At 36.3% G+C, this 144,179-nt stretch overlaps 1 protein-coding gene across 5 annotated transcripts; it reads left to right on the top strand.

Moving 5' to 3' along the window:
- The first annotated feature begins 19,724 nt into the window (after positions 1-19,724).
- Positions 19,725-118,120, top strand: PKIB (cAMP-dependent protein kinase inhibitor beta). 5 transcript variants are annotated; one of them, XM_033094661.1, is made up of 6 exons: positions 19,923-20,441; positions 44,848-44,947; positions 56,707-56,823; positions 81,882-81,951; positions 114,502-114,678; positions 116,776-118,120. In XM_033094661.1, the coding sequence occupies exons 5-6, from the start codon at positions 114,510-114,512 to the stop codon at positions 116,844-116,846; spliced, it is 240 nt and encodes a 79-aa protein (XP_032950552.1). In that variant the 5' UTR covers positions 19,923-20,441; positions 44,848-44,947; positions 56,707-56,823; positions 81,882-81,951; positions 114,502-114,509; the 3' UTR covers positions 116,847-118,120. The 5 variants fall into 5 exon arrangements, with proteins under 5 accessions (XP_032950571.1, XP_032950562.1, XP_032950552.1 ...); XM_033094652.1 differs by lacking the exon at positions 56,707-56,823 and adding an exon at positions 26,248-26,345 and having other exon boundaries at positions 19,929-20,441; XM_033094680.1 differs by lacking the exon at positions 81,882-81,951 and having other exon boundaries at positions 19,725-20,441.
- Positions 118,121-144,179: the final 26,059 nt, after the last annotated feature.

Raw genomic sequence — 144,179 nt, forward strand, 5'->3', positions numbered from 1 at the left:
TAATGTAAGACGCAGTCTTCTATTCTATTCTAAGACCTGGCCTTATATTATAGCAAAATAAGACTGGGTCTTATATTAATTTTTGCTTCAAAAGATGCATTAGAGCTGATGGTCTGGGTAGGTCTTATTTTGGGGGAAACATGGTATATTCACGTACATTCATACATATGTATGAACCATGAACCATACATTTTTCATAGTGGAATATATATGTATATTTATTTTTTTCTTTGAGTGCAGACACTGTCTTTTACTACTATGAATCATTCAATGTATGCTTCATGATTCATACATGGGAGTTGGCTCAAAAACTGTTTGTGCCTCTTGATGATAGCTGTGAGGACTCTGTAGTTGTTTATTTTCTATCATCTCCATGGAACTGATACGATAAAAATTACCATCCTAATAATAAAAGTCCTACAATCATCCAAGTCATCCTTGAGCCAGAATCCAGTAGATGTACTTCATCAAGCAGAACTTATTGCAACTACAGAACCATCTCAAATTGATCCTATCCTGTTTCTAATAAGACCTGAAACCAATGTTTAAACCTTGGTTACACCACTCAGGAGTAACACTTGTGAATTCTTAACTGCTACCTCTTGAAACCCCACTCCAAACCCTGGATGGGAGACAGACTTGAGCCTTGCCACCTGTCTTCTTGCAAAGAAAAGCCTGTCCTACAGTATTAGCATCTATGCATGTTGGGCAGCAGACCCTTGTTTGGTAACATTATCAGTCATGTCACTGGGCTTCTCTTTACTTTCTTCTATTTGTCATGAAAAAAAAAAAGTGGATGAAAGAATGTAAGAGAGGAATAAGGAGATGTGGTTACTGTTTCACAACCTACCCAGTTGTTGGCTTGTAGCTTTCATTCAGATGAGAATGATTGGGAATGATTCCAAATGCCAAAAGACAGTTTTATGCCATAATATGTTATTATGCAACAAATAGATTCTGAGTACAACGTCTTTATTTTTTCCCCCTCAAGAGCCACTCTTACGAATGTTTGTAAATATGTCTTTCAGAGAGGTGGAAGCTAGGAGTGGTATCTGCTGGAGGGGCTAGACAGACAGATACATAACATGCTGTCTCCAGCCTATTTTCCTGGGATGACAGCTGTTTTCTTTGTGTCTATGAATGGTATTTCTAGAAGGTGCAATTCCTTTGTTCTGCCTGTGATGAAGGAACTGATGACCATATTAACATACTTATTATATATAAACATCTTTTCTTCCAATTTATTTTATTTTTTAAGATTGTTATTAAAATATTGCTACCATACAATATCGTATCAGTTTTAGGCATACATCATAGTTATTCAACATTTATATACCGAAAGAAGTGATCACCAGCAGCTATCTGACACCGTAGTATGCTATCACAATATTACTGACTATATTCCTGATGTTCTATATTATATCCCTATGACTTATTGGTTTTCTACCTGGAAAGTTGGACCTCTTATTCCCCTTCACCTTTACCGCTATTTGTAAAATTTTCAATTACAGTTGATATTCAATATTATACTAATTTCAAGTGTACAATATAGTAGTTAGATATTTATGTAATTTAAGAAATGATCCCCCTGACTAGTCTAATACCCACCTGGCACTATGCATACTTATTATATTATTGACTATATTCACTTTACTTTATATTATTGTATATTATATATATTACTTTATATATATATATACTTTATATAGTAATTATAATATATTACTTTATATTATTGACTATATTACTTTACAACCCCATGACTATTTTGTAATTACCAGTTTGTACTTCTTAATCCCTTCACCTTTTTCATCCTGCCCCCAAACACCGTCCCATCTATCACCCCCAACAAATCTAGTACCCATCTGACACCATACATAGTTATTACAATATTATTGACTATATTACTTATGCTATACTCTACCTTCCCATGATTACTGTGTAACAACCAATTTGTATTTCTTAATCCCTTCCCTTTTTCCACTCATCTCCAACCCCCCTCCCACCTGGCAACCATCAATATGTTCTCTGTATCTATGAGTTTGTTTCTGTTTTGTTTATTTCATTCAGATTCCACATATAAGCAAAATCACATTGCATCTGTCTTTCTCTGTCTATCACTCCACTCAGCACAGTACCTTCTAGGTCTGTGCTGCAGATGGCAAGACCCATTCCCTTCCAAGGCCCAGGAATACTCTGATAATTTTCCAAGAAAGAATGCAATACAGGTGAGGCTGGCTGATCTCAAAGAAAGTGCCTCTGGTGTTGGGCGAGTTGCGTAGGGTGAGGTCCCAGCTGAGTCAGCAGGGTGGAGGAAGCAGAGCTCACCCAGCCAATCAGATTTAGATTTGGCCTGTGTGGGAGGGCTCAATATAGTAAAGATGGTGCCTGCCTGCAGGCTGCCTGGGAAAAGGACCCCACACAGGGAAAATGGTGATTGTTCTCCAGCCCTCGCTTTGAAGCCACACACCTCAGTCTACCCCCAGTGCCTCTGACGTCCCCTGAGTTACTTTCCCTCCGCTGGAGCCCAAGGTAAGTGCCTGCGAGAGAGAGAATGTGCACGAGCCATTTAAGAGGACGTCTGGGTTTCCCACAGCCTTCCGTCCCACCCGGATTGTCGGAATCTCCACTGTTTTTCACAGATGTTGTGGGGACTCCTTTTTCCAGCACCAGTACTCTGGGCTGGAGAGGCCGGTGTGGGGTTGGGGTCTCTCGCACCTCCAGCGGAAACCTCCATGGTCGATATCTCAACCAGAGGTTTGGGGCCAGCTTGTTTCTCATCTCCACCCCTGCTACCAGTCTTGACATAGCTTCTTCATATGGTTAGTTATAAAACCTGTGTTCAGCCAGACTTCAGATGGTTTTCCAGGTTGACTGTTCTATAATTCAGTTTTAGTTTTAATGTGTTTATGGGAGGAAGCAGGCACAGTGTTTATCTACTCTGTCATCTTGGATCTCTTCTATAAACATTTTTAAGTAGAGATTGGAATATAGGCTCCACAAGGTCAGGGATTTTTGTTTTGTTCTCTTATGTATCCCAAGACTTAAAACAGTACTTAACACATAGTGGCCATGAAGGAAATAGTTCTTAAATGAAAGATATGGACACGTTATTGTTGCATTTTGTTGTCTTTGGCTATGCAAGTTCTGTTTTGTTTTCCTGACTTCATAAACATCTACTAAGTATTGATTAATACCAATCACATTAATACTAATGTGAAGAGATGTAAGACATAGAATAGTTTTAGCAAGCAAGATAGAAAAACGTTTCCATCATGAATGTTTTATTTATTTTTTTCCTTTTTGCTATTTCTCTCAAATAGATTGAATACCTGGGTTACTGTTTCATTGATTGCATTCATAATACACTGTAGAAATCAAACTATGCTTTGGTGAAGATTATTTTGAACAAATTAATAGAGTAATTAATAATTTTATTTGAAAATATATTTTCTTTTTTAAAATTAAAGTTTATTGGGGTTACAATTTTTAGTAAAGTTATATAGGTTTCAGGTGTACAATTTTGTAATATATCATCTATCTACCACATTGTGTGTTCAACACCCAGAGTCAGTTCTCCTTCTGTCACCATATATTCAACCCCTTTTACCCTCGTCTACCATCCCCTGCCCCCCTTACCCTCTGGTAACCACTGAACTACTGTCTGTGTCTATGAGGTTTTGGTTCTTCATTTGTTTGTCTTGCTGCTTTGTTGTTTTCAGTTTTATGTACCACACATCAGTGAAATCATATGGCTCTCGACTTTTTCTTAGCAGAATAATCTCAACATATTAACAACCTTGAAACAGAAATAGTCATAGTATCTTCTATGTTATGCAGACAGCAAGTGATAAGATTGGCATGCCAAAGCACTTCTATGGAAGGACTAACCCATACTTCATAGTAATATTCAATTATTTCTAGACTTGAGAATTTTCATTCTAATGGTGATATGGGTAATAAACCAATATGACACATAGTAAAGATGAGACTCTTAATTCATCTGGCAGAATAGTATTCAGAAATTATTTTCTGAAGTACCTGTCTAACATTTTTCTTTGCCTACAAGGTTATTCCTTTAAATATTTGCTGTTACTACCCTGGGATGCTACCTTAACACAGCACCCCTTCCTACCATATAGTTAAGAAAATAAATACATACTCACACACGTATATATTCTGCAGTTATAATCCTAGTGCGTCTAGTTTTGTTCTAAGGACAAATACCAACTATAATGGACACCATTAATCATAATGATGCTGGCATTAATAATAATAATCCATTCTGGATTAGTTTATTTTCATAGACTTAAATTACTTTTCTTGATTTGAGAGATAAACAGTTTCTTAAGATCCTCTGAGACCAATGAGAATAGAACAGAAAGGCCAACTGTTAGGCTTATCAGATTTTCACTTGGATGTGAGACTTAAATGTTTCACTTAGATGGAGAGCTGGAGGATTAGTATTTAGTGTCTTTGCAGGACGGAAGATTCTATCTTGGGAAGTCTTAGAGGAATGAGGGAAGGTTTTACCCGTTACTTTTCTGGTGGTATGGTATCCAGCCCTCTCTTTTGAATTATATGAATGCATTGGATCTAACACTGGATGGGGTGGGTACCAGCTAAGTTTCAACCTTCCTTAGCTTTTCCATAGCCTATGGAATGTCTTTTCTTAGAGGATCCCTTGAAAGTTTGCGAAATGAGAGAAGAGATGGAAGTCCTGCTGGAATAGATCTAAGAAGCCCTGCTATCACCACTCCTGCCCCTCTCAGACATTAGACCACATTTATGCTTTGAACTACCTATACTACTTGTCCAGCTGAGATGAGCTTTTGGCTCATGAATATACAACATTTGAATACACAATGCTGGGCCTAGCACTGAACTTAAAAGAGATTGAGATGAATGATTTAAGTGGAATTCTTTGGAAGTCTTGTGTGTGTGGAACCACTAAGCATACAAAGTATATACATACAGAACTAAGGCTCAATGGACTGAATCTCACCTATTAAATATTATATATCATTAAATGTTGTGAGGGAGGCAAATGGCTATTTAACTTATAGGTTGACAGTAAATTTACAAAAAGATCTAATGAAAACATTTACTTTCCAATCAGAAAGAAATACATTAAGAATGAGAAGAATATAAGAATGGTTACATGTATAAGATTTTAGGACAGTATCCCTACCTTAATGCTGTATATTTCCCCAAATAATTATACGTTTTTTCTTATCTCAAGGGAACATCAAATATACAAATTAAATTAAAATTTACATCTACAAATCAGAAGTTAAATATGTCAATACGGAAGTGAAATGTCATTTAAAAATTATAATAAGTCCTAGAATAAATCAACCATGAATAGAAGTCTTGCCAGGTGTTTTATTATTACATAAATTAATTCAATAAATAAATAGCATAGCAGCAAGCTAGAGGCCTGTGATACATTGATTAAAAATCTAGTGGATTTTTTTCCACATTGCACATTTAGAAGAAAGATTCAAAAATATTAAGTAAAAATATCTTCTCAGGTATTACTAACTTTTACATCATGGATATTTAAATATAGTTTTAACAGTGGATAGAACCAAAGAGATGTTAAATTATATTTATCATATTATTTATTCATGGTGAGAAAAGTAGCCTCAGTTTATTAATAAAGGATTTTAAAATGGGAAGTTGAGACTAAGTATGAGCTGTCTCATGAACTTTCTATTGTCCCAAAGTATTAAATTCATGAAATACCTTACTCACAAAGTATTATGACCAGTGCAGGAGTTTTTAACTAATACAGTGAGGTAAGATATACAAAGAGCAGCATATAGTCTACTGAATAATTGAACACCCTTCAACTTGGCTTTTGTTGAACTGACTCGTATGTGGGCTACCTTTATCTGCTACTTTTCTACACAAACAACTGAAAGCCTAATAGCTCACTCAGTTGTGGGTTAAAGCTCAAAGGAGCCATAGGTTATTTAATTCGCTCCTTCTCTCATAGCTGAAGAAAGTTAGGTGTATAGAAGTGAAACTAAATTGTGTCAGTATATGCTGCAAGTTAATAGAAGAACAATAGCTAAAACCTAGCATCTTCCGGTCCAATATTCTCTCCATGCTACTATCCTGCTTCCCCCAAGAAATTTGTTACAAAATGTTAAAATTGGGCAAGAATGTTTTCCCTTTAATTATCCAGAATAGTAATTTCTAATGTTTTTAAAACTATTACTTTCTTATTATGTTAATTATGCTGAGTCCTTGCAAAATATATATTTTACCTGTTTTTCTGTCTCTCTTTTTTTTTTGGTCTCTCGCTGACACACTCTGAAAGTAATTTGTTTTTGAGATTTGAGGACTTTGAAATATTTCCAATGAAAGGTAAACTCTTTTTTGGTGGAGATCACATTTTGTCACCTGGTGCATAATAAATGTTCTCTGAACTGAATTAAGCTTAACCAAATTTATATAATTGACAAAGCCTTAGTGAAATCATGCTTTGAAATCACCTACTCAGAGAGTGTTTCAATTTTCTACTCTGTGTGGGTAGACACTGTCTAAATTGAAAGTAAACTGATTTATTGAAGCAAGAATGGCATTGCCAAAGAGAAACTTCCTATGTCTCTGTCCTGGTTAGGTTTTTCATTATTTGTGTTGTAATTGTTAAATCCGGACTTGATACTATCATATGTTTCCCTCGTTTTAACATAACTATACTTCATATAGTTTATTTCTGTCGGTCTTCTCAGCAGACTGATAATGTTACGAATTACCTTACGTTATCTGTATTTTGTTTCATCTTTTTATGTCTTCCCATAGTCCTTTTGCTTTTGAAGATACTTTAACTTCAAAAAAAAAGCTAAAATAAATGAAGGGATGTTTAGACTCAGTGCTAAGGGAGAAAAATCTTTAAAATCTGGATAAAAATGCTTACTTACATTTTTCTTTTCAGTCTTCAATAAGTATTACATACACAAGTCTCTTATTGAGGAAGTCGTTCTTGGGCACTTCTTCCTTCTTGACCCCTTCTATATTCTGTGTGTGTGTGTGTGTGTGTGTGTGTGTGTGTGTGTGTGTACTATGTACAGTTGATGATGTAGCAGATGAAAGGACTTATATTTAGGAGGAAAATCCAGCAGATGGACCTTGAACAAGAATTTGGGGAGCGGAGAATCTGGAGAACATAAGAAATAGCTCCCAGAACTCCAGGTCTCAGTGCTGGCCAAAACTCTTCTGGACAATTATGGCTTTGGGGCACAGGAACATGTGAGCACCTGATAGAACAAATCTCCCTGTGCCTCCACCTGAGTGGGGTGGTGGGAGAGGGCAATAACTTCACTCCAGATTTCACTGTTTGCACATAAAGCTGTACCAAGCAGCTGCTTGATTCAGACAAACAAAGCAAGCTAAATAAATGATAACTGTTTATCTCTTGTACTCTCTTCTTTTTGGAAAGCACACATTTTGTTGCCTAGATACATTTGTTTAAATGATGTCTGTTTTTACATTGCTTTGTTTCCTGGTATTATTTCTTAAGTCCTTACGGAAACATTATACGTTCTAATGCTGAGTCTATGCTTGTTGAATGAATGAAAAAATGAAGAACAGAAATATGCCATGTAGATCTAAAACATTTGTGAGAAATAAATCATCTAGTCCTGTCCCCTAATACTATAGAATGAGGAAATGGAAGTCTGGAGAGACTACATAATTTCTAATCAGCAGCAGAACGGATTTAGTTAGTGTCCATTTCTTTTGATTTCCACGAAAATATGTTCTTCCATTGGAAAAATACAACTGATGCCAAATTGATAGACTTTATAACTCTTGACTCCAGGATTGAGGAGGCTCTTACTTTAGTGCCTGAGTCTTTATGACCCTAATATAACTTCCTAGCACAGAAATGTCTCTTAGAGTAAGACTTATGCCATAACCGAGAAATTCTACTTCTCAGTCATCTACTCTAGAATAACACCTGTCTATAAGGATTCATAAAAAACAAATGTTTATTTCAGCAGTGTATATAATAATAAAACCCTGGCAAGAACCTAATGTTTCTATATGGGGAGGGGTTAAATGAATCTTAATATTTTTATTCTATGAAATACTATGCAACAGTTAAAAAGAATGGGCTGTACCTATGTAATAGCAACAGAATTCTAAGACATTGTACAACAAAAAATGAAAGTTACAGAGTATCTACATTATGCAAACACATACACATGTAAAAAACTATATAGTAATTCTCGTTCCATATGATGTTTATATAAAAGCATTAATAAAAGGTGGGAAATAAATATGTTAAATTTGTAATAGAGATAGTTACCTCTGGGGATGGCAGGACTGAAAATTGAAGGTGGCTTTCAAAGGTGGCTCGATTTCATCTCCACATTTTAATTTTGTAAAAAATAGAATGTATTCATGAATTATTTGTGTAATGTAAAAATAAATTTCTTAAAAGCACATTATTCATTAAAAGCTCAATGTGCCTCTATTTTGACGTGACCTTCCACTAGGGGCTGGGAGAGAATGTGCAGATGTGCAAGACAAGGTTGTCATTCTAGGCCAGCTCGTAGTCTATAAAGAAGATAACATAAATAAGTTATTGATATTTAATCATAGGAAAAAAGACAGTTGTACACAATATGAGGCAGTAGTGGAAGAAGACAGTAAAATTGCTAATGTTTTTATCAACAAAGAGTTAAATTAGTTAGTAATGAGAAGCCAATTTTTTTTTCAAGTCCAGATAAGTGATCCTCAAATATTCCCTAGATCATATTCTCTGAAAAAGGTCAGAATTTTCAGGCTTTGGCTATTCTGAAATATTTTATCTTTTGTTGCTTAATCATTATGTTTTGACATCAGTGGAAATCAAAAGAAATGAGTAAAAATCAGGATCAGAAAAAAGGGGGGACATTTAGACGTACACTTAGGGGGAAATAATGGAAGTATACTAAAATGCTAAATTATTGGTAAGGACGAGTGATATCTGGTTTATTTTTCTGAGCTCAGAGCCTGCTGCTAGCAAATATATCATCTTAAAGTGGAAACTTATTTAGGAAGAAGAGCTTCATGAATAACTAATGTGCATAGAATATGATTCACAATGAAACTTTGTGAGGTTTATTTATGGAAGTTATGTAGTGTGGAGGTGAAGATCACAGGTTTAGTGCTTAGACATATCTGTGAGTTTTGAAACCTGATTCCAGCACTTACAGGTTGTAAGATCTTAGGTAAGTTATTTAACCTGCCTATGCCTCAGTTTACTCATTTGTTAAAAACAATGATACTGCATACCTCACAGAATGTTTTAAGGAGGTAAAACATGAGGTAATGAAAGAAAAGCACTTGCTTAATCACACTCAGTAAGTTAGAGAAGAATTACTTTTTTTTCCCCTCCGGTGGAAGTTTATAAACTTAGGCAAACAGTAAAATGATAGCCTTTTATTAGTGTTCCACAAAACAAAGTGTAGATTATTTAGCCCTTCAGTTAATCTGGTGAATATAGACACAAAAGATATGATTGTTTTTGGGGTGTCAGGTTAGCTCAGTTGGTTAGAACGTGGTGCTGATAACACCAAGGTTGCAGGTTCAATCCCTGCATTAACCACGGTGAATTGTGCCCTCCTTACTATATATATATATATGATATATATATCATATATATATATATCATATATATATATCATATATATATGATATATATATATATATATATCATATATATATATGATTATTATATATATATATATGATTATTTAATTGACACCGTGAGCTTTTCAGATTTTAGGTAAGAGCAGAACAGTCAGACAGTTTTCTTCGTTTAGCTGGGACAAGGAGAAATGGAGAGTCGGAACACAGCCAGGGAGAGACTGGAGATTAAGGTGATAGCGGGGAGACGATGCACGCTCAGTGTTCTGTCCACAGGGCTGTCTTCTGCGCACAGGTGATAACTGACTTCTATTGGCAAGGATTAGGGGAGAAAACAGATCGAAGCAGATAAAAGCGTGGAGAGTATCTACCGATGGGACACTACTCCCCAGCTGTGCTCCAGTTTCTCTGTGTTAAATAATTCCATACTTAGGAAGGTTTCTCTTTCAGCTGATTCCTGTTTCCTAACACACACACCACACCCTCATCCCCAACACGTACACACACGTTTGCCTACATGACTACATGCTTTTCCTCTGAATAACTGAAGGGCTGCTGGAAATTATTACTTTTTATTACGATTATTATTATTGGCATTGATTTCCACTGCTTCCTTTAGTAGAAATGAAAACTGTCCATTCACCCTCCTTTGTAAAATAACTTCCCATAGATTTGAACTTACTCAAAGTCAGTTGCCAAGATGGTAGTTGAAATCCAAGTGAAAAACTCAGTATTGTTTTTGGTCTTAATATCAACATTGGCACAAAATAAGCCAATGCAAGTGTACATGAAAACTATTGACTCTCAAAGTGTCTTCATCTGGGGAAGGAGTGAATGTTTGTACTGGGCAAAAGGATTTTATGTCCATAATACCAGATGCTTCATGGATACCTCACCAGAGGGTTTTAACCAGGTAGCTAAAACTTAATCAAACATTAAGAAGTCAAAGGTTTTTTAATTTCTTATTTAAAAAAAAAATAAATCATATTTTTGTCTTATCAGTTCCATTTACTCGGGATTTAGCCAATGGGATTTGGATTTTTCTTGTATATTAGATTTTATTAAACAGTTAGCATGACACCAAACCAAATTTAAGGATCTTTCATTTACTGTAGAAATATAACCCTTCAGATACAAGTCTGATTCAAACAATTGATCATGTATAGAAGGCCTTAAAAAAATTAAGTATGTGGTTATTAATATCCTTAAGTGGATTCTATTCATGGGATTGCAAATGCTAACTTTCTACATAGTCAGTTTTGTTTCCCTTTCTTGCCTTAATTGCCAGGAAGTAAATAACCAAATTTAATGTATAAACTCAGTAAACATAGGTCAGGTGGTTGATATATTTATTTCATTCCTTTTATACATTTATTTTAAAAATCTAATTTAATAGTCTTATTTTATACAGTGGTTATTTGTGTTTTTTTTGTGTGTGTGTTTTTTGTTATATGTTTTAATTATACTTACAAAGTTGTTCTTTTGATGTTGAAAATATAGTACTGTAAGATCCCTGGAACTACAAAGGAGAAAAACAAAGCACTTAACAAAATTGAAGATGAACTTGCTAACCATTTGAAGAATCTAATTTAACTAATTACTGATTTTTGCAGGTATCTACTTTTCCCTTCAGCTATTGAGGTTTAACATTAAAACATTTAACCCCAGAGATTCCCAATGATGCACGCATCCTAATGTTTGATAATACAGTGGTTATTTGTAATAATAATAAATTCCTTTTGGAAGATGGCAGGCTATCAGCTACATAGAGGATACATACTGAGTTCTGCAACTTTTTTTTTAATTGAAAATTACTTCCCTTTAAAGGCAACAGGAAGTGGTATAAAACAGGAGGACTAAAAAACGCCTAGCATTCCTATTACTACGACCAGGGTTTTAAACAACTATATCTAACTTTTCCATCAGAACAGTGAAAATTGGTTTTATTTTAAATAAGGGGCTCAGGTAAATTCTGGAAAATTCTAATCATTGACAGAATCATGAAGGAGTTTCATTTTTAATACTATATGGTCATATACAGTTTGATACTTCAGGATCATGAGCTCTAGGAAAAAAGTCGCATTTGTCGTCACAGAAATCAAATTCACTTCAACACTAGGATTATTGTGCAATAACGAGAGGTGTGGTGTGGTCTTTCTTAGAGTAAGAGAAGAACAGTTTAGAGTAAAACATCGAGTTTATTCATTGAGTTAAGGATGCAAGGTGATGTATAGTAGTGATTTTTAAACTGTAACTTATATGTGGATAATTTGGAGGACCTTGTTAAATGCACATTGTGACTCAGTAGGGGTGGGGCCTGAGGTCCTACATTTCTAAAAATCTCCTTGATGGTACGAATTCTACTAGTCTGGGGATCTCACATAACAATAATGTACAAAATAACTTTTATATTTAGGGCCAGATAAGGTTAATATTATTTATTTGAAGTCTAATAATGTTTGGAGGTCACTTTCTCTCATGAACTTTCACAGGCTAAAATATTGATGGTAAAAGTGTGTGGTGCCAACCTAATATTTTCAGTCATAAATTGTCCCTTTACTGAGAGAATCTGTATACTGGAATGAAATTAAATATTCTAACACATCAGGCCAATTGTGTCTATAGATCTGTGCTCATGGGCTTTGGGGTAAAGACAAAATTCTTTCATGTATTTGTGCTATTTAATTTTCTTTATTTCGGATGCCCCGGATACCTTGATATGAACCAGAAGACTGGGTGGGAAGAGTTTGATGCAGCAAGTTTATATGCTTTTTCTTTTAAAATACAACAGAAATTTGCATAAACTTTATATAGAACTATCACAGAAACGCTTTGTGGGGAAAAGAGTGACATTTATTAATTTATTGTAAAAGCTTAGATTATCACCACTGAACTGAAAAATAATTTTTATTTGTCCCCCTCCTTGAGCTGTAGCCTCAATGTTGCCATTAATGGTGCCTTTACTTTATCATGATTTCCAGAGCATGACTTGAATTAGCTCTTTTACTGATAATGAATAATTTATAAACAGATAAGGCAATATAGATAGAACTTCAATTTAATCCTTGTTAAGACTGTCCTTGTTTGAATCAAATGTAAAAAAAACCTTTCTTAATTTTAGAGAAGAATGTTAACACCGATTACTATTTTATATGAAAACATAGCTATATAGGTTAAAGCCACAGAAGTTGTTAAGATCAGAGATGAGAACAGAACTGGTTGTCTCAGAAATTTTGTCCTTCAGTAAATTCTCCAGATAAGTTTTTCTCTGAGCAAAATATAACTAAACAGAATTTCCCCTTTTTCCTTAAGATTCATTCCATTCAATTCAAAATATTTATAAAAAGTCCCCTGTATGCAGTGAACTATTACTAAGTGTTTTATGGAAAAGGATTTACATGAAAAACAAAACAAAAAGTAAAAAGCAAAAACAAATTACTAAATGGACTTGTACTTCTGGTTGAGATGGGGAACAGGAACCAGTATTATCCTCCTGCCTGAATGAAACAACTATAAAAGTAGACAAAATGTAGGGAACAATGTCTTTCAGATATTGATCATTAAGCAACACAGGATAATGGTCCCTGAGAAAGAGGAAACAAATGAGGGAAGCACTATGAAGAGAGTTTCCAGGTAATAGGGCAGGGAGGGGGAACCCAGGCTAAGTCTGGCCACCTCTCAGAGCTGAAGAGATCAAACTGGTCCTCTGGGGAGGCACAGCACCTAAAGGTTGCAGGCACAGTTCCTGTGCAGAGACAACTTCACAGAGAAAGAGCTCCTGAAATCTCCTGAAGATCCTCTCAAGTCTTCAGTTGGATAAAAATCAGTCTATTCATGTAAGGAAACAAGAACCACCTGAAGAAACACCACGGCCAGTCACCAAAGCTCATACAGATCTGAGAGTCATTCATGTTCCTATACATGGAATTTTAGACATAATTCAATATATATTAGAGTACTCAAAAAGTTATTACTTCAGGAGTGGAGCAAAATAAGCCCTGGACTAATGACTTTTTTCTATTCCTGCCTCATAAAACTTCATGGAAAGTCTCAAAAGGACATATTTTCCAAGTCACTTAATTATGACCAAGAAAAAAGTTCAAGAATACTAATAGGAACACAAAAATATCCATCAGCCACCCAACAAAGCAAAATCACAATGTCTGGCATCCAATTAAAAATTACCAGGCATGTAAAGAACCAGGAAAATATGACCTACAGTGAAGAGAAAAAACAATCAAAGAAGTCCAAAATTGACACAAACAATAGAATTAGTAGGTGATGATATTATAAAAATTATTGTAGCTCTGTCACATATGCTTATGAAAGTAGAGGAAAGATTGAGCACATTGATTAGAGAGACATGAAAGATACATAAAAGATCCAGATCAAACTTCTAGAGATGAAAAATACAATATCTGAGATGAAACTGACACTTTATAGAATTCAAAGTAGATTAAACACTACAGTGTAAAATAAATCAGTGAGCTTGAAGACATAGCAATAGAACTATTCAAAACAAAACGCAGAAGCAAAAGACCAAAAACTGAACAGAGCCTCACTGAACAAGCAGCTTAAACATATGTGTTAACTGGAATCCTCAAGGGATGTGGGCAGAAAAATGTGTTGGAAACAGAAATGTTTCCAACCCAAAAAGTGCAATAGACCTCAAGTGCATAAAACCTGAAGAAAACTACCCAAAGAAATCATTATAAAATTACTTAAAATCATCAGTAAAGAAAAAAAATCTTTAAAACAGAGAATAAAAAACATATTAATATTTTGTATAGCAACTTTTTTTAAAGTATTGGGGGAAAGAATCTGTCAACTTAGAATTCTGTATGTATTAAAGCCCTCCTTATTACTTAGAAAAAGGAATCTTCGTTAAATAGTTTGGAATCAGTCAGGAAAGCATGGGCTTTGTGTGGTAAGTCTTCAGTCAACCCACCCCCCACCCCTTCTTTCCTTCCACACCTCTCCCTTCCTTTCTTTATCAATACAAGGTTGGGAAGAATTATCTTATGCACACATAATAATTGGTAATGCTAAGGTCTGATTTGTAAAGGAAGATGTCCCCTCCTAGGTGTCAAAGTGGTACTTAAACTCTAACATTTGGAAATTGTTCCAAGACATTATTATCTCCCTAAAGTTCTCATCTGCAATGTCAATTGCTGCACTCCCCCACTGCTAACCCCAATGAGCATCGCACAAGAAGCTACTGAGAGAGTCAATGTGATTATAAACCTCTTCATGGCTCACAGGAGAACCTCAAATGATTGAGAAGACAAAAGTGATGCAGAAAGGATCAGGCTTTACTTATTTTAAAATTTTGTCTAGGGCTGTAACTAATAAGGGGAATGATGAATAAGATGCATCTAATCCAGGAAACCCAGAGAAATGTTAATGCTAACGATTATATTGCAAATATTAAGATATTTTAATTTTTACAGCTTTTCTAACTCTTGTACAGTGTAAGGAGAATTAAAAAAAATAGTGTCCCAACTGGGTTAAGTTTAAATTCTCAGTTCCCAAGGAAATTTTTAAAAGGCCTTCACATCCAGTGCCATCTCAGAAGCTTCCATTTTAGAAGACTCCACCCACCCTAAGTTCCATCAGTGATGAGTGAGTTATGTTAAATTAGAGTTTGCCCCAAAACGAAAAAGGCCCAACTCATTTTATAAGACAATTTAGCGTTTGTTATGTTTATCTACAGTTATTGAGTAATTCAGGACCATAATAAATAATATCTACTATAATAGATAATCACGGAAATGTTACTGGAGTTCTGATAAATGTACATTTTCTAATATAAGAGAGATATCAAGAAGTTAGAAGTTACAAGTTAGAAGTTACAAGTTAATTTTTTAATTATGTTGATCATCTAATCTTCAAGCTCTTATCTCTGATTTTACGAATTTGTACATAGAAGCAATTCATACAAAAATATATTGAAACGTTTTTAACTATTCTATATGTTAAAAATAAAGTTTATTTGGGCTAATAAATTACTACCTACTGATAAATCACAAAGGTAGCTTTGTTAAGTTTTAGATGTCTTTGAATTCTTATGATGTTTTTGCCAGGTGTTAAAGTCATCATATTGAATAGAGGAGAGAGAATGGTTGGTGTTTTTTTATGTGTATATGTATACGTAATTATGGTTGAATATAAAGGTGTGGATTAATTTATTTACATACTGATGTAAATATTATTATTCAATATTTATTGAATGGCCACCCAAAGATGGATGCTCCTCTAATCTGTTGTAAACATCGGCCCAGTTATGCTGCTGCCCCATTGTCACAATCTGGGATCCTTTCACGGTCATCACCCAGAAAGTGATGGATGGAATTTATGGCTCCCATTCTATTGTGAGCAGAAGAGGGGGGTAGGATCAGAGTGTGACGCTTTTTAAGGAAAGTTCACTTGACTCTGGCAGCTACTCAATCATTTCTCAGAGTGCCTATCAACTGGAGGAAGAGAATGGGATAGCGTAGTTAGAATCATCCTCAGCAGTTCTTTCTCCCCTCTCTAAGAGGTTTTAAGATTGTCCTCTTTAGGTCATGGCTTGGGAAGCTACCTCAGCTTCTGTCACAGATTCAAAAGGTCACTCTTCCAGCCCTTCCAAATCCCGTATTTTAGGGAAGGATGGAATGCTGTCATCCTGTAGATTCTCCTTTAGTACCAGGGAACCACATATGTTTCCTGGGGGTTAGGTGAAAAGGAGCAGTGGAGGACCCCATTTTCTCAGTTCTCTGTAACCAGACTTGGCACAGTTCAGGCACACGTCTCTCCTACCTACGGCCTTCTGTTCCCAAGGACAGACAGCCACTCCAATGGATGTAAAGTCTCTCTAGACAGTTTTAATCTTCCAAATTTAATATATTCTGTTTCACAGTTGGAAAGATTTAGAAAAATAAGTAAGCTTCATATTATTATAGATATCTTGGTTTGCCAAATAGATCTGAAAAGCTACCAGCTCCCAGGGTCATCCAGCCGTGTTATTCCTGTGGCCTCAGCGAATCTCATGGTAGTGGACCGATGCTCGTCCCCAAAAAGAGATGTCCAAGTCTTAACCCTGAACATGACCTTACTTGGAAAAAGGGTCTTTGAAGATGTAATAAACATCAGGAGCTCCAGATGAGATCACCTTGGATTAATCCAGACCCTAAATCTAGTAGGCGTCCTTATAAGAAGAGGAGAATACAGACAGTACAGAAGAAACACAGAGAAAGTGTTTAGGTGGAGATTGGAGTTATGCAACTACAAGTCAAGGAACACCAGTGATTACTGATATGCACCAAAAGCTAAAGAGGCAAAATAGAACTCTCCGCTAGAGATTTCAGAGAGAGCAATGCCCTGCCAATACCTTGATTTTGAACTTCTGGCTTCCAGAACTGTGAGAAAATAAAATTCTACTGGTCCAAGTCACCAAGTTTGTGGTAAATTTTTACGCAACCCTAGGAAAACTAATATACTAGCCTACAGAAACATGGTGATGGTGCCTGACTCTCCTGCCAGTCTCAGCTATCGTCGCCCTGAAGATTGCAAAACTAGATGTCATTTGAAACCTTGCCTCGCAATCAAACCCCTTTTCCCACCATTCTTGGTCTCACCTCAAAATACAATCTGCATTTAATCCCTCCCATACTTTAATCCCCAGTGGATTTGTACTGTTTCTGCTTCAACCAAGCTCCTCTTTCTCCACTTCCTCCAAAAGGACTGGCTAAATAATTGTGGGGCTCAAAGCAAGATGAAATTGTGGGGTCACTTTTTTAATATTATTAAGAATTTCAAGGCAGGGACAGCACAACACTAAGACAGGGATGGGGCCTTCTTAAAAGTAGAGTCCTACGTTACTGCACAGGTTGCACACCCATGAAGCTGGCTTGCCTTTGAAATTTATCCACTCTGAACTTACAGAAACCTTGTTCAATATTGAAAAATCCCACTACCTATATAACCCACTCACCCTATGCTTTCTCCATTTTTCTTGCTTTAGGTGAAAATCAACTTTCTCCTTAGAATAGTTTCCTCTAGGTCTCCCTCAGTGTAGAATGCTCATCATCTCACATCCTAGGACCAAGGGAAGCATTATTGGCATCCTTGTAGCTCCCCAGTATTGCTTCTGAGCTGTGTACTACCTCTTATATCAGCACTTGATCCTTTTAGGCTCTTCCATGGATATGTACATTCTGTCCCAACTGCACCATCATCTACTTAGTTCCACATCATTCCACCACATTCATGGAAGTCTTTGGTATCTGATTCACTTCTTCTCTATCCCATGGCATCCACTGTCGGTGGCTTCAATCCATGTGAATAGCCTTTTCAGTACCTTAGTATCCAATTCCTTGATCTTTGCTCTTTGTTAGCCAGTCCCACCCAAAATTCTTCTGTAAATCTTGCCATCATTCTTACTAAAACTTTCAAGAAAGCTATTCACCTTCACTACTTCTAATTTTTCTCTCTCTCTCGTTTTGATCGAGATGTGCAGTTCTTTCACATCTTTTTTCTCCCTTTTTATGTCTTCACCACTTTCCTACATAATCTTAAATTAACCTCATAGCCCTGTCCTTCAACCACTCTCTTAAAAATGGCAGCCAAGCTTTCGCCTTGTCTTTCTATCAAATCACTTGGCAAAACCCCAAAGTTGGGTTAGTTAAACTTTCTGCATTTAGAGTCATATATTTTACACAAATTCACATGATTGTGTGGTAGTAGCGCTACCACCAATGCACTCAAAAGTACTTCTTTGGCCTTATGGTCAGGTTCTCTCTACCATTCCCAACCGCAGCTACTGCAAAGCTTTAGGTTGCTTACCTGATTGTATCACCTCCCTTACTTTCCTAGTAGAAATGAGAGACAATCAAAAATCTTCAATCCATTATAAATAGATGAAAGCATTCTATAAATAGTATTTTCTTAAGTCATTATTTTGTTTTAATTGAAGGAAATTAGGTTATATTTATTCATTTAAAAACTGCTTATTAAACAACTGTTTTGTATAGGTACTATTCTAGGTACTGAAGGTAAAGCCTTCACAGAACATACATTCTAGTGGTTCTAATGATTTAAAATATGTAACTTAAAAATGTATCAGTGAGAGCTAATGATTTTTTTTCAAATTTACCCAAAAACACAGGTTTTTACAAAACAAATTTGGTGAGCATAAGAATACAATTGCAGAATCATAAAAATCCAATGGCAATGTAACTCATAAATCCAAACATTTTAGCACCACTACATAGGCTCTCTAAAATCAATAGGCCTTAGAATAATTTACCTTAAATAATAATATTACATATTATTATATAATAAAATTATGACACCTTAGAAATACATTTGATAATGCCAAATAAGTTTTGAAGTTACACCAAAAATACAAATAAGTCTCAATTTCTTTAATTATTAATAATATCTGTATAACCATACAAGTAACGATGTTTTTGGAAAACTAAATGTACTGGCTGTCATTTAGAGAAATCACAAGCTTTTAATAACATGGTGTAAGGTCCATCAACCCTAAAGGCAGAAAGACCTAAGTTCAAAAACCGATTTGGAGTCTTCCTGGCTATGTCAGTCTTGTACAAATTACCTAACTTTTCTGAGCCTCACTTTATTATATGAAAATAGAGATGATTCTTACTACCTTGTGGGGTTAGGAATATTTAATGACTTAAAGAGCATGATAGAAGCATCATTAGTAGATACTAAATAAAATATTTGCCTGATTATATTTTCTTATCTCACATAGCTTTTGTGTAAAAAATCATTTGGAAGGAGTCAATGAAGTGGTTAAGTATCCCTGAGTGGAAAGCCAAAGCTCAGTATCAGTGAGCATACTGGTGTTAAGAAGACTTTGAACACTAATAATGACTTTGAGGAAACCAGAGACGATCTTTGACTTCCAGAAGCACAAACCACCTTCTCAGGAAGCAGAGATGAGCGCCTTAATTTTCGCAGCAGTATTATCATCCATTAAATATGGCTTTTAAAGTACGCCAAGTGAGAACTTAACAGTAAGGACTTCATTTTCCTTAGTGAGAACCTGAAAGTGAAACTTGATATACATTGTTTTCTTCTTTGCCCCAAAGTTGTCAGCAGTGCATGTTCCTTCCCAATCAGTTAAAACAGTCTGTTAGTAAACGTGAAGATCCAGATGCCGGGTGCAGATGAGACAACTATGCACATTCCTACCTTTTCCAAACAGCCAGGATTAGACCAAAGGGCCACTTTATCGCACTTGGAGTATACAACCTGCAGGCGCGCGCACATGGGTCGGACTGACAAGTTGTAGCGTCCAGGAGCTGGAAGAGAAGAGAAATTCCCGCAGTCACTTAAATTCTTAACAGAAGCTGAACAGTCACCCAGCGGGACTGAGAGTGGCAGGTGGGGAGGATGCGGGTTCTGGGATGATCACGGATGATTAGTTGTCTGAACGCGCACGCAGGAAAGAGTCTTGTGCCGGGCGCCAACAGCGAAGAGCGACCGTCGCGCTTGCCGCGAGAGCTGCGCAGCGGCCGGGGCTGCACAAAGAGCGGGACGCGGCAGCGGGAGCCGCGCTCGGCGCTCGGGGGGCGGGTCTCAGCGGTCACTCCCTCCGCCCCCGGAGTCGCCGCTACCGCCTGACTAAACCTCAACCCAACTGCTCAGAAAGGGCTGCAGTTCCCTATGTTGTAGAGGCTGCCGCCAGCTAGAGCCCGCGGCGCAGCTCCCAGGCGCAGGGAGGCTGGGCGAGCCGGAACGCAAGGGGACACCTGGCCCAGGCACGCGGTCAGCTCTGCACGCGGTTGGTACGTACCTGGTGGTGTAGTGGGAGTGGGTGTCGCTGGCGCGAGGATGGAGGGAAAGGACTTGGGGAGTCAAGGGAGACTGAGCCTGCGAAATTGTAACTTTCCCATTTCCCACCCTGTCTGCACTAGCACGGGGGGAATTCAAAGCGGATGCCCCTTTTGCTAAGGCGACCACATCATTCTCATGCACACTAGTGAAAGGGGGCGCTCAGGTCTACAGGCATAGCCAGGGAGGTCTGGTCACCTTCTTTTTGGCCACTGTGTCCTGAAGGTGGATATTGGTGACCTCCTGTTGTAAATTGCCCAGCCCTTCGCCTCTCACACAGACAATGCCAGTCGTTTTCCTTGGGCTGCGCGTTCAGAGCCCCAGGCAGCCCTTCGCGGCCACCCAGTCAACACAGACCCGAGTTCTCACTGGCTCTGCTAGCGTCGAGCTGCGTGGCTTTAGCCAGGTCACCTCGCCTAGCCACTATCCCTCTGTCCATTCTTTGATAAAATATGGGGATGATTCGAATGGATGGTCCCCAGGGCAACTATTGGATTTTCCTGGAGCCTAGGACCCCGGCTGGCGACAGGGAGAGACCCGAATGTAACGTGGTGGCAGGGGCTTAGGGAATGGGAGGCGTGGGTCCTGACTGCTGCTACTGCTACTGCTGCAACCCCTTAGGGAAGCTCCTGAAAGCGCCTTCTGGGGGTGGAGCGGGGATGAATCTTCCTTAACCAGCTGCTCAGGCTGGGGCTGGCAGGTCCCTGCTGAGTGAGGCTGACAGGCTGGCCTGCCCCCTCTTCTTAGAGCTCATGCGAGGGAGCGCAGCTGAACTCGGTTCCTTTGGAAAAGTGCTTGGCCTGAGTGAGGCACACGGGAAACATTTGAAAAATAAACCAAAAAACTGCAGGTGGTGTTACTAGTCAGAGTCTGTGTAGGACTGGAAAGTGGAGACTTGAGGCTGATGACCACGTAAACATTCACCTATGGAAAACAAAAACAAACAAAAACAAAACCAAAAAAACCCCTAAAACATTCATGTTAATGATTTGGGTACTGAAAAAGTATTTCATTAGAATTACTTTGAATCTTGCATTTCTTTTTGTATGCATCTAGATTCAAAATCCATCTGTTCACTTTATCTCTTCACAAGAGTCTTTCTTATTGACTCTGCTACACGTTACAAATTATTCTGGGATTTAATATTCAGAAAGCTCAGAATTCGGATTATTAAAATGAGATCTGATGGACATAAGCCACAGCAAGTACTGTAATGTGGTAGGTTCTGGATCAAGCGTTTTGAAAACCCTCTTTGTTTTCTGATCCTACGTCATCTGCTGGTCAATATTCCTAACACTATCTCAAGAGAGTTCATATTATAAAAAAGTGTTTTGGAAAATCAAATCATTCAACTTGGAAGCAAAATATACTTCGGAAAAAAATTTTTTTGCAAGAAGTTTTCGGTACTTGACTTTTAGTCTTATCTTTACCACAACTTTCTTCAACAAAATATCGAAGGTTAATGGAATACATAATGCAGGATATTTAAAAATGTGTCAAATTTCATTTTTGTTAAAGTTCTTTCCTCTTCTTTGGTCAATATTTAAACTAGAAATTTTGATTTTTTAGAAATTACCCCTTTCAATGATTTTTAAAGAAATTTTTTTATCACAAAATTGTATACCTGAAATCCACATAACTTTGCTAATAATTTAAATAAAGTTTATGAAGTTGTAAAATCATGATCATAATTCAGTTTTAGAACATTTTCATCACCCAGTAAGATCCATTATGCCCATTTACAGTTAATCTCTACTCTCACCCCAGTGAAGACAACCACTAATCTACTTTCAATCTCTATAAATTTGCCTTTTCTGGACATTTCATGTAGACAGAATTATGCAATACATTGCCTTTTGTTTATGGGTTCTTTCACTTAACATGTTTTTGAGATTCATCCATGTTGTAGTATGTATCAGTATTTCATTCCTCTTTATTATCGAATAGTTTTCCCTTCTATGGATATACCACATTTGTCTATCCGTTCACCAGTGGATGGAAATTTGGGTTGTTTTTAATTTAAGGCCACTGTGAATCATGATGCTAAGAATATTTATGTGCAAGTCTTTGTGAGTACATATGTTTTCATTTCTCTTGGGTAGTATTAACAGTGGAATTGCTGGGTTGTATGGTAAACTTATGTAACTTTTTAAGAACATTATAGGATGATTTTTATGCAGAAGTTACATATTTACAAAATGTAGAAAATTGTGGAGAAATAAATGTTTCCTACTGGATCACATATGATTTGATATATATGTAAAGAGAAGGTTAGACGAGGAAACACTTTACTTCCTTTCAAATTTAGAGCTCAAATCAGCAATTTGGAAAAAAAAAAGTAATATTTCTCATAAATAAAATATTTTTAAAGATAATTTTTTGGGGAGCAGTTTTAGATTCACAGCAAACTTGAGAGGAAGGTACAGAGATTTCCCACATAACCCTACCCCCACTCCTTGTGTATAGCTGCCCCTCTATCAACATCACTCACCACAGTGGTACATTTGTTACAATGGATGAACCTACATTGACATATGCTAATCACCCAAAGTGCATAGTTTACCTTAGGGTTCACTCTTGTTGTTTTACAATCTATGGGTTTGGACAAATGTATAATGGTAGGTCTCCCTCATTAAAATATCATACACAGTATTTTCACTGCCCTAAAAATCTTCTGTGATCTGCCTATTCATCCCTTCCCCCAATGTCTTCTTTTAATGGTAAATGAGAGTAAATTTGGTTTTATCAAGACTAAAGTTCATTCAATGTCCATTGCAAATGAGAAAGAAAGTAATTTGTAAATTGTATTTTAAAATGTTGATGAGACTCAGACCTGAATGGCTTGATAGTAAATGCAATGGTTTTCTATTCCTTCAACAGATTTTAGGAAATATCATTCCTTTCTGAATATGAAACAACCTCCTATAAATCCTATGATTAAAATAAGCTTCCTTAACAATGATGAAGCATAATTATTTTAAATAATAATTAAATATATTCTATTATTAGATGTAGATATCTAAGGCTCAAGAGTAATTTACATGTACAAATATGACATATTAGTGATAAATCCAGGACTCCTGTCTTCCAGTTTTAAAAGTTCGACAATTAGTACATGCTCTTCTGAATCCTGTTGGTGTCAGAAATTTTCATATTAATATGCTCCACATACTTTTTATAAATCATTATCAGTTAGTGACATTAATAAAAAGAACTTCAGGTTAAGAATTTGAACTTACCCAGACAAACAAAATTGTTTATTATTATTTTTTCTTCAAAGGCAAATAGCAGCTTTATGCATCTGCCCAGGTATGATGAGTGCTACGAACTTTATAAATCGTCGTGGATTTGTGTCCTCCAGTCACTCTTATTCTTAAAATGTGATGGTGTCCAAAAGCTAGGTGCTTGGTTGGAGAAGAAGTTCAGAGCTAAACAAGAATCAAACAGTTTGGATTTGTATATATTCCTGAACAGGAGGAGGTAATCTCACCTAGAATCTGGATCAGTTAGAATAGGATTTCTCAGACTGGAAAGAGGGCCAAGGGAATGGAGACACTTCAAGATTATGTAGTCTGGAGCCAATGCAACTTGGACACTTGTTGGCAGCAGATGAAGCATTTACAGATAATATACATGGAGCTAAATGCCTTCCTCTACCTCTCGTATTCTCCCTTTCCACAGTCTCTTCTTCCTGCTAAGTCTGAAAATCTGCTATGCTGATGAAAAAAGAATCCCCATTTGGGAGTATGGAAATCAGCATGGTAAACTGTAGGTTTTTGTTTTTTGCATGAAGTAAAGGAGGAAACTGAGGTCCAGTATGATAATATCTGGAGTAAAACCACAGAAAATGGAAGAGTTAAGCCATCTTCTCAAACATGCTTATATTTAAATGACTATAAAATAATTTACTTCTAAACTAATCTTTATGGATGGGCTAACATGTCTCAGAAGAAAACACTATTCATAAAATTAGTGTGTGTGTGTGTATATGTGTGTGTGTGTGTGTAAATAAGAATGGCTTACATCTCATGCAATTACACTGGTTTACTAAGATTGTTTTAAAAAAAAAGATGAGAATGAGTACTTCTATCATGGAGCCTATGGATCCAGGTATAATTTTAAATCTCAAAACACTGACATAAGCCCCTCTTGTCTTCCTTTCTCAAAGAGGCTTTGAAACCTGATAAAAAGCTAGATTATAGATGTCCTGGTTTTTGTCACACTCTGAAGATTTGTAAAGAATCTATCAAACCAAAAGAAGATGTTACAAAAGGCCAGGGCTGCCGCAGAAACCACTCTGCCTCTCAGTTCCCCCATCCTTGAAGAAGTATGTCTGTTATAATTGTGTGCATTGCTGTCAAGAAGCAGAACTTTTCACAGTAGTGAAAAGTTACAAAAAAATAAACACACTCTACATCTTTCTAACATGTGAAGGAGCTGTATGTATTTATTTGTATGTACTCTAGTAGCTCTAAGGAGGTTGGATTGAAGGGGTATTGGACAGACTGTTGTAGTAGGGCAAGCAAGGGATGCTAAAGAGTGAGTCAGGGATTAGGGATGCACAATTAGAGATGAACAAGAGTATTCAAAGTCTAGAAATGTCAGAAGCCAAAACAATCAAGCTTGATAATAATTGGGATATGAAGTTGGGGAGAGGTGGGAATGAATAATGCTTCTCAGATGTTTGGCTTCAGTTTGAGATCTAACACGATTTACTAAGATGGAAATATAAGAATAAGGGTGGATTCGGTGGGTTTACTGGGTTGGATAATGTCTCCTCAAAATTCAGGTACTTCCTGAAACCTCACAATATGATTTTATTTACAAATAAGGTCATTGCTGTTATAATTGGTTAAGATAAAGTCATACTGGAGTAGAATGGGCCCTTAACTCAATATGCCTGGTGTCTTTATAAGAAGAGAGGACACACAAAGACAGAGACAGGTAGAGGGAAGACAAACCTGTGACAGTGGTGGCAGAGATTGGAGTTAGGCAGCTGCAAGGGATTCCAAGATTTACCAGCTATCACCAGAAACTAAGAGAGAGGCATGAAATGGATTCTTCTTCCGAGACCCTAAGATGGAGGCAACTCTGCTGACACTTTGATTTTAGATTGCTGGCTTGCTCACCTATGTAAGATAAATTCCTGCTATTTTAAAGCACTTGGTTGGTGGGCAATTTGTTATGGCAGCCATAGAAAACTAGTAGAGTGGTTATGGGGGTAGATGATGACTAAAAGATGAACCAGAGGTGAAGGTATCCAAGAGGTTGTTTAATAAAGAGCTCAGGAGACATATATTTAGTTGACATTGGCATCCAGGTGGTAAACATTATGATGAGACCTCCTATGGCAAGCATGTAGAATAAGAAAATGGAAGCCTGTGAAGTGAGTTCTCTGGAAGCCCAAGAAGAAAAGCTGGAAAGGGCATTGCTATAGCAACGAGGGTATATAGAGGTTTAAAAAGTGTACCATGATCAACAGGTCATAGTCATCAGAAGGCTCAGTAGGAGAAAGGCTCAAAGGGCTTTTTATTTGACAAGTAGAAAGTGAGAGTAATGGCTTTATGACTGTGAGGTGAAGCCAGGTAGTATGGGGTAAGAAATTGAAAGTAAGGAAATGGGGTCAGCCAGTACTGAGGACTCATCCTAGGATTACAGCTGAAAATCGGAGAAAAATGGGGGTGGGTAGTGGGAGTCAAGACAGAGGGTCAAATTAATTTTTAGTTAATGTTTCAAGGAGAGCCTTCGTTCTCTCTTTAGATGCCATGAAAGAGTGATGAGTGTGGGAGAGGCTGAAGGTCCAGAAAAGACAATTCATGGAGCTGATTTCCAAAGGAGGATATGGCATCAGGGTAAAGGTAGAGGCCTTAAACATGTAATATATTTTTCAAATTGTAACAGAAGCTTGAAAATTTTCTAAGGGACAGTGGTTATTTTTCTTTCCATGGAAATGGGTGTATATGTAAAGAGAAGGGAAACTGCTATTTACTGAGGTACATACCAGGCTCAATGTAGGTGTTTCTACATGTTTCATTTATTCTCCAACCTGTTGAATTGGCCTTAGGGCTCTGTTCTCTAGATAAGTGAGTGAAGAGATTATCTATCCAAAGTCATTTAATAGAAAGTGGCACTAAGGTTGCTTCTGTATCTTGGCTATTGTATTAATAAATAATGCTGCAATGAACATAGGGGTGCATATATCTTTTCAAAATGGTGTTTGGGATTTTTTCGGATAAAAAAGTGGAATTGCTGGGTCATAATGTGGTTTTATTTTTAATTTTTTGAGGAACCTCCATACCATTTTCCATAGTGGCTACACCAATTTGCAACCCCACCAACAGTGAACGAGGGTTCCTTTTTCTCCACATTCTTGCCAACACTTGTTTGTTGATTTATTGGTGATGGCCATTCTGACAGGTGTGAAGTGATATTGTGGTACATATATATAATGGAATATTACTCAGCCATAAAAAATGGAATCTTAACCATTTGCGACAACATGGATGGAACTTGAAGGTATTATGCTAAGAGAAATAAGTCAAACAGAGAAAGACAAATACCATATGATCACACTTACATGTGGAATAGAAAAGACAAAATAAATTAACAAACAAAGCAGAAACAGACTCATAGATACAGACAACAAACTGATGGTTGCCAGATTGAGGGTGTAGGGGGATGAGTGAAAAAGGTGAAGGGATTAAAAGTACAAATTGGTAGTTATGAAATAGTCAAGGGGATGTAAAGTACAGCATAAGGGATATTGTCAATAATAGTGTAATAACTATATATAGTGCCAGGTGGGTACTAGACTAATTGGGGGGATCACTTAGTAAATTATATGAATGACTACCCACTATGCTGTATACCTGAAACTAATATAAAATAATATTGAATGTCAACTGTAATTGAAAATAAAACAATTATAAAATAGAAGCATCTCTTCAGAAAAGAAAAGAAAAGAAGAGAAGAAAAGAGAAGAAAAGAAAAAAGAGAAAAGAAAACAGTGACAGAGTTGAGCTTACAATCCATGTGTGATTGGTGCCTAAATTCACAGTGTTTCTACTGTTCTAACTTAAAATACTCAGCCCATTTACTCAAATTGGACATTCTTAAAAGTCACTGCTGAGCTTGATACACCCTGTACTCATCATCCTCCATATCGATTGTAAAGATGGTTACCAAAAAAGCAATGTTATAACTTGGGCAGTGCCTCTGCTCTATCCTGACATGGTCCAAATCCTATACAACTGAACCAGGTGTAGGTCTAAACCAGGTAATTTTAGGTTTTCCATTCAATTATACCATATGGATTTGACAGGATGGAAATGAGGCCAGTCTACAACATGGGGGTGGGGTGGGGGTGGGGGCAAAGTTTTTATTTATTTGCCTCAGGGAGCAGTGGAAAAAAGTTTTCAGGGGAAGTAAGGAATTTCCTCATTTGATAGATCTGGATCAACTTCCTGAGATGTTAGTGGACTTTTACCAAATAATATCAAGCTTCAGTAAAACCCAGCATAGGTTGTTCCGACTTTAAAAAACCCTTGTGGTTTTTTTTTTGGGGGGGGGAGGTTCTAGGTTTCAATGCTTTCAAAGCAAGTAAACCTTTCAGTTTTAACTGCAAAACGGTAGAAAACAAAGCATTTTGTCTACTCATACACGTTTATTTTTATCAACTCTTAAAAGTATCTTAATTTATCCTAATTTGTTGAAAACTTTTTATATTATCTGTCAGTAAGTATATTATTTGTCTCAATAGTCAATTGATTCAGTTCATCACTTTATAGGTCTTGACTCAATAGGATCCACTTGACATACGGATTAATGAAATATGGATTTTTGTCTAATGGCAACAGTTTAGGTTATAGCTAAAGATATCTCAAATTATCTTACAAAAGAATTATTAAAGGTTTACTTTATTTAACTTCTTTCTTTTGGATATTTTTTGTCATATAACTATCATATTATTAAGAACACTTAAAGATTTCTAATTTCAATTCTAATATTCAGTCGTAATTCCTTCAATATTGAGTATCTTCCAGTCTTTCTACATTTGTAAGGATGTATTTTTAGATTGATGTAATAGTGGTACATAGTTTGTATTTTACTTTTTTCCTCTTAAAATTATTATTACCATAATAAAAATGAATCAAAATAGCAAACTGAAAAAAATAACATTTTCCCTTATAATGTAAAGTGGCCTATGAAGTAGTTTTTGGTTAGATAAAGTTTCAGATCTTAAGGGTATGAAACAGAATTTTCTAGTTTATCGAAAAGCTACATTCTTATTTTGCTGCATGCTGTGGTAATCACTGATTTAACATAGAGATGAGAAAACAAAAGAAAATATACCCAAACTATTGAAATACATTGCTTTAACTATTAATAATGTTTAAATGTAGAATTCATTATTTCCCAGGATAGTATGTGCTTGCTGTTGTGATTTCTTCAACAAGAATCACAGATGTGAAAAAATAATGAAGTGATTTTTTCCTTTCGATCTCATTCTTTTGTCAACTCTCCATTTTTACATTATAATGAGTTATTCCACATGTTATTTTCTGGGCAGATAATCTTTACCACTTAAAATACTATTAAGTTTTAAACTTTAAAATATTGAAGTATTGATTTTGAGATAATATACATTGCAATGAAAGTCAAAAATTATAGAATTGTATTAAGAAAATAAGGTCCATCTATTTTTCTACCATTAATTATAAAATTGTTTGCATATATGTAGCTTTTTAAAAACAAGTGACATATACATATAATATATACATATATATACATAGATATATGTCATATTCCCCACTTAATAAATCATCTTAATATATCTTTCCTAGACAATAATCATATTTTTAATGGCTTCATAGTATTCTATTAATTTTTTTATTAATCTCTATTGGTAAATATGCAGAATTTCCTCAAATTTAGTTGCCTAAATAGTATCATAGTAGATAACTCTGTTCATAATCTTTATACACTGTGCACACTTTTTTGACTAATGCCTTGGAATAAATCTCTATACATGGAATTGCTAAGACAGAGGACATTCGTTTTTTAAAGATTTTTGATACATTCTGCAAAATATTTTTTCAAAAAGCCTATAGCAATTTCTACTCAAAATAATATTTTTACTAATATGCTAACACTATTTCAAAAAATTAAATTTAAAAATCAATGGGGAAAGATAGCTCATGTTTGTATTTCTTTGATTGCTAGTGAGGCTGAATATTTTCAGTTAGCCAATATTTTTAATAGGTATTTTGGATTTATTTTTTATGAATTGTTTTATTATATTCTTTGCCTACTTTTAGTCTTTTTGTTTGTTTGTTTGTTTCAAGAGATTTTTATTCGTAAGGATATGAACACTTGCAATTTTTGAAACAGGTTCTTTTTTTGCCATTAACTGTTTAGGGAACATTGCTAGGAAGAATACTGAAATTTTATGGATGTTAAAGCTATCCATTTCTTCACACACAGTTTCTGATTTTGTTAAGTTTGAGAAGGACTTTTCCATTTGTAAAACTATTCACTTACGTTTTAATAGTATTTTTGATTTTTTTTGTTTAAAATTTTAATCCTTTGGAAGTTATTTTAGTAGGGAGTGAAGTAGGGAACCTACAATTTCTTATTACTATTATTATTATTATCATTATTATTGTTTCTAATGGCTAATCTTATCTCAAATCCATTTGTTCTGTAACTGATTCCTTTCCCATTAATTTCAAATAGCATCCCGTGCCTCTCATCCCTGAACCTCTTTGGAGCTCATCGGTGTCACAGCTGTCTGTACCATGGTGAAGTCCCATAGGTTTTCCACCCATTTACTTTCCTGGCCATCATTCCAACACGTGACTTCAGTCTTTTCCATTGCTTCCCTAAGTTGCCTCGATCCACATTGTCACTCATCACCTCATCCCAGAAGGAAAAGAAATTCCATGTCCCACATCATAGCAGCTAGCTATTTCTAAATTCCCACATTACCAGTTTTGGAACATATAATTGTATTAGCCCTGCAAAACAGATAATTTTCCAGTGCTTTAAGTCTCTATTTTCATCATTTGTTTACTTATTTTTCCTGTTTGCCTTGAAACTTTGTTATGCTTTTGTGCTGTCTCTCTGGCCTAATCTCTGTTTTTCATTCTTCCATCAAAACCATTCCATCATGTCCTCTGGAACACCTGTTCAGTCACAATAAACTCCTCTTGAGCTCCACTTCTTTCCCCGAACCCTGAAACTTGGCTCTCCCCTGAGCATCCCACTTCCCCTTGAGGCTTTCTATTAGAGGAAGTTTACTATTTCATCGGATATGAATTTCAGTGTGGGAAGGTGTATCACATGCCCTTAATATACCTATATCCCACCTCTAGACCCTTATTTCTCCGTCCTCTTATACTCACTGCTGTTCCTTTGAGCCATCTGGCTGCACTATCTTGTACCATTGCTCACTCTTGTTATCTACTCACCACCTGGTGAGTAGGAACAAACCCTTCCTTCACTGAATACTCCAGCAACTGGTGTACCGTCATCTCCTGTCTTCAATCTGGGTAATTTCTTATCTAATCCAACACCACAACCTCTCACTTTTTGATCTCCACGACTCAAGCAGTAATCTTCTCTATTACTCCTTCTCACCCAACCTCTTCTGTACCCACACCCTGGGCTTGCTATCGTAAGCAATTGTTCCTAAAATTTAATATTCAGAAACTCTCTGGGCATAGCATCCTATATTCTTTTCTTACAACAATCTGATGATTCACTCCTACACTTGTCCTTTGGCTTCATTGGAATGGCCGATACTTTGACCCATCTATTTTCACGCTCCGTGCTCTTATTGTTTAGAGTAAGATGTTTCTCAGTGGATTCTACTTCCGTCAGTACCAGTCAATGTAGAACCTAAGAATTCTGTATGCTTCTGGCTAGTCCCTTACAGCTCTCTCCCTTCCAACTACAGCAACCTCAGAGCCTCACCGCCACTTGCCTTGAGTCCTCCATGACCTAATGACCCCTTATCTTCTTCTTTATGCAAATCACTGCAAGAATCCTTGTACTCCCAAGTAGCATGACCAACTGTCCTGGTTCTCCTGGGACGGAGGGGTTTTGCAGGATGCTATATGGAGAAAGTCCTTGATATAAAGACGTCACATTTTTGAAATTTTTGCAATTCCTTATTTTCTTTTTACACATCACCTGTTTTCTTCTTCACTTTCAAGCTATAAGCTATCAGTTTATCTGAACTATAGCAAGTCTTTGAATAATATCATCTCATTATAATGTTGATAAGATGCTGTAGGAACTTAACTCTTATTTATATCAATTAGCAGATGGTAAAATTGGTTTCATAGACTTTTTTTGTTGAAAGCCTCAGAACTTATAGATGGATGGACGTAAAGTGAGGATTTACTATATGTGATATCTTTTACTGTTTCCTCTCTTTCTATGTGACCCATTTAATCTAGTGTGGGTTAACAAATTCAGATAATCAAGTACATTAGTTAGGAATGTTATGGTTGCCCATGACAGAAAATTTGCATCAAATTGGCTTAAGAAGAGAGGGAGAATTTGTCCAATTTATGTAACCCAGCCTTCAGTCACAGCTTGATCTAGAACGCAAATTATTTTGTAAGGACCCAATTCCCTTCTACTTTTTGGCTCTACTCTCTTTCAACTTGGCTTATTCTCAGGCTCTGCTGGGTGACAAAATAGCTATCAATAGCTTCGGATCTAACTTCCCAAGTTGAAATTCAAAGAGAAAAAAGTCTTTACTTAGTAGCTTTGGCACCTGTCCTATGATGGACTAACTTGCATCATGAACCCACTCTTTAATCATTTGCTGGGATGGAAAAATGTAATAAGCTTGCGGGGGTGGGTTTGAGTCACTCATCACTTCTGAACTAATCACTGTGGCTAAGGAGTATTCAGAGTTCTGATGTGTCAGGTCTGGGTCTCAACTTCATTCATGGAGGCAACTAAATCACATGGAGTGAGTATAAGAGTGAAGGCTCCTCAAAGGAGGACGGGATGTTGAGCAGGCAAAATTTTTACGACTCTCCAAATTGGTGACAAAACAGGTTAAAAACAAAACAAGCGTAAACAGGCTCTGATTAAACCTGTAGGACTCTCTTATGAGAAAAGAAGGTGAACATTGTTAGTGTATAGGTTTTGTGACATTTATTTTGACTGAACCGTAGTATTTTTAAATAACCTGATTCTTATTGTATTCTTTGTACTTAAGTTGCAAAATTAGTAACCTTTGTGTTGATACACTTTATTTAATATCACTCTCATTAAACATCATTAATGGATTTTATTTTAAATTCTGCCAGTTCAAATAATATTTTAAAGATAAAATAATACATAAGAAAGAAGGGAATCTTTCTTCTTTATATAAATATTTTTGCAGCTAACATTTTAAAATATATCAACACATGATTTGGGAGGTAGTAGTGGAAAATAATAAACTAGAAATTAAAAAGCTTTGTTGTGAGGCCAACTCAGCTTTTAATTAGTCATGTGACCCTGGAGAAGTCACCTAATCTCTTGATATTTCAGTTTTTTTGTCAACATAATTACACCAACATGAATAATACAATTTCAGTTCTTCATCATGAAATCAGTACACTGAAAAAAGTACTTGTATTATTCTGAATAGAATCTATAATTCCATATTTTATATTGGAATTCCATATTTATATTTATATAATTCCATGCCATATGTGTGCCCATTAATTTTCAGGTTCATTTCTGTGGATGGTTGTAGATGTCTTTTATTTAAATTTTTCATGAATTTTGGAATTCAGTACATTCGTGTATGAGATGTATAGCTAATGAAATTCAAATAAACAAATATCTATTAAAAAGCTCCTTCCTGGATTCAGGTACTTGTGTTAGTGATATACTTAGTGAGTATAGGTAGGAGTGAGACCCCATCCTTTCTATAGGAAGCGTATAATTCCATCTGTTTGGGGAAGTAAGGGTAGATAAAACACACAAGATTTCTGTGAGGTAGACTGTAGTATGTACCGCAAAAGAACTAACAAATGCTATGGGGTTTCAAAGAAGAGAAAGATAAAGTTTGAAATTAATCAGAAAGATATTATAGAGGGTGTAGTAATTGGGGCAGTCCTTCAAGGACTGATGAAATTTCAATGAGTAGGTGAAACATTCCCAAGTGAAAGAACAACATGAACAAAAGTACAAATACAGAAAAGAATGCGATTTAGCTGTGTAGAATTTTAGCAACTAGAAGAAGATAAGGATGGAGAGATACACTGGGGCTGTAGGGAAGAATCTTAAATGCTAGGATGAAGACTTTAGACTTAAATTTGTAGCTACTTTTTTAGCATCTTTAAATGTTTTTGAGTAGGGAGTCATGTAACCTGTGCTGTGCTTTATGAGTCAAAAATTATTTTTACAGGTTGTTTATATGTGGATAAATACAAGAGTTGTATACATTTTTTAAGCCAGATAGAGAAGAAATGGTTATTAATAGAATCTGTTAAAAAATACGAAAGAGTTTTGTTTTATGGCCTATTCAATAAGAATTGATAATATCAAGTTGTGGTCCAACAAGGTAGTATATTTTTAAGTTATATTAATAGCAGTATCTTATCCAGAACAAGGAAAGTGATGACCCAACTCTGCTCTGCCATGATCAAATTATTCTGGATACTCTACTCCTACAAATAAATACACACACACACACACACCACATATTGATCAGCAGGGTGAGTTATTGCAGAATGATAGAAGGACTAGTCATAAAATGGAGATATTTAGCTAGGAGAAATGAACACTTGGGAAAGAAGGCATGGAAATGTAGTATAACATGATATCTAAAAAAGACAAAGAAACAACAGGAGCTTTGGAGTTAGATCCATATTTAGTTATCCTTTTGTGGGCCTAGTTCCTTTTCTTTCCTTCCTTCTTTCCTTTCTTCTTTCCTTCCTTCCTTCCTTCCTTCCTTCCTTCCTTCCTTCCTTCCTTCCTTCCTTCCTTCCTTCCTTCCTTTTTTTCTTTTTTATAGCATAGACGTACTGTTTACTTTCAGCTCATGTGTTCTGATTAATGATTGTCAAGTACCCAACACATTTCCTGGCATCCAGTACAGAAGGAACACATACTCCAATAGTTGTGACCATTATTATTATTTTTTTTTTTTGAAGGAATGTCTTAGGTACATAAGGGTTTAGGCTGGCTCCATGAGGTATCTAAAGAAAGATTTAGGACTAATATTGGAGAGAAAATGATTTTTGTCACAAAATAAAAAAAGATGTTACAAAAGTTAAGCTGCAATTAAAAAGTAATGGTATCTTACAAAACAAATTTGTGTAAATTTGGCACTCTACTTTATAATGTGTTTATTTTATTTTAATACATAAATATGCATATATATATAAAATCAAGTAATATTGTTTTGATATACAAAATTCATCATATGGTTGTGAGTACCTTCAGCATACAGTCAAGTATTTCCAAGGGTACAGGTTTCCCACTTGAAGAAGCACAGGCTTGCAGAATACAGAACCCACAAGCTTGGAATAGACTAAGAATTCTCTCTCAGTTTAACACAGGCTAATAATTCCGATTTCTGTAGAATAGAATTTGTGTTGCATGGATAGTTGTATGAACATATATATGAATTTAAGAAGTTATGGAAAAAGCATAGAAGCATTATTATATTTGAAAAAGGAAACCACTATCTTTAGTTCCTGAGGTGATGAGGTAAGAGTGGCTTCATAATATTACACTTGGCTGCTGCATTTGTGGCCTTTTTGTGTGTTGTTTGCTCATGTTTCCGTTTATTTTTTAGTTAGTGTTTTGAGGGAGATAGATGTTAAATAAGTGATGTTTTGTGAAGTATTATTTAAGAGGTTTTAAAATTAGAATAACTTTTTTTTTGTTTTTTATTTAACCCTATTTTTTGTTTGTTTCTTTTATATTCGCTTCCCTATTTTAGTTGCGCCAAGATTTCTGCAAAAACTGCTTTAAGAATTGCTAATCTGAGTGGGAAATTATTTTCCCTGAGATCAGTTGCAGACCAGCTTTTAGTGATTTGGTTACCAAGTAGTTCCCTTGAGTTTCATGTTATTATGATTATAATAAAAGGGGCATAGGCCATCTGATTATTTCAGCCCGATTACTGGATGGATTGGATCACTATAGGGATATCTGCTGTTTTTCCTCCATGATTCACCATAAATTTAGGGAGAAAAAGACCAGGCCACAGTCAGGAGATTAAGTTTTTGTTGTTGGTGAGTTGTTTTATTACCTTTCCTTGGTTAATTAAGAGGTTAAAAATGCCCAATCCTCATATACTTTACAATTTTACGTAAGAGTACAGTTCTCTAACCATTAATAAACTATAGTATAAAATACCTTCTTAATGCCAAGGAATATACGAGGTTGAACAGAACAAGGTCCTAGACCTTGAAGAACATGGAATAAATATTGAGTAGGTAAATGACTGTAAAACAATGTGACTAATACCACCATAGCAGTATGAATGAAGTATGCAGATGTTCAGAGGTGGTGATAAGTAATTCGAACATCAGGGACGGTTTCTCAGAGGAGGTAATGTTATTGCTAGGTCTTGAAAGAGAAGCAGTAGTTTGCCAGGCAAAGGGTAATGTGTCCTTTGAAGAGGAAAGGGACTTAAAGTGATGTGTTTAGGGAACTGTAATTCAATCAGCATAGTGGATAGCAGCATACATGGTTGGAAGTTTGACAGGAAGTAGTTTCAGAAGTGCCTTGTGGTATCATGCTAAGTAGCTTGGATTTGACTATTTTGAATTAGTGCAGTAGTACAATCTTATTTGTACTGTGATGTATTTGGCGGCAAGTCCATGTCTCTTGGAGAACATACCTCTTCCTCTATAACGGAGAGGTAAGAGACAGCAGGGGACATAGAGGAAAGGCTGGACTCTTGTTTTGATGTCTGGGTAAGTTTTTAGATTGGTTGACTGCACTTGTTGCCTTTTTCCAAACAGGTAGGCTGTATATGGATGGAAAAATATGACCAGTTTAGATTTGTGTGGAGTTTGAGTTAAGGGTCTGGAGCAGGGGTGTCCAAACTTTTTTCAATGTTTTTCACCAAGGGCCATATGTGGTAAAATACACAAACATCCGGGCCACTCACTCGAGGTGAAGTACGTATTGCCTCACCTGGTTTATTTAAGTAAACTAAATATATTTTTGGAATTTGCTGCGGGCCAATTAACAATGGATTGCGGCCCGTAGTTGGCCCGCGGGCCACAGTTTGGACACCCCTGGTCTAGAGTTAAGGAGACATTGAGACTGAAGATGTAAATGTAGGTTTAACTATAGATAAGAATAGAAGGTCTTTCCTAAAAATTGCTATACTTAAAAGGAGTTATGTTTAAAATATTTTAGGAAAAACCTTGCCATAAGGGTAATGTGGTTTAATTCTTATGTTTTCCCATGTTTATTTATTTATTTATTTTTTGGTCTGTTAACAGAAAATATCTAACTAGCAAAATTCATTCAAATTATGAAAGCTTTGAAAGTCATATTTTAAATGTGATTTTAAAAAGGAATGTCCTCTTTTATGTGTATGTGTGTGCTTTTTAAAATAGACTTCTCCCCTACCCCTCTAGCCCCACAAATTTTGGCTGTAATGCATTAGTTTTCTGTCAGCTTCTGTAAAGATCCAAGGGTAGAGTTTAAATTAAGGGTACATTCAAGGGTATTCTTCAGGGTACGAAGTAGCTCTGCTCTGATTTTTACTTAGAGACAGTTGGGGAGCATTCCGTGAAATATGTATTAATTATGTAACTAGTTAGTCACTTAGGGCCCCTGGCCTCCTGTTAACCTGGCCCCCTTGAGAGGCAGTGCTATGGGAGCAGCTGGGGCAGACTCAGAGCTGTTGCCTAGCAGTCCCAGAGGAGCCGTCATAAGGGGTTGTTGCTGAGCAACCAGGGGCTCATGGTGGCGCGTCAGCCCCGATGGAGTTTTACAGTATTTGTGGGCCTGCCCCCATGGGAGAAGCAGTAGTCTGGCAGTGCAAGCCTCCCTCAGAGACACAAGGGTTGCTAGCAGTAAGTATTTGACCTTAGAATCAAAGACAACAACTTATGTTCTATGAACATGCAAGCAATTTATGGAATAATTGATGTAAATCCAATTAAACATGAACTTGGAGCAAGGCAGGTAGCTGTGGCAGCTAGAGTTCTCATATCAAATATTTCCATTTCAGTTCTTTCTGCTTCAGGAGTAGTTGCAAGGTAAATTTTCTGGGTCAATGGAAAGTAATTTTTCTTTATGCCATATTAAATACGTAACTTTCCCTATTAATAGTATTAAGCCAAAACAAATGTTTACATTTGAGAAAAATCAGCAAGTTAATTCTGGTCTTGTCAAATGGGCCTGAAATGGCAAAGTATTTGATTTAATATCGATGCAAGAACTTTCTACTAATACGGGCGATACTGCTTTGAATTTTCTTTCTGTATAAGAAAGTCAGTATATCATCTTATTTTATTTGTAATATTTGACACAGTCCATAAATGACTCTTCAGGAGAGTTGATAAAATGTCGAAAATAAACAGCTCTTGTAAGGAGGCTTGAGTTCTATTTTTAGGACTTCAAGTCACCTGTGTTGAGCAATGGCTTCTCGTGAAGATCTAGGCATATATTGTAACAGCCAAAATTGAGCTCTTTCAATAGCTTGGAATAACACACAGTTGCATCTGAGGCTTAAGTGTGAAGTAGAGAAACATGCAACTGTTAGAGCTGAGAAATAATTAACATTGGCCAGCTAGAGAGAAGTGATATAACCTTTCTTATCTCCTTCCCTCCCTCTACCTTTGCATCCAGTACTTCCGGCCTTGGGCGGTTACTGTTTGCCCGCTGATCCTAAGGGTTTAGGAGGCGCGGCTTTGCTCTGGGTACACAGGGGAAACTACTTTGTTGGCACTAGGGGCCTCCCTCTTTGAGGGAACCTATATTTTTAAAAATAAAAATAATAAAAATTCCTCTCAAGAATTGCACACAGATTTTTGTTTTACTCACAAACATGCACACCCACTAATGTGTCTAAGCCCTTCACTTAGAGTACTTCTGAAATATATCGGTAGTAATAGAAAATTTAAATGTTTTCCTAAGATGCCTTATTTAAAACTACTTAATGTTTAAAAGTGATCTTTTTCAAACAAATGAGAAACAAAAACTTATAGACACAGACAATAGTTTAGTGGTTACCAGAGGGTAAGGGGGGTGGGGAGTGGGAGATGAGGGTAAGGGGGATCAAATATATGGTGATGGAAGGAGAACTGACTCTGGGTGGAGAACACACAATGGGATTTATAGATGAGGTAATACAGAATTGTACACCTGAAATCCATGTAATTTTACTAACAATTGTCACCCCAATAAATTAAAAAAAAGAAGTGATCTTTTTACTGTTTTTTATCATACATATCATTGGCACAAGTATTGTATTTATCTTTGTTGTATAAGAGTATTAATAAATCTAAAATATATTAAGCATAGTATGTGCCAGGTAATGTTTATATGACTTAAATTCAGTATATCATTTAAATCTCCCAACAACTCTTTGTGACAGGTACTATTAGCATGGATATTTTACATATGGAGAAATCTAGTCCAGCCCAGAAAGGTTGGTATCTAGACCAAATATACACAGTAACAGATTTATAATCAGAAAGTCTATCTTTGGAACCTGTGCTCTCAATCATAACACTATAAGTACCATATGATTTCATGTGGGCAACACAGAAAGTCTTGTTTTGAGGTTATATTTGTACTTCTTTTTCTAGTTCTTTAAGGTGTAACGTGAGGTTATTTATTTGGTATTTTTCTTGTTTCTTGAGATAGACCTGTAATGATATAAATTTCCCTCTTAAAACTACTTAAGCTGCATACCAAAAATTTTGGTAGGATGTATTTTCATTCTCATTTGTTTCTATGTATCTTGATCTCTCCTATAATTTCTTCTTTGACCCGGTCGTTCTTTAAAAGTATGTTGTTTAATCTCCAGGTATTTGTGGTTTTTCCTGCTTTCTTTTTGCAGTTGATATCCAATTTCAAAGCCGCGTGATCAGAGAATATGCTTGGCATGATTTCAATCTTCTTAAATTTGCTGAGGCTAGTTTTATGTCCCAATATATGGTCTATCCTTGAGAATGTTCCATGTACACTAGAAAAAAATGTATAGTCTGATGTTTTAGGATGAAGTGCTGTATAAACGTCAATTATGTCCATTTCATCTAATGTGTCATTTAGGGCTGCTATTTTGTTATTTATTTTCTGTATGGATGATCTATCCGTAGCTGTCAATGATGTATTTATGTCCCCTAGTATAATTGTGTTTTGATCAATTTCTCCCTTTAGTTCTGTCAGTAGTTGTTTGGTATATTTCGGTGCTCCCTGATTGGGAGCATAAATATTGATGACTGTTATGTCTTCTTGTTGTATAGTCCCCTTTACCATTATGAAATGTCCATCTTTGTCTCTTGTTACATTTTTCACCCTGAAGTCTGTTTCATCTGATATCAGTATAGCTACACCTGATTTTCTCTGGATACCATTTGCTTGGAGTTTGTTTCGGGGTTATAATGATATAATGAGAAAATGCAAGACAGTGAAAAGTATGAAATAATTTACATAACTAAATTTGCTTATTTTATTATTTGGGCTTATAGTGCACAGCCTTTTAATCAAGCTTCTTTACATCCATTCACATTCTACGAATGTGAAAAATAATTCAGGCATTTAGCACTGAATTTTCTTTTTAGTATGACATGTGAGGTATATTTTCCTTGGCATATGAGATGTGGAGGAAAGGAAATAGTTAAAAGAAAAATTAGAGAAAATGAATAAGTGAACTGTTTTTGAGTCAGTTCTCCAAAAAATTCATATTTTTTAGAGCTTTAGATACAAAGCAAAATTATTAAGAGTCAAGGAACTTCTGTTTAGTCATAAGAGAAAAATAATACTTGGGAAAAGTTACATATAAAACTTAGGTCAACAGTCCAAGAATATTGTGAGGCACCGTGGTGACTAGTATCAATCTCAGGCTTTAGAGTCAGAAAAGACTGAACTTGAATCTTGTCTCTATGACATTGACATTAGTTGTGTGGCCTTAGGCAGGTACCTCACCATCTCGAAGCTTTGAAAAAAGTCTACTCTGTGGTAGATTACTTGTGTTGATTAAATGGAATAAAATGCAAAGTATCTTGCAAGGTGCATGACACAGGAGGCATATTTACATAATGTTAAAATCCCTTTATCTCCTCTCCCTCCTAGCAACAATAACAAAGTAAAAGGAGGCTTATCCTGGGGATCTGAAGGGGCAAGGTAGTTTCACAGTGGGATGATGGGATCAAAGTTTGTGGACAGTTTTAAGACTCTTGGTCAAATTTGCCAAATTACTAGGTAAAAGCTATTGTACAATGCAGGAGTTACATTTTTAATGAGAAAATCTGATTTTATTTTGCCTGTTACAGATGTTTATTGTATTGACTTGAATCTAAGAAGACAATTCGACTGAATGTTAAACTATTTGTATTAACTGAATCTGAAACATGAATATATTTCTGACTTGTAGTCCTTTTCATTAGTTCCTCTTAATTCATTCTCTAGCTACGAAGGCTTCACACAATTTTTTTTATTAATAATTTAAGATAAATTAGAGATATGGCAGTTAGATAAAATTTTGATTGTGATCGTTTGTGTATATTTCTTATCAACTACTGTAGGAATGACTCTCTCTGTCTTTTGAAACAGGGTTTGTATTTCTTCCATGGTATCTACCACATGGTAGACAATAGTATTTGCTGAATGGATGGATGGATGGATGGATGGATGGATCACACAGGTTATTTGCAATTTTATGTACATACAGTAGCTATTAAAGCTTTTGAAAATGTAGCAATAGCTAAGGATCTGTTTGTAGGATAGTTGAAATTGTAGAAATCAAGCATAGATAGTAGGAAAAAATAGGAGAGAATATGCTAAGGGGTCAATGAGAAGTAAACTTAAGAATAAGTAAATGAAAGAATTTGAGTAGAATCAAGCTCATTTGTTGTGAACACTTTTATAAATAATACATATTTTCACAAAGGTATAAATTCATGATGTAAATACAACTTTTTAGAGCTATATGGAGGAAGAGTGAGTGTAAAACATTTGCAAATCTTCATATTGAAGTTATAATATACCTTTTACTCATGCAAGCAAAAATGTATGAATTTTCCATTCAGTAATCACTAAATAAGTGCCTACATATATCGTGCTCAGTCTTACAGATGGATGAGTGAAACATTGCCATTCAAGATACTCACAGGCTACTGGGGAAAACTGTCACACATAGAGCCTTAATGCAAAGCCGACTATGCTAAGTACATCAGAGAGTTATGAACAAAGTGATTTAGGGGCAGGGATTATGATGAATACCAAACTGGAGCAATTCCAAAGAGCTCTACAAAAGCAGCAGTACTAGAGTTGGACCTTTAAGGATGGCCCCACAGGGCTATCCTGCTGAGAGCAAAGGGTGATGTGTGTTCTAAGCAGAAGCAGAATGTTGTTGTTTTTCTTTTTTCTTTTTTCTTTCTTTTTTTTTTTTAATGTGGCCTGTTAGTGCAATTTTTTTGACATTAGTTGCTACCCTTATGTGGCCAAGGGGTCCAAACTAGCACATTTTATCACATCTTATACAAAGTCTCATGCACGGGAGACAGTCAGTAAGTATTGGTTTTTGAATATCTAAATGAATGGATGAATGAACACACATATTCTTCTTAATGTAGGACAATAACTTTCAAATAAAAAATTATACTTCATTGAAGATTGTTTTCTTTACCTCATGATACATCTGCAATTCACAGGAAAATTTAAACTAGTGAACTCTAATTAACATTCATCTCACCAAATTTTAAGAAAATATAGCTTTGGTGTTTCTTCCTAGCACTCTGCTCTTTTTTCTACACTTAATTTCTATACTTTCATTGGTTTGTTTGGATGCATGAGTTCAAATGTATCCCTTTGGTTTCTTTAGTCTAAAATAAAAAAAATAAAATAAAATAAAAAAACAAAAAAACTGCCTTGAACTTAGGCTACAGTGCTACTTATATATGAAATGATATTTGGGTTGTTTTCAATTTTCTTTTTAGAAGCAAAACAAGCTCATCCTATTACACACATTCCACATTCTCCAATTAAAAACCTGCAATACAATGGTAGAAAATAGGCATATATCTCCTACTGCAAAGTGTCCAGTAATATCTGGAGTCATTAGCTGGAGATTGCATTAACATTTATGCCACAAGTGACTGTTGGGTCATTTTAATTAAATGGCAGTTTCAGCCAAATAAGTTTGGTCACTTTTATGAGACCCTTTTTCTTTTCTTTCTTTTTTAGATTCAGCATGTCTTGGAAATCCAAATATTATAGTCTGATTCTTTTGTTTTTTTCCCGCCTTTGGAAGCCAAAACAAAATGCTTTAGAACATCACAATCTCAAAAGGAAGTTGCAAGACTTAGGAGTGTGTTTACAGCTGCCTTTCTCGGATCCCAATCTGAACCTAGTGTTGAACACAAGAAGTACCCTTTTTACTTTTGCACTTTTTCAGGGAGAGTAATAACAATACAGCATATATTCTGTATTTTGTTATATGTGATCTTCCTTGATTCCCAAAGCAACCTGGAGAGATAAGCAGGATAAATATTTTCATCCCCATTTGATAAACAAAGCTCTGTCATTTCCTCCAAGAAAGGAGATAGTTCCTCAGAGTCAATAGTTGATAAATGGTTGAGCTAGAGCTAGAATTAAGTTCAGTGCTTCTGCCTCTATATTACAACACCCTTAGGACTTTCTCTTACTGGGTTACTTGTAAGCTATGAGGAAACGTGAGAAGCAAAAGGAAGAGAAGAATAATGAAATTATTTGAAAACTAACTTTGAAGATGGCGAGCATAGTGCTGTTAGCATTTGGGGAAAAAATACTTTATTTGAGAATTATACTGAAATATTTTCACCACAAATAATTCTTGGAATATATATATAAATCTAAAGTTCAGTTACTGTCCCAACATGTATGGTCTGTGGAACATGGACTGGACGAGCATTCCTCTCCCCAGGGAGACTAGTGAGAGATGTCTTATCTGTGTAAGAATTGATGGAGTGGAGGAAGGTGCAGGTGAGGAGGGTCGAACTAGATGGTGCCTGGGGGAATGGAATTGGAATGAAGAGTGAGTTGAGGAACATTATGAGCCCGGAAAACACAAAATTTGGTGATTTAGTAGAAAGGAAGAAGGGAGAGAAGAAAACAGCAGACAGCATTGGACTCTATCCTTCTCTGAATAACCCTAGTAAAGTTAAACAGTGCACATAAGTATAGGAATGTTGACATTACTGGTGCCACACTTTGTAGAAAAAGGAGCAGATGATCTCCATAACATGAAAGAAACATGGCTATCTCATCTTGGCCAACTAAGCATTTACTATGTGTCTGCTCAGATATGTAAACTGCCCAAGTGAAAGGGGGCCTCGTTTACCCTGTGATCAGTTGTAGCTAGGTCTGTCAGAATATATGGAAATCAAAATAACTACGTCATTTTCTGTATTATTAGTTTTAAAATAGGGGCTTTGTATATATAATACCTAATAAGATATGAACAGGACAACAATGCAAGTGGGCTGGATGCCTATTCATAGCAAATTTTCAAGTTACCTCTTGATACTGAGGCATTACATGTGGGCTGGATTTTATTGGGTTCATTTTCTCTTCCAGAATTCCAATTACCATATTGTATAATTGAGGAAAACAACGTAATGTCCTTGTTCTTTGGCACGGAGTTCAAAGATGAACTTCTGCAGGGGTTTATTGCTTTTAAAATCACACATTTGAGAAAGGCTGTCACTCACCTAGTGAACCTGTGTTCAATGGAAATTTGAAAAGCTGAAGAAAAATATGTATCTTGCTATATTGTTGATTTTACTATTTAGTAAGAATGGCTCTCACTGTTCATGTTGCATGTTCTTAGAACAAAACACAGGAAAGATTGCTTGGAATACAAGCGTTGCGTTTGAATGGTGAACAAAATAATAAAAAGAAACATACTTCTCATTTGCAAGGGAGTATTGAGCTGCTTACTCAAGGAAATTCATCCTGCTCCTGCTATAAATTAGAGAAATATAAAAGAAAAGGAAATCAGGGTGAGGAATGAAAAAATAACAATGAACTTTGTTTTAAAATTGCGTGGCATTTTGTCATTAAATTAGAGGTTATTGCCTGAGGAACTATTTGTTCTTTTCTGAAAGAGACAAGGAATGAGAGGTTTATCTTAATAAATCTTTTTTCTCTCTTTGTTTCCTTCAGGGGTCATGGTACACTGAATAGGCACTCGATCAAGAGAAATCTGGGGGAAGCTGGAAGTCATCAAGTTACTGTAGCCACACAGGGAGCAGAAAAGACAGAGGTAGGTACTCTTTTGATCCACTGATCCTACTAATGAGGCTGTCCCTGAAAATATCTTTTTTTTTTTGCTGTAAAGCCAGAGGACAGCAACGAAAAGGTAGGGTGGGGGGTCTTTTCTTAGAAATCAGATCAATACAGTTTAATCGAAACTTAATAGAATCTATTGTTAATGTCAAATTAATAGCAAGTAATGCATGCTGAGAACCTGAGATATACATTTCCATCCTGTGTCTGCCAGGGACCAGTGATTAGTACAGAGACCAAGCTTGGTTTGATATTTACATGCTTACCTGTGCTTATTTAAATTGTTCTCAGCAGACGTGACCATCCCACCACAATAATGTTTCAATTTATAGCCTTTGAAAAGAAGAGAAATTCATAATAGTACCTCTCAGGTCTTAAAAACTTACTACTCTTCTAATATTACTCTTCTCAGAGACTATAGTAATAGATTTATAATCAGAACACACAAGTCAATATTCTTGATGACTTTGATTGGTGGACATAAATCTCAAATATTTCTTGAGAAACAGATTTCTGTGTGCTGATTATATACACCTATATATGCATATGTATCATATATATTTCATATATATAAATGGCATATATATGACAATGGTATATATATGTGTGTGTGTGTATATCTATATATATGGCATCCATTTGTGTAGGTGAATATAAATATATAGAGATCTCTGTTTATACTCATCTGTATATATACTATATATATTGCATATATACTGTATACACTATATATATGTATATATTCATATTCATCTTTTCAACTGATGGTTGTTGGCATCAATTCAATGCCAACAGGAATCCCCAATTTGGGGTACAGTGAAGAGGGAAACTTTTTTCAGTGCGAACAGCTCAATTGTGGTATAGCATGGCTGTGAGAACAGCATGGCTGTGGAACAGCTCAATAGTGTTACAGCTGAATTATAAAACTGCATGGCTGCAAGGCTGCCCTGGAACAAGGTGGCCCTGGGGCGAGGCCCTTCTCCTGCTAGACAGCTTTGCTCTGCTCTAGTCTGCTTCACCTGTCTCCAGTCTAGTCCACTTCGCTCTGCTCTGGCAAGACATTTTTAGTGTTTCATCTTCAGCGTTTCAGCTCCAGCCAGGGAAACACAGACTTTCCTCTTTGGTGGGAAGAGAAAGTGTGCTAGAGCTGACTTATATAGACAGAAGTCCCTACCCCTGGTCCCTGATTGGCCCATCCTCGTGCACATGAGGACTCCAAGCGCTTACAATTTATTGGTCCAAATGGCACTGCCCTGATTGGTCAGAATGGAGCCTCTCTGATTGGTCAATGAAGATATTGATGGGGATATACCTGTATAGCTCCAGTTAGGTGGAGAATACCTCAGTCCTATTAGTTGAAATACCATTCCAGGAACTCCTTTATAAGGGCTGGCTCAGACGGCAGGCACAGAGCTCAGGTAGGCAGTTCAGTGTGGTAGGTAGGCAATTTAGTACAGGCTTCTCCCTGAAGCACGGTTTGCCCCTGTTTAGAAAGGGCTACTAGGCTCTGCTTTGAAATTTGAACCCAGGTAGTCAGCAGGAGCCTTTCTTCAGAAGTATCTTCTGTCTCAGCATCCACAGCCTATACAGATTGTGTGTCTTTTAAAAATGAGACTACATTTATGATACAATCTTAATATTTAACAAAAATTTCTATTATATTGGTTATATTTGAGGCCACTCCAATCCCGTCCTGCTGCCACCTGGAATGCGAGACTTGCTGTCCCCTTGCAGTTTGGATGGCAGATCAGAGAACAGGGAGTAAGCCTCAGCCTGTGTAAAGGTACTTTCTCCTCCCACTCTCTGATTCCCATGAGAACAAAGCTCCAAGGGAACAAGAGTGGCAGACATTAAACTGGTTTAGGCTTATTGTCGGGTTTTCTAAAAACCAGTACAACTTTCTCATTAACCCTCTGTGATTTCATTTAGACAGTGGCAATGGGTTCATTTTCATGTGTTATCAGAGCATTTTTACTTTCATGCCAACTTTTAAATTTGTCAGTAGAGAATAACTGTCTTAATTGAAATCTACCTTGTATTATGAAGTAATTTCATGCAGAACTGTTTTTCAAAAACATTTCTATTTCTACATAAACAACTAAAATCTCCATGCTAAGAAAAAGTAGTTAGTACAATTGTAAACATTAATTTTGTATTTAAGGAAAATTAAAACTAACCCATTAAATAATTCATTGAGTCTTTATTGCAGGTGGAGTGCATAGTGATTTATAAACATGATCTCATGTAGTCCTCATAAAAACTCTTAGTGAGGAATGTAAAGAAGGTATGGTTATTCCCTGTGATCCAAGTGCAACTTGCCAAGTGCACACATTTAGCTAGTGGGTGGTGAGGTTAGGATTTGAGCCTAATTTTATCTGATGGTTAAGCCTCTGTCCTTGACCAGCTTGGATAGGGACGTTTGGCAGGAGCTATAATACTCTGTTTAGATGAGCGAAGTATCTTGTTTTCACCAGATACTTATAATCAGTGGTTGAAAATATGCATTTTTTAAGGAACATATTATGCCTCTATCAGCTCTATAAAAGAGATGAAGCATTTTTTTGAATTCATTTAATAAAAAGCATAATACTAAGAAAAAAAAACAAAAACAAGAAAACACTAATAAAAGTAGGGAAAAAAAGAAAATCACAAAAATTCATTGAAATACTAGATATAGGAATGTAGAAATCAACAAAATACAATAATATAACAAATGGTGTCTATTCTAGGAATGTGCAAGTGGTTCAATATTGGAAAATTTATTAAAATAATTTCATTGTCATAGACTAAAGATTAAAGCTCCTATTTTTTACTTCCTAATGATTTCCAAATGACATTTGATAAAATGAAACCATATTACTTTTAAGAAAAAATACATCCATACAACAGAGTAATTTAGGAATAGAGATGTTATTAAATTCTGAAAAATCAATTTCAAGAAAACAGAAAAATGCTAGAGGCTTACTATAGTATGTGCCCAACTTCATCACTTGTAGTTCAATGCAATAAAATTAAAAGACAAACATCTTAAAAGGTTTTATTATATATGCTAAAAACTGTTCTACTTTGCAAATATTAACTGGTTTAATCTTCACAACAATCCTAGGAGATAGAGACTATTATTCTCATTTCACAAATTAGGAAGCTGAGGCCCAGGGAAGCTAAATAACTTAGCCAAGGTCACACATCTAGTAAGTGTCAGAGCTGAACTTTAAAACTCAAGCGGCTTAACTCGTGAGTCTTTAATCTTAAATAGTATGGTATGCTGTCTCTCAAAATTTAACAATTATTAGAAAAGAGATGACATCTTTTTTCTTTAATAATGTAGTTTTTGTTTTTACTAAAAATCCCCCCCAAAATCAATTGAGGAACTATTAGAATAAGAAACTTCAGTTAAGTGGCCATACAAAAAATAAATATATATAAATTAATTGACTTTTCTATAATAGCTACAAATTGAAAAACATGATGAAAAAATCCCATTTACCATAGCAATGAAATAGCATATATCTCTGAATAAACTATATAAGAAATGTACGACATAAATAAAGAAAATAAAACATTTTATTGAGAAACACAAAATAAGATTAGCAGTAATCGAGATTTATATTGTGTTCCTGAATGGGAATAATAAATACTGTAATGATGTTAGCTTCCCCAAATTAATTTATAAAATTAATGCAATTCCACTAAAACCATAAAGAGATTTTTAGGGAGAGGTTAGCAAAATAATTATTAAAACACATCTGTAAGAATGTACACTGTACCAAAATTTTGAAAAAGAATAATGAAGAAGGAACTTCTAATTCCAAGTTTTAAAAAATATTGTAAAGTTACAATTACTAAAGACAATATGGCAATTTTTACTAAAATAAACACTTAGAGGCAGTAAATCAGCTTGAAAATTCTCAAAACAGATTTAAGTATATGAAGGTAATGTATAACAAAGGCAGCATTTTATGTCGGTGAAGAAACTACTATTATATGAACACAATTCCAAAGGAATTGGAAATTGGAATTAATACAAGGAAAAATTGTAAAGTTGGAATCTTTTATTCATATAATACACAAATAAGAGATTAATTAAAGAAAAATAATGAGATATAACTGAAGGAAAATAGATCAGTGGATAGTTTTATAATCTTGTAAAATATGATATCAAAGTCAGAAATCATAATTTAAGATTGATAGACTTGAATATAGACATATTAAAATTTCTATAAATATAAACAGAAAAGAGATTCAAGCAGTATGCCTAACAATGTGTTTGATAATCCTTTTCTTGATGTTCGGAGGGATAGAATTAATAAATAGTAAGCTCTGACTAACATTCCAAATATACTACTGTTTGAAGGCTTAATAAAGCAGAGCCCATCCTGGGCTAGAACTTTGTGGAATTGTACCCACTGCAGACACAGAGCATCACAGACTTTTTCGAGGGCTGAATATATTGTATGTCCTAGTTAAAAATAAAGATGGAGTTCTAGAGAAGACCAAATAATGTCTTGGAAATCAGGATTGTTTCATCTAAAAAGGTCAACTAATTTGAGTTATAACATCCAAGAGAATAGGGATTTCAACTAGACAGTTTCATAATTCTTACACGTGCCAGGACATCTCATTTCAGTAGAAGTTATTTACAACATCATTGAGTAATGTCTGAATTTTTATAATGCGTTAAAACATGTTATCACTAACAAAAAATGAAATAATTCCAATTTCCTATCTTGAATTATGCAGTGGATAATTGCAGAGGAGTGACACACTGATAAAATTTGGAGAGAAGTATTTCCTTTTGATTGTATAGTACAGCAAAGATTGTTTTCTTCATCTTTTTCCAGAGTAGTTTTACTCCTTTAATGCTGGGGCCCCAGAAACAAATAGAACAGGGAAATTTATTATGGTCAATGAACAGTGAAATAAAGGAAAACAGTTTGAATTTATTTAAAACATTCCAGGAGCTATCAGCCTGACAATTAATTTACATAAGCACTAACAAAACAGTATATTTTTGTCTTGATCCCTAGTAGGAAAATTGCTTCAAGCCCCAAATAGCTCATGAGAAAGAGTAACCAAGAGGCCCATGAACTTCCTAGTCTTTCTGTTACCTCCAGTCTTTCTCCATGTCCTGGGGCAATGTGTTGATTCCTGGCCGCTGCTGTTCCTCCTGAGGTCACTCCCTCGCTAGCGATCCCTCAGCTCACATCCCCTGCCACCTGTCTCATCTGTGGTGCACTTTTCTTCCAGGCTCAACTTGCACAATGTTCTGCATTCAGCCATTTTTTCCTCTCCTTCCTAACCTGACCATTGTCCTTGGATCAGGTGTTTTTCTCCAACTCTCTTTATCCATCAACATACAGAGAGTCTTCCTTCTAAGAGGTTCTTCCCTCTCTAACACAGGGGCTAGGACTGTTAATAGGTGGCTTTTTCTCAGGAAGTTTAGAGGTCTTAGCCATCATCAGGGTCCATCTTATAAGGACTTTCAGGTACTCATGAAGTTATATCTTTGGCAGATCCATCCTGCTGGCTCATGAGACATGTTTGGCTGGGGATGGAGGGTTGGTAATTAACTCATCTATGAAGACAAAAGTTTCAGGATGTGGTATTGAGATCATTGATGTGTGAAGGGCTCCCCTGAAGTCAGACAACACAATGGGGACTCTATGGCTGCTTTGGAATCAGGCCCAGCAGCTTTGCACTTAATTTATAGACCTTGGCCAAATTTCATTTAAATTAAATGAACTAACTTAAACTGCTTAGCCTATAATAGGCACTCAATAAATGGTACTGTTATGGTAACCTAGAGTCTCATTTTGGGAAACACTTGGTCTGACTTAAAAAACTCAGAAAGTAAAAATGATACCTACTAATGTAGATAGTATCTCACTATCCTGGAATTTGTAGAAATAACATCTTCCTAAAATATACGGTGAGAAATAGTAAATATACATTATAAAACACATTGGGCTAATTGTTCCGTTTTGTTAGCATTTGCTTATTATTTCTCCTTAGTTGCTGGAAAGATTTGTTTTTAAGCTCAGTCTGTAGCTCTTTGAATTATGCTGGGAGATGTATATTCTCAACCTCCATTTGTTATATCAAAAAGGATCTTGGACAATGTGTTATGACCTGTTCAAAGAAAGCCTGCTTATGTACTTGGATGAAATTTGAAAGTTGCTGGGGCTTTGGTTGTAACCAAGTACCTGTGTTGCTATCAGTTCCTTTGTTTTAGTCATGTTGTTGGTATTGACCATTGAATAATTTGAATTAGCCATTAAAAAGGCTAAAAGGACTTAAGGTGGTTGTGCTACAGCCAGGTTATGCCAACAGGAGCCTAGAAAGCAATATACAGTGATTGCCTGTAACATCAACTCAAAACTTTCAATCTTCTGTGCCACTATTCCAGGGCTATCCTTGGTTAGCTCCATCTACTTTTTGATTCAGTAGTTCATGTTCTGTTTTTGTATTAGTATATTTATATATTGAGACATTTAACAGGGCAGAGACAAAAAAGAATAAAAATCAACTCCCACTTCTTAGAATTGACACTTATTTTGTTTTATAATATTTGCTGAAAGTCTTTCTTTTTAAAGAAATAAATGGTACAATTAGTTAAGTCTCATTTTAGAAGCATCTATAAATTACTGTATATCGTTCCAATCTATTTTATACTTTTATCCATGTAGTTCTATAGCTATTTCAATATTTAGTCCTGGTTTGTATTTTTAAAATTTACAAAAATAATATCTCACTGCTTTTTACAGCATCATGTTTTTGAGACCCATATAGTTATATATAGTTCTAGTTCTGTTCTCCCTGTTGAAATTTGTTTTCCTTGACTAGACATTTGCTGTTCACATCTGGTGACCTTCCTTACACCTAAATGGGGCCCATGGATGACAGGATGTTATTTCTGGAAGAGTTAGAGGAAAACATCATTCTAGTTTACACTTTTATACATCGTCAACACTGGGACTTTTTGAAAATGACAAAAGCTAAGCCAGAAGGGATGTCAAGGAAAATGTAAATAAACTAGGACTTTCCCAGGCAAATCACAATGGAGGATCAGCCTGCGTATGAAGAAAACAAGGCTGAGGGAGTGAAATGGCTTTCTGGGTTACACAGCTGATTTAATGGCAGTCCTGGAAATACCCAGCCCAAATCTCAAAAGCAAACAATTACATGGGGTAAGATATAGAAGACATATATAGCTTTCCAGTCCATTTTTATTTTCTGCATGCTGCTTCTTATGTTTAAAGATGTAGAGAAGTAAGATAATGGATTCTGAGGGCCACCTCACCAGGGAAATGCTTGATATCCTGCCTTCAGAATGGCTAGTTACTGAATGGCTTTAATCCATCATATTTTCCTTATGCTTGCTCTCTCCTTTCCCAGATAAACTTAATTACTGCCTCTTTCCACTAGATAAAGTACTCCATCCTATTTGTCCCTGTAGGTAGTGGGAAGTGGCCGGGTAAATCAGGTTTCACTGGGGATCAGAAGTCATGTCTTTTCCAGTTGCTTGTCAGCTTAGTGTTGCCTTAGTTCAATTAACAGCTGGCTAGTTAATGAATGTGACATATCTGTTTCTGCAAGGTTTGGGTGTGCCAAGAGTGTATGGGAGACAGAGAACTGAGTCATTAATTATCCAAGGGTTTTCAGTTCCAACTCAGGTCTGTAATTTCCTTCAACCTGGCCCAATCTCAGGTGTCCTTCATAGTAGGGTGGTATTGTAATTATGTCATTTATAGTTCATGGAGTTAGGACAAATAATTCATCATTTCATTTTTATTTTAAACTTCTAATACAGCTCCTAGGACTAAAAGGCTTGCAAATAATTTTTAAATTTTACTTATTTCAAATTTGTTTTTGTTTTTCTAAGATGTTTTATTCATTTCTAAGATAAATAAAACAAGTATTCTTGACTACCTGCTGGAAATATAATTTAATTGCTAAAATGCTCTATATAAGATAAATAATGCATTGAAAGTAAAGATTTAGTATGTGTTATATATCAAGTTTTACCAAATTAATTTCTGAATAAAATTATGTAATTTGATTATTTTACAAATAAGTTCAACCTGTAAAATCCTAATTTATAGATGCTTGAGAACATATAACATTTTTGATTAATGTCAACCTCTTATCCTACCTTGTAGGTTAGAAATTGTAACTATAGTCATAAAAAAACAAAACGAAAAAGAAAACAATTGGTAGGAAAGTATAAGTGCTTATGGTTGTTTTTAAATACAGCCTTAAAAGGTCAAGAATGTAACTTTTGAAAAGATGAAATCATTGTCCAAAACCTGCACATGAGCTGATTTTTGTTATTTGTGTCAGATGATATATTTTAAAATTGCTGGAAGATGTCATGAATATTTCAGCTGCTGATTATTATTAAAGTCTTCAGTGTCCAACAGTTCAGTATGTGTGGGCGTGGCTGCTGAAGGGTGGCTAAAAGGATGATGTCCCTCAAAGTGATATCCACACTGCCTATCTGTCAAGGAAGCTCCTCTTTGGTTTTGTTTAGTTTGTGGTTATTTGTGATTCATATATCATGTGGAACGTGACTCAACTTTGTGAGCTGACTGCAAGCGGGCCACCACAAAATGAGCCACTTCATTTAAAATTATTGTATGTGTTAGTTTGTGGAATCTATTTTGAGTATTTAAATGCGTGTCATAGCTTAATCACATCACATCAAGTTGTAATTTCAATGGTATATATAATATTTCTTTGGCTGTTTTGCTTATTGCAATTTACTAGCACATCATATGGGATTTCATAGTCTTTCTGACACTAGGTGAACATTTTAACATCATAAAAGATTTGGTGGAAAGAGCACTGAATATTGAAAATCTAATCTCTATTCTATACCTTTCTTTGCCATTGTCTAGCTACATGAGTCTTATTAAGTCTATTATTCAGAGGTACAGTACAGTGCAGTGAATCAAGCCATTGATTGCCAAATTTGAGTCCCATGTGTGTCATTAATTAGCTGTTTGCCCTTAGGCAAATTAGTTAACCTCTCTGTCTCAGGTTCTCATCTATAAATAGTATCTGTCTTAAAAAATTACTAAGACGATTAAATCGGTTGATATTTGTAAAGCACTTAGAATAGTGCCTATATGACTGATTGTTTCATAAAATTTTAACGTGATTGGACTTCACTGGATTTGATGTCTTTAAGAGTCCAGTTTGAAGATTGTGTCATTTTAAGTTTCTGTTTCTTGCCTTTTTTAAAACACACCTTTAACTTATAAACTTATTCTGGTGAAAACATAGTTTCTATGCAGTGTTAGGGCTATATGGTCAACCATTGATTTTTTTTTTTTGTCATTTGTTTTAAATTAAGGCACATATGCATAACTAAAGATCTGCTTTAAAATCTAGGCAAAATGTCTATATACAGTATTTCAGAGTTGTATATAGACTGTGACAGCACCTATTAATTGGTCTTGAAACTTCTTTTCACATTGCGTAGATATTTTGTTCACCTTCTAAAGGGTTAATGTCATTTATTATTTTTCAATTTCTGTCTTTATAAATGTGCTATTAGATGGCAGGCTGCTTGGAAAACAATTTGATGATAGCTTGTGGTGTCAGTGAAAATATTCCACTGTTTATCAGGTTTCTTTAGTGCAGGTTGGTACATGACTTCTATCTTTTTAGACTTATCACACACCCATAACTCTTTGTTAAACAATTCACAGTCTCTTTTAATGAAGCTTGAAACCTTTTACGTTTAAATATTTTATATGGCATAGAGTAGTCTAATGTCAGAATAAGTGCTTGGTGGTAGAGGGATAGATTAGTTTGTTTGTTAAAGACAGGACACACCCACCAGTGTGAAAGAGGCAACTGAAATTGGAGCTTATTTCAGCTGATGGGAGAAAGTCCAGCCAGGCCAGTGGGCTTATTATTTAGGGAGAATGATGCTGGCAGCAGGAGGAGGCAGTCCTGAAAGGCAAGGGGTAGGAAGGAGTCCAGGAAGACCAGCAAGGTGTAACAGATGGTGTCCCAGCAGGTGGGCAGGCCATGGTGACAGAGAGTCTGGAAGTAGGCAATAGATATCCAGGCAGATAAACAAAGAAGACTGATCACAAATAGTGGGAGACCAGGGTTGGCTTTGGGGCTGGGGCCTGAAACTCAGAGAAGCATTTTGGAGGGAGTAGAAGGATATAGTAATATTAGTGCATGAGCATTGCTAGACCTCATATGGTGTGAAGTGAGCTCCCTGAAAAGAAGCCTGCTATGTGGAATACCACGGCAATGAATAAGGCATTCTTTAAATTCATGTATGGTGGTTTTGGCAGAAATATTGCATGAAGGGGAAGCAAATCTATATCCAGAGGGTTTATTGCAGTAAGAATAAAACCCTGCCCCTTCCATCTGGCAGAATTTCAGGATAATCAATCTGGCACCAGATAGTTGGCTGACCACCCTGGGGAATAGTGCCATATTGGAAACTCAGTGCAGTATCTTCTGCTGGCAGATAGTACACTCAGTGGTAGCTGTAGCCAGGTCAGCATTGGTGAGAACAATTCCATGTTACTGAGCCCAGGTATAATCTTCACCTCTGCCGTCATGGCCGCTAATCATGCACCCATTGGACAATCACAGCAGTGGCTATGGCAAAGGCACAATATGAACAAAATTGGTCATCCTGTCCATTGGGTTATTAACATCCCCCTCTGCTGAGGTGACCCTTTGGTGAGCATCCACATAAGACACAAATATCTCTATGTTCTTTGCCCATTGAGAGGGTTCTATCCATATACCTCTTCCCCAAATTTCCTTGTCACCAATTTTCCAATTATTTTCTTTCCAAATTACTGACCATCCAGTGAAGTCATAGACCACAGTCTGTAAGTCAGTACAGTTTTATACCTCTGGCCATTTCTCCTTCCCATCAAATGAACAACTAGCAGCACTGTTCAAAGTTCTGCCCCCTGGGAGGATTTCCCTTCAACATTGTCCTTCACAGATGTGTCAGAAAGGGGCTGGAGTGCACCAGCTGTCCACTTTTGGGTAGTGCCTGCATATTATACAGAACCATCTGTAAACCTAGCTCAAGTTTTCCTCAGTCAACTAGTTTTTGGGAACTCCCCATGAGGCAACAGGTGTGGGCTGGTAGACAGAAGGTAACGTAATAGGAGTAGAAGCCATGGGCATTTGTACCACTTCCTCATGACATTTACTTATGCCTTCAGGGCCTGCTTGAGCCCAATCTCATATCTACCTCTTCTAGTTCATTGGAGTGCTGTTGTACAGGCCCAGTTTTGGGGCTTGGTGGGTCCTACATCTAGTTCATGTTGGGCAGCTCAGATCCCATGGTAACTTGGTGGCCCATGGTTAGGCGTTTATTTTCTATTAAGGTCCAGTAGTAAGCTGAAAGCTGTTTTGCAAAAGGAGAGTAGTTGTGGGCAGAGGAGGGTAGAGCTTTGTTCCAAATCCTGAGGGTTTGCATTGTGATTTACCTGTAGGAGCCTCACGGAGGCTCCAAGCAGCATCTCTGTTCTGCCACTGGCAATTCAAGTACTATGCGACCTGCTGGATCATCTAAACAGCAGCCTGGACTTGTTGCAGAACTTTCTCTTGCTCTGGCTCTACTCAAAACTAGCAGCTTTTTGGGACACCCAGTAAATGGGCCAAAGTAGCTCATCCATGTGAAGAATATGTGGCTTCCAAAATCCAAAAGGCCCACTAGGCATTGTGCTTCTCTTTTGGTTGTAGGAAGGCCAGATGCAACAGCTCTAACCTTCACCTTGGAAGGAGTATGTCTACATGCTCCACGCTACTAGACCCTCTAGGAATTTCTCTGAGGTAGAAGTCCCTACACAGGACAAATAGGTGAGTTATGGGGATGTGGTGGGAATCACCATCCCTATGGCCTTTAAGTTCTTGATGGTGGCACAAATTTTTGCAGTCCCTCCAGGAATTCAGTTTTGCTTTTGGTTACTATTTTTCTAAGTAGAAGCAGTTCTAGTGGTTTCTACTTGGCTGTTCCTACCACAGTAACCCTCATTGTACAGGTCAGGGAGCCAACATGATTCTGCCAGTTGCTAAGTATGTTCATTTCAATCATACATTCCAGAACTGGGGAAATAGCCATAGGCTGGGTTCAGGGACCCACTGTGAGACCAACCTGAGCTAAAACTCCACCGATCACCTGACTTCCATAAGCCCCTACTCTGACTAGTGGTCCAAGTGACATTTTGGATCTCTTGATAGTAGTGTCACTTCAAAGTCAGTGTCCAGGAATCTGTGAAGAGCCTGACTATTTTCCTTTCCCCAGTATGCAGTTGCCCTGGTAAATGGTTGTAGGTTCTTTAGGAGAAGGCTGGGAAAAAGATCAACAATATGAATTTTTGTTAGTATAACAGTTTCTCAAGGGAAGCCAGCCTGCCCAACATTCAAGGATCTGGGTTTGTAAACTAGGTCAAGACTAAGAATTGATTGAGAGATTGTGACTCTGTTTGGATGATTCAAAATAGACAGCTGTTCACTAGTCCTGTATAGTCTTATGCTTATACACATCAAGTAAGAAGTTTTTAGATTGCCTATATATTTATTTTCTAGGGACACCATGATGAACTAGCCAACAGTTAGTTGCCTCTTTTTAAGAATATGGGTAGCAATGATAGCATACATCTCATTTTTATTTTAGGTAAACTGAACACTAAGATTTTAAGCATATTCCTAAATAATTGGAAAGGACCAGTTCACAGGGAACTAAATAAAATTTGTCCACCTAAAGAGATTTTAAATATAGTATTTGAATTTGAGAAAAATAAATTTGCCTAGCTATTGTGGTAAGATATTGCTCCTATAATATCATGAACAGCTTCTTAGCCAAACTGATTTATCAGTGCTGAGATTTGTCCCCATACGTGTCAGCTGGCTGGTTCTCACTCCTCTGACCTTGGCCCCGTAACGCAGCAGGACTACTGAGTTATGGCTTTAGACATACAGCCAGCCAATGACAAGCCCAGCTGGGAGATGTGAGGGGGCAAGGACATGATGGAAAAGTTGGGACTCCTGTGAGTAGAAGAGAGGAGAAACAAGGGCATCCCTATATTATAGATAGGGTACTGAGGACGTAGAGGCAGAACTGGCATGTGGGTAAAAGTAAATTATCAATGAAGATAAGGTCACTGGCGATCCACATGTTTTCTCCAAGGCACACTTAATACATTTGTCATGTACAGCTGTATTCACCTCTTTAGCGAGGCCACCTCTAATTTCTTCATCTAATTTAGATCATCCTTGAGTTCTCATCATTCTCTAACAACTTATTTCCTTCCTTCATTGCCCTCAGTAAAACTACAAATTATGTATTTGATTACTTATGTATATTCTATAATCTCCCTCAGTCTTTAGGATCTTGTCTTTCTTGTTTACCACGTTACCCACCCACCCCCACTAGCTTCTAGTTATTCAATACATATTTGTTAAATGAATGAATGAGTGACAATGAAAGCTTTCAGTTGGTTGCTCTTGTCTTTCCCATTTATCAAACCTGAGTTTAAAATTGCTGCTTTGGGCTACTTATTCCTTTGAGCTCTCATGAACATTGCAAAAAAATGTTTAGAGATGTTCTTTATTATTTTAGAGCCATTATTCAATTGGCTTGCAGTAGGTGTTTGGTGATTGCGTTTATACCAAAAATGCAGCTATTCATCATAATTTAGTATTGTGATTTATGTTAATGTCATTAGTTACTTTTTATTGATATCAATGATGGATGTTAAGATGATATTTTGGAGCTAATTTAGCTTTAGTTTTCAGGGTAATATGTAGAATTAGTAGTGAGGGGAATTTATGAGTCAATGATTACTGAAGTATTTGGATTATCTCTTGTTTTTGGGGGTATCTGCAGGCTGCTTCCTTTTTCATCATAGTTAAGGAAGAACTGTGTCAGATCTTTCTTACACTGATGTTTCCAGCAAGCTGTATTGATATTTATTGAGTTCTTTTCAGCTGTGTGTTTCTAAGCTTTGAAAGATTAGGGAGTAATTCAACTTAAACATTGGCTTTAACCCACATCTCAATGTAATGATATAACCAAAAGAAGTTCTCTCACTACAGCTTCACAGATGCAGGAACCACGCAGCTTTTGCTTGAGCAATTAAGGGACTAAAAATAAGGCTTTGTCAAATATCAGCTATGTGGTGGTGTGTATGATAACCTTAAAGAAACAGTCACAAATTCTGGTTCTCTGCTGCTGTCCTGAATCTCTGGGTTAAGCTCTTTATGTCATGTTGATTAAGATATACATTAAAATTAAATTTATTAGCCTTTCAGGCAAATTTCAAAGAAAAATCTGCCAGGACCCTTAGTTTACTAATTGAGAATAATTAGAAATATATGTGCTTTTAATTTTCTGAAGGTCTCTAAAATATTTTTGGAATCAGTGGGTTTTGTGCTAGTGCTGGAATAATTAGTAGGAAATACTGTATATAATATTAGATATTATATGTGCAAAATTGGTTTGGATGACGTTATTTATTATTATGCCTTGACAACATCTGTACATATGGGCAGTGGCTTAGTTACTATATAATTATGCTAATTTAATGATCCTTACTAAATGATGGGTCAGATTCAATTTACACATTCAGAAAAGTAATGATATACACACATAAATTACACACACACGCACATGCTCGTGTGTGTTTGTGTATGTGTGTATGTTTCTGTCTATATATATATGTGTGTGTGTATATATATATATATATATGGTGCCAAAAAGAGCACACATTTTAAGAGATGTTATCTATGTATTACTTTTCGAAGTTGAATTGAACTAGGATAGCAATACGTAGTATGACGTTCACTCAAAAGATGGTGTTAATCAAATGAATGCTGGCATTATTCATTGTATTACAATTATAATTGTTTTTTTCCTTTCTTATGTACATTTTTTGACACTGTGTGTGTGTGTGTGTGTGCACGCGCGCGCGCACGTATAAATTTTGGCTATATATTACTCTAAAACGGAGTAGGAAATATGTTGGCTTAGGTTTTGAGAGCTTTAAGATTATAACTTAAATATTATCCCTTGAGGTGCAATAAATCCGATTGCCTGACTTAACTTTTCACTAATTGTCTCCATTCATTTTGCCTTTTTTTCAAGCTTGCAATTATTGCTTTCATGATGTAATATACACGTCACAATGGAAGTTAACAAGGTTGAGTTCATGCTTTACTTTTCCTTAGTAGTAGGGACTCTCTATGTGTAGAACTCTTTATAAATTAAGGCCAGGGGAGAGCCTCATGTTTTTGGCAAGAGCAGAGCTGACTCAGGACCATTCCTGGCCGCTGTATCTTCTAACCTTCAATCTGAAACAGAGGTCACTGAAAACAAGGTACCTGGAGGAAACATGGGTCTCTTCAATAGGGAAATAAGTTTTCAGCATTCATTGTAATTATGCCTTTTCTTATACAAGTCATCATAAAATAAACAAAATGTATTGTTATCTGAGAAAAGTTGTGGGAATTAATGAGATATTCCTATGACTGGATTTGGTCAACTTTGGATATGATAAAACATGAAAAATGCAGTTTCACAACCATAAGGCACTATATTCCATGAGAAGATGGAGTGAAAATGAATCAGGTAACTTATCAATGGATTTCTTGTCCAGGAACTACACTGGGTCCTACTGAAATGAAGTCCAGTAATGTGTGCCCTTTTGTCTTTATTGCTTTGATGTGCCATTGATACCACAGTGACAAGGCACATAGAGAAGAGGCTACTTTTGGGAAGCAGGTTCGGGAATGAGTTAATTCTACTTTGCCAAAGGTCTAGGAAAATCTTTATCTCCAGAAAATGAGCAGCACCAGTAATAATTGGTTAGTGTGTTTGGATTGGACTCAACACCTGAGTTTGAATCTTGACCCTGACACCAACTAGCTTGTGGCTTGGGCAACCTTACCCAGCTTCAGTTTTCTCCACATTGAAATGAAGATAATCATATCTATCTTGAGGATGTTAAGAGGACTATGATAATAATTCATTTTAGTTGACTAGCATATTTCAGTTGCTCAGTAGAAGTTATTTTTATTATATGTTTATTGGTTAATCAGGGTCCCACCAAAAGTAGGACTTGGAACCAAATATTTGGGGAAGACCAAAATTATACCTTTATTCTTTGGTTTATTACTCAAAAAAGGACCATAACAAAAACAAGCCTAATAATTGAAAATAATTGAGGGAAAACCATAATAGCATACTTTGTGCTCATCTGTAAATTGGGGATAGTAATATCTGATTTATAAGATTGTTAAGATTAGATGAGTTAAGATATATGAGGCTTAAAATCATATATAGCATGCAGGGATGGCTCTGCAATATTATTATTATTATTATTACTATCATTATTATTATTATATCATTGCTAATATTATTAGTAGTATTACTATTATGCAGAGTAGGGTTTAAGCTCAGGCTCTGCAATCAGGGAGAACTTGGTTAAATACTCAACCTTTCTGAATGGGCAACCTTTTGTATTTACTTAGCCTCATTGAACTGAGTTTCATCTATAAAATGGAGATGACAGTGGTTCCTCTCCAATAGGGCTATTTGAGGATGAAAAGCAACAAAATAGAGAGTTTGGCATAGTTCCTAGAAAATTTGAAGCACTTGGTAATGTTAGATATTTATATTAACAATTACAGTTTTTCATTTATTTAATATTCATTTGACATTTTATTAAGCATCTACTTACCATCTGCCTGGCACTCTTCTAGATACTGGAGACATAGTTTTGAATGCAATAGAATCATAGCCTAATGGAACTAACATTTTATAATAATATTAAATAGTAGGCTTGAATTATTTAATATTTTTAATCAAAGCAATTTTTTTCATGAGGAACAAAAGGCTTGATATTACCACATAGAAGTCAGATGGAGTTTTCAAATGAATAAAGATGCTTTTATTTGCATATTATTTACATGGAAATGGATACTTCTAAATACTTTACAATAACTTTTTTATTGATGAGTTTGAAGATCTCTACCTCACATTAGAATTTTATTTACTCCATTAATTTACGTAACAAAATTAATGAGGTTTTATATACACACATAAAATACACTTGAATGTGTTCTTAAATTTATAGCTAGAGAGTTAGTACATATTTTCAAAATTATTGGCATCAGGAATATTCAGCCCTTACCATGCTGTTTCCCTCAGAGGTTATGCAAAATTTAGCTATGCTTTTAAAAAACATTTTGAAATATGAATCTATTGATAAATCAAACTAAGTAGGAAATCATCCTGCACGACCATTGCCTGTTACATGTTTTATCTATAGGTACTTGGTATTTCTTTTCTACCTAACCACTGAATAAGCTTTAACTCAGTAAAGGAAAACATTATTCTGTCATCACTAAGCAAGAATTATTATGGCAAGAATTGCACTGTTTGAAGGGAGATATATTCTTAACTAGCATCTGAAATTCTAATTTAGGAAACATTTTTTGGGTAATGTTGTCCATGTATGTGACTAGAATTGATTTAGTGAAGTGGCAGGAGAGGAATTTGTAATTCCAGAAGTGAAGATTTGTTAATCTATTAGCTCAGAGATTTCTCCTTATGCTATCTTTAGAGTATACAAATAAAGAAAAAAACTTAAAACCAAGAAACTTTTCTGTAAAAAGACACAGAGAATGACAGTCAATAGAAAGAGCTGCACAAATTAAAAAGAAAAAATGAAAACATTTATCCTGTGTAGCACAATATTAAAATATTCTGAAAGAGCATGAAAATTAATTCTGTACTTTAGTTTTTCTTTACAAATAAACTAGAAATGTCAAAAAAATTTCTGAATGAATGAGAAGACCAAGCACTGAATCATCTGCAAGTGTTTTCTGAACACAGCAGAACCTAGAGGACGCTGACATGCATGAGAAAAAGCCCCAGGAAACATGGTGGGTTTATCATACTTTCATGCATATTCATTGTTTTTGACAACATGGTCAAGAGCAAAGAAGCCCATGTTGCCTTATGTATTGAAAGACAATATGATGTAGAGAAAAGAACACTGGGGAGGATCTCAGAAGACCTGGTTTCTAATTCTGCCTCTACTCTTCATCTTGGCAACTCATTCAGAGACTACAGCAATTGAGGCCTCAATTCTGAAATTAGAGAATTGAGATTAAAGACTTAAATGTATTCTTCTCTAAGGCACCTTCCAACTCTAGAATTCTATAGTTCTGATCTGTTCTCTTATAAACTAAACCACTCATGTCCTCCTTGCTTAGACTGCATGTTTAGAATGATAATCACTGGAAAGCATAAAAGGCATGAATATCTTGGAATTAAATAAGCATATGGTTACTTATGCTAAAAAATTCCTGTTTCATTAAGCACAAATACTTGATCAGAATAAAATGAGGCAACCCCCTTTCCATGTCATTTTATGGTGTAAAGGATGATTATGTCTATTATTAAGTGGCCAACGAGAGCATGTTTTCATATTGAAATGTGTGGCTTCTTCAATAAAACAGATTTGGAACTGAGATGTAAATACATAGAGGACAAAATGTCAGTGATTGACGTTTTCCTGCAATCAATATTATCATTCATATAAAAACTCACCCGTTTAATATAAAAACTCACCCTTCCAATATACAAAGCATTCATATTTATATTTTGAATATTTATACACATAGAGATGTTTCTTACTATTTTAGAAGAATATACAGACATTTCTTACTGTTTTAGAAGAAAACATGTTCTACAAAAGGTAGAACATATACAAAATGTGTTAAATGTAACATCCTGGCATCCTAAATCTACATCCTGCGTTTAGGAAAAAGAGAAAGTCTCAAGTTGGGATCTACAATCAAAGTGTTTTTCAAAATATTTTACATACAAATGGCTCTACGGATAACTTGATTGGCATATTGCACATTAACTCCTCCCAGATGCCCACACTGAACTTTAATATCCTCTGAGGATGTTTTGCAGTAAATTTATTTAACTTAAAAGAAAATATCTTTATTGACATGTAATTCACAATCAAAGTCATCCATTTAAAGTATACATTCAGTGTTTTCTAGTATATTCATGTCCCATCATCACAATCAACTGTAGATCATTTTTATCACCACAAACAGAAACCCTAAAACCATTGACTGTGACTCTCCAATTACCCCAAGCCACCACCCCCACCAGCCCTAGGAAACCATAAGCCTAAGCTGTCTCTATAAATTTGCATATTTTGGACATTTTGTATAAATGGAGCCATCCATGTGTTTTCTTTCATTTAGCTGTAATGGTTTCAAGGTTCATCCATGTTGTAGCACTTCATTCCTTTTTAGTGCCGAATAACATTACATTGTAAAGATACATTACATTTTGTTTATGTGTTCATCAGTTGTGGGCCATTTGGGTACATACGGGATTGGCTTCATTATTATAACTTTGTAGTAACTTTTGAAATTGAGACATGTGAGTCCTCCAACTTTGTGATTTTTTGTAAGAGTGTTCTGGCTATTTTACGTTTTGTATATTCCTGTTGGATTTTAGAATCAGTTTATCAATTTCTGCAGAAAAGTAAGCTGGGATTTTGATGGGGCTTGTGTTTGAATTTGTGGATCAATTTGGAAAGTATTGCCATCCTAAATTAAACATATTAAGTCTTTGTAGTAACTTTTGAAATTGAGACATGTGAGTCCTCCAACTTTGTGATTTTTTGTAAGAGTGTTCTGGCTATTTTACGTTTTGTATATTCCTGTTGGATTTTAGAATCAGTTTATCAATTTCTGCAGAAAAGTAAGCTGGGATTTTGATGGGGCTTGTGTTTGAATTTGTGGATCAATTTGGAAAGTATTGCCATCCTAAATTAAACATATTAAGTCTTCAGATCCAAAATCTATCTATGAAATTTACCTTTCTTTCTTGAATGGACCCATTTCAAGGTAGAGGAAAATCTCTAGTGATAGTCACCATAGCATTGTTCTAGGCATCGCTTTTTTTAATATTAAAAGGCTTTTTATTTCCAACTTTGTTGATGACACAAGATGGAATGGGTGTTTGTTGAGTTGATATTTATCTCAGACCCGAATGATGAACTGAAATCAACAATGTGAAACTTGTCAGCCTTAAAAGTAAATAACTATATTCAGGTTCAAAAATTTAACTGCTGAATAGCAATTTGGAAAAGGTTTTGAAAATATCAAACTATGTATTGCTGATATTTATTTTAGTTTGAGAAGAAAAGACTTAGGGCATAATAGATGGCTTTTTAGATGTCTGAAATCTCACATATGGAATAGGAAACAAAATGAAGCAAAAGAATAAGATGACATTATAAGGGGATCTATTCAGTGCTGTGAACTTGCTTTATACATTATAAAATGATATTTTGGTATATTTATTAGTTTACAGTGTTTGTAAGAAAGATCATCCTAATAATATTCGATATTCAGAATAATGACCATTAAAAATGGCAGGGGACTCAATGATTAAAAATATATTGTCATGTTCTGTATTTTCTATTGACCAAACAGGAAAAAGGGATTAGAACATTTTGGAAAAATTCTCATCAGCAATGTTTGCAAGGGATTAACTCTTTTTCATCCACTTGCATATAGTCCAAGTGAAGCTATGGCACTATGGCTTCTTTTTAAAGCTGACCCATTTTGCAGCTGGCTTTATTTCTTTCTGGTTTAAAAACGAAAAGCAGAGGTGTGGAGGAATGTCTCTTCCCATGAGTGAAGTGGCATTGAGATTAGTAATGATAATAATTACCAAATGTTTTCTTTATAAAATTGGTGGAATTATTAGTCTCATTTACTAATGAGTGGGTCAAAATTTAAACCAGGGTGTATAACTTGCCCAAAGATACAGAGCCAGTCAGTGGTAGAGCTAGCATGACTCAAGGATGTCTGAGTCTAGTTTGTATGTTTTGCTACTTTCCAAGAGAAAAGCTTAAGGAAAGCATCATGGAGGTTTAGTGTAATAGCTCAGTTTCTTACGCCTATTTCTATTGTTTCCCTTATCCTGATTGTACCATTTCTTCTCCACTTCCTTTGCCTTGAAAAACTTCATGGAAATAGGTACTCTAGTGATTCTAATACATGTCTTCTTTTGAGTGTGTGGGGATTTCTGGGAGTGAATAAATGTGGTGATTCAGACTTCACGACGGTCTGACTTCCTTTGCCCTGTGTCTGTTAATATAGCAGCAGGTCATAAGATAGCACCAGGAAGCACTAGAAATACAAGCTGTTACGGGATATATGGTTCATCTCAAACCATTTTTGTGTATTTTTGAATCAAAGATTGTCGCGTCCAGCGACGGGCAGTGAGGGTGCGAGAAGGAGCAGCTTTGGGTTAAGTTTTTAAGAAAGAAACAAACAGAGACTTAATGCAGTTAAATCTCAGAAGGTCAGGGGTCTCACAGTTCTGAAACACTGGAGCCCCGAATCGGGCCGACTGGTGGATTTTATTGACACTCATACAAATATAAGAAAGTAACATTGTTTCTTACACGGTCTGTGAGACTCATACATCATAGCAGAAAAATGTTTATTCCAATCACCCTTTGTCAACAGCTGCAGCACAAGGTCCCATGATATCTTAATTACGGTATGTACCCTCTCAGGGACACGTCTCATTGTAACAGTTCCGTTGAGATAAGTGGAGAGAACTGATCTTCATTGTCCTCCTGACTTCTCTCACAATCAGGTGAGAGAGGAAAGCCAGAGTCAGTAATGGCTTTTCCCAGGCAGGGGGGATGGGGAGGCAAGGCTCCCTTTTGTATCTTCTAAGGCAGCTCATTGGGGGTCCCAACTCAGTTCCGCCTGGCTTGAGTTGTTCCACCCATGGGGAATCTTACTCGTCATTGGCTGCAAACCATCTTTAGGGGAGCAGACAGAGACACATAAGGTGTAAAACATAGAGATAAGCAAAGTCCTAAAAAGGCACAGTCTCACAGACTTTTCTTTCCTCAAGGAAAGACACGGGGGGACAGTCGGCTAGGCTGCTGTGTGACTACTAAAGATCTATTCATCTGATCTTGACTTATCTTAGGAATCATCTATATACTTAAGGATGCTCTAATTGGAGGAAATTCTCTAATCTGAGTAAATATGCCCCGAAAAAGGAGTCTCTTCAACCATTATGGCTCCCTAGGTCAACACAGTCTATACCCATGCCCTGGAGAGCGATTTCTTCACCCTCACCAAAGGGCTGCCAACAAAGCACCACAAAAGGGGTTGCTTAAAACAACAGAAATGTAGTCTTTCACAGCCTGGAGGCTAAACGTCTGAAAGCAAAGTGTTGTCAGGGCTGTTCCCTCTGAAGCCTCTAGGGGAGAGGCCTTCCTTGTCTCTTCCAGCTTCTGGTAGCCACAGGTATTTCTTGGCTTGTAGATGCATTATTCCAATTTCTGCCTCCATCTCCATTTGACGTTCTCCCTGTGTGCTTCTATCTTCATATTGTCTTCCCTCATTTTATAAGGATACCAGTCATATTGGATTAAGGATCTGCCCTACTCCTGTATGACCTCATCTTTATTATTGGTATATATGCAAAGACTTTATTTCCAAATAAGATCACATTCACAGGTACTGGGGGTTAGGACTTCAACGTATTTTTTCGGGGACACAATTCAACCCATAACACCAAATCTGGTATTTGTGATGCTGCTGGATTGTGCTTGACTGAGGCCAACTCCTAAGAGAAACATAGAGGTGGGTGGATTCATTCTGCTGAAAATCAGTTAGTTTCTTAACATTTAGGACAAATGCTCTTTTTACCACCTCTTTCACAGAGTGGTTGGATTTTTATGATTATGTGGATTTTTCTCATATTTTTGAAGTCCCGCAAGATGCTGTTGTTTCAATGAGTGTCGCATGATATGACAACAGTAATACTGCAATCCCAATATCAACAACCACAAAATCAATAGAGTGAGCAGATGATGTGACTGAACTAGCTGCGACAATCAGCAAATGATGGATGTGTGACGCACAGCTTTGCACAGCAGCTGCTTCACTGAGAATTAGTTTTAGTGAATCACCACTGCATCTGCCATTTTTCTCTGAGCCAAATAAATCCTGACATAAACAAGGTGCTGTTATAGGAGGTGTAAATTCAGCTAGTAATGAATGTCACAGGCCTAAGTGTGAGATATGTAGTCATTCTCAGATTCAAGGAACGGGATTATTTTGACATTAAATGTATTTTTGTTTAATTTTTTCTCTTTTTTGTCCTATTTGTAATCTTGCCTTGCATAGAACAATGTCTTGAAGTAAAGCATATCTAAATAAGTTAATTCATCTCTAAAAATAAAAAAAAGTATATATTTAATGTAAAGAATTTAGTGTGCCTAGTAAACAACAGTCTAGGGAAAAATACATCATTGTAGAAAGTTATTAAGACTCTTTTATTCTAGATTTGGACTTCACTGATGGAAACAGTTTTAAATTCAGCTGTGTGTGTTCCTTGGACCACAGTGTAAATGGCAGTTATGAAGTGCACAATCTGTACAGCCTAATGCAGTACCCTGGTATAAATACCTCTCTAGGTCTAGATGGATCATGAATCAGAAAAGTGAAGCTTTTTTTTTTTTTTTTTTAGTTGACCCATTTACCTGTTTTTTTATCCTCAAAATGACAATGATGACAACAATAATGACAAAAAGAAATAAGGCTAGGCTGCATCCCTTAGTAAAGATAAATAAGGACATGAGTATTTCCATGTAAGCCGTCTTTATTGATGAACTAAGTATGAAATCTTAACTCAGTCAGTTTATTTCACAGAGATTGTTCTTAAAGATAGTGCCCAAGAGTCACTCTTCTAAAGACCTTTAAGAATGGATTTATCTCAAAATGCTATTTCTCATTTTTTCTTAATGTCATTCAAAAGCTGAAACTAAGAATCTGTATCTTATTTAACAGAAGCATCTAAACCTGCAACATATTAAATAGTTAGCAAATATACATGCCTCTGAATAAGATTCGATTAATACATTTCTTGTGTGTGTGTGTGTGTGTGTGTGTGTGTGTGTGTGTGTGTGTGTGTGTTTAGATTACAGGAGAAAGAAATAGCAATGACTGAGAATATCACGACAAAGTAGATCTACGAGTAAGAGGGACACCTTCAGCCCCAAAAAATAACGCATAGGCATTCATACAGACTTTGTTTTGACAGGAAATGGAGATCAGGAAAAGGAAAAAGAGTTGGCTACACAGTCAATTTTATTAGTGAAAAAAAATTAAAGTACATTTGAAAATTTCACAGACCTTTTCTGGTCCTATGTTGGTAATTGGTTATTTAGAAGAAATTTGGTTTTAGATGGAGCTGAGTTTATAGTCACTTCCCCCCAATAAAGAAATGGCCTGTGATCTCGTGCTAGTCATTTAATCTTCTAAAGTGCAAAGAACTTTAATATGAAGAACATCCTAATAATGACTATTGTTTATTAAGCACTATGTGTTAGGCATTATACTAAGTACTTTTCAGATATTGTCTCATTTAATCTTCATAACACTCTGTGAGGCAGAAATTTTATTTCCACATGTGACTAAGGAAAGTTGGGCTGAAGTTGCCCGAGTTATAGCTGTTACGTTCTAGAGCCAGTCTGGCTCCAAAGCTCGTGTGCATAGCGTTATACTGCCTTTGGTGTTAGAATCTCTCCCAGCTTTAGCTTTCTCTCACCAAACTTTAATGACTGTCTGGCTCACTTTGCCCAGTGTTCTTACCATTGACACACTGCATCTTAACCAGACTCAAGAAGGTTAAGATTGCAAAATCCCTTACAGCTCCCCTAGACTATCTGTGCAGAGGGAACTAAAGTGCAAAGGGCTTATTGTTTTGTAAGAGGTCATTATGTCCATTTCTTAAGAGCGTCTTGCCTTACCCAAAGAGGCACCACACTGTATTAATATCTATTTCAAAAACAATTTTTAAAATTGGTTTTTGTACTCCTCTCCCACCTCCTACCTCTGTTTCTAGGAGTATGTCGCATCATTTTCTGGAAAACATGCAAGATGACAACACATTTAATGCTAGTCCTGAACTGCCTTGGAGGACATTGCTGTACTTTTTAAAAAACAGATCAGGCTCCTTTGAACAGGTTACTGATCTTGTCGAGGTGGAGATGGAGCATCTGGTGTTAAAATACAATGCTAGTAGGATGTCTTATCAAAACCACTTTGAAAAAAATGTGGCATATCCTAAATGACCACTAAAGTAGAGTTCCTCAACTCTACTTTTGCACATATTTATTCTTTGCTGCTCCTATGGGTTGACTTAGTCAAGCAGCCCTGAAATTACTGAGTCAATATGACTTTGTGTTAGGCAGACCTGGGTTCAAATCTTGACACTGCTTGGGTCTGGCTTTACAATAACCTCAGGCATCCAATGGTATTACTATTTGCTTCTGAGGGCTTTTGTAAGTATGCAGTGAGAGAATGTTTAAGACATCTGGAAAATCGTGAGCACTCAGCAACTCTTTGCTTCTTTCCTGTACAACATAGTTTTCATTGGCTTTCTTTTGTGAGCCTAAATGTTTGAATGCCAGATCTAAATCTGCTAGTATGAATATAACAGTATGGAGGCTAGTACTTAAGATTTTAACACTGTTTTATTATTAACCTCAACATTCTTTTATCAGCTGTGATGCCTCAGTTTTCTCTTTAGCCACAGATGTACCTACTTAAGTGTTGTGAGTTGCGTGGGACACATTTAAGGCTTATGAGCTGATTTCCTAGTGTTTGATTGAGATTATGATATAGGCAAGAAAGTAATACAGGCTAAGAAGTTTAATATTGTTGGAATGATGTAAAAGTTACTTCCTTCACTGAAGCTTTGCAAGCAAACATTAAAAAGCAGTACATAGTTAATAATAAATTTTCATCTGATGCTTTGGTTCTGTGGTTTTTATATGACATATGGTAAAAGGGTAGAGAAAGGGGCTTTCCGGAATGGTCAGAGTGGCTTTCAGACTCTGTGCTAAATGCCAGGAATTTTAGAACCACACAAGCCACACCTAAGAAGATGGGCAGAACAGATGGGGGTGAAATATGACAGTTTTGCATGCTGAATACTAAGTACCATGACACACAGTCCCTCCAGCCCCCAGCCCCGACACACGGACACTCCCCTTATACTTACACTAACTCAAAACTCAAAAAGTTTATTTTCCCCTCAAGCTAGTTTGATGGTGTACAGCAACCTTTGCTAAGGTATTTTGCAACCATTGTAAAGGAGAGATCATTTTAGGGCAGACCTTCTCACCCTGAGTTACTTGGAGGAATGAACAGTGATGTCTGGTCATTATGTTAAAAGCGGGGGTAGGGTGGAGGGTGGGATTCTAAATTCAAGCCAGTATTAATAACTTAAAAAAAGGTTGATGATGAAACTCAAATGTAACACTAGAAACAAGGACAAAAACTATCCCTGGAGCAGTTTAAAGACCATGGATAATGCAATGATGCGAGGAGGAAAAGGAGATTACTAACAAACTTCTCTTCAAAGGAAAGGAGGGGAATATCAATTTTTCATCCAAAGGGAATTATTATGATTGGTTTCAATGAAAATGTAGTGGTAAAGAACCCTGAGGTTTCCCCTGATGTCCCTTGGGCAGCTCTAAGGAGCATTCTGCAAGCTAAACCTAGAGAGAAAATAATCTTCAAAAAAGCTAACCTGGTGAGCTTCATCAATCTGAAGTGGACAGTGGAATGAAAAACAGAAATTTCTGGTCTGTCTTCTCCCTAAGATATGTCCTCCTGGTTGGATTGCCAACGCCAGGTGGGGGGAACAAAAACTGTTGGACAGCACGGTCCAACAATGTTGCCTGAATGTTCTGGAATGCTGGAGACCTTACAATCATGGGAACGCATCTGACATGTGACATAGATTTCCAAACTCTTGCTTCTTGTAAGTGACAGTTGGGTTCCATGTTGCCAGCCTTCCATTAACTTCAAAGTTTCAATGTGAAATTTAGATTCCTTTGATTCCTTTGTACCTTTGAGTGTAAGTTAATAAATCTGGGGACGAGACTCTTATTTCATTTTATCATTTCCACTTATAAACATCAGCCTTCTGAAAGGAGCAAAACACTTCTGCTTCCATGTCCCTGTATTCCTCCCACCTCATTCTCCCTCTGTTGTGAGAAGAAAGGAGAAAATGATGTAATTACCTGTAGTTTGTTCTTTGCTGTCTGGGAATTCGGGAAATTTAAATTGAAACTAAAGTATGATTGAGACCTGGCTTGTTCAGAACTCTGATGAATGCTTTTCTATTTCAAGAAATGATTGCTTTAATTTTTCATGAGACCATTAAACAGATTTAAGAAATTTAGACCACATTAACATCCTTTTAAATTTCTTTGTCATCTTGGATTAAGGTTAGTTCTATTATTCCATATTTTCAATCATTACCCTTCTCTTGTTAAGAAAATGGTTTTCTTTTTGTTTTTTCCTTTTCTGATTACTGCTTCCTTCTCCTGCCTTCTGTGAGGACATCTTGTCATTCAGTTTTTAATACACTCTTATGTCTTCTAGTTTGAGATTCTATCAGTTCTCATCTTTTCAATTATCAATACTATAAATGCACTCTAATTTTCATTTTCAATTTTCTCCTCTTGACTAAGTTCCAGGCCTATAATTCCAACTACTTACCACACATATCCCTCTGATACTGCCATCATCTAATCTCCACCAGCTCACCTTCTCATCTATTTTTTTGTTAGTGATTTTTGTTATCCTAGTTTCCTAAACATAAAACCTTATAATTGTTTCAGCTCATTGTTCTCCTTCATTCACTGTAGCCTATCACCACATTTCATGGATTTTTCCATTTTGAAATTTGTTTTGCATTCATTTGTATTAGTTAAGACATTGGTTTTGCAGTTGCAACAAAGTCCAAAAATAACAGTGGATTAAACATAATATAAGTTTAGTTTTGTCTTATGGATGGCCCAAGTAGATGATCCAGAGATGGTATAATGGCTTTACCGTGTTAGGGATACAGGCTCCTTCCATCTTGTTGCTTTGCCATTCCCAAGGCACGGTCCTTGTCCACCTGGGGAAATAAGGAATGACTGCTCACCAGCATTGGTCGCTTAAGTCCAGTTTTCAGAAAGAGGAGGGAGGGACCACACTCCCCTCTCTTTAAGGTATAACCTAGAAGTGGAATACATCACTTCTGCTTATAGCTCATGTTTAAATGAAAAAAAATCACTTGCGTGGCCATATCTAGCAACATAGGAGACTTGGTAATATGGTTCTTAGCTATGTATACAGATAAAATTTCTATTTTTAGAGAAGGGGAGAAGAGCTTTTGGGAGCCAATTGGCAGTTTCTGCCACACCATCCTTATTCCAGTTTTAGTGTCTTCACCCTTTGGTGGGAGTTTGTTGTCCAATGCCAAGATTAATTCCGGAGACTTATAGTTGGATTTACTGTTTGTTTACTATCAACTCATCCTTTTTTTTCCCTTCAAAGAGCCACTTTTTTTTTGCTTGTTAAACCCCTGCTCAGTAGCCCACTGTCTCTGTTTCAAAGCTCTTTACAATCTAGTCCTTTTCTACCTGTGTCCAGTCTTTGTTTCAATTTTCATTCATTCATTAATTCATTTACTTATCCAGTAACTATCTTCTGAGTACCTACTATGTGTCAGGCATAGAATCATTTGTTATCCTAAGATAGATTTTGTGGGTTCTGTGGCTAGAGAACATTCTCATGGATGTCCATTTTCTCTACTGTCACAATGACTCATCTTTTGATAGTTGTTTTCACCATTGTAATGCTTGAGAGGTTAAATGCATCGTAAGAACAGCTTTTTAAAACTTGCTGTTGAAGTGGTTCATTTGCTTTTAGGAGTCAGACGATGTACACCTGACATTTTGAACGTTCGGGTTCTTGTACATTTTGGAACTATGATTTGACTTTAAAAACAAAACAAAAATGGAAAAGAATGCTTACTGAAGCAGCTATAACTAGATTTAGGAGCACATTGAAATTGTAAAACAGCTCAAGTGTAAACGTGGACTACATACTGCCTCATTTGTTCTAATTCTCTAGTTTCTTATTTGTTTCCAAAAAACTTAACCTCATCCTCAGTCTACAGATTGAGGTGTAAAGATCTACACATTACACCATATACCTTGACTGGGCCTTGTTCTCCAAGCTACATTTTCTTCTCCTTCTACAGTCCTAAGTATTACAAAGGCAGACATTTACATAATACAACTAACCTGACATCATTTTTATATTTGCACTTCATTCTTTCAGAGAAGTTACTGGGCCAGGTTCAGCGCTACAGTGAGGTGCAAGAGGCTGAGTTGTACAAGTACAGGGTCAAATCTTTATTTAAAATTTTGATATTGTGTTCATTGTAGATTTTTTGCACTCATTTTGATTTGCGAAAAAAAGAAAAAACGCACTGCGTTAAAATATTTTTATCTTGATTTCTGAGGTTTCGTCAACTTCCTGAAGTTTTGTGTCTGAGATGCCTTGGATCTTTCTTCTTTATGCATATTATTTACATATTGACGTGGCTGGCTGCTTGAGTCATTAAAGCTTTCAAGTTTTAGAAAATATGTATATTAAATGAGAAAGTAAGTATTTATTAATTTACCAAAACCTAGAAGCAAACATTACCTTAAATCCTATCAGATCATAGTTTAATTATTTTCATTTACAACTGAGATCAGATCGGGATATACAAGGAAGCCAGTCCATGAAAACAAGGCGGGGGCATCAAAAGGAAAGATGGACAAGTGCCCAGGATGACTAATTTTAGCTACTTTAGTACATGATCTTGACATGGCTTGCCCCTGTTCCGTCACCCTCACCTCCAAAATGACAATATGGTCATGGGTTTTCGAGCTACACCCCTTGAGGAGGAGAAGTGGAGGAAGAAGAGAAGAATGGGGAGAGCCTCAGACCCTGAAACTGCATTAGCCAGAGCAGTTCTGCTTATATCCATCTTGTGTGTTGACCATCTGCTAAAGAGTTTATTTTGGGAAAAAAAAAATTCTTCAGCTGAAAAAAATAGTTTGAAAATCACTGGACTAGAAATTTTCAAGATCTCTGTTAATTCATAATTCTGAATGTACATGTATTTCTAAAAGGGATGGATTTTTTATGATCTATCCACACCTTGATCTGCTTCTCTTGCAAGGCATGCACCACCCTATGGTGAGACCACTGATGTTTTTGCCTTTGATATCTCTTAGCTGTCATATATATCACCAGGATTTCTCTAGATTTAATTGCAGTTCCAAGAGAGCTAATGGATAGAGAATTAGACCTCATGTAGTAGCAACGTCTTTCAAATTTTGCATCCTATGCTAAAGTTCAGGAAGAACACAGTAGAGCACCTAACTATATTTATTTTATTTTACATTTCTGTTAATGTATTTAACATTAATGATAATTATGATATAACATATAAATTATATTATAATTGATAATATAAGTAGTTATAAGTATATTAACATGTTAATATACTTATAATTTATAAAAATAAATATTCATGAATAGGAGAAATGTGCTCAAAACGTTTTTTTGTTGTTAGGGGCATGCCACTGTTTTTGAAAGCTTTATAGGAATTACTTCTCTTTTGTTAGTAAAATTTTTGATAACTGATAATTTAAAGGATGAATAGACTCTCTATCTTTTAGTCTTTTGTGTATTGGGGTTTAGTATATCCCCTGTAAATCTGAGTTTTGATGTGTGTGAGTAACCAAAAATATGTATGTAATATTATTTTTAAAGTTTATTGCATAAGTATATTTGGATGTAACATAAGTTTCAAAGAAGTGGAGAGGGAAAAATAACTGTTACTCTTTTTCTATTTCTTTTTTATTTTTTGATTCTATTGCAATGAACAGAGATAGGTAGAAATTCCTAAAATAAGAACACAAATTTAATCATGGAAGAGGTATACAAATTAAAGGGACTTATTATTTTTTTATTTTTTAAAGATTTTTAAAAAATATACATAACATACAATGTTATATTAGTTTCAGGTATATGCCATAATTATTCAACATTTATATACCTAAAGAAATCATCACCAGAAGTCCCGCAACCATCTGACACAGTACCACACTATCACAATATTATTCACTATATTCCCTGTGCTGTACATTACATCCCCATGACTTATTTATTTTATACCTGGAATTTGAACTTCTTGTTCCCCTTCACCTTTTTTCCTCCCTTTTTAAATTTTTCAATTACCGTTGACATTCAATATTATTTTATATTAATTTCAGGCATACAGCATAATGGTTAGACATTTAAATAATTTAAGAAGTGATTCCTCTGACTACTCTAGTACCCACCTGACATTATACATAATTATCACCATATTATTGACTATATTCCCTGTGCTTTACTTTATATCTACATGCGTGTTTTGAAACCATCAATTTTCACTTCTTAATGCCCTCATCTTTTTCACCCTGCCCCCCAACCTCCTCTCATCTATCACCCCAATAAATCTAGTAGCCATCTGACACCATACATAGCTATTATAGTATTATTGACTACATTCCTTATGCCAAAACCTACATTCCCATGATTACTTTGTAACAACCAATTTGTACTTCTTTATCCTTTTTCACCCACCCTCAAAACTCCCTCCCATCTGGCAGCCATTAAAATATTCTCTGTATCTATGGCTTCATTTCTGTTTTGTTTGTTTGTTCGTTTTGTTCTTTAGATTCCACATATAAGCAAAATCACATTGCATCTGTCTTTCTCTGTCTGAAATACTCCACTCAGCACAACACCCTCCAGGTCCATCCATGCCACCACAGATGGCAAGAACCCATTCCCTTCCATGGCTGAGCAATATTCTATTGTATATATGTACTACCTCCTCTTTATCCATTCATCCATCGACAGTCACCCCGGCTGCCTCCGCATCTTGGCTGTTGTAAATAATGCTGCAATGAACATATACATGCACACATCCCCTCAAAGTAGCGTTTTGGGTTTCTTTGGATAAATGCCTTGAAGTGGGATTACTGGGTCCTTTATTGTGTCTTTTTATAGCCTTTGTTTTAAAAGTCTATTTTGTCTTTTTTGTATGGCTATGCCATCTTTTTTTTTCTTTTTTTTTTTTATTTTCATTTTCATGAAGTATTTTTTTGCATCCCTTTACTTTCAGTCTCCGAGTCTTTCAATTTGAAGTAAGCCTCTTATAAGCAGTATATGTAAGGGTCTTGTTTTCTTATCCGTTCAGCCACCTTATCTTTTGATTGGAGAATTTAATCCATTTACATTTAAAGTAATTGTTGATAGATATGTAGTTATTATCATTTTATTATTCATATTTTTTATTTTATTTTATTTTTTTCATCTTAAAGAAGTCCATCTAAAATTCCTTGTAATTCTGGTTTGGTGGTGGTGAACTCCTTTAGCTTTTTCTTGTCTGGGAAGCTCTTTATCTGTCTTTCAATTCTAAATGATAGCTTTGCTGGGTAGCGTAATCTTGGTTATAGGTCCTTACTTTTCATCACTTTGAATATTGTGTGCCAGTCACTTCTGGCCTACAAAGTTTCTGTTGAGAAATCAGCTGACAGCCTTATTGGAGCTCCCTTGTTAGTAACTGCTTTTCTCTTGCTGCTTTTAAGATTCTTTCTTTGTCTTTAACCTTTGGCATTTTAATTATTATGTGTCTTGGCATGGGCCTTTTTGAGTTCATCTTGTTTGGGAATCTCTGTGCTCCCTGGATTTGTATGTCTATTTCCTTCATCGGGTTAGGGAACTTTTTCATCATTATTTCTTCAAATAAGTTTTTAGTTCCTTGCTCTCTCTCTTCCCCTTCTGGTACCCCTATGATGCAAATATTGGTATGCTTGATGTTGTCTCAGATGCCCCTTAAACTATATTCACTTTTGGAGGGTTATTTCTTTTTGCTGTTCTGTTTGGGTGTCTTCTGCTACTATATCTTCTAAATCTTTGATTCAATCCTCTGCTTCATCTAATTTACTGTTGATTCCCTCTAATGTATTCTTCATTTCAGTTATTGTATTCTTTATTTCTGACTGGTTCTTTTCTGTGTTCTCTGTCTGTTTTTATGTTTCCTGTCTCTTTCTTGAAGTTCTCCCTGAGATCACTGAGCATCCTTATAAACAGTGTTTGGAACTCTGTGTCTGGTAGATTGCTTGTCTTCATTTTGTTTAGTTATTTTTCCAGAGCTTTGTTCTGTTCTTTTATTTGAGATGTTTCTTTGTCTCCCCATTTTGGCTGCCTCCCTGTATTTGTTTCTATGTATTAGTTAGGGCTGCTATGCCTCCTGGTCTTAGTAGAGTAGACTTATGTACTAGGTGTGCTGTGGGGCCCAGTGATACAGTCTCCCTGGTTACCTCAGCCGGGTGCTCCAGATGTGTCCCTTGTGTGGGTTGTGTGTGCTCACTTGTTATAGTGAACCTGTTTGCACATCAATGGGAGGAATTCACCCTCAGGCTGATTGATTGTGAGGACTGGCTATGACTACAGTGGAGTTGCTCTTGAGCTGGGGCTGACCCAATGGAGCAGTATTTGCTTTAGCAGGGCTCTGGTGCCTGCCTAGTCTGCCCTTTGAGTGTGTCATCCTTGGGGTGGCTGGTTGATACTCTGGCTCAGTCTGAAGCTGGGCTCCAGGGGTGCTGGTTCCTTGGGCTTTCTGGCAGGGACTCCACCACAGGCCAAGTTCAGCCACAACCTGTCCCCTTCTTGGAGCCAGCTGTCTTGAGCCACAAAGCAATCCAGATGACCACCACTCATGCTGGACTTGGAGGTACCTCAAGATGTCCAGCCACGAACTGAGACTGACTGTGGCTAATGCCATGCTTAGGACTGTTCAGCAAGAGGTATGGGACATGCCGAAGTCATATGTTGCTTGTTTGGGATTTTTGAACTTATGAAAGATTTTAGGAAAGTCTGCAGCATGAGCCAAGACAGGCCATTTGTACTGAAAATCTACTGGAAGCTGCTTGGGTGTACCTGAAAATTGGTTGGGCGGGGTCTCTGGGAATCACCTGGGTGGGGCAAACAAAGGGTGTTAGCCAGTCTGATGGAGACTCAGATATGGCAGCTGCCTGCATCTGCCCACCAAGAGGGGGAGGGCTCAACAAAGAAATAATGGCTTCCACCAGCTCCTCCGTCCAGGAGAAAAGTGCCCCTCCAGTCCTCACCCTCGAGCCAGACAACTCAGTTCCTCCCCATGTGTCCCAGTCCTTTTGAGCTGCTGCCTTGGTGCTAGAGATTAGAGTAAGTAAGTCCATCAGCGAGTGAGTCGATGTGTTGTGGGCCCTTCAAGAGGACTAGGACTGCAGCCTCCCTTGTCTCAGCCACAATCTCCACTAGCTTTCGCATCCAGAAGTTATGAGGACTTCTCCTCCTGGCACTGAAACCCTGGGTTGAGGAGCCTGGTGTGGGGCTGTGACCCCTCACTCCTTGGGGGTGGGGAGAGGGACCTCCACAGCCAAGATATTCCTCCCGATTTTTAATGGTCTCATGTGGGTATCAGACCAGCTCTTTCTACCAGTTTGCCCCTCCTACCGGTCTCTAGGTTGTTTCTTCTGTATGTCATTAATTGTAGGACTTCAGTTCACCTAGACTTCAGACAGTGCTTAATGATGGTTGTGCTGTAATTTAGTTGTAGTTTTGATGTGGTCATGAGAGCAGGTAAGCACAGTGTTTACTTCACCATCTTGAGCAGAAATTATTAAACGAATTTTTTTAAATATGCATTTTAAAGGCACAAGTAACACTGTTTAGTTTTATCTAATTGACTTTAAACTGGACTCCTCTTTTCAGTTTTGACTAGATCATTGACAAGACCTGGTGTTTGAAAACATTAGGACTACAAAAGTATATTTTCTTAAGCTTGTTTTTTTAGGGGTACATATTTACATTATATTCCATAAACTTTGAAGTTTATAAAATTTTATTTTTATTACTACTTCCCATCTGATCATTTTTTTTTCCATTTATTTTTCTCTTCCTCTTCTCAGTTCCTTATATTCGGCCTGAACAAATAGGATTCAATTGAAGGGAAACAGTTCTAAATACAGAGTGAGAGGAACAGCAAAAAGCACATGGGAAGCTGGGTATAGGAACAAAGTTAAAAAATGCCTGCTTTTGATTTTAAATTCTTTCAAGATGATAATGTGTGCATTCAGACAGTTCAGAATCTGAAAAACACCTCATACACCTTGACATTAAAACAGGTATTTATTGCATTTCTCCTACCATGTGCAAAACATTGTGCAAGATGAATGAGTCACAGTCCATGGCATTAAAAGACTTAAAAAAAATATATGTGAGGTAGGGGTGAGAAGGCAGGCACTAATCAGAAATTTATGATATGTGTGATAACTTCAATAATAGAGATGTACCGGAGTGTTTTAGAGCCCAGAGGAGGAAGAATATCTAGCCTGTAGGGGTAGAAAAGGCTTCTGGGAAAGGGGTGCCCAAGTTAACCCTGACTGGATGAATAGATGTTAGCCAATGGGAAGGGAGGGGAATGAGGACAAAAAAATCCTCAGACACAGGGGCACTATGAACAAGGCACAAGGTTGCCACTGGCTGGCTGTGCCTGCAGAGCTTTAGGATTAATGCAGGTCAGACGGGGTGAAAATGAAGAGGAGGTAGACTGGGGCCGACTCCTGGACTAGCACCATGCACCCTGTGAAGGGGCTTGACTTGATCCTGTAGGTGATGGGGAAGCTGTGAAGGATTAATCATAGAATGATCATGAGTAGATATACTTCAAAATAATCCACCTGCAATCTGTGTAAAGAATGGGTTTGTAGGAAGCAAGAATGAGTACAAGAAAAGCATTTAGGATGTTGTTGGAATAGTCCATGAAGAATAATTGGCAGGGTAGTGTTAGAGGGAATTTGCAAAGTGCCCTATTTCTCTGAGTGGCTAATGCGAATACTGATGTTATTCATACTCCTAGTATTTTTCACCCTTCTTGTGTCAGGTACTAAGCCCTGAGATACAGGGCTTGTTCTGTGAACAGGAATTATATGTATATAGTTTATTTGTTTGTAGGAGCAAGATGGTTAGATTCCTATCATACAGTGTGTGGGTGCTGAGAATATTTGTACAATGCCTCAGGTCACTTAAGAAAGTTGCAAAAGATGCAAAAGTTCTCTATAGTCATATTCCAAAAGTGTGGTATGTTTCTACATCCTCTGAAAGGTGTAGTCATGCCAAGTATTTCTGTACAGTCATTTTTCTGTGCCTACAAATGTTTGCTGTAATGGTCAGTCATTTTTAGGGGATGACTTTCTCAACTTGGCATTGATCCCTAAAAGCATTAATGAAGTAATTATACACTGCATTTTGTAGTTGGTATTCCCAGGCACTAATATCTGTTGTTTGAAGTAAGGCCCTTTTGACTACCCCCGACCCCCTTTCAGTTCAGGCCGTTGTTTCTCAGTCTAGTTGTGTAGGACACAGCTCCCTGGCACATGCTGGTGTTATGTATTATGAACCTTACGCTCCCCCACCCCCCCGCAGGCAGTCAGTCGCCGCTCCTGGCAGCACACAGTAGCCCACGCTGACCTCAGGCTGCTCTCAGCAGCCCAGCTCCAGCTGTTGTTCACAATCTTAGCTGAAGAGAGTGTAGCCCCCCGGCCCATGTTGGAATTGAACAGGCAAAACGTTAGGAACATGGCACTCCTACTACCTGAGCCACTGGGCCCGGCCCCCTTTTAACTTTTAGTATAAAATTGTATTATAGAATTGGAGATTCTGCTTTTCCCAAGAAAGTCAGGGATGTCATGGAATTTACTAGTTTTAACTCAATGAAAAACAAAAACAAACAAACAAACAAACAAAAGAAAACAGACAAAATGATTAAAGTTTGATAACCTAACTAGATTTTTACCTTTTCTGATTCTTCATACATATATATTTTTTTTAATTTACAGGAAAGAAAGTTTATCCGAGTTTCTTCTTAAACCTGTCTTAGGAATAACAACGTATTTCAATCAGGGATTTGTAAGTATACTTTTCTTCTTTGTTTAGGAAATTAGATATTGATTTTGTGGAAGAAATGACTCTTTCAGTAAAACACAGGATATAGCTAAGCTATACAATCTCAGTTGGCATGCATAATTTGAATGACAGAAAAACACATAAAATCACCCCTCAAAAAAAAACAAAAAACAAAGAAATCAAACTTCAATCAGAAAACCTTCCCATACTTAGCCAGTGAAGGTTTGATTTATTTTTTGGCAATTTCTTTTTCTTGATGTCATTTTCGTTATTTATTCCTCTTTATGAAAATATCTGTGTTTCCACATATTTTAGAAAGTCTGTAACATCCATGGGAAGGAAGAGGAAAAGGGTAAGATGTGAACACAGGAAAGGGAAGAATTTATATTCTATTAAAAGCTAAATGGCTTTGGACAACTTTGTATTTTCCATTAACATTTTTAGTGATTTTTTTTAAATAAAGCTGGGTCTCATAATAACTAAGGTACATTCCATTTCATCATATTTATGAAATGCCTGTTATTGTGCTAAATCCCAACTCAGTAATGGGGAATCTGGGAGACCCTTCCTATTTCAATTTAGCAAGAGATCATGACTAGCATATCTTTTCACAAACAGACATTTTATTAGATGAATTGAGAAGAACCAGTGACATTTCAAGTCTAAGGTAGTGCAATTCTAGGACTAAAGCAAAGAGTCAGCATATTGAGCTGAAGAGCATACCATAATCTAGGGCCTACGATGTAAAGCGGAGTTAGATAACTGAAGTCTAGAGTCTGTGGATTCCTCCCTAGATGTATAAAACCTCGGACAGCATAGTTCTGGCTGGGCTTCTCAACTATAAATATTTGTATTTGAAGGCTGTTTGACTAGAAATGATGACTACCTTAGATGATTTTGTGATTCCAGGAAATCCCTGAAACATTGTTGCTTAGCAGTCAATAGTTATTTTGTCTTGGTTAACATGTGGTTATCATAATGACATTAACATTTGTATAGTAGCTAATAAAACCAACCAGGAATTGTGAATATTTCTAATTTGCTTCATCAGCTAAGATCTCAGTAAATTCTTTAATTAGAATGTGTACTGAACTTTTAATTACACACTCTGGAGCAATATAGGTTGCTTCTTAATTATGTGGCATTGGTTTCTAGTTCTGTGCATCTGTTTATGAATCTTGTGGTTTGGAGCAAGTTACCTGACCTCTCTAATGCTTCAATTTGTCAGTAAAATGAGGGTGCAAATGCTTATGTTACTAGGCATTTTGGTTGCTCTGTTAACAACAGGTTTACTATGGGGATTAAATAAAATGATGATATAATGCAATCTAAATAATAATGAAATAAACCTATACTGCAATCATAATTTTTTCTCTTTGCTATATTGCTGCATGCATTTGAAGTTTTGTTCACATAATGATTTATTTCATTTGTCAGCATAAATAAGCTATTTTACGGATGAAGTTGGTGTTTATAAAATCACTGAAAGGATTGTTTAAATGTGCATTCTTGGCCACATTCCCAGATAGTTTTAACAAGCATCTTAGATAATTCACATGAAAGTAATCTGCAGGCTACACTTTGAGAAACACTAATTTCTCTTTAAAAATCATCCCCAAATGACAGTAGTTGATTATCAACATCACGTGGGGATTTTATAAAAAATATATATATTCCTAGGGCTTCCGCTTGGTTGATCCCAATTTGCCAGATACGAAGCAAGGGTTTGGAACTTGTGTTTTCAAAAAGTCGCCCTGCTGATTTTGATATTTGCAAAGCACTGCTTTACAGCCTGGCTGTATCTCTAACTTTTTATTGATGAAGCTTTTGGCTGTGCTTGCCATATATGGATGGGGGTGGAGTATGTGCTTCAGCTAGTCCAGCTCAAGTTACAGGAGTAAAAAGGATGCATTTGGATGTCTGCATTTGCATGCATTAACCAGACTGCTCACCCTTGGTTATGTCTTGCTTTAAGTAAATCCATAAATTGCAAAATTTCTGAATAAGAAAGGACTGTTGGAGACTACTGTGTCTTTCAAACCTGTTACTTCACAAAAGAGGAAACAGAGGCTCAGAGATTTTCCCAAGGTCACAGGGCATGATCTGAGCCTCTAGCTCAATTCTATTTCCATTACAGTCAACTGGCTCTGATTCTGCCCATTTAGGAACCTGCAACCCCTGTGAAACCAGCTTCTCTAGTGCAGGCTGGTGCTTTCCTTGCAGGTGGAACCATAAAGAGTGGTCTGTGAGTCAGCTTCCCCACTTAACTGTTCAGCTGTCTGAAAGTTAGAGCTTCTTCCTTTCCAACTCCAGTTCTCTGCCATGAATAAAAAGAAGCAGGATGATCACGGAACCAACAGAACTCACCAGGAGAGGCAGCCTATTTCACCAGTGGCACCATATTACCTTTCTGATTGTTTTTCTTAGCCAGAGCTGACCGTGCCTTTTATCAAACTCCATAATCCTCAATGACAGAGCACTCCTCATTTTGTCTATCTTCTTATTCTTATATCTTTTTTTTTTCATGGTGCCCCTTTTGTCCTTATTTTAGTTGTCCTTATTTGGACACTATTCACTTCTGGGTGCCATTAAGTTCAACAAATATTAAGTACTATTCTGTCCCAAGAACAATCCTGGGTACCAGAGATGTTAGATGAATCCAGCCTGATCCTAGTTTCAGATGAGTTCGCAGTATCATGGGGAAGGGACTAGTATGGAAAATGCTGCAGGAGCACTTGAGCGACTTCTTAGGGGAGTCAAAGAAGGCTTTGGTGAGGAAGTGACATTGGTCTGTTTTGGGTGCCAAAGCCATAACCCACAGTATAAATTTGTAACATTTTGAAACTACACAAAGAGAAGGTTTCTAAGACTTAGTGAAGAGTTGATACAATAGATGTTTATAAGGCAGGTGTCAGCATGATGGAGAGAAAGAGATACTGCAACATGGGGCAGGAGACCTGGGTCCCCTTTTCATGCTATCACTCCCAACCTGTGTGACTGTTGGCAATCCAGTCAGACTCTCTAGGCCTCATTTGACTACTTGTTCAATTCATTCAAATAAAAAAATTTGTGTCATAAGTTGACCTGTATACTGGGATATAGTAGGTGGAGGAAAAGTGCGTCCCAGACAAAGTGCTGTCTGAATTGAGGCCTCAGTTTTGAGTAATTGTTGACCTGGTGAAGAGAAGCTTTGGAAGGAGAGTACTCCAGCAAAGAGGTACTGAATCCATCCGGTGGCCTGAACCTGGAAGTGAGGGGAAGTGTGCCTGAGAGTTACAAGTCCTGACTGGGGAGTAGTTTCTTTTAACTGCTGGATCACAGGAGCAGGAAGGAGCATCAAAGGGAAGCAGCCTGAGAAGTCAGCAGAGTGTAGATGATGTTGTTAGGCTGAGGAACTGGGTGACGTTTTCCTGGCATAAGGACAGTGAACGAAGTGATGAGATAGTGAGATTTGCTTGGCAATGTAAAGAGTGGACCAGAGAGCAACACGATGGAGGCTGGATAATCAGCGAAGAGGGTAACCTAACCTGGGGAGGCTGGTGACCTTAACTGGGGTAGTGAACGAGGGTGAACAGAGCACTCAGTCTACCAATTGAAGAGCTATTTGGAGAACAGAGTTTATATGGCTTGATGATCATGCAGGGTGAGGAAGAAGGATGCTTCCTGGGTTTGACTTGTGCAACTGGATGGATTATAATGCTATACACTGAGAAAGAAAACACAGGAGGAGGAACAGGTTTCAAAAGGAAGACGAAGATCTCTAACACGAGGGGATGAGACCAGCTGATCTCTCCCGGGGTTCTTCAATATTAACTGGCCTTCCACATGCTGAGAATATCACACACATTGTCATACTTAATCTTTGCAACTGCGGGAGGTATTATTATTATCTGCCCTCAAAAGGTGTGGAGGCTCAGGCTCACAGAGCTTAATGCGTTGCCTAAGGTCCCTTAGCTGAAAAGTAGTGGAGCCAAAAGTTCAGACCAGAATTCTAAGCAGGTGTATTTCATTCTACTGCACCCATATCTTCTATTATATCACTCTGCTTTCCTTTTAGCTCTGACACATATAATTCTGTGGAAATAGGTCACTTGTAGAACACAGATAACTTTAGACTTTATGGAGTGTTAAATTGAAGGCATAAACTCTACCTTCTAATTTATCATTATCTCTCACTTGGAATACCGCCATGGCCTCCAAACTCATCTCATGAATTTAGTCGTCTTCTTTTCCAAATATATCCCATTTGCTGCAACCAAAGGAATCTTTTTAAAGTTCAATTTTGATCACCACAATATAGATTGAAAACCTCCAATGTCTTCCCATTGCTGTTAGGATAGACCAAATCCTTAGCACACCTGTATGATTTACCCTGCTATCTGATCCTCTTCATCTTACACCATTTTGTACTTCTCTGTGCTCTGGCCACACTGGCTTTCCTTCAGTTCTTGAAATGTCCTGTGCTCTTCCCCTCTGTATGAAATATTTGTTTCTGTCTCATACCAGCTAGCTCCTTTTACTCTTTCATATCTCAGCTTCTATTGTGAATGATTCAAGTTCAGGTACACTCACATAACCCCTTAAAAGTTTTCACTTAAGATTTACCATAGTTTGTATTTATATATAGATTTATGTGGGTTAAGTTTTTTCTCACCTATTAGATTCCATAAAAGCAGTCATATAACTGTTTTGCCATGCACGTAATTGGAACTCAATACTTTCCAAGTGAATAATAGATTTATGAATAAATGAAAGTGATTCTGGATTAACTAATTTATATCTGATTATTTATTTGGTATATTTCTGTTTCAAACTGAAAAATGAACATTTTCTTTTATTCCTATAAAATAAACCGAGTTTTAGACCTATACAATATTGTTTTTTAATACCTCAATGATACAGTACTTCCTCTGGTATTATATTGTAATTATTTTTCCTTTCCTAAAGTCAGTTTTGTTTTGCTCAATAAGTGAAGCTAATTTCAACAGCATAGGGGTAATTACTGAATTGACATTTTTTTTAATTAAACCAATTAAACCAAAGCAATTAAAACTTGGAAATGGCAACTATAAAAGAACGATAAATATGTCATCAGTCAGTGTACCAATGAAGGATGGAAATGTGTTATAATTTATTTTTAAATGTCACATCTTTATTGCTAATGAAATGAAACTTTTTGATCCCAGCCTTGCCGAAAATAATTTAGAATTTTCAGGATTGAAATTTCATTTGTTTCCTTTCAAGGATGATTCTCTGCCATGTGACTGTCATAGTCTCACAAATGAGGCTTGGATAAGGCCTAGGGAAAGATATCACTAAGGTCTCAGCCCAAGCTCTAAAGTGGAAGTGGGCTGTCAGTGCTCAAAATTGGCTCTCAAGATGCTGGACTGAACAAATGATTGGACTGTGGGATGTAATCTAGTTGAGAGATTTTTGCATTCTATTTTCCGGATATATTGCTGAGACACCACCCTTGCATCCCCGCCCCGGAACTATCTACTGAACATTGACTATCAAAGTTATCTAACCTTTCAATATCTGAGAGCCAACTGAGGGAGTTAGATTAGATGAATGCTAAACAATTTCTTTTTCTTTTTCTTTTTCTTTCTTTTTTTAGTTTGAATAGTTTATAATTCTAAATGGATGAAGGATGGAATTAGAAAGAGGTGGAGGAAGGCTTATATGTTTGATATTTATGGTTGTTACAGGGGCAGGGTGCTGGCCACTAGGGCCATGATTTAGGATGTAGTCCAGTATTTGCCAACATGCGGATTCTAGTCTCTTTAGATTCTGAAGAATTCTTAAAGGTGTCCACAAAGCCATTTATCTGTGTCTAAATAAATAATGTCACATACCATATATACTACTGGTTTTTAAATGTATGTAGATCATTATTATACAAAGGAGAATTAATTTCTTTAAAATATTTATTTCATAGTAATTTTTTATTTGTTTTATGGTTTTTAATCAACAGATGTCTAAAAAAGTCTAGGTTCTTCAACTTTGCAGGATCATCTTGCCATGAAACCTCAATAAACGTACTTACAGCTCTCATACGACAGGGAACACAATGTTTTTTGTTTTTCCTACACTTAGTGTTTCTGAGAATCCTCAGAATGAATCTTTCCTGAGTACTACATGTCACTTGTTCTGGTAAGATGCTCTGGTCTCTTGCTCAATATATCCGGCTATCTCCTAAAGCTTTTTGCTGCTGCTACAGCTCTCTCTAGTCTACATTACCTTAAGATTGTCCTCAGAGTCTTCCCTTTATTGCCTGAAACAGCGATATCACTCAAATGGTTGTGGTGCATAGTAAACATTACCAAAAATATGAGGATAATATGATAGAATTATAGTGCAGAAAAGGGAACCCTAGAATTGGATAGTCAACGTCATTCCTAATAAAGGCCATTAATTATGCCTGTTAACAGAGGTCTCCTTACTGGTTGGCTCTCTCCTTAGTATCCAGCCTGTCACCAGGTTTCAGGTGTCTACCCACCTTCCACAGGCAAGGTGGCTTCAATCTTGACCTGCCTCCCTGGAATCTAGGCTAAAATCCTTCTCCCTACATATAAATAAATCAATACATGCTATGATTGTTATATTCTGGCAGTTATGCAATTAATACAACTTTTAAATTATAACAGCAAGTAACTATTATTGTCTGAATCTCATCATTCCAAAGTGGGATTCTCATTTAACTAAGCCTTCGCCACTCTAACAATCTACTCCTAAGTAAGAGAGCTTTGCTGATCAAAGGGGTGAATGATTTTTTTTTTTCATAAAACCTTAGGAGAACACAGCACAGACTGACTTCTAAGCAGGGCTCAAGTTAATAATATATAGACATGTCTTTCCCTAATAGACTTTACAATCAGAAAACTTCCCCTAAGCACATGAAGGCCTGGCAGAAGGTCTACCTTTTTCTCTCACCCTCCTACCCCAGAGACTGGGCCTTTTCCCTTTACAAATTACATCCACCATGTTCACAAGTGATGTGATATTAAAAAGTGAATTTATCCTTGAAAAAATTAGGAACCACCATTATTGTGGAATAAGTACTGGTCCAGATGTTCAGTAACTTGATATCTGAACTTAATTCTGAAATTAATGAGATAACCGTCATACCAACAATCTGTTCTCCTTTTCCTCATCTTTAAAATCAGGTTTGCTTTGTTTATTTGTTTATTAATATGCTAATGCCTAAAGTTCCTTCTACCTCTAAAAGTCTCAGGTATCTCCAAGTTACCTATGGATTGTCAATTTTTTTGTTTTTCTTTTGACTGTCTTTAATGGCATTGATTAGTTTGACTTTGCATCAATTCCATTAAATTGTAAAATAGGAAAAAGAAGCTGGTTTATCAAGGTCAGATAGATATTTGAGTGTCTTGTGCAAAACATTACATCTCAGTCTTAAAAATTAGCCTGTTGAAATATTTTTATATATTTTTAAATGCATAAAACACAGTTATTAATCTTCACTCAGTTACTGAACTTCACAGGTCATTAAAAATGTGTTGTGAAAAGTTAGAATTAGGAGTTGAATCATATGTTTCCATCCCTACCCTTTATTTTAAAAATGGAAGTTACCACTAAAATAAATTAAAGGGAGAGAGTGTGCCAGAGTGCAGATAATATTTTAAAATTGCAGTTTTTAAAAGACTAAAAATTCTATTTCCAGTTACAATTACTACTATGTATATGAGAAATAGAGATGAGAATGAGTCAACGTATGTTTCCCAGATGCAGCTGGGAGGGAAGTTATAGAAATGATTAAAATAAAGAGATGATTCTTAGGTTCAAAAGAGTTTAACTCATGTCTAAACACAGCAGCAAAATGGCCACTCAGTTTGGCCTCAGTTTGGCCTCAGTTGAACAAATGCTTCCAAAAAAAAAAAAAAGAAAAAAGAAAAAAAATTCAGAGAAAATGTTTTGCTATGACTGGACTAGTTTATCTTAAATTAAAGATACATTAAAGAAACATGGCATTTTAAGACTACAGAAAGACTTCTGATTTAGAATTTACTGGGAAACAGGTTTTGAATTTTAATATTGGCAATTAACAATACCTTAACATACAAAGACTATTCAAGTTAACAGAAGATAAGCATCTCTGCTTTCTTTCCATGCTCCATTAAGGATTTGCTGGAGAAAGTGACACACACAAATAGGTTAAGCCACAAAAAAGAACATATGTATTGTTTTTCATTGTTTTCACAACCATAATTGGGGCTTCTGAAAATGCCAGAAAGCTCTTCTTTCTGCACCATGTGATGTATGATTATTGTCACTGTCCTGCAGATCCCTGAATACAAGGCTTTGAAGTTTCCTGAAAAACCTCGGTACTCTAGGCTGTAGCTTGGAATTTAAGAGTCACCTCCTCTGAGACTAAAAGATGCAGGGACAATTGCCTGGTGACCCAAGGGTAACTTGAACCAGACCACTCTTCATTCAAAAGAAACAAGAGCTATCAGCTGTCATATACATACTGATTAGGTTTTTCTTTCAGCTCACACTTTTTAGTGCAAGTAAATATGTATATATATATATATATATATATATATATATATATATATATATATATATATATATATGTTAATTTTATCCATCTAGCTCAGAAAATTCTTAGTTTTGAGGTTATTCCAATGGATACACCTAATCTATAAGTCTGAAAAGTAAATCCAATTGGTTTTTAAATACTTATAAATGAATTAGAATATGCTTTGATCACTACTTTCCTCATTAGTTCCTGGCTATTTTTGATGAATGTTTGGGAAATTTAGGTGGGTTTGATTGAAGCAGATTTGTGTGTTTAAGGTAAGAGGAACGAAAGAGGTGACAGGTAAAAGCTACTTAATTAATAGAAAGAAAACTATATAAACCTGTCTACCCTGCCAATGGAAAACAAAGGGATACTTCAGTTATTGAGGGAACATTGCGTGAAAGGGACTAGGGCTACTGAGGCTCAAAGAGGTTAGGAAATCTGCCCAGTGTGTGCAGTTGGTGATGCTGGGAACGCAGGTTTGACTCCAACACCCCCACCAATCTTCAAAATAGGCAGAAGATACAATGTTGATAATTCAGGTCAATCTCCCATCTTTCCTAAATAGCACTCCTTTTCCCATAGCTAATTTGTGGAAATGCACTGTTAAGGATTTGCTTGTTTGGTCTAAGACTGTCTGGAGTTTTCCTTGTAGAGAACCACACATAGAGCATACTCCTGTGAATGAATTAATTGAATGTTTTCCAAGAGCTGGTTTGGCTAGGATGAAGAGGAAGAGGGCATTGGGAGGTCCACAGAAGTAGGGGTGGGGGGACTGGGAGGGGAGCAAGAGGAGATTCATGAAGGAAGACGGCAAAGGGTGCAAAGGGCTGGGAGTCCACAACTGACCAAAGGCTGAGCTTATTGTTGTAAGGAAGTTGTGCTCTAAAATGTGTTCTAAAGTGATCAGACAGTGTTGTCTCCTTTACTTCACTGCTTTTGTATAATCATTCTCACTATTTGTCCTATGACCAACAGCTGGTCTAGATAGATCGCATTTTGAAAAATTGTTTCTGATTTTTTTATTCGAAAATGAGCATCTATGACTGTAGTAAATATATATATATATATATATATATATATATATATATATATATATATCACCATCATGTTGTATACCTAAAATGTATCCAATTTTTATTTTAAAAATTAATACATAAAATGTGAAAAAAATGACCGTCTATAAATGATTCCCACCCCTCCAAATATTAGGTGAATTAAATGAGATTTTCAATCATGCTTTTTTCTTAGTTCATTTTTTTTTAGAATCTCTTTGAGATACCCATAGAGATCTTAGTCAACACGATCCGGGATCTTCTGGTATCTCAGGTTGACTCTCCAGGGTAAACAAGCTTTGGTGAGCAATTCTTTCTGCTATTTTCAATGTTTCCTTGATTCCTTTCTTCTTCACCTACTCCTGCTAGTGAGGATCTTTGACAATGTCTGTAATTATGCTAATATTTTATTATTACAAACAAGATCAGCTTTTTAGTATTTGTTTCAGTTGTAATTATGATGGATTTGGGGGAATTTATCTAACTAAATTCTTCAGCACCCTTAATCAAATGTCAAAGGATAACAATGCAAAATCTGATGTGATATGGGTCAGCGTGGCAGGATGACTTGGAAGGTTTGGGTTCAGACATATTGCTGACCTAGGGAATTAATGTGGCAATGCTTAATGTGACAACAGAGCTCTTTTATCAAGTTTAATGACATAAGCTTCCTATCTAGACAAGATCTACAGATGATGTGGATTGCTGTGTCAGATCTATGTGAAGTTCATTTGGAAAGCACTCATTGAACACCTACTTTCCACTGTCCACAGTTCAAACGTATTTGTTCAAACCCGGGGGTTTGGTCTTACCTGGGGGTAAAACAAGTCACTCACATAGAATGTTTGGCGAACAACATATTAAACTGATTTAGTAGTGAACTTCATGGTGGATTATCAGAGTGAAAGGTGAAAAAGACCAGGGGATGACTGATGTAGCCAAGTCATCAGTATATGTCCTGATAGAGCAGGTCTGGACAAAGTTAATTTTGTGATTTACGTAATTTTTAATTTACTACAAGGACATTTTTTATAAGGTCTGAAATTGGATGAGTAGATCTCCAAGGCTGTGTGCATGCATTTGGTATATTTTGCTAAAACGACCAGTAAATAGTCCATTTTGGGGGGATAATATGCCCTTAGACCCTGAAGCAACATAATTTATGACTTTATGTTTTTCTCAGCATATAATTAGAGAAAAATGGAAGAGAATCTGACCTAACTTTAACTCCAATTCAGCTATTTTCAAACTTGCATAACAACAATCTCCTAGGGTGCTTGCAATATATATGGTGTCAAACCCCCTGAATGGGAGGCTCTAGGGAAGGCAGTAGGGGTATGTATTGTTTACAGACTGCTGAGATGAGCCTTGTGATCAAGCAAGTTTGGGAAACACTGCTCTGGTTCGTTTGGAATAAAATTAATTTCAGGTAAATAGGCTTTTTATCCACTCTTCCTCTCTCTCTCTTCCTTTATTTCTCTCCTTCTCCACATTAAATTTTTTAAAAATCATAGGAAGAACTAATTTGCTTAAAATCACCCTGTTAGTCTCCAGGCTGGCATAGGTGAGATATAATTTTCTCAGAGACCTCATTTTTTTGTCTTCTCCTTTCCACATTTAATCAAGTGTTAGGGTGAAAAATCTGGTTCTTCTCTGTAGAGTGGCTCGTAAGACAGAACAGGAATTAATTTACACTGCCTTGTGTCAGGATGTAATATGTTCGCAAAGCTATAAAAAGGAAATATCCAAACCTTATATAAAAAAAAAATTGAAAGAGGTCACTGGTAGAGCAGATGGATGAAGCAGTGTGCCTTCTCATTTAGCAGCTACTGAGCTAAAAGGACAGTTGGGCCAAGGTGTTCATAGGTAGGGCAGCTTGGAGAAGGTCACCAAATTGTAATCGTGGTTTTCAAGAGGAAAGTTCAGAATATTACAGTAAAATTCATATTTATGTGTCTGACTGTATAAAAGTGACTAACAAATTTGGTAAATACAGTGCCATCAACTGTCAGTTATCCCCAGGGAATCTAATAGTGGACTTCTTTTGCTGCATTCTTTGGGACCTCTTTCCTTTGTTATCAGAAAATACCTTTTCATTAACTACAAACTTATTTTCATATTTTAACAAAAACTTCAAAGATAAAGTGCAACAATCAGTCAATTAATAAAGTCTAACATTAAACCAAAAAAATCTTGAAACAAAAGTTCATATTGATATTTCATTATTTTTAATAAATTCTGCTAGTTGTGACATAGAAGATAAGTTAGAAGGTAAAACTAACATACCTGAAGATAACCATAATTAAATTATAGATAAGATTATACCAACAGCAATAGGATTTTGCTTCCATTTTATTCTGTGAAAGAATTTTAAGGCTTCTGAATATGTATGGTCACATATTATGTAATTATACTATGTATATTATATAATAGTTAATGAGAATTATAAAGAGCAAAGGCAATTTTTAATCAAAGTTGTGCATATTATTTCAATCATATGATCTTCCTTTTTAAGATTCAAAATTGAATTACAGTTTTCATATCAGATAAATATTTGAGCAATGTTTGAGTTTGGCTCAACACTGTGAAGAGTATATGGTTCAAAGAAAGAAAATATTCTTGCTGAAGTGATTTATGCATATGGTAGATAGCACAGTAGGTGAATTTAGGTGGCATCTGGGTCCCTAACTTTATCCCTAGGTATTTCTATGCTATTTTAGTCTCTTCCAAATTTATAAGGGCCTATGACTCTAGAATGGAGGAAATGTAATAAAGTGATTAAAATCCCACATTTTGGAATCACAGAAAACAGGGCTTACATCCTAATTTAGTGCAAGTTCTTAATATCAGGAAGACTTAATTTTAGTCATCTCATTTGAATTATGGAGATAATAATCCCCCCGACTTCATAGCTCAGACATTTGTGGTAAGGATTAAATAAAATAATGTATATGAAGCAATGTACTACCTAGCTAAATAATGGCTCACTTAAGAGGAGTTGTCTTAAATGTGTGTAGCTGATAATTATTTTAAGTATCAGCTAAGATTCTCTTTACTCCTTTATACTTCCTTTAATGCTTTCTCTAGATACTCTTCACTGAGGGATGGAGCCCATAAACTACAACTAAAGTTAGTTAACTTTCCAATCGGTTTTTCAAATGCAAACAAAGAGCCATAGTCTTGAAAGTCAAAGTTGTCTCTGAAAATATGCTGACTTTTTGAGAGAAAAGATTTTTTGAACTACCTCAGACTGGAGAACTGAGAACAAATCTTAGGGTGGGAAAAAAGTATGTGATGACAGTAGGAGTTTTATGTTTCTGGAAGGGCATTGAATCCTTGACGAGCTGGTGGGGGAAGACTTCAAGATGTGATGAGGCCCTGGGCATTGTCTGAGTTTCTGGACGGTGCCCAGGACACCACCTCACTGGGCTGAGCCAGAGGGGGATTAAACACTAGAAATTGAAATGGGCTTAGGAAATCCAAGTGTAGAGAGGACGTTTCCTTCATTTCCAGGAAAACTGAGCATCTTAAAGAAGCTCCATGTCTAGTATAACCCTAGAAAGAGCGAGAAGCAATGGTGAAGAGAAGTGCCTCAGCAGATGGACCTGAGTGACACCTCAGGACTTCCCAGGAGTACAGGAAAGTGACTGAAATGACATCAAGAAGGTCAAAGAGTGGTTTAAATAGTCCATGGGCGTGGCTACAAACACAACACCTGACACTGGATAGGTGCAATCCCATGAGATTGACAGTAATTTATTAGCCATGCATACTTATAGCCTTGGGGAGGTGGACCCCATGCAGGGCCATGCTGGGGCTGCACTTGGGAACAGAGTGACAGCCAGGGCTGTGGGAGACAGGCTTTAGAACTAAGAGGGTGGGGTGCCTCTTGGTTCCTGTGGGAGGATATGATTGGCTTGTTTGAGTAATTCTGTAGGCAGGCAGGGAACTGAAATGTGCTGCTCAGAGATGAGTGGGAATTGTGCTGGGTGCCTTTGATAAGGAGGGTTGTTTGGCTAAAGGACCTTATCCATGGGAGCAGAGTGGGTTATGCTATTCGAGGCATATTTTATCAAATGCCAAGGTACCACGTAATACCAATCCTTAATGTTTGGCCTTATGACACAATTGACCCCTTGAAATGTTGACATCAATTTAAATTGAGATGACTGAGACTTTTAAGGAACAAAATCAGCACCTGACCTAGAGGGAGAGGGCCACACAGTGAGGTGGTTGTCAAAAACACGAACTTTAGAGGTGTCCTTATTTAAAGCCAGTCAAGGCAATTGAGAGATCTGTGTGGCATTGGTGTAGAGAGTGGGTATCCCCCGGGGGATGGTTGTGAATGTTCTACTTTGTGACTTAAATAGGAATTATTTGAGGAATCCATTAAGCCTCTCAATTAAACTGGCTGCCTGGAGCTGACTGTCTGGGGCCCCCAGGGGAGGTGGAAGTCTGATTGAATACCTTCTTCAAAAGCCCAGCGCTGTGTATACTGAGAAGTAAGAGGGGTGACTTGGTCACTATCAGTAGTGTCTAGATACAGAATATCCTGGAGAGGCCTTAGTGTATATAGAGAAATCTGTTACCCTCATTTATATTTTGGGTATCTGTGAAGCAGGAGATTCTCAGAGTTCTTTACCCTAAAGAGGGCAACTCTTAGGTAATGGCCTAAGAATTTGAAAAAATGTACAGATGGGCCGATTGTTGATAGCCTGAGGTGTGCCAATTGTGCTGACCCCCGGGTTTTCTCCTTTATCGGGGGCATTCTGTTTGAGGGATGAAAAGCAGCAGCTGTCCACTGAGTTCCATCATGTATGATTGTGATGATAGCATCGGTAATATGTGTAAACTTCCATTGCTGCTCGCTCATTTGACATAGGGGCTCCCCAGACAGCCTTGGACTCTAGGAGAGGGGTGAGTGTCAGGGGACTGAGGAAGGGGAGGCCACATCCTCCTGCAGGTGGAATATGCCAGAGGGTCCAAATCTGACTCCGTTCTGCAGAAAGGAGGAGTCAGGAACCATGCCAAGCTATTAAGATGCTGCTTCAATAACTCAAGGCATAATGGGGAGCTGGGTACAGAGGATCTGAGGCTCAAGGTTTGTTGGAGCCTATCTTTCCAGAAGAGCCTAGTATGTGGCCAGAAATATAATGTATAGTGCAAGGCCAAGGAAGGCAGCTTCTTGCATTAGAAGCCTTTGGGGAACTTATGGCCATGATAGGCGGTCCAGAGACGCCAGGAAACGTGAGACAAGGTTACTGAAGCCTCCTCAGTAAAGAGGTTTCTGAGGGCACAAACTGGAGTGCTTGTAGATTTAAACTTGGGCAGATTTCCAGAGACTTTTTTGTTGGGCTATTTTGTAAGTATCAGCATCCATGACATTAAGTAAAATTGGTAAATGAGGAATATGTTGCCTCCAGAATTCATAAGGGACTAAAAGATGTTGGACTTGTATCAGACTTTGTGAGTCAGTGTCTGAGTTTTGGCGGTGTTGGAGGGATGGAGCGACCTTTAGTTGACCAAGTACCTTTCAGGAATTTAATGGAGGTGGGAAGGCCTTGCACTGTGTGGGACAATCGTCAGTCCCCTTTTGTGAGTTCCTTTTTGAGTACTTGTATGACCTCAATGAGTATGTCAGACAAATCTCTTCTGTGAAGGATGTCATCAGTATAAAGTCATACCTGTGCTCCTGAAGAAAAGTTCATAGAGTTAAGATCTTGCCTGTAAAGATTACCATGTTTCCCCGAAAATAAGACCTAACCGGAAAAGCAAGCCCTAGCATGATTTTTCAGGATGACATCCCCTGAACATAAACCCTAATGCGTCTTTTGGAGCAAACCTTAATATAAGACCCGGTCTTATTTTCAGGGGAACACAGTATGTAGAAAGGCAAGGCATCTATGGGTAGCCTTGTTGTAAAGGTGTATTGTGTCCCTTCAGTGATAAAGGCAAACTGTGGCTAAGATGCTGTTGAAAATAGGCATTGCACAGAACATATTAGTCAGATTTGTAGTAGCAAAATATTCACCAGTTGCTGATTGAATGGAGTCAGCAATTTCAGTCATTAAATTGTTGGGAGTAAGGCCTTAACGGGATGGGACCATGGCGTGACAGTTGCAGCAGTCCACGGTGGGGCACCATTGATTTGTTCCAGGTTTAAGAACAGGCAGGATGGGGCTGCTAAATGGAGAAAGATTAGGGTTAATCACACTTCACTCGTTACCTGTTATGTAACAAATGTTAATTCTTGAAGACCCTGTTTTAAATTACGTATAGTCGTGTTAACTATTTTAACAGGATAAGGAAGGAGTTCTTAGGTTCTCATTTTATCAAGCTTATTTGTAAATGTCAAAAACTTAATTTTTATTTATTTTTCATTGGGTCAGAGCATCCATGCGCATTATGGGATATTTTAGGGTAATGAGAGCTATAACCATGGGTGATTTAAGCAAGACAAATGTTCTGATAGTTAAAGTGAGGCATACCTATTTGTCCTCTATTCAGATTTTACTGCAAGTAAATCCCCCCATTATGGGGTATGCCATGTTTAAATATAATGGGATACCCAGGTAAAACTGTAATTTTAGCCTTAGTATTGGTTAAGGCCATGAAGTTTTGCCAGTTGGTGAATTTCAGTAGATATGAAAGTTAATTCAGTGCCTATGTTGCAGAGACATTGTTTGCTGTATAAATTCTTTTAGTAAATTTTGGATTTCCAATGGGCCATATAATAGGCATTGGTTTAAGTTGTATTTTGTTGGCTTTCTCTCCCTGGATAGAGGGTTTCTTTTTTTCTTTTCTTTTCATTCTTGTTTGTTTGTTTATCTTGCTGTTGTTCTTGTCACTGGATATACTTGGAGTAGGTGGTGGGGGGAACGGGGAGGTGATCCTCTCTATCCCTATCATATTTGTAAGTTTCTTCCTCCAGAGAGTCTTAAATAAGTACTATCAGAGTTAGGGGTCTCTCTCATAGCAGTGATTGATTTATATGGTTTAAAGACCGTGGGCTTACGTTGGGTTTGAATTTACCTCTTAATGAGAAATTCAAGGGTGTCATGGGTATTTCCCTACAATTCTGAAGATTAGGATCTTTGTTGCGATGGGGACATACAGTGCATTTTGCCATGCATAATTCACACTCACAGTTTTTGGCCCAAACTTTCAGGGAAAAAAATTTTTTCATTTTAATTTTTTTAATTCAAATTTTTATTTGTTTACATTTAGGTACTTGTTTTTTGTATTATGTAGGAATTTTAGCATTTATTTTTTAACATATTGTGGTGCAAGAAATTTTATGTAACAAATAATTACAAAACACAAGGACCGATAGAAGGTACAAGACATTTTATGTACCTGTAACAAATTTATGATATTTACGCATCACAGAACGCCCAGAACTCTTCATTGTTCCAAGTTCATCATAAATTCAACAAAACAGATTATTTTATTCCAGGGTATTATTTTGCATACGGATACCGTTATTGATTTCTAGAGTTATGCTTTTAACTCCTAAGCCTAAATAAAAGAATTAAAAACATTATATAGATACGGAATTAGTACTGCCCGTGTATAATGTGCATCCTTATTATTCTTTCACAAAGTTGGACAAAAAGGTGCATATTATACACGGCAAAATACAGTAGGCAGCAGAGCGGTGCAGGGGAACAGTGCTGGGCCTACCACTCCGATTTAATGGGTCAAAACCATACTCTGCTGTGGCCTCATCAGTTCTGTCATGTGTGCTTCCTTTCTTCTTTCTCTCTCTCTCTATACAAATTCCCCGAGAATAATTTGGGTTTCTAGCCATGTAAAGTTGTAGCTTTCAATTTCTGTCTGCACAATCGCCTGTGGTGCAGACCTTCTGGGTGGTTATAAGGGAAGGTTTGGGATCTTTGTAGCCTTCCTTGTAAATGGCTCCTCTTTCTCTAGGGGATGCTAGTCTTTCTGGGATCAGGGTCCATATTCAGTAAAGTCATTGTGTCTGTGGTTTGGATGGAGGCCCCAAGGCCCATGATTGCACGATCAGGGGTTTGGCTTGCTCGTAAGCAGCAGCACTGAACAAGCCTAAGTACATTGACTATGGATTTTGCATTAGGAGAGCAGTTGAGCACCAAATGCCCTTCCTTCCCCAACCCTTCTTGTTTTCATCAGCCCCTGGACCACAGGCCACCATGGATGTGCACCCCAATACCGTTGGGGGTCAGGAGAGCGCAAGCAACAGCAGCAAGGGATGCAGCCAAACAGGAGACAAGCAAGGTTATTACCTTTGCACAAAAAACAACCACCTGGATGACAACCTTAATTCTCTGTGGGGTAGTGGTCTCTTTCCTTTCCATTAGCCTCACAGAGGACTGACTATCTCTGGGGCTGTTCCAGAGGTGCACAAGTACATGCAATGTCTGTGTAGCTTCCCCAAGCAGTCAGTGATGGTCACCAGGCTAGGTGCAGTGACCTGGCCTGACCCTTGGTAAGCAGAACTGAAGTTCTAACTGGTTAAGGCACTGTGTTTTCATTGCCATTACAGATGGGACCCTCAGAGACCACCTGCCAAACACAGGATAAACCTGACAGCACTTGGTTAATCCAGGGAATATCAAATAACAATAATTCTTGTCTTGGAGACAAGAGGGTTTTAGGATGGAAAGAGATGGCAGTGGCCCAAAAAGACCACAGAATACCACACAGGACATAACTTAAGCCTGTCAACAATTAGCAGGGGTTCCATCTCAGGTAGCCTTAGCCATATCACAGAACCAGTTAAGTTAGCGAAGAGCAGTTAATTAAAGCTGACCAGGTATCCTCATTCATGGTTGGACATGTCATGTGGTTTGTGACATCAATAGTTTGAATCACCTCCTATTCACCCTGTTGGTGAGGGAGAGATTCCTGCCCTGGGGATATGGAGCTGGCTGAACACACAACACTTGACAATGGACAGATGAGATCCACAGCTGTTTATCAGGCACATATATTCACTGCCTAGGGAGGAGACTGTAGGTCATGCAGAGCCACATGGGGATTATACTCAGGGACAGAGTAAATAATCAAGGGATATGGAAGGCAAACTTTGTAGCAACAAGAGGGGGTGGTACCTCCTGGATCCCACAGGAGGATGTGATTGGCTTATTTGAATAATTCCACAGGCTGGCCTGAAACCAAAAACCACTACTCAGGAATAAGCAGGAACCATGCCTGATCCCTTTGATAAGAAGAGTTGTTTGCCTAGGGCACCTTATCTAACCCATGGGAGCAGAGTGGGGAGGGAAAGTTATGATTAGGCCCTTTGAAGTCCTCCCAGTCTTACTAGATGTCAGGGCAGCATGTGATAGAGTTAATTTTAGGCCTTATACCACAGGGAGGAAGGAATCCTGAGAATGACTGTAAATTAGTTGGAACTTTACAGCAGAGAGAATACATTTTAATGTGAAAGTGAATGATTTTACTTTGAATCACAAGACTGCTTTGTGTTATGAAGGAAAAATGGGGATCTGTGAGTTAAAATGAATTCTGTTAAAGCATAATGCAGTTACATTATTGCACATCTGTTTTGTTTTTTTGTTTTGTTTTGTTTTTTTGGTTTTTTTTTTTTGTTTTTTGTGTTTTTTTTTGTGGCTAAGTGAAATGGATGTCTCACTATTACTTGGATACAAAGTTATTGATCCCTAACCAGAACTTCCTTTTCTGGTACTGTGGAAGACTAAATAAATGTCCTTTAAAAATCCCTAGTACATAACACTCTAAAATAAAAGCTAGGGTATTTTCAAAACTCCTTTTAAATGAATGTTCATATTGCCCTATAAGTAAGAGAATACTCATAAGCTCAATGAGAAATCACAAATTGAGAGGCTTCCCTGGGCTCCCTAGTGACTCACAACTTCTGTTTTAAAGAGCCATTTTCTTGGGGCAGGGAAGAAATTTAAGACCCACTCAAGGTGTGAAAATCAGATTGGGTCCCCAGCAGAAGGCTTAGACTGCTGCTGAAGAGTGACATGTTCAGCCACAGGGTAATATGGCAAAACCCTAACCTTCAAAGGAAGACAGTAAGGATACTTGTCAGCCTTGATCCTGTGCAGGGTGGAAAAGAGGGAAAAGGTCTCTACTGATTATTTATTACCCAAAGTAGAACCTCACACGTTTGAAACAGTGTCGTTTTATAAATTCCATGCTAAGAACTTAAAACTCACCAGTTTGGTAGTTCCCCCAGATACCCAGGATAGGCAAAATCAGAGCTTATGTAGAGGAAAACACTTTAACTCAGATCTCAGGTAATTTCAAGGAAGACTTTTAAAAAACATAAACTCACAACCAAAACATGCAAGGAAATAAGCTACCATGAGAAAGATTCTATAGAAACAAGAAACAACAAAATCAGACTATAAAGAATTCACATGTTGGAATTATTTATACAGAATTTTAAAACATAGTCTTAATGTATTTGAAAAGAATAAATGAGGGCATTTAATTATGTATGACTAAGGGATAAGATGCTATAATACAATGAAGCAGACTTGAAAAGGAGTACAATTGTCTAGAAATGAAAAATATAATAATTAGAAATTAAAATTTAGTGTATAGCGTATGTGGTAGATTAGATACAGATGGAGATAGAAAGAACTAGGAATAGGAAGATGGATCAAAGGACATTATGCAAAATGCAGCACGGAGAAACAAAAAAGAGGGAAAATATGAAAGAAAGATTAAGACATATGGTCAACAGGATGAGAGTATCTCTCTCATATATCTAATTGGAATTCTCCAGGAAATAATAGAGAAAAGAGTAAAAGTAATATTTAAAGAAGTAATACCTAAAAATTGTCTAGAATCGATGAAAGTCTCAAATTCAGGAATCCTAACAAATTATCAGAAGGAGGAGCAAAAAGCAAAAAGCACCAAAGAGATAAGTGACATTTCAGAGCATCAAAGACACAAATACTCAAACTTACAAATTTTCCCTTTTAATAGCCTTCTAATGATTCTCCTTCACATCAGTCTCCATTTTCAGACAATGGATCTCATACACACTTTTATAAGGTGGTGTAGAAATTTTCGTGGTTCCCCAGTGCTCACAGTAAGAAATATAATCTCCTTTTAAATAGCATTCATTTTCTTTGCAATTTGGATTCTGATTATGACTTCCAATTTATTTTTCCAACTTCACATGGTATAACACTCCATTGTATCCAGATATTTCCTTTTCCTTTGTTAGGAACTTCCCTTTTACATTCCCATTTTGATTATTTAGCTCAAGATGTTTTTCTGGCTTGTTAAGCCTTTTGTTTTCTTTCTACCTGTATAAATCTCTTCCAAATATTAAGGCTCAGTACGTTTTCTGCAGCTTCTGTGAGTCTCTTTGAATCGCCCCCAAATTTAATAACCATTTTCCTTCTACATTTTATGGCATTTTTGATTTATACTACTTACTTGAATATATCGTGTTGACTTCTAGTTTTACATTTCCTTTAATATGCTTGTATTTCACTGTACACTTAGATTACACATTCTTTCAGAGTAAAGGCCAGGAGTTCTGTTTTCTTGTGTGCCTCCACTGTGTTCATTACAGCATTTAGTCTTCTTTGGCACTATTTCTTTACAATCTGGCACTGAGTTAAGGATATAGTAGATGCTAAAAACAATCAGTTGAGTGAAGATTGAGCCTTTTTTTCAACAGATATTTGGTTAGATGTGATAGAAGGAGCAATGAATGAGGTGTTGGATGAAATGGGTTCCGGTCACGTCTCTCTCGCTAACTGGGTTGCTTTTGCCAAACCATTTCATTTTTATGACCTTCAGTGTCCTCACCTTTAAAATAATATAGTAATGACTTCCCCACAGTGCAGAATCATATGAGCTAATTCTTATTAAAGTGTTTTAAAACAGTGTGTACTCAACTCATGTTTATGCAATTTTTCAGATAAAAATTTTATTATAGAAAATTTGGAAAACAATAAATGTAAAGGTCAGAGAAGAAAATAAAAATAATTTGTAATACTACCAAGACAGAACTACTGTTAAAATTTTGGTATATTTTTCTTACCATGTTATTCTGTGCATATATTTTTAAAATTATATGTATACTCTGTTTTTGAACTTTCATTTGTTATGTCTATTGAATATATTTTAGATATCATTTTTAATTAAGTCTTTTTTCTATTCAACTTATATAATATTAAATAACTATAGTAACATAATTTCTTATTTTTACAAAAGGTATTTGTAAAAATTAAATGCATCCATATAAATAATGTTACTTCAATTAACTTAATTGTAGGTTAATACCAATATACATAATTTGATGAAAAAAATATTTTAGTGCTATGACTTTTCTCTCTGAAGTTATTTGTTATTTGATTGGAAAATTTCTTCCTGTATGACCCAGAAAATCTGCAAAATAACTTAAAAATTTTTGCTGCTGTGATTTTTATTGAATTTTGTGCTTAATGAAACATTAAAATAATTTCTTCTCCTGAGAAGAAAAATAAAGTGCTGAAGAGAACTTAGAAAACAAATCAGAGTTTGAAAAGTCTCAATCATTGGCCCCTTTATCTTAGAGTAAAAGTTGGAAGAAAAAAAGACAAAAATTAAGTCCATTCAAAAAGGGACTAAGACAGTAGCTGGTTAGCTCAGTTGGTTAGAGTGCATTGCTACTAACACCAAGATTGCCAGTTTGATCCCCGCATGGGCCACTTTGAGCTGTGCCCTCTTTAAAAACAAAAAGGGGGACTAAGAGACATCCTAAAGAATTTTTGTTTAAATTAATAAAATGGAAGAAAAAAAAGATTACTGGAACTTTTAAAGTTGTACACATCTAAAAAAGCATCCTACCTATATATCAACTTTATTTATCCAATTAAGAAAAAGTTTGTGAATGACTTCAGTTCTTAGCCATGTCCCTTACTTTTGCCATTGTTTTTGGCCTTTGGTTATGCATTTTTTATGTAGTAGTTATACACCTTGAAATGTTAATTTGCTAGAAAATTTTCTTTTTTCAAACCTTTCATTAAGAATTTAGAATTATCTTGGCCTAAAAAAAGATTTTATTTTTAAGATATAATAAAATGACATAAAATAATCTAGCTTTGAAATATATACATATAAGATATATATGTGATACACTTGTGCATGTGATCACTGAAAACAATTCTGGAAGGATATGCACCAGAATTATAATAGTGCTATCACTAGATAATGAGATATAAGGCTATTGTTTTTTTCTTCTTTATGCTTTTCAGGATTGTCATTTTTTCCAACAATGAGCATATATTATTTTCACATGCAAACAAAAAGGAATTCATTTTGAAAAAGAAAAATGGAATAATAATTGTTGCATTCAGTAAACAAATTTATAGAGTACCTACGAAGTGTTATGAATACGTCAGTGAAACAGCCTATAGAAACCTCTGCCTCTGTCGAGCTTACATTCTAGCGGAGGGAAACAGACATTTAAAAAAGTGTAATCATGATAAGTTTTAATATGTGTTAAAGCTACTAAGTCCTTGGGGAAAGTGAAACAAAGTAAGGGGCCTCAGATCTACAGGGAGGAGATGCTGTTTTAAATGGTGTGGTCAGGGCAAGCCTGACTGAGGAAACAGAGTTCTCTCACATATTTTGTGATCCTTCTTTCCTCTCTATATTATGTCATTGTGTTATTACTCAGATTAAGAATTGTTTTTTGGGCGTCCGGTTGTCTCAGTTGGTTAGAGCGCAGTGCTCATAACACCAAGGTCACCGGTTTGATTCCCACATGGGTCAGTGAGCTGCGCCTTCCACAACTAGATTGAAAACAACAACTTGACTTGGAGCTGATGGGTCCTGGAAAAACACACTGTTCCCCAATATTCCCCAATAATAATAATAATAATAATAATTGTTTTTCATGCATCGTGAAGAAACTAAGAATATCAATCCCATTTTAACTATTAAAGAAACACTTAAACATGATTTATTGTTGAAAGTATATGAAAGGTTCACCTTTAGGGAGAAACTTTGATGAACAGTGTAAGGGAGATGTGGTCCTCTGTGACAGGTGTCTTATCTGGAACGATGTTGCAGAAAGGTAACCGAGTTTGCAGTGTGTGTGTGTTGGGGAGGGTTGATGGGGGTTGGCCGGGAGGGGTTGTAAATGATTTTTTTCTTAGTGCTCTTTTTTTTTCCTGAACACCAACTTTCTAGCAGTATCTCTATGTTAATATATTTTTGTCTTTATGACTCATAGCATCAGAGGCTGTCTCTAGAGCCACAATACCAGTTTAATAGGAACATTGATTTTTATGATGATAATCTAGTATAGTGCCTATAAATTAATATGACTAATTTCTTAACAAATTTCATTTGTATGGTGGTTAACTGACCACATATATATCCATTAGTTTGCTTGGTTGTAAGGTAATAAACCAGGTAATATTAATCCTACTTTTGATAAATGTGGAAACTTAATTAACAAAGAAGTCTTGTAGGAAGTCAGAAGTGTATTAGAAAGCAATGAAGATTTCCACTTCAGGAATGCTCACTTTTACTCGACCAAACTTTCTGTTGCTCCATATGGACTGCTTTACAGACATGAGAATTAATTTAAGGGCTGTCATCCCAAGGGTGTGTTAATGTACGCAGTTCAGTATTGCCATTGCTTAAAGCTCTCCTTTGAACTCTTCACTTGAAATACTTTTCTTCTGAAAATATGCAAATCTAAATTACTTAAGGAGGCTTTCAAAAGAAACTGAAGGCATTCTTAGTACAAAGAGATGGGTAATCAAATGGGGCAGTTTTTAAAAAATTACTATTTTTATTTTTCAATTAGAGTTGATATAGAATATTATATTAGTTTCAGGTGTACAATGGAGTGATCACACTGATAAATCTAGTACCCAGCTAATACCACGCCTGACACTATATGCTGTAATAACTATGTACGGTGTTGGGACATGCAATTTTTAATTACAAACAGTTTATTGCAAAATATAATGTTATACTTTAAATACAGTATTTTTCTATCTTTATATTATATATGAATATAAATTTAGTTGCACAGATGGAGTCACAAAAATATTTTGAGAAGTGGAATAAATATGTAGGTTCCTAAAGTAATTGCTTTGATGTTAGGGAACACATTTACATGTTTAAATTTTTGTCAGTAAAAATAGTTCTGTTGTTTTTCATCACACTGCATTCTCCTTTAGAAGACAGAAAAGCATATATAAATTATAAGTTTTTTAAAAATAAAAGTATGCAATTCAAAGTGGCTGTAATTAAGGAGTTGGCTGATTAGCTCAGTTGGTAAGAGCGTAGTGATGGTAACACCAAAGCTGCCGATTCGATCCCCACGTGGGCCACTGTGAGCTGTGCCCTCCTTAAAAATAAATAAATAAATAAATAAATAAATAAATAAATAAATAAATAAATAAATAAATAATAAAGTGGCCATGCATAAGCTATTGCTGTGAATTACCTTTACACTGGAACAGTAATTACAGGACTCTTTTTTTGTCCTAGGTGTATCACTCTCAATAATAATTGTAGGCAAAGAAAATAAGCTCAGAGGATAAAGAGCTTTATTTTTCCCCTTGTTGAGAATGAAAATGGTAAAGGAAAATTATTTGAATAAGTTTAAAACTATAGGATCTGGTTTATTTAAAGTATTAAAGGATTGTATATTGTATAAGGGAAAGCTGATCAATGTATGTAACTGACCAGGTTGCCAAGTCTGTTCACACTTTAATGTTTATGGATCCAGAGAGGGCTGGTGTCTGAAGAGTATAACTATCCAGATGCCCCAGTGAGGGTGGATCTGGAAGAGTTTTTGCATTAACTACTGCTCTGCCTCCAGAACTATTTTAACGTTAACATAAGATTCATTTTAATATTTAAGAATTAAGCTTTCCGTTTTTATTAAAGGTATTACTAGTTAAAAGCACTTTCACCGACTATGTTTGCCTGCTCATAATTTGTAGGTATCAGGTATTGCTTTGTCAAACAAACAAAAAAAGTCAGGAGGCTTTGCTAGGAATAAATGATATGTAAAGATCTATTCCAGGGTCTTGGAATTTTCAAACTGGAAACATAGCTCTGCAAAAACCCAGACGTGTTCCAAAAAAGAAAAAAAAAGTTAAAAGTTCTTAGAGTAAAAAGTACATTCTTGAGAATCATCAGTCCTGCACTCTTCCCCCTAGTGTTGCCCAGTGTGGTTTTCAGTCAGATGGCAGGCAGGCAGGCAGGATGACGGAGGCCAAGTTATGCGGAAGATGGGTGCACGGAGTCTGGTTACCTCTCGGTGGTCTGGATAATGGATGTCAGGTGAATATGTGTGTAAGTCCTTCAGGAGGTAACTAGAGGGATACATGGAGGTCCAGGAGTACGTCCAGGCATTGATGCAGGACTGGAAAGTTCAAAAAAGTTTAAGTTCCCAGGTGAATTAGAACAAGAATGGAGTCTTTCCTTATACCTCAACCTTGATAATGTTAATTTTAGCAGCTTGGTTAAAATGACTCCATTTTGTATATTCCCTATTTTCACTCTTTCCTCAGGTTAAAAATTTATTAAATTTATTAGGCAACTATGTTGCAGTCCCTGTACCAGACAGAGGAATACAAAGTTATTTCTACTGTGACCACGTTGGTCAGAGTTAACTTCCTCTTATCTCCTTCCTACTGATGTCATCAAGAGTCACTTGACATTTTAAAACCATGGTCTGATGAATAAAAGGAACTGACTTTTCAGGCCTTGCCTTTAAACCTCCCTGCACAGACAGGCTGTGTTCGTTGTGAGATGGAAAGTGTCCGAGCAGACCATATGAACCTCAAAATTGTATCATTTTCTCACTAGCACAAATTCAGTTCTTGGGCTTTTGTGAACTTGAGGAGAGTCTTTGTGTGCCTTTTGAAAAACAGGACCACTTTGTGTCCAAAACAGTGGAGAAGGGCAAAGATGAGAAGTGGATGGTCTGAGAGCAGTCTTTCACTGGAATTTGCTTACTCATGCTCTGGGACCCCACTCAAATGCTATGTTCCCTAGGCAGCCCTGCCCCATTTTCTCTTTTGGAATTCAGCACTCCCTCCTCTGTGCAGGGTGGGAGCTGCCTGGCCATCATCCTTCCCAGCTCTCTCTGGTTGAGGCAGTGGAAGTGCTTGCTTTTGTGGCAAATCCCATAGTAACCAGCATGGTATTTTGCACAGATTTGGTGTTAGATAGTTTTTCATCTGAATCCAAATACTTCCTTAATTAAGCTCCAGAAGCTCAATCAAATAAGAACACAATGATATTTGAGTCACTGATTAGAAAGGTTAATGTGAGAAATAAATGAGAATGAAAGAGTACAGGCAGGATTTAAGGTAAATGGGGAAAAAAAGAATAAGAACGTTTCCTTCCAATTCATGCTAAATCCTCTCAATTCTGATCACTCAGAAAGATAGAACTAAAAAGGTAGGTGGGAGGTGAAAAGACAAAACTATGTAAGATGTAAGGTCGGAGGGATGCTCTCTGACGTGGGTTATAAACTATTTAGAATTATTCTTACTTAAAGGAGAACTGAAAATATCACTGTGTCATGGATACTACTCAGTATACCTCACGCATACACCCAAGATAATGTACTAATAAATAGGGAAAGGTGCTTTGGAGAGGAGCACGGAAAGTCACAGTAATGGCAGAAAGTACTTTCTGAACTTAGGAACAATTTTGACACAAACTGGATGTGCTTTGTGGGTCTGGAAGGTTGGACTATGTATGGTCCTTTCAAATTGGAAATCCTGCAATAATGGCAAAAGTTTAATGGTTCTTTTGGGAAGCTGCAAGGGGTGAGGGGAAGGAAGCCCTGTGGCAAGCCAACTTCCCACAATCCTGTATGGAAGGCGTTAGATTTTTCCGGCAGGAAACTAAAGAGAGTACGATGACCAGTCAGATGTGACCCCCACACTCAAGTGGGTTACATGGTTTAATGCAGTTAATTTTTTTTATCTTTATTCACATCAGTCTATATTATTATAAGTCCATATTATTATTCTTGTCATCTTAGTATACAGGTGTCATTGTGCTGGAGAGGTAATTCAGATGTGCTCGTCACTTTACCTGGAAGATTATTGGAAAATCTATTGACTTTGCATTTGAATTTTATAGTTTTAAACTGTCAAACATTTTCTGTGGTAAAAATAGCTTCCATATGCCTACCAATTATATGTTGAGGGGTCTGTTTAAATCATGATCAAGTAAGAATCTAAGCATGAAAAAAATTATGTGTCAACAGACAAAAGGTAGAATTTTCTTTGGCTTATACTTGAGGCACAGAAACAGCATATGTGAGGGGATTTTTAAAAAGAGGAAGGTCTTTAAGTTTTAAAAAAATAATTTTTATCCATATATACATATTTCAGGAAAGCTCTGTTTAGCCTAAAATGCCCTTGATGCTTAAGGTGAACAGGAAATGTGTTTAAGGATTTGCATTTTAGAGGTGGATACTCTTACTTAATTTGCAAAGAATAGGATTTGAGTTCAATAAAAGTAAATGAAAATATCAGAATGTGTTTGATCTCACCAGACTGTGGGTTCCTTTTTGTAGCCTGTGGGCCTAGCACAAAGCCTGACACTTGATAATTTAGTAGGAGCTCTATAAATGTTGACTGGATAAATAAATAATTATCTGTTTGTGTTGGTCCACACTAGGTGTCAATTGTTATAGTTCTTCTGCCTTGTTTGAAAGAGGTTTCTATGCTCCAGACAGAGAATCATGCAAAATAATGATCTGTAGGCAGAGAACTGAAGAAATCTAGTGTAAGCTCTTATGCTAAGACATTGAAAGCTGGAGAGAGACAGATGAAGTATTTGTTATCAATGAAACCAGGGTATGTGTCTCTGTCTCTTTCTCTCTGACTTTTGGCTAGGAAAAACACTGACTTTCCAAAATGCATACTCTTCCTTTTTTAGTTGTTTCTTTGTGTTGTTTTTTTTTTTCAGACAGCATAAGAACTAAACCTTCAGAGAACTGATTTAGCGAGTAAGACGTTTATTTCAAGTCCTATATGCAGAATAAGTAGTGGTTTCACTGTAGGAGATGGAGTGAGTGATCTGGATCCATAGATTAGAAAAGCTGTCCACCTCCTTGCAGACTTGGTTTCAAGTAAGGAAGCTTCAGAAAAGAATGAGTGTGAGCTAAGAAACTGGGTTGTCTCCGTTAGAAGGGAAAGAGGTTACAAAAATGTCTATTATAAGTATACTTATACTAACATACACTTTTCTTAGCAAGCTCGTTTGAACCCACTGGAAGCTGACTAGTGATTTTTGTTGTTTTTAATACACATTCCTTCGGTGCTCCATTTGGCTTGGACATCTTTGTCCTCTTCAAGGGTGCTGGTGTTGCATTTTCAGTATTTCAGGGACTGCAGAGATGCTGATGTGTGTGTATACATGACTGTGTAATGGTCTTTTGTTAAGGCATCCTGAAAATTGTGTATTTTCAATAGAGATGGAAGTGTGTCCCAGGCAATGTAAATCGTGTTACCGTGCTCTGGGTACGCAAGGACTTCTGCGAAATCTCCAAATGTCCAAACGGTTTCAGCTCCTGTAAACAGCCACAGTTGACAAAGCAGAACTCATCCGGATTTTTCTGCTAATTCTGTAAAAGAAACAAGGAAGAGTTGCTAGTGAGTCATCTGCCTTGGTTAGCAAACATAAACCTAATTAAATTAGCTTTTTAATCCCAGAAAATGAATCTGCAAGTTAATCTCTCTTTTGTTTTTCTTAGCAGTGTTCCCTCAACTTCCTATAGGTTACATAGTTTTTTAAATGTCACAAAACATTTGAAGAAAGTAATTCTCATATATATTATCTCTTTAAAATATCAAACGTAGGCAACCATTGTTGCATAGGATAAGAACAGATGGCTATTTGGAGGACAGAGGGGCTTTCACTTAAAGATATTCTATTTTTGGTTAAATTGTCAAAATGTTATTTTTAGAGCCTTTCTGGCTAGAATATCTGTGTATTCATAATTTTGCCAGGTGAATGTGTTTTAACTCTTTTAAATTACAGGAGTGCTATATGCTCATTATTACAAGTTAAACGATAATATTTAAGAAGTTTCCAAAAATGGTTAATATTCTCCTTGTTCTCTCACATTCCCAACTAAGAGTTTTATTCTTTTTATAAATCACATTATATTCATTACTTTTTTCCCCTTTCCCCCAACACTGTAAATATGACTTTTTAAGCTTGCTTTATTTCACAATGTGTCACGGGCACATCTTCATAGGTAGATCTAACTGGATTTGGCACATTCTTTACAACAGCTGTATAATAGCTGTATAATGTTCCATAACATTACATATATATATGTATGTGTATACACACATATATATATATATATATGAATCTTCTTGCCAGGGAATTAAAAGAGCCCAGTCAAGAATCACCCGCTGGGTTCAAATGTTCCTGACGGCGATCTCTAAATTCACTGATACATTCTGTCAGGAAGATCGGATGACTTTTCTCTGTAGAAAGCTTCCTCTCCCCACAGCCCTGGGGGGCTGGGCTGGGTGAATTGTCCAGCTTGTGGTGGAGCATGACATCCTGGTCACTCAGCATCAGTGCAGGCTCTGAAAGGAAGATGAGTGAGAGTTGGGAAATGACCAAGTAAAGCTCCAGAGGAACGCAGTGTGTTGCTTTGCCTCCCGCATATCCAGTTCTGTTTTTCATCTTACAACGGTAGTTAATGAGTATCACTGACAAACTTTCAGTTTTGTGATGAGCTTGTTTCCTCACACCAATCAATGGAAAAGGGCTATTTTAGAAAATCTATGCCTGAAATAGTAATATAAAGACAAAAGCAAACACGTCCACAATAGCAGCCAGCAGCAAAGAAACCTTAAACTCAACTTGGAGCCCAGGATTTCTTCTTCCATGTCGATGGCCCTAACTTCCATATCCATAGAGTGAGGGTTTTTCCTCACTACATCGTAGGATTATTGGGTGGTTTAAATGAGACAATAAATATGAAAATGCTTATGTCGTATTGAATAAAGGCTGGTTTCCCTCTTAGAAAACTCAAGAGGTCTTCCAGTGAGAAGATATTTCTTCTTAGGATTAAAGGGGAGACAGAGGAACGGGGAAGAGTAAATGAAACTTAACGAGACATGAACAATGATGTCAATAACCAACCGTATGATTTTATAGTTGCAGAGAGTTTCTATATCTTTTATGTCATTAGTTCTTCACAAGAATCCTGTGAATCAGTCAGACTATTTTTTATACATATATAAGGCAGGAACCGTGACTCAGAGAAATTAAATGGATTGATCAATATCATCTTGGAAGTGTATACTGAGTTTTTTTTAAACTGATAGTCCAGTACTCTTTACATTACTCTATGCTGTCTATCAGTGCCGGATAGTTGGCCAGTACTAAAGAGAAGTCTAATTGATTCCAAAATTGTGTCTGAAAATCTAGCATTGTTCTCAAATTTTCCATGATTCCTGGAAAGATGAAAATCTCTGGACAAGTAGCCTAGATGACTCCTGAGGCCCACAATAAGCTCAGCCTGCATGTCTTGGGTGCTATGGACAAAAAGAGTTGCGTTTCTAAAACCAAATGCACCATATTTCCCTTCATTTTTAGTATTCCTAAATGAAGTTAATCGATTCTAAAGGGCTCCCTTCCAACTACAGTGAAAAGTTTGGTTTGCTTTGTGTAGGCCAAGGTGCACATACAGAGGCTGCCAAAAAAATGTATACACATTTTAAGAAAGGAAAAAATTGTATTAAAATTGTAATACAATGAATGACACCAGCATTCATTTGATTAACACCATTTTTTGAGTCAACGTCATACTTAAACATTGCTACCATAATTCAATTCAACTTCAAAAAATAATACATAGATAACGTCTCTTAAAATGTGTACCTTTTTTTGGCACCCCCAGTATTTCTGCTCTCAAGCACCACCAGTGATGATTTTCTCCATCCTTTGGTTGATACTCAGCACATTCAGTGATATGATGTTATCTCTCCTTCACGTATTCCTTTTTTCTCCCCTTCGAAAGTACAAGTCCCCTAAAAACAAAGTATGTCATGCCTTGGTTCTCTCAATGCTCAGCTGAGAGCCTAACACTGAATAGGTTCTCAATAAAGTTTGCTCTTGCTCCTGTTGCTTTTGAGATACTATTCAATGTGGACTTCTTAGGTAAGATACATTAGAAAACATCATATGAAAGAGGGTTAGTTTTAAAATAGCAATATCTGCTACCTCTCTCCCTGTCTAATGAATGATCTCTTGAGAATCCTTTTATAGAGGCAGACAATTGCTAAGAAGATAAAGGATGCTTAGGAAAGCACGAGTAATTACCATGTCTACTTCAAGGCAAGAAGAGGTAAAACAGGTCCTACTCTCCCCAACGTGAACATGCAGTATTGAAAATTAGGTCCTAGACGAGAACAGATAGAAATAACACAACCATCACTGGAGTAAAAAGCCTTTGAGATAAAGTTGAATTTCTTATTTCTAAAGAGTGGGACCAGCGTGTGTGTTGTTTTGTCCCCACAAATTATAGTGACTTGGTTTCATCCTGAACAACTACCACAGGCAAATACTGGCAGGCAGAATCTCTACAGAAGTGGCCAAACAAGTCAGTTTTCATTTCCTTCCAAGGTCTCATTTGGCTGATCTGTCGTCCATAGAAAAGCAGAACAAAAGGCAAGAGATTACTGCACCCTAAAGCGTCCAAGTGGCTCTTTTGGCTCCGGAATTATTTATAGCAATCTGGCTGACACTGAGAACTCCCTGCTCCATTCAGGAAGGTGTGAATATGTAAAGGGAAGTCCCAGGACAGTAACAGTAGACATAGATGCCGAGTATGATCAATGATTAGATTCTCAAACCTGTTGTGTTTTTGATGAAGCCTTGCCTTTCGGCATCCATTGTGAACATTTACCTCAGAATAGGTTTATCCTCTTCTTCATGTGCACATTCTACTTGTAGATGTTGCTATGAGGACAGATTCATCAAAAATGACTGATGTGGAGCCTGTGGTCAGCAATTTTGCATCTTCAGCAAGGACAGGCCGCCGGAATGCCGTTCCAGACATCCAAAGTTCAGCAGGGACGGGCGGAACCTCAGAGTTGCCTCTCAAACTGGAGGCTCTCTCCATAAAGGAAGGTAACAGAAAAATTCTCTTAAAGTCAGCAGCCTTCTTTCTATTTAATCAATCCTTTCCTGTGAAACATTCTCCCTTTTAGCTAGTTAGAAGTGCTCTTTTTTCTGACTGTTTCTTAAAACCTCTCCGCTTTTATTTAAGGCTAAGTAGATTTTTCAGGCTTTCCGAAAGTGGGCAATTTTATCTTTTTATGTCATGGTGTGTGCATGGAAACTAAACATGTATTTATTCATTGGCTACATATAGTCATGCACACTGCTAGTGATTGGGAGTAAAAGGTGAATGAATATGGTTTCTTCCCTTAATAAGCTTACAACGTTTATTTAGAAGTACTCAGAAATAAAATAATTTTCCTTCTGCCACCCATTGACAAATTACTTTGCAAGCTTTTGCTTCACTGCTATATTCTATAAGCCTATCTATTTCTCTAAGAATAAGTTTATTATCAACTAGAGAGGACATCTTTAAGGTGAATATTTGTATAAGAGGTGATCGTTCTTCAACTAGTAGAAAAGTTGAATTAAGAAAAAAGGAAAGCTGGCAGACCAATGAAGGAAAATGTTGGGTCTTTTCCCCCATTTCTTACATAAAGTTTATATAGCTTCCAGAGTTTAGTCTTCTGAAAATAAACATAATGATAATTTCAGTACAGTTTTAAAAGAGTCTCTTCATTTAAAAACATTCATAGAGGTTAAAGATAATTGTAGTTCCAAGTCATTACTAAAAAACCTTGTGCCCCATGTTATATGTGGACTCCAGTGTACGTGTAGAAATTTATTCCTGGTATCGATGAGGCAAGAGAGAGCTAGAAGCTTCTGCACATTTACCCCACTCATGCGAGCACCGAAAGAGGGCTTTTGGTTTTTTGCCTCAGGAGGTTATTTGTTACCTGGTAAAGTTACAAATATTCCTGGTTTGATCCTTCTGAAATACATATATCCTTGCTAGGCTGGGGACTGTGGTCAGATCCTGGAGTCTCATGGTTACCTTACCTTTTTCCAAAGGTTATTGCATTTCTCATATGGGACACTACAGGTAAAAATAAAAAAAATATACACATAGATTATTATATGATGAAAGGAAAGATGGAAGAAACAAAAAGAAAATAAAAATATGTGTAATGTTTTTGGCCTTTGAAGTTTGAAAATGTCATATGGTAGCCCCCAATATGGGCAGGGAATATGTTCCAAAAACCCCCGGTGGATTCCTGAAATCGCAGGTAATACCAAACCCTACATGGACTATGTTTTCTTGTGTACATACATACCTATGGTAAAGTTTAATTTATAAATTAGACGCAGTCAGATATTAACAACAGTAACTTAATATAATAGGACAATTCCAACCATATACTGTTATAAAAATTATGTGAATGCCTTTGGGGCTATTTTAAGTAAAATCAAGGTTACTTGACCACAAGCACTCTGATACCTCAAGGGTCAATCAGATAACTGAGAGGGCTACTACATAACAAACAGGCAGGAGCGTGTAGAGTGTGGAGATGTTGGACAAAGGGATGAGTATGTCCCAGGTGGAATGGAGCGGGATGGCATGAGATTTCATCACGTTTCTCAGAACGATGTGTAGTTTATAACTCATGAATTGTTTATATCTGGAATTTTCCACTTAATAATTTTGGATCGTGGTTAACGGAAATTGAAATTGAAACCAAGGATAAAGGGGGCTACTGTATGGTTATCAGAACATGATGTAGCTATTGAAGGACCATCCTCAACTAGTGAGGTAGAGAAGTTACTTGTTAATGTAAAAGGCCTAATTAAAGTTAGATGGCATAACGATATTTTATTAACAAAGCTATAAATGAGTAGATGTAAGGCCTACCTTTTTGTTCATGAGCTAAGTACAAATACTATTAAGGGTTTAAAAATGAACAGTTTCCAGTTGCTAAGAAAAACACAAAGCTGAGGTCTGCCTTTTCTTTGTGTAGTTTCCATGTCTGGACTGATGCCAAAGTATGTCCTAATCAAGCAGAAAATGACTGGGGTGCATAAAGGAAAAACCAACTGTTTTATTCCAATATAATACAAAATATAGTTTAGTATATTCTATATATGAATGAAAATTGTTTATTTTTTTAGATGTAAAAAATAAAGATGAAGGAACAACACAAGACCCATTGGAAAAGCCCCCAAACGAAGAAACTTGCTGAATTTCTGCACGTTGAAAGACCTAGTGGCTCTGCTTTCCTGAGTTGTTTGATCTGGTAGTAACTATGGTAACATTGCAGCCCTAAGCAACATGTGTGTTTTAGATACTTTTGTTGTGATGCTACTCATTTGGATTGCAACCATGACATCCAATGTAGGTTAGTAAAAGGCAGATTACTTTCAAACTGCACCCAAGGAAAAGGTTAAGAATGTATGGTCACTTAAATACATATCATTGTCCATAAACCAAACAAAATACACTGTTCTCTTTTACATTTCTTTAGTCAGGTGTGTTTTTAATTCCATTTTTATGGTAATGGGTAAAACATTTCTCGGTAAATAAGAACCAAGCACCATTAATTTAAAACTTCATGGTATTTGTAGGAAATTATATTTCTTGGCGAAAAGGAATAATGGAATAGTCAAAGACATATGGATAGAGTGTTTTTAATCAAAAGTTTCACCACCAACCCTAAAAAGATTTGGAAAAAAATTGTAAAAGCTTGACAACCTAAACATCTCTAGGAGGTTTTTGTCCGATATACATTGCTTCTAGTCTATGCAGACTGTGATTTTTCATGCGGACGTTTAAAATGCAAAATCTGTGGCAAATTATTTATATGTAACATGCGTACTGAATGAATTTCACTATCTTCCTTAACTTTGGTGTTGTATGTGTGTGGGTACGTTTTTCTTTAATGTGAATTATGCAAACACCTTACTAGTTGCTTTACACTGTTGTTTATTCTTGGGGCTTTTGTGTATACATGACTTGTTTCTAAAATAAGTTCCTCAGGAATGCAGACCTTGATTTTTATATCTTTCCTAAAGTATCTAACATAAGAGTAGGCACTTAAATATTTGGTGAATGATGTGTAGTTAGGAATAGCAAAATACTTGCTTTTAATATATAAGTATATATTTTAAAAGGAACAAAACCAAAGCCTTAGTAAATTTTGATTTAGTAGGTATTTCAGAAAATAATAGAATTCTGAATTTTAAAAAAATACTAATGAATTTATTTTCATTTTTAGATATATATGCATGCAGTTTTATTTGATTTGATTGTAACTGATGCCATTCTGTATACAGTAATCAAATAAACTCTTTCACTGTTAAATCTGTTACTGATACAAGTCTCTATCTTCTAAAGCATACCAGGTGAAAAATGGCAACACATTTTAAAGAAGGAAGTTAATAGTCTTTGCAATATAAAACACTTCCTGATTATTATTTAATTAATGAAGTTTACCTTTATATCTAATGTACACCAAAGGGGGGGGTAGATTGCAAAGAACCTGATTGTTTTAAGTTCTCAAATATAAAATTTTCTTTATGAAATAATCAAAAGTAATATTTTAGGTGTAGCACTAATTTAATATTCAATAAAATACGCTATAGCCATTAAAATGTTATTTCTGCATTATTTAATAACATGATATTGTATAATCAGTATATAGAAAGGTTAGAGTAGAGCAGTAGTTTTCAACCTGGCGGACGTGGAAATTTTGCTCCTAAAGGATATTTGGCAATGTCTGAAAACAGTTTTGGCTCCTACCAGTAGGGGAGAGGACCAGGGGGAGAAGGTACTGCTGGCATCTAGTGGGCAGAGGCTGGGAGTGCTGCTAAACAGTTAAGCATCCTGCAGTCCTACAGGGTAGACCCTCACAGAAAAGAATTATCTGGCCATGTGTCAGTAGTGCTGAGGTTGAGAAACCCAAGAGTAGAGTTAAACTGCCAAGCACATGGGTTTTGAATTCAGGTGACTGGGGTTTGAATCCTAACTCTGTCACTCCCGAGCTGTGTAATCGTGGGCGTATCTCTAAGTCTCAGTTTTATCGTCTTGGAATGGTATTAATAATAGTACCTACTATTCATAGGCCTAGTGGAAGTAGTAAATGAGATAGGATAGCAGGTCCTCCAATAAGGTTGTTTTGTTTAATGTCATTTTGTTATAATGAAGGGAAAAAAATTAACTCCTGGCTGAGGCGACTGTCTGCGTGGAGTTGTCATGTTTCTCCCTGGGTCTACTGGGTTTTCTCCAGGTACTCTGGCTTCCTCCCATATCCCAAAGATGTGCACGTTAGGGGAACTGGCATGTAATTGTCCCAGCCTGAGTGAGTGTGGGTGTGTGTGAGGGCACCCTGAAATGGAAGGGCATCTTGTCCAGGGTGGTGTCTCATCTTGTGCCCTGAACCGCTGGGGTCAGGCCCGGACACTCGCGTCCCTGAACTGGAATAAGTGGGTTGGAAAATAATTATCTCGTTTTTATTCATCTTTCTTAAGTTTTATGTATAGTTCACATTTATTTCACTATTTAATATTAGGAGTGTTCTGGATCTTGAATTAGTTGTTTGATGTTTTTGTGACCAGAAATATGCCTTAGGAACTTAACTCTTGTTCATATCAATTAGCCTAGGAATTTTAGTTTTGTTACACATCCTTTCGCTTAAAGTTGCAGTTTCCAGGAACCTACTGACAATGTTAAGTGAGGATCTACTATATATGTAAAACACTTGACTAATGCCTGACAAAGAACAATTATTCAACAAATATTAGCTATCATCACCATCATTTTTATTCCAGATGATTTGGCCATTATTCTCTGGTAGTGAAGGTGGTGGGCAGCCGGATTTGTTCATTTGGTTGTCTTCTGTCTGCCTCTGCAATTTCACAAACATCTCCAATTCTTGGCGCTGGGAGAAGACACTAAGATGAAAACTGACAATTCATGGTAATTACCACATTAGTGCCCATTCAGTCATGCTATTCAGCTGCTGATAGGTGATAAGTATTACCATTTAACAATGAGTCCCCTCACTAGTGTTTTATGACAATTATTGCAACAAATCAGAGTTTTGAGTCAGTACCTAAATGAGTGACTTGTTCCATGCAACTGTAAACGAAAGAAAGCAACGTAGCTCAAGGGTCATAGTGTTATATCGTATTTCTCTCTCATTTAGAAGACCAGAAATGAAGCCATGTTCATCCCCATTATTGCTAGTGATGACATATATTCTGAATGATGTATCTATTAAATCACTTATTCATCACAACGCACACATAAATGTCCCATTATATACATATTTATAAGTATTTTGTATTGCACAAGGAATCAAACTTGTTGAATATTTGCCAACAGAAAGGGATTTTTTTTTTCTCTGAGAAGGAATCCAGACAAAGGAGATTGAGAGGTCAATAACAGTTAAAGACAAAATTGAATTCACCTACCGATTTTTTTAAATCAAGCTATTTTTAGGAAACATATGTTATAGTATTTTGTCATAGCAGATAGAGACTCTCAACAAAGCCACCTAGTTGGGGCTCATTAAAGAAAGTCTCCATGCCCATTTTTGCCATTTTCTTTTACAAGCCTCTTGGTTTAGTCAATAGCTGTAAAGTCTTAATACTATGAGGTAAACATGGACAAAAGGGGATGATAAAGCTGCTATTTGGAAACTTGACTCTGTACAAAGGAGGAGAAAGAAGAAGAAAAAGAAACTGTTCTGTGTCATGTGCCAAGAGATATTTTTGTGATCTGGGCTGGAAAGGTTTGAACCTCCTTAGAATGTGAGTGACCACCGGGGCAGCAAAAGGAAACAGTGCATTTGCTTCGGTTTTGCTAGCTCAGGTGACCTGGGCAGCTTGGTCAGATGATCGTGGAGAGAAAGAGAACAAGCAGAAGAATCACCAAAGCACACTAGCTTGATGCCTTATCTGTGGAAACTGACACCTCAAGTTCAAAATCACAGTTTTGCAATTTTCTCTCATGACTTTGGTTATTTTACTCTCTGCTCTTCGCTTCAACTTCTTTAACATGCCAAATGGTGAATTATTATGGAAATTAAATTAGTGAATACTGATAAAGTGCTAAGGAAAGTGCCTGATACTTAGCAAAAGCTATTATTATTAATTTCCTGAGCATAAACGGTGGTGGAGACAGACTGTATGGCAAATGTGCTACATCTGTTGAATGTTTTCTGTTATTTGCCACCAAAGTAGGTGTTCCTCCTATTCCTTTGCTTTCTTTTCTTTCCATGAGTGGCAACTCCTTAGCTAAAACTAGAACTGATTAATCAGAGTGGATTCCTTTTTTTTCCCCCAGTTATTGACGACAGCTCTTACCACAAAAATCTGCAGCTATTTGAAATGGAAGCATTGGTTCAAACAAACAGCTAGGGAAGGTACTGTGGCTACCTGTTAAAATCCTGGAATGGATTTCTTATTGAGTATATAGAAATAGAAATAATAATTATTATTATTACTATAGCCATACGTGGAGTGACGGGTGATTACTAAGCACCAGAGTAGATCCTTTAGAAGCTTCATAATAATAACCATACAAAAGAGTTGTTAATGTTTCTCCTTTTACAGATGAAGAAAGCAGATTTAGGGATTGCCTGTGAGAATTCACACCAGTCAAAAAGCGGCAACAGTGTTCTGAGATAGCGTTCTCAGAGCCAGGATGTGCACTGCCTCTCTCACACCAAAATGCCCTCCTGCCCCAAACCATCACATCTATGACTTTAATAAATTTGTTAAATTTGTCTGGATTTTACTCAGAATTCCTGGAAAAATGGAAACATTTTGTATAAGCAGGATAGCACATACGCCATTACAAGGTATTGATATCTTAGCATGGTAATTTTGTTTGGTATTGATTAATTCATCCACTCCTCATTCAGCCATATTTTTACCTTGTTCCAGAAAGGTTTTCTATAGTGAGTGCAATTTACCATTAGCTTGCAGGAACCTGCAAGGGGTGGAAAAGATATGGAAAAGTTGTTAGGAGCCTGAAGTTCTTTTGGCTGGGAGGTAGTATCTGGGAGTGAGGCAAAAGGGATCAAAGTTGCTCTGAAAAGAAGAGAGCCACCACACCTCACCTTGAGTCATGTCACATTGGTCCTGGGACTGGCCTTGACTGTGAAGAGGGCACACTGGCATTCTGTGTGAAGCACAAAATGAATCTGGCATGAAAGGACATCATTTCATTTGCCTATGTGGCCCTACTTCTAAGATAGCTATCAATATCTTAGAAGTAGGGCCACATAGGCAAATGAAATGATGTCCTTTGTTCCATGTACATATACAGAGGGTGCCAAAAAAATGTATACACATTTTAAGAAAGGGAAATGGTATTAAAATTGTGATACTCCATATATACTGATAACAAAAGATGAATACAAGTCACGTTTGACTTCTGCAATTACAAGAGGTGCTCAAAGTGGTTACCATCAGCGTCCAGACACTTCTGATTACGGCGAACTGCTTAAGCAACGTTGACCAAAGTGTCCACTTGTATACATTTTTTCTGCACCCCTGGTATTTCAGAGGTTGAATGCGTGGCAGTACTGATAGCAAAGAAGCACCAGTGCTAGGTGGGGATGGTTTACAGACGCCTCAGGGAACCATTCTTGTCAAAGCAAGAAATTAGAACAAAAAAGTCTTGCACCATCTTAGAGTATAAGAAATTGGCTTTGCCAGTTCTGGGAAGGCTCTCACAGTGCTTTAGACATATTAGACACTCAAATATTCCTGTTCTATAGTAAAATTTTCACCTAAATTGAATTTCTATTAGTAGAAGGGATTTGCTTTTTAAATAGTTCCTTTATTTGATATTATAAGATTATGGAGATTATGGAGAAAAAGATTAGGAGGCCATCATTCAATAAGCGCTGATTTTGCTCCAGGATTTTGACCTAAATTTAACCTAAATAGTCTGTATGCCTTTGGGTAAATTGTTTTCCTCTTTAGTTTTCGTTTGTGAGATTTACTCAAAATCGACACTAGGTGGTGCTAGCATCACACTTCTTACTGAGTTCATAAAAGTCCAATTTAATCAGGTTTCCAATATGTTTTTTTTTACCAATTCTGCTAGGTGTGTTGGTCAGGATTATTACAAAAACAAAATAAAACAACAACAAATAGAAACTACAGTATTTCAAAGACAATGCTTCTGAGAGACAGTTTAGAAAAGAAATTATAATAGAACGTGTGCTAATCTTTGGCTATTACTTAGGATACTCAATGATCCTGGGTACCAAGAGGGGGCGCTCTAATGCATCTTTAAAATACACATCTTAGGAACACAAAGGCTAGAATTTTTACTTCCGTGCAACGAAGTGTTCTTTTTTCTGTGCAGCAGGGTCGACAGATTTCTTTCCTTTTTAAAATTTAAGATAGTTGTGCACAGATATTGTATTCGTTAAAATCAAGTTAAAAAGCGTTCTGAATTCTCTACAATCTTAGATTCGGAACTGACCTTTGACGTTTTTCAAGTTAAAAGTACTATTTTCAATTGTGACTTTGACATTTTGAAAAGCCCCTAGCAGCTTGAGCCCAAGTAAATAGTATGTAAATGTATAGCTTTATTCTTGATTTAATTCAAAATATCTTCTATCACTTAGCAATTTCCCCCTCCACTCAGGAGAAAGATGGGTCTCATGACAACAAAGTAGGGGTTAACTTAAGTAATTATTCCTGGTCTTCCAAGAGCAGGAAGAGAAATAGGGAAAGCTTTTCCCACAAATCCCGCTGTGTGCTGTGTGAGAAAGTTGAGTACACAAAGGGTATTCTGGGCAAGTCGTCTTGGCAAAGTACCTGTTGGGGGCAAGAGGGCCTGAGCACAGCTTCTTGATATCTCTGAAGTGCTGTCACTGGACAGTGATGGGACAAACACAGGTGATGGGGATGGGAAGGGACAGCTAATGCTTAATACGCATTCACAACTGACACTTAATATGCACTAACGACTTTTCCCAGTGCTGTATGCGTTCATTTATTTAGTTCTCACAAAGTCCTACACATGAAAACACAGGGCCAGAGAAGTCCTTGCCCAAGGTCACACTAATAAGTGGCAAAGCCAAGTTTCAAACCAAAACAGGTTGAATCCAGAATCTGTGCTTTTAATTTTCAACCTATATCATCTCCCTAAATGAGACCAAATGCTTCTACAGTGATTAGTATATGCTAGATACTAATACTGTTCTAAGCATTTTACGCATATTAACTCTTTTAATTCTCACAACCCTATGATGTAGGTATTGTTGTTCCCATGTGGCAGCTGAGGAAACTGAGGCACAGTTCAGTTAAAAGGTTAAGATATGATGGAGGTTGAGGGTGGTCTAAAAGACAAGACTTTAAAACAAAGTCCACTTGAAGTCCCTTTTTAAGACTTTCACCCTCCGAAAGAATCTTTCTGTTCTTCCTCATCTCATCATGTCCCTATCATTAGTGGCTCTGAAGTTACCACATTTGAGATCTTCAGGCAACATTTGAGGTCAGAAAACAGAGGAAGAGAAACCACCAGTGGCTGTCCTTGTGGGTGCTCTTGTAGAGTATCTTCTTCCTCCCTGAATACAGGCTCAGCCGCAGGTGAGCAGGTGACAGAAAACACAATTTGTGGGACTGGGGGTGTTTCAGACATGATCAAAGGGCTGAAAACAGGCAGAAATGGGCTGGTGTGGTTGGCATTGAGGTGCAGAGAGAAGTAGTAGGAGATGTGGCAAATACGATTGGAAATGAGATTTAGAGGTTCTAGAGACTTAGGAAAGGCAGGGAAGGCATCTGGACCTTATCCTATAGGCAATAGGAACACTTAAAAAATTATTTTGTGTTGTGAAGCAATGAGATGAAATCTATCAAATGCCTTTATTTTTCTTAAGTTGTATAAATTAAAACATTTTATACGTTATTTTTAGTCATTAAATGGAAAATGGATGGCACCTAACAGAAACTAGCTGACTCTGTCAAAAAGAGCTCCTAATCAGAGAACAGGAAGTTATAATAAACCCACTCCATACACGTGATTGCTCAGCAGTCCATATTCCCCTCCCAGAACATTGAAGTGTTTCTTGAGTATCCGACTGACCCTAGCTGGTAATCTGCTAACAACAGCGATCTATCCTCAGATCAAAGTTTCTTCACCTTTTTTTTTTCTGTTGCTGGTGTTATTTTAAAAATAGCATTTCAAATGTCCTCAGCCTTCAGAGAAGTAGGCATATGTGAAAATTGGAATCTGAACCACTGTTGTCTCTATCACTAAGACTTCTGCATTTTAATAAGCTGGATTTTAACAACCATCCTCTGGTAGCATAAGTAAGCAGACTTTCCACATTCACGAAGGGTCTACTGTTGATTTTTTAAAAAGGAACATAACAGATGGTAGCTGACAGGCCAACTTTAAAGACAAGTATTTATTTTGATCTCTTTCCTAAGGGAAATAAATTAGATAATTAATAGAAGAAAAGAGAATAACAGAGAAATTCAAAAGGAAAAGAAATACTAAAGAGAATATATAAAGAGATGTGAGGAGGAATGGATATTGGAAAATAAGGGGAACAAATTAGCCAGTTCCAGAAAAATAGAATGTGAGAGAAAAATATATGTAACTGCAGATTTTTCACCACGTGTTTCCCTAGGAAACTTGACTAGGAGTGGTTCTCTATCCACAGAATAATAGTTATTAAAGGACAAACTAATTTAGAGTCTGTTGGCTCTGCCAGTATCTACTAGAAAACAAACACGTTTCAGCCATACTGGTTATGAGCATCATATTTTCTATATTATGCTTTGTTCCTAACAGCAGAAATGCTTGATTTCAACAATTATGAAGGGGAATAATAAGATTGAAACACAGACATAACGACATTTTTTGAAAAGTCAGATTAGGATGGCACATTTATATGTGTAACATTGAGTAACGAACCGTGAAAAAAGTAAATTAGAAAGCAGCTCAAAGTCCAGTTGGCAATGTGAGATCATCTTTACAGTTTGCCAAATAGGCTGTTGAGAAACATTTTTCCACATAAAGAGCTTGGTACACTTAGGTCATGTAACATAGAGACAGGAAATTTTACATTACAAAGCAGGTTTTTACCTTCCATTAACATGCAGCTCCTATGGATTCTATTGTCACTAATTTTCTTTTTAATCAGAGAATTACAAAGAACAAAAAGCATTAAAAAACGCTTGACTGCTCCCATTTGAATGTCTTTCTTATACTTTACTGTATTTTCCAGAAAATGTTAATATTACATTGCTATAAATAAACCCACCTCTACAAAGTTGTCCCTCTTGTATATCTTGGTTTGAATTCTGTGTGTGTGTGTGTGTGTGTGTGTAGAGAGAGAGAGAGAGAGAAAGAGTATGGGAGGGGGCAGGGGGCAACAGGATTAGTGAGTTTGTTTTTCATAATAAGTAGTGAAGTAATGAGATGAAAGCTATCAAACTCCTTTATTTTTCTCACACCATCTCTTTGTCCTAAACAACAACAACAAAAGTTGAGAGTGTAATATATTTACCGTTGTTTGCAAATAGACTTTGGTTATGTCACCCTATTTTTCCTTCATGTTAACAGGTTTCTAAAAGGGAAAACCATATTCTATCCTGTGGGATAGAATGAATCCTAGATTGTAAATATTTATGCTTATAGACAACTAATTGGAAAGGCATAGCATAAAACAAAACAGAAAAATTGTCTTTGGCTTTTGGCAAATGTTTGAATTTCCTCCTTGGAATTCATTTTGTCCATCATTTACTCCTCCTTACTTTCATGTAACATAGCAAAAAGTAAAATCTAAGAAGTTCACAGCAGGACTAACAGCAAAGCAAATGGAATACTGAACCTTTGGCCAGCTTGCTGGACTAAGGCCAAGATGTTTTTCCAAAATAGGAATGGGGCAGAGAAAGGCAAGAAAATCATGGCAGGTTTTTGCTCTAACTGTATTTATTTATTTTATTGGATCTAGGTAACACTGAAAAAAAGTAAGGGATATATATATATATATAAAATCTCTGCATATTTTATATCACTTAGGCATACTTTATATATATATTTCCTTTTTTTAGGTCTTTTTATGTTTTAGTTGAGCTCAATGGCCACACATTTTAATTCTAAATAAATCTTACAAAAGAGCAAAAAAACTAATTCATGAATATTAATTATGATAAAACAAATAATTTTGGAAATTCCAATCAAATTTGGTATTGTAATGTTAATATAGTATATGTCTTACTTGCTGACTCCCAAGTTATACTTGGAGATTAGCAATTAGCTTGAGTATATGATCTTGATTCTCCTCAAATATTACCTGAGGGAATTGGCTTAGATGTTCTTCTAAAAATTCTATTCTGAAAAAATCCTGTACGTTTCACTATTTAAGAAAGGATTCTGTATATTAAAACAAAGGAAAGGTAAAAATTGGGGAAAATATCTACAATTACTTAGACAATTTAAAGAACTCAAATCAAATGAGAAAAACATGAGTGTTCAAATTGGAAAATAAAGGGCAATACCAGAAAATAGTTCACAAAGGAGGGCGAGAAAAGTCTGAAAAAATAATAAGAGAATGCAAATAAAATATAAATTTATTTTTTGACTATTGAATTAGCCAAAATAAAGCAGTATGGTATGCTGGTTAAGGACATGAGCTCTAAGGCAGACAAACCCGATGGGAATTGCTGTTATAACTCTCACAGATTGCAAGTTTTGGGCAAGTCTCGATTTTCCCACTGTAAACTGGGAATAACAACCCGTAGGTTGATTAATGATGATTTAAGTGATATTAGTCTAGTGTGTTTAGCACAGTGCCTAGCATATATTAAGAGTTTAATCTTAATAATTTGCTGTTGCACTCATGTTAGTGAAAATGTGCAGTGACACAGACATTTTAATAAGCAATTTGGATGATATATTGATGAAATATTAAGTAGTTCTTAACGTGCTTTAACTAGTTTTAATAACACTGGAAAATGAATCTAGAAATCCAAATTTGGGAGCCACAGTTACTTCAATATTTTGAGATTGTCCCCTCAGCAAAGGCTGTTAAGTTCTAGTCTGTTTTGACTCAATACCTCATTCTATGAGAAGAATACACACACAAACACACACAAACACACACACATATATTAACTCATAAATACATATACATGTATATACATATATGTGCATATACAACATACGTATATGCACCTACATACGTATATATAAATATATATAAACAAAAACAACAAAAATCTAAATATCAGATAAAGGGTATGTTTTATTACAATTGAGTAGTAAATTCTGTATCTTATTTTGAAAATTTGAACATGAGATTCTATTTATGGTATTCTATTTATGGTATTTCAGGTATGTTTTTCAAAGGTAAAATAATTTAAAAAAATTTTTTGGTAATGTCCACAGATCTCTAAAATTCCTAGCTGTGCAGTTTTGAAAGCCCAACTACTTGCAATTTTTTGCTTAAATTCAATAAACTTATTTGAAAAAATACTGACATTTTCACTAGTCAAATAACTATGATTTAACAACATTGTTTATTTTTCATATAAAATTCTTCTACTTTGCTTAATACATTTACAAAAACTCTATAGCTACTTATAAAGTACTTAATCTCCAAGAAATATAGAAGTATTAGGTATAAAATATTTTTTTAACTAAGAATACACTTTCACACTTGATGAATTATGTACAATACCACAAAACCACCATGCAATAATACATACATTTACATTATGTATGGCTATATATTTCATAGTATCTTACAAAATTTTTAAAAAATATATTCAGAATAAAAGATTTCCAATAAATAAGTTTTACCAAACCTAAGCTTTTTATATATTTGGTAAGAATGACAGTATACTTATAAAAAGCTGGCTATCATAATGCTTTCAAATGTAAAACCTTTTTCCTATGGCAATTCTTAATTCCTTTAAATCAGTGAAAAGACTAAAATTTTGATTTCCAATATACTGTCAAAAAACTTTGATTTAATCAAATGAGTGTTTTCCTGTGGCTTTTCAGTAATGGACTAATTCTACTTTATTGTTGAGATTATATGATCTTTTAGCCAACAGATTATCAGAATTTTAAATTTTAATGATTTGTTATTCTAAAGTTTTTGTTTGTAGTAAAGCACATTTGAAAAAAAGAAGAGAAAGCTCTTTTTTAACTGCATTTTAATTTCTTACCTATGTGCTAATAGAGATTGGTAAATTAAAATGGATTTTCCCAAATATTCCATTTTTCTTTTATTTTTAATAATGATTATTAATCATCTCAGTTTTCTTACTGCATTTTTAAAAATTCTTTTATCTTTCAAAATGAAATAATTGGAATATTGCAAAATCCCACAAGTCCAGGAATACTGCAAAATCCCACAAGTCCTGGATTTTGAGTATCCTGGAAGGTGTGAACCAATAAGAAGGTCCAGGCAGCAGAGATGGAAATACTGAAATGGTGACTTTCTTGTTTGTGTTGTGCAATGTCATTCACACCATGTGTACTTTCACTATTTTCAAATCTCTAATCCAACTCTTAAATATCTGTTATTTGAGGACAGTAAACTAATTAACCTTTGTTTTACAGCTCACTCAATACTACTAGATGGGAGAAAGTCTGCAATGCACACTATTTAGAATGGTGCCATTTGTATCACTCATATCCCCACTAATGAGAGAGCAGTCACTCTTGCTCTGCCTTCCTCCATCCTCTGCTTGCCATGTCTAGATAGTATCTATTATATGAGTCCATGTTTAATCACTTAATCTAGTTATTTTAAAGTACTCATCAGTGTGCTTTGATTGCATGATGCAGATGCTTAATCTGAACTTAAGCAAAAATATCTTACTGATTCATGTAACAGTAAGTCCAGAAGTATAACATCTGAAAAAGGGGTTCCAGGACCTTCAATAATGCTGTTGGGCTCTGACTGCATTTCTTAGTCCTCCATTTCTGTTTGGTTTATTCATGGCTGTGTCCGGGAGTTCAAGCTACATCACCCTTGGTTCTACTTGTCTATGCCCAGCTTGATTTTTCACACTAGGACTAGACATGTGATTGACAAGACAGCCACCATCAACCCCAGATTTCTAACTCCCAGCTTAAACATCCTGCATGGGAGACTGTTGCACCCCAACACTTGCAGCAAATAATTCCTGGAATACCTTGGTCACTCTGACTTGAGACATGCTCCTATACTGAACCTTTTAGCTTTAAAAAGAAGTCACTTGGATTAACAGTGACTGACCCTTGTTCTCCTTACTGTGGCAAGGGACAGAGAGGGTCAACCCCCTCTGAACACAGTGGAATTCAACTGAAGGAGAATTTGATACCTACACTTATCAAAGCAACAAATCTACAAAAACAAACACCTTATTTTCCTGAATTTAAAAAATATTGTATAATACTGCACACATTTATTAAAGAACACATGACCATGATGATAACACTGGAAGCTTAGTGATGACTAATATTCTCTCTACATCTGTGTATGGGTGAATGTTTCCATGTTAGTTAGGAAAAAGAAGTTTCTTTACTATTTTCGTTTCTAGGGATCTGATGCTCCTGGATGGAGTAGCATGAGTTGTAACCCTAAGTATCGCTCTCATGGCTAATATCATACAGGCTCCAGGGACTCATTTCTCCATATACATCATTTCCTATAGCCTATATTCTTGAAATGAAAGGTAACAGTGTTTAACTGCCATAAATGTTGGTGGCTATTTCCTTGCCACTGTCAGACAAACAATGCTTCCAGTACAGGAAATATTTGAGCAGGAGAATCATTTCGATAAGATAAAAGACAAATTAACTTGTCAAATTCTTTCTCATAAGCAGTTAGAATGCAGTAGATTCTTGTATTATGAAACATCATTTCTCATAACACCAAATATACTGTTTCTTGCTTCTTTTCATGTTACAGCTTGTGGTTCCAGTATTAACCATAAATTATAACAGCATTTACAACAGTTTCACACGATGGTCGAGGAACATTTTACAATATTAAGCAATTTATATTACTTTTATATGTGCCATGAATTGTGATACCAGTTCAAACTAGATGAAAATTGAATACTGGAATTTTGAGTAGTTTTAATTTTATTGACATAAAAGATTAAAGTAAATTTAAAATTTTTTGATTTTAATCTTTAATACCCATTAATTTTTCATTTGTATTTGGTAATAAATTTAATAGATAATGTGGATATTTCAGACTAAATATGCTTTGAAAACATGTAGAAAATAATTTTAATTTTTGGATTTTTACATTAATTTTAATTTACTTTTTAATGAAGCTATGTTTAAGCTTTGTACACAATAAATATAATTACATGTTGTCTTTTAATCCTTTAGAATGATTGCTGCTAATAGGACACAAAATAGGTGAAAAATCTTGATTATTACTACACAATTATTTTGCTTAAATGAAGGCAAAAAATATATTTTTTGGAATAGTTGTAATAATGAATTATGCTCACTATTATAATTCATCCACACACTGACATTTTATTAACAGTGCAATCAGACATGTGCAATAATAACTAAATTCTTTTGTCTTCAAGATTTTGCTAATTTTCTGCCTCGCAAAATCAGTGTTACATGTCTTTAGATAATGAAGGTATATTTGTCAAGTTAGGAAAATAGAACAGTATTTAACAGAATGTATGCCTTCATTTTTACTCTGAGTCTGTGATCCACTAGTGTTAAAGGCAGGGCAAAAAGAAAAGATAAAACTGAATGTTGTGAAATAATTTAAGGTGTTGATAAAAGGAGCATTGGAATGATTTGTTCTATGGCAAGACCCCTGAACAAAGGAAAATGAAGTCAGGAGGTTGCTGATAAGTGAGAGAATAAGGAAAAGTTGAAAGATTAGGTTTATGCTGAAGGGCAAAGGACAGATTGTGGGATTTTTCGTCTTCTTTTGGATTGCTTGAGTTACTCTTTGACTTTTCCTGTTTTTGTGCCAAATATGCTGTTACTTTGATACTCTATTTAATCTTGCACATATAACAAACTTATAATTAAAAGTTCCTGTTAGACATCTTTTTAGTGGGTTTAAATATTTGTGTGGTAATTTGTGTGTAATAAATTTATACCCATAAATATATATGTATACTTAATTTTTTTATTTGAGCACTCTAGTCTAGAAAGTATCATAAAACATATCAGTCAATTTTACTTAATCTAAGTTAGTTCAGGATTTTAAATCTCTGTGTGCCTGTTTAAACGTTCCTGTAAAATGTTTTTCTTGTTGTTTTTTTTTTGTGGTCCCTACATCATAGGGTTGTTGTGAGAATTAAATCACGTAGAACAGTGTTTGCTCTGTAGAAAGCCCTATATGTCTGCTGTTATTATTATGACCTCCACCCTCATCCTTGCTGTGGGGCCACATTCCAGGTGACGATGGTGGCTTCAGAGGGAGCAAGATATGGGGCAGGTGCAGCACTCTTTGATTTTCATCATCTATGCATGCCAACATCTTTGCTGAACAGTCACATTCCTTTAAAGTTTCCTTTTAGGTTACCACCATATGTGGTCTCTTTCCTGGTTTCACTTCACACTTTGCAATTTCCACACCTCTCTGAGCACATTTAGCTCAGGAAAATCCTGTGTCAGACACATGTACTTAGATAATATAAATGGCCATTTCTCTTCTAATGCTCTGCTGTGCTGTGGGGTAAGAAGGGAACCCAACAAAGCTCACTACGTCCTCTTACCCCACCTGAGAATGGAGGCGCAAACTCTTTGTCTCAGATCTTTCCAAACATCTGCAGGATTTCTGTCCTGTACTATACCTCAGGACTCAGCCTGGGAAAAAGTAGCTGGCCCTCAGTAGGGACCCAAAACCAAATTATTTGACTTGTCTAACTGAATATCCACGGCCCCACTCCAGCTGTCCACCCTCACTCCGACTCCCTGCTTTTCTCTCTGGGCAAACCTCCTCTCCTGGTGACTTAGTTGATTAACAGGCAGATTAGTGATTTGATTTACTAGAGAAAGGCCAAGAAGCAAAAAGAAAGAATCCACAATTTATATTTCAAAATATTTTGTTTTAATAACTCTTTGTGTTCTGAGAAAGAAAACTTACTTCTCATTTAAGTGTGTTTGTCCCTGTCTGGAATCTCCAAAAGGGCGAGAACCAGTTTTCTATTCAGAATCTAGTATTTCACAAGAGTAGTAACTTCCTCATTATGCAATGAAGACTGTGGTTCTCTGAGTGACATTTCTTCGCCCTCTCCAGAGATAAGCCTAAATAGTGGGTTCCATCTGCAACTCCCTGGACTAGAACTGCCACTCATTTTATAGGGGATTTCCCTTTTCAAGTGTTGTCCAAGGCCTCTCCCATCCTTCCTTACCCTCTTCTGGGGACCTTGGCCATAACACAGGCTGAAGCTGTTTTTCAAGAGTAAGCTCTGATGAAACCTATTGCATAAGGGATGAAGACTAGTTTTGCTTATAGATAGGGTGCTTTGTACCCTTCGTCTAAACTTCTGACAGTTTTGACAGTGAAAGAGGACACTATTAATAATTATGCCAGGACAATAAGTGTGATTTGAGATAGTCTGTCTCCTGCCCTACAAACCAAGCTTTGCAGCACTCAGTTTCCAGACAGAAGAGCTGGTTTCCCATCCCAAAGTTCTAGCCATATCCACTCTCTCCACGTAATGACTGCCTAGTTTTTTGCTATCAATTGTCCAATTTAAGAAAATACTGGCTGGGCTTAGGCTACATAGGGTCAGTGGCCCCTCTCTAATTTATTGAATCCTCCTAAGCCTGCATGGTCTGTCGTTTTTAGCTGTGGTTTCTTTTTAAGTCTCAACTAAGAACAAAATGCTGCTTTCATAAAAGCAAAAAAAGGAAAATGCTTACTCCAGACTAAATGCTTAGCAGCTGTCTGAAACAATTCTCTCTCTGAGCCTAAGTGGTTCTCGCTGGCTTTACCACAAGTCCAAACTCCTGTCTTCCAGCACAAATCCCCGGCCACTGCTTGATGGCAGCTTTGCAAAGTAACTGGGGCTCTCTGTCTTGCGGTGCTTTCATAGACCGCTTTGATAAGAAATTCAGAACCGAAGGAATCGGCTCTAAATATAACTTCCATACCTTCCTAGGTGCTCTCCAGTTATTTAGAGAATTGAATATGTAGCAGCAATTTATAAGGTTCTGTTGACTCTTGTGTCTTTCCTTTATAGACTCCCATGCATCTAGCTGGAAATTTAAAGCATTCAGTATTTTGCTCACACTCAGTGGTTTATCATAAATCACTATTGACTTTGGAGTCTGCCTCATCCCTGCACCCTAATTCCCTCCCATCTATCACCTCAAGATAATTTGGTTCTGTAGTACACGTATTTGTTATAGACAGGACCCTACATGTAGTGGGTCCTGTCTATTCCACAAGACTTAGTTGTATGAAAAAATGTAACTTTGTTTTTCTAAATTCAAACTTAGTTTCTGTTGATGTAAGAAACATCCAAACCTGTAGAGAATTGCTTATAAGAGTTTATTTGAGCCAAACGAATGACATATGCTGGGGAGCGAGATCGTAAATGCTTCGGAGAATAACAGTTGGCAGTTTATTTTATGCATTTGAAGTTAAGGAGGGAACACAAGGAAAAGTCCATGAAGATGCGAGACAGAAAGGTGGGGATTGGATTACAGACGAGTTAAGATTATATAAGAAAGAGGGGTTTGAAAAGAGGTATTTCAAATGTGTGTTAACGTAGACGCACAGAAACAATGGACAGGGTTTGCTTGAGGCAAAGATAAGCCTTTTACGAAAGAAGTTATGTGCTTGGGTGACTACCTGCCGTGACGTGCCCAGCTAGAAATTTATGATCAGATCACCCTGTGAGGTTACTTTCCATAGAACCCCTGTTTTGTCCGCAGTTCAAATAGGAGTTCCACAAAGTAACAATCTCTGTCAATTCTAGGAAATCTCAATTCATTTAAGGTTTGTTTTTAGCTGATGAATGTGTCATACTTTATTTTAAAAAATCAGGCAAGTATCTCCTCATTTTTCTTCACCAAATCCCTAGCTTCTCTGCCTCAGTGCCACGTACTCTGCCTGCGCCTCTCTATCCATGAAAGAAATGTCCCTACTACTCCTAAAGCAACTCCTGGACTGGTCTATAGTTCTCAGACCCTTCCTCCTCCTCAAGCACTTGTACGCTGAAACTATACCTTCTTCTTAATTTTCCCTGAAACCTTCAAGTAATTCAAAAGGTCAGGCTTTTTCAATTCAAAAGCATTAGTTTCTAAAACTTTTTTTGGGGGGTCTTAGCCCTTCTCTTCAGTGGTGGCAGTAGGTGTCTTGAAGTCTAGTTTGAAGAGTAATGGGATAAAAGAATTTCTAAGACGAAAAACACATTGGTTAAACAATACAAAATGTATTATCTTATTGTATTTTGATTTTCAATGTCATTGTGTCTCCTTGAGCTTTGACCTTGCCCTCAGTAGGCTCTAAGGCAGACCTCTAGAGTGCTCGGTGCCTCTGCTGAGACCACCACTGCTCCCCACCACTTTTACTTTTCTTACTACAAATAGTCAATGATACCATCTCCATTAAGACTTTAATGAAGACTAAACATTGACTTCCCCCAGCTGATAATGCTTAGGAATAGCCTTACGTTTACGATGTCCAAGCCTCCGTGCTCATCTGGCATAACTCATATTCTCATCCATTGTGGCTAGAGCATAGCCCCTCTCCAACCCCCTCAAAATTCACTGTGTCAGGATGCAGGAATTCACAGTCCAATACCAGCAAAACCCTCATATACTTCATCCTCTTATCTAAATTTTTCCTTTACCTCCTTGCTCTAAGAGAAGTCTGGCTTTCCGTTAACAGTAGGGAACATTTTCCTCCCATGACTCCTGGACCTTTAAACTTGAAGGCAGGGTAACTTTCTCCCTTGTTCTCTCCAATTCTTTCAGATCACTGTTCCTTCCCCCCTTTTCCCTCTGTATGTGTGTAGTCTCCTTAGAAGACTATCTTCTCTGCTATCCCCCCTTTTCAGCTTAAGAACTTTTCATCACACCTCTTCATTTCATGAAGATCAAATCACCTGGCTCATTGTCTATCTCTTAAACTCCTCATAATTTTTGTAGCCTCAGTATCCACATAGAAGATCTTTTCAACCTCCAGGCCTTGCAGTCCCTTGGTGTCCCTTTCAATTACATTGTTCTCTACCTATATTCACCAACTCCTCATCTGGTCATATCCCAAATTTGACATCACCAACAACTTTACTACTTCTAGATCTTGTTCTCTAACAACCATTTATTTTCTCTTCTGTTCATTACTTCTCATACTGCTGACCCAACAATCCTTTGAGGCACCAGGGATCTACAATCATTTCACTCTACCATTTTTACCCTGTACCTACCACAATTGACAATGAATCATTCACTCCTTCTTGAGGTGCTTCTTGCCTTAGCTTTTGACACATGACACTGTCCTTGTTTTCCTCCCACCTCACTGGCCAACACTTCACAGCTTCCTTGTCTGGAACTTCTACTCTTCTTGATTTATTAATGAATCACTAATCTGTGTTGTTCACATTCAGTCCTTGGAGCCTAAAAGTTAGATGGTCTAACTCAGTCTTGTGCTTTAAAAATCAATATTTGTCTGGTGGCTCCTAAATGTATATCCGAAACTTACCATTTCTGAAAGATAAATGCAGATTTACCCCCTCTAAACCAACTTTTCCCTTTGTTTCCTCAATGCACTACATGGAATTACAATTCAGTAAGTTTCTCTAGCAGCTGAATGTCTTAATATCATGTTTCTTGAGACTGCCCTTTCTCTCATGTGGGACAGGAAATACCAGCATCACATGTACTGGGGATGAGAGCAAATGTCCAAAGAAGGTGACTGAGGAGTTGATCTTGTGATATCACCATAACATCCAGTTCCTTTCTGGCCCTTCGCCCCCGGCACTTTCATCTCATCCCATCTTTAGGTCTTTAGATCGTAGATGAAACCTCATGGGAAAGGAGGAAGTGGGAATCCTTGAACTGACTTAGTAAAAACTGAAATGCCTCAATAATCACAAATGTTACTGAGTTTCCAGAACAAGTGATCATATAATTTTTTTTTTTTTTTGCTATTAGATAAAAATGGAAAGTTGAGTTAGTAATCAAGCTCACTTACAGAAGAACAAAGATATGCATTATTATATGTAGGCCTGGACTGCAAATTCATACTCAGTATCCTTGAGGCTTTTCATCTCCTTATATGGCTTGTGGGCCTTCATTTCTGATTGTATGCTGAAGGAGGGTACATGAATTCCAGTGAGTCTGCAAGGTGATTTTTGAGGTGCCAGAAGAAAATATCAATATTCCCATTCATATTTATTTTTATATAAATAAGATACAAATTAATCTTTACTAAGATTTATATATGGATTGACTCAGGCATATGTCAGTCACTTGTCATGAAGCATCCTGAGAAAAGAGTGCATGATAGGCAGTGGCGGTCCCATTTTTCATGCCATTTCAGCTGATTTACTGTATTGTATGTGAACCCAGTTAAGTGAATTCATAAATAATGTTATCTATTTTTATTTAAACTCAGCATTATAAAATGAGATAAAAAGATTGGAAAACATCTTCATTTTAAGATGTAAATTAGGAGAATATAAATAATTTTAACAGAAAAATATTGGCTAAGAAAGTTCACAATTACAAGAAAACCACTTGAAATGTGAATTTACATCCTTTATTATGGAAGATACTTCTCAACCCAAAGTATGTATTTATATTTGGCCTTGGAATAATAGCTAACAGTAATATGGAGCTAGCTGCAATGTGCAAGACAATACATAAAAATATTATTTATTTTATCTTCATCTCATTGCCTTCAATTTACATTTTGTATTTACACGTTATAATAGTCATACTGTTAATATGGCAATTTTTGTATATAAGTTATGAATAGATAAATATTCATAACTTATATACAAAAAGGTGGACAAACGTATTTTATTGATAGGGTGCAAAAAAAATGAGACAATCACTCAATAAGGAAACAATTAGAATAGCAGAGCTGCTTTTAAATCTTATAGTGGAAAATATTAGCTGTACGGTGAAGTATCTTAAAGAAACAAGCTTCCTTGGGACCAATGTCATATTTTGTTCTATTCTTGGGTTTTTCTCTATAAAGTTATAAAGCAGGGCCTCTAGTGTCACATACTCAGAGTCACTCCCACATCCTCCCATTCATTAATTTATTCAAAAATGCATATTAGGCAAACCCTTTTGTGTGGAGTGTGACAGGACAGAACCCATAGGTTCCTCCTGAGAGTTTCCAAACCTCGTAACAAGAATTCTTGGCAACAATTCTAAATTGTATTTGGCTGCCATCTTTCCCCACAGGGTGTGTGCCTACTATGCAAATCAAATTACAAGAAGAGGTTTGTCATTGCTCAAGCTAAGAATCTAGACATGCAAAATAATTCTAGTTAATGGCTAAGTTAAAACTAATTTCCAATAAGGAAACGTTTTCCTTACTCCTCCTCTTACTTTTTTGCTTTCATTGCATTAAAATAATGTCGTAGATTGTGGGAAGCATCTACTGTAAATCAGAGTTAGCAGAGGAGAGGATACAGACTAGGATAATAGCTAACATCTATTGAGCACTTGCTGTAACCCTATTACAAATACTTTATTTGTATCAACTTATGCAATTTTCACAATGACTTCTAACTATGACAACACCCATTTTAAAAAGAAACTGAAGCACAGAAAAGTTAACCAATTTAGTTAATTTAGTTAATTTTATATATGGTAAGGCATAGAGGCAGGATTTAGCCCTTGGCCGTCTGGCCAAAGAACATATGTTCTGTCTGAATCACTGTGCTATAATAATATTCTAGCCCACTTATGGTTCAGTTGGCAAATGTCGCTATTTTTCTTTTTCTTGTTTAAATTTATTAAGATACAATGCATATACAACAAAATATACCCATTCAAAGTGCACAGTTTGATAGTTTTCGACAAATGTACACATCCAAGTACAGAACAAACCAATCAAGATGGACTTCTCTCATGTCCCTTTACAAGAAACAGTAATTGAGTAATTGGCCCTTTTATCATTATAAAATCTCCCTCTAAAAGAGCCCTGGTAAGATTCCTTGTCCTGGTCTGCATTGTCTCATAATAAAACAATACTTCTGCTTTCTCATGTTAGCATTTGCATGGTATTTTTTCTACCATTTTATTTTTAACACATGTGACTTTATATTTGAATAAAATTTCTTGTAGACAGCATGTACTTGGGAAATATAGATATGGATATATAGATATATATGTATATGTGTGTGTGTGTATATATGTATATACACACATATATATATATATATATTTAATTCTGCCATCTTGCTCTTCGTTTTCGATTTGTCCAATTTCATCTCTTCTTTGTTCCCTTTTTCTTCTGTTCCTGCTTTCTTTTGGGTTAATTGAAATTTTTTTTTAGCATTTCATTTTTATAGCCACTTTTGGCTTGTTAGCTATGCCTCTTTTTATTTCATCTCCTGGCTATAAAAATATGGCTGAGGAGTAATTTACATTAATTATTAAATTGGACAATTGAACAACTAGTCTTTTGTTAGTGTCTCTTTTTTAACAACAGTGAATATCTTAATTTGTTATAACATTATATTAAAGTGATTTTTTTAAATAACATTGTTATGTTATGGTTGCCAAAATGGATATAATGAAAGTTACAAAATGCAAGAAATGAGAAGACAGATTTTTTTTTGAAAGATGAATCTGTAAGTGTGGTTTCCTCAAATATAATTCTTGCTTCAAAATTAATGTAACAATAAAATAAGTCTTTGCTGAACATTTTCTTTGATGTTGACTAGGGCTAATTTGTTAGCCCAAGTACTTGAAATACTTGAAAGAAAAAAGTGAATTGAGCATGTATCACTATAAAAACTTAAAATGAACATTTTTTCAGTTTTGCAAATGATTAGTATACGGTTCCTTATTAAGTAAATAATCAGATTTTTTTCATCAAACTCACATTGAAGTAAAATTTGTGAGATTTCCAGGTTAAATCTAGCTTGATATACCCAAGAAACTCAAAAATAGCTATGTAGTTCCTTCTCCATTTCCCAATTCTATCCTCAGAAAAAATTAAAAGTATTTTCTATCTCAAAATTTTACTTCAATTGTCGCGTCCAGCGCAACACAGGCAGTGAGAGAACCAGAAGGAGAGACGAGGGTTAAGAAAGAAACAGAAATGAAGAAAGTTATGAAACAGGGGGCCAAGGGTAGGGTCTCCCAGCCTCAAAGGACTGGGAGGCTGGGTATTTATATTTAAATACCCAGGTTTTAAATATGAGGTTTATTTATATTTAAATAATATAAATAAATATTATTTATAATATAAATAATATAATAATATAAATTATTATATTATAATAATTTATAATATAATTATTTTTATAATGTAAATTATTTTAATAATTAATGCAAATCAGGCCGCCTTCTGGCTTTTATTGATATACATACAAGAAAGTAGTATTGTTTTCTCCACATTCTGTGAGTCTCATACATCATACCAGAAAACTAATTCAAATCAATCACCCCTGCCTGCAAACAGCCAGAATCGAAAGTCCCATAATGTCTTAACAATTATGGTATGTGCCTCCCCAGAGACAAATCCTTTATGCTAAAACTTATTGATAAGAATGGAAGGAGAACTGATGTTATCACATCATTTACTCACTTCCCAAGCAGGTTGTGGGAAGGAATATAGCCACATAGGCAGAAGCTCTCCTTAGCTGGGGGAAGGTGGGGTGCTGTGCGCACCTCTATTGACCCCGTGAATTCATCTGGTGGTCCCCGCGTGGTTACACGTGGCTTGGGTTGTTCCTTCCGTGAGAAATCTTACGCATCATTGGCTGACCAACAATCTTTTGGGGGCCAAACAGAAAGACATGAGGTATAAGCACAAAGGTGTAGCAAAGTCCCTGAAAGGAACAGTCTCACAGACTCTTCTTTCTTTAGGGATAGGCATGAGGGTACAGACGGTTAGGCTGCTGTGTGACAACATTCAATAAAATTTTGTTTGCCCTGAATTAGAATCCTGAATGCATCTGGGTAATTACTTCATGAGGAATTAGGTATGAGACCCCTACAAGACAATAACTTCTCTGGCAGCGTTTCTATGAAGTTATTCCAACAACAGACCAACATATATAGAAATATAAAATAATCTTGGGACATTAGAAAAGGAAGGAACCAGAGTAATAACCATCATTTCCAGATTATGATTCAAACGGTAAAGAGATAAGATAAATTATCTATTGATAAACATATAGATAGTCAGGGGAAGAAACCCTGTATTTTGAACCTGACTAGTAATCTTTCAAAGTCAAAACAAGAAAATCTTCTCATAATAGGATTTTAATATAGGGCAATCAAAGATTATTATATTAATTTGTTTAAATACTGGATTTGCACAGATTTAAGATTAAGAATGCTAATCTCTGGGTTGCGAAGTTTTGGTTTATTTTGTTTTCGTTTTAATTATTTTTGCAACCCAAGGTTATCTTGAAGAGAGTAAAATGATTAAGAACACAGAATTATATGTAGAAAATAAACACGTTACTGAAAGAAGTATCACACTTTTGAATAAATGGAGCTAAAATCTTATGGTCTCTAAATTGAAAGACTACATGTTATGATTCAATCCTTTCTGAAAAAAACTTATGAAATTTAATTTAGGTTCTGATCTGTTAAAGTTTAGAAAGGAAGATGTTCAAAGAAACAGAGGATAATCCTTTCCTGAGGAATTCCCAAGAAATCCCAAATTGAGGCATTACTTCAATTTTTATACCCTATATCCTCTTTGATAGAATCTATATGCTTTCCCTTGACATTGTATGTCAGAACAAGAGCAATTTTGACCTGGTTTCTGATCTTCCCCTCAGGGAAGGGATGTGTGTGTGTGTGTGTGTGTGTGTGTGTGTGTGTGTGTGTGTGTGTGTGTGTGTGGTGTGTATCTTTCCTATGAGATGGAAATTAGTGCTTTAAAGTGTTTGTCATTGTTCAGAATCTGGACTTGATCCTGAAGGTTTTGAAATGGATTTGTCAGCAAACCTTGGTCTTGTCTCAGAGCAGACACAAGTCAACTAGGCTGTTAAGACAGAAGTACATAATCAGAATTTCCAAATTTGCAAGATAAATATAATTGTAGAGTAAATTGGGTTCTCAAGTCCACTGCCAAATGCACTCTCTTCCTGCGGACAAGCAACACTTGAAACCAATTATGAGAATACTGTTTGATTTACTTTCAAAGAGAAAATCTCTTCTACATTCACATATAATGAAAAAAAAAATTGTCACATTTTTTTTTCAAAAACTCTGTTACATTGCTTTATATTAATTTGGTATCGAAATGCTACAATGGAAAAGATTATGGTCAGCCATACTTCTTATAACATCTAATGCATCTTTTCTCTGACTGAATGTTTATTGGATTTTTTTCCTTATTTTTTATATTTGTTTCTTTGAATTATATTTGATTCAAAAATATCACTAGAATTAGAGAGTTTGGTTCTCTTTTCATTCATTTCATCAAATGCTGCTGCATTGTGATCTATATATACTAATGCCTATTTTCAGCTACAGCAAGTTTTCCTCAATTATAATTTTGTTTATTACATATCTTATTCCAATTGTTTTGATGTTTTTGTAATTATTAGGCTAATTATTAGGTATTTCTGTTTTCTTCATGTTTAACATTTCCACTTTTGCTATTCATAATGTCTCTTCATTCTGGAAATTCTCTTCAAACGATATCATTCTATTTACTTCGGTCTCCTTGGTTAATCTAATTCCGTCGTTTAGTTATTAATTTCCTTGAATCTTTTGATCACATCAAGCTTATTTTTGAATCTCAGCCTTTTTATTTCCTTTTCATCTGGGTCATCTTTTTTCTTTTTTAACTAAATTTGCTGCCCAGACGGCAATTGGTAAAACCCTCCTCTCAGACAGAAGAGCTAGCTTAGTTTAGCTTAGCTAGAAGATGGGTTGATAGGATCAGCTACCAGCTATGAAACAACTGTGAAATTAATTGGAATATTCTTCTGCCCTCACTGCCTAAATCTCTGACACTTTGACATTTTATATGCAGGAAAAACTACCATATTTATAATTTATTGCTTTAAGTGGTTTTTAAGTATATGTTCAAGATGATAGCATCTTGTATACAGAAACCATATTTATTAAGGTGCAATATGCTACTTCCAATTCTCTAAACTGAAGGGGCTGGAGGGAAATAGAAAGTGCAGGAAAGAGGGAACAGAACTACTTAATAATAGTTTAGATAGTTAAGGACTCAAATGTTAAAATTTTAAAACTCTTGGTAGAAAATATAGGTGATTATCTTTTAGACCTTGGATAGACTGTTTCCTTGAACAAGACACAAAACACATTGACCATAAAAGAAAACAATAAATTTAGCAATATTAAAAGTAAGGTGTTTGAGCCATCAAAAGCTACATTAAAGAAAGTGAAGGTTACGATATTCATGACATCCACACTTTAAAATGATCAGGATAAATAATACTCAATAAGAAAAGCACAAACTAAGGGAAAATGGGCAGATGATGAATAGGCATTTTACAGAGGAAGAGACTATAAACCAATGAACACATAAAGAGATGTTCTTTTCATCAGTGATTAGGAAAATGTAAATCAAAACAAAATTAATTATCAATGTATATGCTTCTTATTGGTCAACATTAAAAAGCTTGCCAATACTAAGTTTTGGGAGAGATGTGAATCCCCTGGTGAGGGCCTAAACTGGTGAGTTCAGTTTGGAAAATAATTTGGCATTATCTTCTAAAATTGAAGGTTAACCTATGACCCAGAAATTTTAATTCAAGATATGTACCTCCCAAAAAAACTATGTAAAAGTTAATTTTTAGGATATAATATAATGGTGTAACACAATTTATAAAGATAGGAAAACTACAATAATATATATTTTAGGAAACTATATAGATACACTAAAAATAAAGCAAGCACAAGTGAACACAAGATTCAGGAAGATGGGTATTTTGGGTGGGATGAGCAGGGAAAGGATGCAGAAAAATTTGTGGTTGTTGACAAAGTCCTAGGCTTTGTTTTGGGTGGAGGGTTCACTGGTGTTTGTTTAGTACATTAATGAAAATAATTAATTATGTAACTAACCAAGTAAATGAAAGTTGGTCCTGTATGGACAAACGATAAGATTATGACATTAACCAATGAGGATGATTAAACTAACTTTGTGTTCCAGATAACACCCAGAATGCATTAGAATTTTCTCTTAAGGAAGAAGCTTTAATAATCAATCAATACTGTGGTCCCATGGATTGACAGGTATCAAGGAAATAAAAGAAATGGTTAAAGCATTCTGGACTAGAAATGAATAGGAATTTGGTTGTAGGAAAAAATGGGAAAAGGAATGAAGATGTTATACCATTCAAACAAAGTTTTTTGTTACTTTTGCAATGTAAACTCTGTCTTCCCAAAAGTTTAGAAAAATGTGCCAAATTTG

The sequence above is a fragment of the Rhinolophus ferrumequinum genome, chromosome 3, assembly GCF_004115265.2.
Source record: "Rhinolophus ferrumequinum isolate MPI-CBG mRhiFer1 chromosome 3, mRhiFer1_v1.p, whole genome shotgun sequence".
Lineage (NCBI taxonomy): Eukaryota > Metazoa > Chordata > Mammalia > Chiroptera > Rhinolophidae > Rhinolophus > Rhinolophus ferrumequinum.

Coding starts and splice junctions, on each gene's coding strand:
- PKIB (XM_033094680.1), top strand. CDS start 114,510: ATGAGGACAGATTCATCAAAAATGACTGATGTGGAGCCTGTGGTCAGC. Junction 114,679..116,775: donor GGCTCTCTCCATAAAGGAAG/GTAACAGAAAAA, acceptor TTATTTTTTTAG/ATGTAAAAAATAAAGATGAA.